Consider the following 144,179-nt stretch of genomic DNA (forward strand, 5'->3'; position numbering starts at 1 on the left):
TCAGGAGTGGAAGACTTTCACAATCTGATAAATGTCACATTTCATGAAGACATGGGCTGCAGGGACCATTTCTACAGCAGATTGCTTCTGAGGACCCACAGGCCACTCTCATGCCAAATGGTGGGGTGGCAGAGGACTAGCTAGGCAAGGTCTTAAAAGATGGCACCATGTGCCATGCAACTGGACTGGCCATATAATGACTGCAAAAATCCAAACCTCTAAAACCAAACTATGACCCCTTTATGGTTTGTCAACTTACTCCTGGAATTCCTGAGCCAGGAATTCTGGGAGTTGAAGTCCACAAATTATAAAACAGCCATCATTCCCCACTCCTCTAAAATATCTCTTTGCTACCCGCTCTTTGATCCACATTTCTGCAGCCTAGAAGCCATACTTCTAAAAAAAAGAGAAGCCCAGATGCATCAGAATCTGTATCAGCTCTGTTCAACTCCATACAGGCTCCATGCAGGCTTTCTTAGAAAATATAACTAGTTAATGGTTCCTGCCCAGTAGTGTGTGTGGAACTGTGTCCCTTGCCTGGAGATGGGGAAGGCAAAAATAATCGGATGTGGTAAAGATGATTGCTGGGCCTGGAAAAAGCCAGCATGCTTTTCGGTGCTTATCATGGCAGCCATTTTGTGCAAAAGCCATAATCACCCGATCCTGTCTTGGCAGCCATTTTATGGGACACTCCACACAGCATCTCCCCAAATTCCTCAGCAGTGCAAGTGTACAATCAACATGTACATGTACTTGTACAAATCTCTATGTGTGCTGTACATGTGAGTCAATGCATACACTTCATTCCAGATGTGCCCATGAGGGCAGTCCAATAGGCCAAGATAGACCTATCAGCAAAGCCCTGCCCCTTTTATGCATCTGGATTTTAAAAGAGGAAGAGCTTTGCATGCTCATTACAAGGGGTAGAGCTTGGGTTCCATGTAGTGATGCTATCTTGTTTATATCAAATAGATAATCAGAGTTGGAAGGTACCTTATAGGTCATCTAGTCCAACCCCCTGCCCAAGTGGGAGACCTTACACCATTTCTGACAAATGGCAATCCAATCTCTTCTTGAAAGTCTCAAGTGATGGTGCTCCCACAACGTCTGAGGGCAAGCAGTTCCATTGGTTGATTGTTCTCACTGTCAGAAAGTTTCTCCTTATTTTCAGGTTAAATCTCTCCTTGTTCAGTTTCCATCCATTATTCCTTCTGGCCTTCAGGTGCCTTGGAAAATAGCTTGACCCCCTCCTCTCTGTGACAGCCCCTCAAATATTGGAAGACTGCTATCCTTCTTCCCTTGGTCCTTCTCTTTACTAGACTTGCCAAGCCCAGTTCCTGTAACCGTTCTTCATAAGCCTTAGTCTCCAGTCCCCTAATCATCTTGGTTGCTCTTCTTTGCACTTTTTCTAAAGTCTCAACATCTTTTTTATAGTGTAGTGACCAAAACTGGATGCAGTATTCTAGGTGTGGTCTTACTAAGGCTTTATAGACTGGTATTAGTACCTCACTTGATCTCAATTGTATCCCTCTGTTAATGCAATTTAGGATTGCATTAGTTTTTTTGTCTGCAATTTCAGGATTGCATTAGTTTTTTTGGCTGCTGCTGCACTCTGCTGGCTCATATTTAGCTGGTTGTCCACTAAGACTCCAAGATCCCTCTCCCAGTTACTGCTATTGAGCCTGGTTTCACCCAGTCTATATGTGTACTTTTGGTTTTTCTTGCCTAAGTGTAGGACTTTACTTTTCTTTACATTGAATTTCATTTTGATATCAATCTCCTCTACAGATGCCTCTGTCGTTCCTCTCTGTTCAACGCTGCCTCAGGATTGCTGTGTGTCTGTGACTATGTTTGTGTATCAATCCAGCAATCATGGTTACTCTTGGACTCTCCTAACTGCAGCAAAGGTGGTTGATCTACCACAAATAACAACAGGAGGGAATATAATGTCCTTTCTCATGGGCAGGGATGGTTGGGGAATTCTGGGAATTGAAGTCCACAAGACTTAAAGCCTCCACAGTTGGCCATCCTTGCTTTATATACTTTTGGGGCACAATTATGATTTTATTTTTGGTCTCTAATTTTTTTTACTTTTTAGACAGTCAGTTGCCCAGTTTCATCAGGAGTTGGGTGGTTTATGGATTACGAATGAAGGCAAATGGTTTATGAATTATTTAAATGGTCAAATAAATGAGGAACACCCCCCGCCCCCCCCGGACATAGCAAGGAGCTTAATTCTGAATAATTCTGTCCTACATTTGGCAAAAAAATGTTAATTGAATCCGAGAGTGATCCCCATCTGGCATGCCTTGCCATAATATTTACTGCTTTTCTAGATTGGAAAAAGAAAAGCATTACTTGTGAGGGCCATGTAGAAATGCAAATTTTATGTGGATCAATATATTGACTTTGTTTTTCATCGAGATCAATTCCAGCCCCAGTTGTGGACGTAAATCGAGGACTATGTTTATGGTACATTCTCATCTCCCCAAACTGTCTTGTTTTTCAAGAGATAAGATGTTCCCACTGCATTCCAACTCTTTCAGATTATTTCAACTCCTGCAAAAATTGTAGTTCTGAATTCAAGAATCTCCCAGTTGAGTATGGATGGGGATGTTTTGACTACATTTTCTACTCACAATTGGGAGAAGACAGTCGGTAGACTGTTGTGTGACAGCAAGCCATTATGTTTTTGATGGAAGGGATAGATTCTAAAGGCATTCTAAAGACCTTTTGATCCCTCGATCCATCATGTTGGTTTAGTCTCTGAACTCAATCCCAAATCTCCCCTTCAAACCCCTTTCTTTCCATACAGAATTATGGAATAACAGAACTGGAAGCGACCTTGGTGGTCTTCTAGTCCAACCCCTTGCCCAAGCAGGAGACCCCACACCATTCGGAACAGCCTTGTTAATTTATTTTAGATTTTTGTCCATGTGTCTCAGATTTGTGGACATGTTGAATGATTCTGGGCCAGCAAGGACCTTTGCTTATTTATTTATTTTGAAAAGGCCTTTATGTCCTTTCAACTTAAACTGGCTATTTGAAGGACTGTCTTTTCCCAGTCATATCTATCGGACCCACCAGAGCAGGGAAGCAGGGTGTCCATTTCTAAGGAGGTCCATCTTGAGGGTCCAAGATGAAGGGCCTACTCCATGGTAGCTGTGTGGTTCGCCGGCAACCTGCAAAGACGGCAGCGGAATTGGACAATGGGGAAGAACAGGGCCCAGTCCAGGAACCTGGAGAGGACTCGGACAAGGGTCCTGCATCCGATGCAGAGATGGGGCCAGGAGCATCTGGGAGTGGAGTGCTGACTCTGAAGCCTCCAGAATCTGGCAGCAGCAAGGCAGAGGAACAAGGGGAGCCTGTTCCAAGTACGCGTGCACAGAGCTGCCAGAAGGCAAGAGCAGCTAAGAAAAAAAAAAGGGCGACTTGGGAGTAAGGCTAGGAGGTGATTGCCCCTCCCATAAGGTATAAAGGAAGTGCAAAGGTAGAGAAACCTTTGCAGGAAGCAAAGTTGTTCGCTCTGTTCGGATTAAACCTTGAAGTTCTGTGTGGACTTCGTACTTCAGCTGGTTTTGTACTTTAGTTGTTGGCAGCAATTCAAAGGAGAGAAAGGTGAGTGCTTATCCCGAGACTCATTACGGGCTGGGAATGAACATAATTCCCAGCATTGAAATAAAACAAGAGTTGTTTGGACTAAGTGTGTGCTTAATTACAGTCTCAGGAAGCCTTGGTCAGGACAGTGGCTCCCTCCCTGTAAAACATCATCCCTATGGAGATAAGATTGACCTCCCACTCGACTCTCTTTCCCAAGGCTTCAAGACACAGTTCAGCCAATGGGTAGCTATGGAACCCATCAAGTGTTATCAGAGTGTTGTCACCAAGGGGTTGTGGGGAGTTACTTGGATTTTGTATTATTTTACCTTTGTAAACCGCTCTGGGTCACTGAGGGCAAATTGAGTGGCCATACTCAGCAAGCATCTAGTTTTAAGCCTATTTATTTATAAAAAGTTTTTACACATGCTAAATCTCTATTACCCATTTTACACTTATTTTATACCCGTTCAGTCCTGAACGTTTGCAGGGGGACCACAACTGAGCCCAAAATTTCTGTTGCTGTGTGAGTTTTGGCCCATTTTATGACCTTTCTTGCCACAGTTGTTAAGTGAATCACACGTTGTTAAACCTAGCACCAGTAGCATGGTTATTAAATGAATCTGGCTTCTTCCAGCATTGACTATACTTGTCAGAAGGTTGCAAAAGGGGATCACATGACCCCAGGGACACTGTAACCGTCATAAATATGAACGTTATCCAAGCATCTGAATTTTGATCACATGAACATGGGGATGCTGCAATGGTTATTAAGGGTGAAAAACAGTCCTAAGTCACTTTTTTCAAGTGCCACTGTAATTATGCCAGTTTGTAGCATCCCACAATCAATTTTACAATGGCGTTACAAAAAACTGGCATTTATTTTTGGTTTTTAGCAAAATCTGCACATAGCCAACCCACTGGTTCACTTAATAACTGCCACATTCACTTAATGACTACCACAAAAAAAAGGATATAAAATCAGGTTGCTCACAAGGCTAATCCACTTTATGACAAACGACTGAAGATCTTAAAGGGCAGGCTCCATTACAGTTGTAACTTGAGGACTATTTGTAATTTCTAAGGAAAATCTATGCAGGTAGTCCTCCACTTACGACCGCAATTGAGTCCAAAATTTATGTGGCTAAGTGACAAATTTGTTAAGCGAGTTTTGTCCCCTTTTACTTAACATTTATTAAGGGAATCACTGCAGTTATTAAGTGAGTGACACGATTGTTAGGCGAATCTGGCTTCCCCATTGACTTTCCTGGTCTGAAAGCTAGAGAGGGTGATCCCATAACCCCGGGACACTGCAACCGTCATAAACATGAGTCAGTTGTCAAGCATCTGACTGTAAATCACATGGCCATGGGGATGCTGCAAAAGTCGTAAGTGTGGAAAAAAAGGGTCATAAGTCGCTTTTTTCAGTGCAGTTGTCACCTTGAATGGTCACTAAATGAGCCCTGTGTTAAGTCGAGGTCTATCTGTATAAAAGCAGCCTTGACACGAGTGTTTTCCTGTCCGTTTTTTGCACCTATCCTGGAGCTGCTGCTGCTCCCATTGCACTTCCCTCCCTCCAGCAACCCCGTGCTTTACAAATCTCGAATTCCGGGACACTCTGCAATTCAAGGCCTCCGCCAAAGATGGCTTTAATCCCGCCGCTACCGGCTTCCGTCCCTCCTTTTGCAAACGAAGACGCTGCCATTAAAATATATCAATAGGTGCCCCGTTTTATTCAATGGCCGTAGAGCGCGAGGAAAGGGAGACCCGGAGAAGGAGGGGCCTCGAGGCTCCGCCCACCACCTCTTTCCTAACGAGTGCGTGAATAGGCCCCGCCCCTCGCGCCGCCAAAGGCACCTCCTCCTCCTGATGGGACAAGATGGCGGCGCCCTTAGCAGCGGAGTTGGAGCGTCTCCTCAACCCGCTGCCCCGCGCCCAGCCTGACCCGGAGGACGACCCCGAGGAGGGTGAGGGCTCGCCTGCGAGGCCGGTGTGGAAGCCCCCGGGCTGGGTTTCGCTTCCCCGGGGGGGGGTTGGGTTGAAATGTTAGGAGGATGGTGTTTCCACGTGGCTTTCAGACGTCGCCCCTGTACACGTGTTGTGTGCGAGGAGAGCTGGGGGGCGGGGGGCGCCTGTTTCGAACTCTGCTTCACCCTATGTGCTGAAAACCCGTATGTTGGCCTTGGAAGGGGTGGGTCGGTGCCTTCCCATTTGTGGTTGAGCAAGGGATGGATAACTTGTGATGGTAAGAGGTGATGGGTACGTGTGAAAGGGAAATGTCTATGGCAGGGGTCCCCAAACTTGACAACTTTAAGACTTGTGGACTTCAACTCTCAGAATTCTCATTCTGAGACTTGCAGTCCACAAGTCTTAAAATTCCCAAGTTTAGAGACCTCTGGTCTATGGAGATTCTCAGTCATCCAGGTCGTGGTTGTCCCAAAACTGCCTTTCTTCAAGAGGCAACTGGACTTTCTTGGTTTTTAACAGATAATCAGAGTTGGAAGGGACTTTATAGGTCACCTAGTCCAACCCCCCGCCCAAGCGGGAGACCCTACACCATTTTTGACAGATGGCAGGCCAATCACTTCTTGAAAATCTCAAGTGATGGCGCTCGCACAACTTCCAAGGGCAACTTCTGTTCCATTGGTTGATTGTTCTCGCTGTCAGAAAGTTTCTCCTTATTTCCAGGTTAAATCTCTCTTGATCACTTTCCATTCATTATTCCTTGTCTGGCCTACAAGCGCTTTAGAAAATACCTTGACCCCTTCCTATCTGTGGCAGCCCCTCAAATATTGGAAGGCTGCTATCATGTCTCCCCTGGTCCTTCTCTTCACTAGACTAGCCAAGCCCAGTTCCTGCAACCGTTCGTTGTATGTTTTAGTCTCCAGTCCCCTAATCATCCTGGTTGCTCTTCTCTGTACTTTCTCTAGAGTCTCAACATCTTTTGTATAGTGTGATGACCAAAACTGGATGCCGTACTCTAGGTGTGGTCTTACTAAGGCTTTATAGAGTGGTATTAGTACTTCACTTGATCTTGATTGTATCCCTCTGTTAATTCAACTTAGAATTGCATTAGCTTTTTTGGCTGCTGCTGCATACTGCTGGCTCATATTTAGCTGGTTGTCCACTAAGACTTTGAAGATGTTTTAACTTCTCATCCAAAAAGCTTCTCCAGCTTTAACTGAATGGTGAATTCTTCCATTCCCCACCATCCAGTCAGAGCTGAAGAAGCTTCTTGGATAAGAAACGAAACGTCTTCAAAGAAAAAAAAAACCAGAAAGTCCAGTTGCCTCTTGCAAAAAAGCATCTTTGGATATGAAAGGGAAAGAATTGGGGGAAAAACATGGACTATGGCTGGAACTAGATTTCCCACACACGGCTATAGGGAAGGGGCAATTGAAGGGGCTGGGCTAGGTTTCGGGGTTATTGTCTTCTCCTTTGGGGGAAAATGTCAGAAAACACCAAGAGAAATAAAATACCCATTCCCTAGAATATTATCCCTGAGGATAATATCCATTAGTATAAGAGTAGTAAGAGTCTATGGAGATTCTCAGTCATCCTGGTCATGGTTGTCCCAAAGGTGCATTTTCAAGATGCAACTGGACTTTCTTGGGGTTTTTTTGTTTCTGTTTTAAAGATGTTTCGCTTCCAAGAAGCTTCTTCAGCTCTGACTGGATGGTGGGGAATGGAAGGATTTATATTCTTTGCAGACAGCTGGTCATTTGCATTCTTTCAGAGAGTCCTTGAGGGACTAGGAGGTTTATCTGTGTCCTCATCAGGGTCACTTGAGTAGCGTAAATGGTTCCTGTAGTCTGCATTTTTTTCTGGAAATCCGTTCATACCCCCACACCATTCAAAGGGTGTTCATCCCAAATTGTATAGCTTATTCCATTCCCCACCATCCAGTCAGAGCTGAAGAAGCTTCTTGGAGGAGAAGTGAAACATCTTAAAACAAAACAAGAAAGTCCAGTTGCCTCCTGAAAAATCACCTTTGGGACATACGACATGGATGACTGAGAATCTCCATAGACTTTTAGCTACGCTCTGCGACAGCCATGATTTCAAGTACAGGTAGTCCTCGACTTAAAACCATCCATCAAGTGAATTGCACTGAACCAAGGCACTCAAAAAAAGTGAGTTATGACCAGTTTTCACACGGCTGTTGTGGCATCCCTAAGGTCACACGATCAAAATTTGGGTGCTTGACAACTGACACGTATTAATGACAGTTGCTCTGTCCCGAGATCATATGTTACAAATGATGATCACATGTGTCATATGTAAAGCGCTATGGAGAGGTATATAAGTTGTAAGTGCTATTAAGAGCACTTAGGACCCATGGTGGCGCAGTGGTTAGAATGCAGTATTTTAAGCTGACTTCTGCTGCCTGCCTGATATTTGGCAGGTCGAATCTCACCAGGCTCAAGGTTGACTCAGCCTCTTCCATCCTTCCGAGGTGGGTAAAATGAGGAGCCAAATTGTTGGGGGCAAGAAGCTAACTCTGTAAATTGCTTAGGGCTGCAAAGCGGTATATAAGTCTTAAGTGCTATTACTATTTGTAACCTTCCCAGCCAGCTTCCAACAAGCAGAGTCAATGGGGGAAGCTGGGTTTGCTTAACAACTGTGTGATTCACTTAACAACTGTTGTGATTCACTTAATAAGATCATAAAATGGATCACAACTCACTTAACAACTGTCTTGCTTAGCAAGAAACTTGGGATTCCATTGTGATAAGTTGAGGACTACCAGTACTGCCTTTGTTAAGCAGCACAATCTCAATTTCCTTGTGAGATGAGTAGCAAACAAATTTAATAAACTTTTTTTATTTATCATAATTTTGAATGGTCACTGAATGAATGGTTGTTAAGCAAGGACTACCTGTAATTTATTTAACATACTGTACCACTGCTATCCAAACCTCTTACTAAGAATGCATCAATCAAACACAGGTAGAAAGAAATATAAACTTTATTTTATATCAAGCTCGACTTCATGAGGGTGGCCATGTAGGTTTTGGAGTAATACCATGGAATTGGCTTTGTATCATGAGAAGGTCCTGGTGTTCTCTTAGCTTGGTTGTTGGCAGACATTTTATCAGCATACTAGATAACATCAGTTTGCAAACCCCATGCCCTTCTAGCACTGATAATGTTACCTAGTTGGGTAATAAAACGTCTGCAAGAAAACAACCAAGCTCAGAGAGCACCAAGGATCCCTCACTTCAACCCTGAGCTGTAAATATTCTTTATTGTGTGAAGGTTTATTTTTCAACTTTCTACTCCAGTTTTCAGAAGGCCTTGAGTCCTTCTGATGACCTAACATCCAAATATTAACCATTTTCAACTCTTACCTTTTTTCCATGATCAGCAAGCTTGATTGGCTGCTGCCACCTGGTGTGAAATGCTGGTCTTTGGGTCGTGGGCAGATCACTCAGATTTGCAGTGTTTAATTGACGGCTGATTAGATTAAAAGGTTCATTATTTTCAATTAGCAAATTGGGCAGCTGATTATCAAAGATACCTAGATATTACAAAGATAATATGAAAAATGGCTGGGTCAGGCCTTTTATTAGAAGAGGCCTCTTCTCTCTGTTCTCATGAAGAAGAATGACTCTTCTCAAATCACGCTGGCTGGGACAAATGTATGTATTGTCCTTTTTTTAAATGGCATTTTAATCATAGGATGTTTTATGACAACTCATCTGGCATGATTGAAATTAATCAGCCGAGGCTCCCCTGTTTGAGTGAAATTCATTTGTGTCTGAACCAGTTAAGAGTCAGCAGCTCTGCCTCTCCAAAGTGGAATTCTTTCTTCAGTGGTTAAACACTATAATATTAGATTGGAAAAGTTTGTTATGACTTCCTGGGAAGCGAGGAAAAAAAAAGAATCTTATATCAGGTCCAGCAATCCAGGTCAAGGTTTTTTTACCTTGAGAGTAATTTTACAATGTTTTGATAGAGGAAGGCTTTATTGCAGTGTGATTGGTGGCAAACAAATTTAATAATTTAATACAAATAGTCCTCAACTTACAACAGTTCATTTAGTGAAAATCAGTCATATGTCACTTTCGGGGAAAAACTGTCCTTTTGTCTAGTTGTTCTGGTGTGCAGTGCTCTATAGTGTCACTTTAAGGGTAAGAGTTGAGATAGTTTATGTCCGGGATGTGAGGGGTCTGTAGATATTTTCACAGGCCTCTTTTTGACTCGTGCAGTATACAGGTCCTCAGTTGAAGGCAGGTTGGTAGTAATTGTTTTTTCTTGAGCCTAATTACTTTCTGAAGTCTGTGTCTTATTAGGTTGCAGAACCAAACCAGACAGTTATAGAGGTGCAGATGACAGACTCAATCATTCCTCTGTAGAACTGGACCAGCAGCTCCTTGGGCAGTTCGAGCTTTCTGAGTTGGCGCAGAAAGAACATTCTTCGTTGTGCTTTTTTGATGACGTTTTTTATGTCAGGTGTCCATTTTAGGTCTTGTGATATGATAGAACCTAGAAATTTGAAGTAACCAAGAAGGCTTGTGAAGCTTAGCTGAATTGATGGACCCATGGCATCCTGCTACAAGGGTCGATGAGAAAGGAGGAGATTGGATGACCTGGAACCCAAACTAATCACCACTCGGTTTTTCCTCCGTACAGCTACGGCAGCCAAAGTGATCGACAAATTTGACGAAGGCAACCTCGATGAAGACGTCCTTTCTGTTGGTCAAATACGGAAAGGAATTGCCTCTCGGCTTTTGGATGCTGATAAGCGGTACCAGGGAAAAGCCACAACCCGCAAAGCCTTAGAAGAAGAGTTGTGGGGCGCAGCTGAGCTCCCAGGTGAGTTGTTTTTTGGCTTTATTTTCTAGCCAAACTGCTTTGGTTTTGACAGCCATGGACAGGTTGCCTCTATCTTGCGAAATTATGGTACTTCGGTACTCATCATTAATTGGTTCCGGGAGGTGTGATGAGTACCATAAATTACGAGTATCAAATACATTTTTCTCAAAAGGAACAATGTTGTGTGTCACAAGGCAGCCGATACTCGCAAGTTCCAGCTTGTGCTTTGAATACCAAACAAATGATGATGAAGAGTACCAGGACAAATTTTTTGCATCAAAATGCATTGAGTACCAAATTCGATAATTTCAAAAGTACTTGATTACCAAGGTACCACTGTTTTCATACTGTCCTGGCTCGAAAAAAATCAGGAATTTGTGTTGCATAAAGTAGCATGCAAATTTTCTAAGAAAATGATCCAAGATTATTATTATTATTATTATTATTATTATTATTATTATTATTATTATTATTATTATTATTATTCCTCCTCCTCCTCCTCCTCCTCCTCTTCTTCTTCTTCTTCTGGAAAAATCAAAATAGCTAAAGCAACTTTAGCTTATTATTGCTTTTAGAAAGTTAGTTAAAATGTTTTCTTGGGTGTGCTTTTATATCCTTGCTGGTGAGGGAGAGGCACTCTGATCGATTGGTTGTAGCTGGAAATTGCTCTACAGGTAGTCCTCAATTTACAACCATATTTGAGCTCAAAATGTCTGTTATTAAGCAAGGCAATTGTTAAGTGAGTTTTGCCACACTTTATGACCCCTTTTGCCACAATTACGAAGTGAACCGTGCGGTTGTTAAGCAAATCTGGCTTCCCCCATTCACTTTGCTGTTGTCTGAGAAGGTTACAAATGGTGATCGCATGATCCCTGCGTAGGACTTTCTTATTCAGAGTGTCTTGTGCAGGAGTCACGTGATCACCAAGACTCCATTCTTATGCAGAATGTTCTATGCAAAATACTCAGAAGATTTGGGATCTGCAAATCCTAACTATATGCCATTTGCCTCCTGCTGAATTTTGATACGACATACGACAATGAGGATGCTGCAGCAATCGTGAATATGAAAAATGATCGTAAATCTTTTTTTTCAGTGGTGCTGTAACTTCAGACGGTGACTAAACAAATGATTGTAGCTCGAGGACTATCTAATTTCCCAAGCTACTTCTGAATATCTGGTTCTTCTGTATGTAAAAAATGCTTCAGCTCCTTTTTGCCTTGGCAACAGATCTTGAGTACCTCTGTCAAAGTCGTCTTTCTTACTCTACAAAGGCTGAGAGGGGAAAAAAAATTCTCCCAAATGCTATATTCCACACCCAGGAGGTGCTGCATCGTAAGTAAAGGATGGTCTCAATTCAGGGCTGAAAGAGATTTGACCTAATGGCTCGGCTCATGTTTAAAAAATTGCTTTCCTAGGTAGAATGAAGTACAGGCTATAGCAATAGGACTTAGACTTATAGGCCGCTTCACAGTGCTTTTACAGCCCTCTCTCAGTGGTTTACAGAGTCAGCCTCTTGCCCCCAACACTCTGGGTCCTCATTTTACCGACCTTGGAAGGATGGAAGAGGCTGAATCAACCTTGAGCCTGGTGAGATTTGAACTGCTTGCAATCAGCAGAAGTAGCCTGCAGTACTGCACTCTAACCACTGCGGCTCATCCTCGACTTACGACCCAATGGATCCCAAAGTTTCTGTTGCTAAGCTAGAGAGTAGTTAAGTGAGTTTTGCCCCATTTTGTAGCCTTTTCTAACACATTTGTGAGGCGAGTCAACGCAGTTACTAAATCAGTAAGACGGTTGTTAAGTGAATCTGGCTCCCCTGTTGAGTTTAACAAAAGCCCTTAGACTTATATACCGCTTTGTAGTGCTTCTGCAGCCCTCTCTAAGCAGTTTACTGAGTCAGCATATCATCCCCCAACAATCTGGCTCCTCATTTTACTGACCACGGAAGGCTGAGTCAACCTTGAGTCAGTGAGACTCTAACTGATGAAAAATTGAGCCCATGACCTTGGGACAGTGCAGCGGTCATAAATATGAATTGGTTGCCAAGCATCTGCATTTTGATCACGTGACCCTGGGGATGCTGCAAAGGTTGTAAGCGTGAAAAACAGTCAAATCACTTTTTTCAGTGCCATTGTAACTTCGAATGGTCACTAAACAAGCCCTTTGTAAGTAAATCGTGGACTACCTGTAACAAACTATTCCTACGTCAGTGGCCTGGGTACACCTGCCAGCAGCTCCTATTAAGAGGAGTTCAGTTGATCAGACTGGGAATTTTCCTCTTGAGACCTGGAGAGATGAATGCCAACGTGAGCGTATGATCGGTGGCATTGTTGGCTGGCATCTGCTGGGATGAAATTTATTCTGTCCGCTTTTGGAGATCTGCGAGTAAGATCTGCCAGATTTGGCAGCGCTTGACCTCTGGATGCTGTGTGTGGGGGTTCAGATAGGGAGCAGGAGGTGTCCCCCCATTTATATCCAGCTGGCTGGCATCTGGCATCAGTTCTTTCAGAGGTGAAGTTTGTTCCGGATTGTTATGAAAGGTGGGGCCAGGTGAAACGATCGCTCGTTGCTCTGTTGTGTTTAAAGCAAGGCAGGAAATTGTCTTAGTGGTCTTCATTACGGTTCTCTCTTTAAATATTCAGGTTTAAAACTGTGTTTACCTTCCCAGGCTCTTTAATTTGAAAAATGCCTTCACTTGCCGCACGCCTTTCCGTTGCTGCCTCATTTTATTAATGGCATGACTTTTATGATATATTTGAGTTATTCCTCCGATGTTGTAATATCTGTTGCATAACGGATGGTATGCAAACACTTTAAATAATAATAAGGATAACAGAGGCCTGTTTCTTATTGACATAAATTGACCATGTTATGATGTGAAGCAATAGCAGAGAGAATCTCTTCCCTTGGCCCGTCCTTTGATCAGTCACACCACGCCGGCAGTCTGGAATACAAATTACATAAGTTTTCTATCTTTGTCAGAGGATAGATTTATTCATGACTGGTGCCCTGCCAGACGTTTACGCGTTAAAAAATCAAAATTTAAATCGAGTCTATACAGATAGTCCTCGATTAACAACGGTTCATTTAGTGACCATTCAAAATGACAACTGCACTGTAAAAAACAACTTATGACCATTTTTTCCCCCACACTTATGACTGTTGCAGCATCCCCGTGGTCGCATGATGTACATTCGGGTGCTTGACAACTGACTCATGTTTATGACGGGTGCGGTGTCCCAGGGTTACGGGATCACCTTTTCTAGCTTTCTAACCAGGAAAGTCAACGGGGAAGCCAGGTTCACCTAACAATCACATCACTCACTTAATAACTGCAGTGATTCACTTAATAAATGTTAAGTAAAAGGGGACAAGACTCACTTAACAAATTTGTCACTTAGCCACATAAATTTTGGGCTCAATTGCGGTCATAAGTTAAGGGCTACCTGCACTGATTTTCCTTAGAAATTACAAGTAGTCCTCAAGTTACAACTTTAATGGAGCCTGCCCTTTAAGGTCTTCAGTCGTTGGTCATAAAGTGGATTAGCCTTGTGAGCAACCTGATTTTATATCCTTTTTTTGTGGTAGTCATTAAGGGAATGTGGCAGTCATTAAGTAGGCATTAAGTGGGTTGGCTATGGGCTGATTTTGCTAAAAACCAAAAATAAATGCCAGGTTTTGGTAAAGCCGTTGTAAAATTGACTGCAGGGCACTATAAACTGGCATAATGCGGGCTGGTTGACAAGTAGTGCCTGTTGAAAGTTTGGAACTGGATTGTAAGTACTCCCAGGGAGATCCACTGTAATTTGAATGGTTGCTGAGAGACCGGCCATAAGTCAAGGACTTTGTGAGCTGGTCCTTCTTTTCAGCCCAGTCCTTGGGTATTTTAATTGCCACATGGTATCCATGGACACCTTGAGGTAGTTTGGAGACTAGCAGAAGAACATAGGTGTTGAACTAAGATTGGTACATTCCTCGGCATGATGGCTCAGTGAGTAAAGACGCTGAGCTTGTCACCTGGAAAGCTGACAGCCTGGGTTCGAGACCCAAGTGCCACACGATGGGGTTGAGCTCCTGTCCTTGCTTCAGCTCCAGTTTGAAAGGATGAAAGTGGGAGTAGATAAATAGGTACCACTTTGATGGGAAAGTAACAGTGTTTTTGTCCACCTTTGGCTTTATAGCCATGCTGGCCATATGACCATCTCTGGACGACGCTGGCTCCTTTGACTAAGAAACGGAGATGAACACCGCCCCCTTTCGGTCAGACATGATTTGACAGGGGAATGGATCTCGCAGGAATTATCTTTCTCATGTACAATACCTTCTCCTACTCTCCTTATGAAGACGTGGGTAAGGGAACGTGATCACCTTGTAATGCTCACCCATTATCTCATTATTTAATGGGAAAGGCTGTCAGCTAATCAATGGGTCTGATAATCAGTTCAGCGCCGGCTGTGGATAAGTGTGAGTCTGAGATTTTAATCTGCTGGAGACTTTCCAGTGGTCCCTTTGGGTCAAAAACCCTGAGGGTGGTATACTACGTTACCTCGTAATGTGGAAAATGTAAGAAGCGATGCTTTTGGGAAGAGGTGTGGAATGTACGTATAATTTCTACAACTTTTATAGCTCAAAATTTTCGGGTGGTATTGAGTTGCAAGATTAATTAGGTCTATTGAAATTTCCATTGGTTGTTGACAGTGTAAGGGAAGAAACTCCTATAGATTTTGAGGTGGGGGTTAGGGCAATTTAAAAAGAAAGTGAGCTGTGCAGGCAAGAATTAGCTAGTAGATTTCATCTGGGGAACACCAGCTGTTGGTATCTTTAGTTGCATATGATCCTGGAGTTGTGGTGTAAAATACTTGTGTGTTCTGTGTATATACTCTTTGTATATCTGTGTATATCCTTGACTTCTGAAAAGGTGGTGGTGCTAAACCTTTTTCACCAAAAGCATATTTCCTTATAGTAGCCTTCCTGGATTCAGAAACCAGTCCCTTTTCTGCGTTTTTAATATACAGGTAGTCCTTGACTTACAACAGTACATTTAATGACCATTCAAAGTTACAACAGCACTGGAAAAAAGGGACTTAACTGTATGACTGTTTTGCACCCCAACCTCCTCACCGTCCAACTCTGCTGCCAGCTCCATCAGCCACAACACATAGCAACATAAATTTTGGGCTCAATTGTGGTCATAAGTCGAGGACTACCCGTACAAGTGTGTACTCATTTATTCACTTAACACGTCAAATGTTACAATTGGGGGGAAAAAATCCTATTGGCGTCACTAGAATCTTTATAAAATGCATCTAATCTCTTTGGAGATTAGATAATTGGGAAGCTGATTCATCCTGCATCTCATGTGTAGGTTATTGCCCCCAAAATAAACAAGAAAAGATTCTCATTTGTTACTTTCCGGCTTCTTAAAAATTATATTCTCGGTCAAAAATTACCTTGTAGGTATCTTCCACCAATCTTCACCATTGTGTTTTCTTATTGGTAGATGAAGAAACATCAGATGAAGAGACAGGTGAAGGTGATTTTGACAGTGAAACTCTGGCTGAAGATGAGAGTCCAGAAACAGAGGAGGAAGAGGAAGAGGAAGAGGAGGAGGCAGCCAGTGATGCTGAAGAAGAGACAAAGCTGTCCAACCAGCTGAAAAAAGCAGCCTTCAGTTTCCAGGCCATTGACGATTTTGAGAAGTTTGCTGAAGGGATGGATGAGCTTGGGAGCGAGGAAGAAGAAGAAGAAGAAGAACAGGAAGGAGAAGACTACGAAGGTGAAAGTGACTCACAGGAGAGGGAGGAGAAAATGGCCGATCGTGATATGGATCCAGAAGGTGGCATCCTCTTGACTCGCTCTCACGGCGAAGCAGCAAAAGAAGTGGCAAAGGGAAAAGCGGTGAAAAACCAAATAGGTGAGTAGGCGGTTCTCCTTTCTTTCTGGGTGAGGTCTTCGCGGCTTCCTGGGTTGAGAGCCAGGGGTGAGCTTAAATTTTTTTTTAGCAAAAGGTTTTCTGCCTGGTTGCTTTGTGGGCATGGCCATGGTGGGCGTGGCCTAGTCGGCTTTCTGCACCAAGGCGGGGAGGGGGTGTGTTTTGCCTTCCCCGGGCTCCAGAGGCTTTCCTTGAGCCTCCAGGAGGGTGAAAACGGCCTCCCTGGGCTCCGGAGGCTTTCCTCAAGTCTCCAGGAGGTTGAAAATGGCCTCCCCGGGCTCCGGAGGCTTTCCTCGAGCCTCCAGGAGGGTGAAAACGGCCTCCTCGGGCTCTGGAGGCTCACTGGAAACTGGAAACAGGCCCATGTCCAGCCTTCCCAAACTTCCAGGAGGCCTGTTTTTTGCCCCCCCCCCCCCCCCCGATCCTCCACATGCGCCCTGCACTTGCCTGCATCCAAAATGGGCCACGTGGGGACTCCTGGGAGAGGCGGGGTGGGGTGGGCAGCCAGGAGTGGGATTTGGGGGTTTCGAAACTGCACAGAATCTTAACTAGGGGCTCTTCCGAACCCCTGTGAAACCCCAGCAGGCATCGAGCTTCTGGCAGTTGGCCGAATCAGCCTGCAATAGCAATAGCACTTATTTACTGCTTCACAGTGCTTTCCAGTCCTCTCTAAGTTGTTTGCAGAGTCAGCCTCTTGCCCCCAACAATCTGGGTCCTCATTTTACCCACCTCAGAAGGATGGAAGGCTGAGTCGACCTTGAGCCTCGAACTGCCAAATTGCAGGCAGCAGAAGTAGCCTGCAGTACTGCATTCGAACCACTGCGCCACCATGGCTCTTGTGAATGGTCACCCTGATATGACCAGTTTTCACACTTAAAACCATCACAGCTTCCCCATTATCAAGCGATCAGAATTCGGACACTTGGCAACTGGCATGTATTTATGACGGTTGCAGTATTCCGGGGTCATGTGATCACCTTTTGCAACCCTCTGCCAAGCAAAGTCAACGGGGAAGCCAGATTTACCTAACAATTGTGTTATTAATTTATCAACTGCAGTGAGTCCCTTAACTGTGGGAAGAAAGGTTTTGGTAAAATGAGGCAAAATTCACTTAACAACCATCTCACTTTGCAAGAGGAGTTTTGGACTCAATTGCGGTCCATAAGTCAGGGACAACCAGAAGTCAAGGGTTTAAGAATTAACTTGAGCGGTCATTGCTGGGGGTGAGGTGCACAAATAATGCTGCAAGACAACTTTTTAATTTATTTATTTTTTAATTTATTTTTTACACTTCTGAACCGCCCGTCTTCCTCAAAGAGAGGCTAAAATGTGGCTGTTAAACTGTGAACAGCTGCAAGAGACAAAATTGATGTCTCTTTGAATTCAAGTCCCACTCCTGAAGATTTCATAGTCATGCCCTTTTCTTGGCAGCAATTGGCATAAGATTTTCTGACTGCCCAGTCCAGATACAGATACAGAAAATCAGAGTTGGAAGGGTCCTTATAGGTCATCTAGTCCAACCCCACCGCCCAAGCGGGAGAACCTATACAATTTCTGACAAATGTCAGTCCAGTTTCTTCTTGAAAGCCTCCAGTGATGGCAGTCCGATCTACAATTGTGGGATTTTCTGGTGGTGTCAGCTTCCAAGAAGTTTTCCTGACATCTTTTGCTGTTCGACTCTTGCTGGCTGCCATGGAAACGGAGGGGAGGGGTAATTTGGTGTTTGTTGGTGGGGGGGGAAGGTGCTGGAATGGAGGATGTGTGAACTGAAACGGATGGGACGCTTTCCTGCTTACTGTGCAATGGCATACACTTATCTTTTCTAGGCCAAGGTCAACCGTCTTGGCCTACCAGATGTGTGAGACGCCACCTGAAGACGTACATGGCATTATACACACCTCAGATTGGATGACCAGTCTGAACTCCTTGGGGAGGGAACTTGGGATAACTTTTGATGTGTAATTTCCGCTTCTATTTTCCTCAGATCCTACTTTCCTTTTGTTGCCATCCCTTCAAACCCAGTAAAAGTACTTTTCTCTCTTTTAATGGCGTCTCGGGTTTTCTTTCTTGGATTTTGAATGGAGGCGCAGCTGACATAAAGCAAGATCTCTCTCTTTTTTTTTTTTTACCAGCCCATCCAGAGATTAATCTCTGCCATGGGGGGGAGGCTGAAAAAATAATGTCTTAAGGCAGCGATCAAGAAGATCCGGTTGCTGTTGGATCTACCCCTTCACGGCTCCTTTGCAGTCAAGGGAAGCTGACCATTTGCAACCTTCCCAGCCAGATTCGCTTACCACGTGATTCACTGAATAAGTGGTTTGCTAAAACGGTGGCAAAAAAAAGGTCGTAAAACGGGGCAAAATGCATTTAACAGCTGCTTTGTTTAGCAGAAATGTTGAGCTCTGGTCGTACGTTGAGGACGACCTACAACAACGCTAGGATAGGATGAAGATTGTATTCCATTAACATTTCTGAGGAGATTTTTGTAGAAGATTTGTTTGCGGCTTGCTTTTTTTTTTTTTCCTGCCTTTTTTTTATTTTTTTTTCATTTTTATTTTACTTGCCTTCCCTTTTTGTTCTGATACGGCTTTCGTTGTTTCAACGGCCTCTCGGGAGGGAAATTCGCCTAATCGTTTTAAATACATGGGGATGGAGTGGAAGAGAAATGGAAGGGAAGCTAAGCTTTTTGTATTTTTGGCTTGGCTTGGATAAAAAGGGCTACCGCACACGGAAAGGCAGTTTCTGCTTTTCCCCTCCAAGGGATTTAGATAAGACAAGAAAGAAAAAAAAAACAACAGTTGGAAATTTTGGAATCCCCACTCTGCGAGGCATCTGCTCTGTTTAAAATTACAGCTACAACAAATGAATGATGGCTAAAATTTTGTGTTCCTCTCTCCCTCCTCTCATCCTCCCCGCTTCTTTATTTCTCCCAAAAGCCCTGTGGGATCAACTCCTGGAAAGCCGAATCAAGCTGCAGAAGGCCCTCTTAATAGCCAACCAACTTCCCCAGCCGGATACCTTCCCTGAATTCAAGAAAAAAGGAGGGCAGGAATATTCTAACGTGCTCAAGAACAGTAAGAATCTATCTGCGATTATGTGTTTTTATATCATTCATAGCAATAATCAATAATTGGTGACAGTTGTTGATAATGCATTGTGAGTTTTCTTACAGACCCGTGGGCATTTTACCAACTTAAGAGAGAAATAAGAAAAACTGGCTGCTCCATTCATCTCAGCATATTAAATCACACAAAACGAAACGCCCACTTCTAGATCTGCTTAGTCTGTACACAGGTAGTCCTTGACTTACGGTCATTCATTTAGTGACCATTTGAAATTAGAACGGCACTGGAAAAAAAAATGACTTTTGACCATTTTCCACACGCATGACCGTTGCAGCATCCTTATGCTTGGCAACTGGCGCATACTTATGACCGTTCCAGGGGTCATGTGATCACTTTTGCAACCTTCTGAACAAGCAAAGTCAATGGGAAGAGTTCTGGATTTTGCTCACGTGATCACGGGGATGTTTACAATGGTCGTAAGAGTGAAAAGCAGTCATTGTCAACTCCTAAAATATTTCTCTGGTCTTTTTAGAGTTGCCAACAGAAAGGGAGGGGGGAGCAATGCGGCAGCTTGCAAACCGAAACTGCATTCCATAATTGTTTTCAAAGATAGTAACTAGGTGACCGAAGTTTCTGCCGTGCAAAATTCTAACTGGAGAGCATGATTGATGACTCTGGGCTATGGATGGGTCCCATTGGAGAATATGAATTACGATATACTCAGGGAGTGGGTGGAAAACCAGGGTCAAGGGTGACAATGAATGATGTGCCTCAGAGTCAGCTACACCCAGGCAGTGCCGGACATTTTACCTCCCAATAAATCCTTTTTAAGTTTTGGAAGTTTGGCTCGAGACTCATGATTTAAATGGGGTAACGGCCGGAATCCTGACAGCCATAAGTCACTTTTTTCAGTGCTATTGTAAACTTCTAACAGTCACTAAATGAATGGTTGTAAGTTGAGGACTGCCCGTAACTGAAACCGCTCCTCGGTGTTTGAAAAATACCACATCAGGTGATACATTTTGTGCTGCACAGCTTGCTACTTCTTTTAAACCAAGGCTTTTTTTTTTTTTCTCATCCCTTTTTTTGGTTTAAAAGGCAAAGCCCCAGCAACAGTAAGCCTGACCTTTTAGTAAAACGTATGCTATTAACGTATTTAATGAGATGCATTACAAACGACAGCAAACGACGTGTTTCATTACTGGTCCAAAAACGGTGATATCGTTAAGACCTTTAACAGAAACAATGGTTGACATTTTGATATTTCCCATAAGCAAAACTCAGTTATGAACATGGAGTTTAATACATAAATCCCATAAAGAGCTAGAAATTCATATATAGGACTTCCAAAAAAAAAAAAGCAGTTTTGCCAGGGTGATAAAAGAAGATTCTGCACTTTAAGCATGGTTTCTGCTGATGGTATCTTCAGCTAGTAAGTGCTAAATATTTTAAAGGATTTAGAAATAAAATCTTGACTGGCTTAACCAGCTACTGATACCTGAGAAAGTTCTGCATTGCAAAGATAGATCTCCCATAACCTTCTTTTAAAGACGTTATTTGTTCTTCTAGTTAATGGTGCTCAGAACAATGTACAGTAAAAACACAAACACAAATCTGTATAAATCAAAGCAAAAGGAGCATAATAAAGCAGTCAGTTAAACGGCAGTGGCTAAAACAGTAAGTATTATAGAAAGTATAATAAAAATAAGACTAAATTTAAAATAGGTCACAGCTATGGAAATATAGGGGATTAAAAGACCTGAGAAAAATAAAAAAAGTAAAACATCATAATTTGCCTGTGATGAATTTCACAGATGCGGCCAGAGAAAAAAATAGGGAAGAGATAAGAAAAATGAAAAATAAAATAAAAGGTATGGAGGCAGGCATAATAAAGTACGCTATAAAATATCAAAGTAACAGTGATAAAAAAACCTGCCTACAGGTAGTCCTTGATTTAGGAGTGTAATAGAGCCTGACAATTACAACCATAAAATTATGGTGGGTCATAAGGCGGGTCATCATGTGACCAACCTGATTTTGCAACCTTTTTTGTGGGGTGGTTGCTAAGTGAATATTGCGGTCATTAAGCCAACACATTGGGTTTTTTTGGAAACCAGAAGGAGGTCCCAGTTTTTGGCAAAAAAACCCTTAAATGTCGGTTTTAAATGGTCACATGACCACAGGATGCTGCAGACAGCCATAAATCCAGGCCAATTGCCAACCACCCGAAAGGTCATGTGACCGGGTAGAAGGGCAGTCATTGGACCTTTGGAATGTTATAAGTGCCTTTGGGGGATGAATAGTCGTTAAGCAACTTGTTGCAATTCCAGGTCTACCTGAATTCAAATCAGTTGGAAAGTTTGAAGGAATAAGCCTTAAAATTAGAATGTTATGCAATAATTAACTGTGACAAATATTAGCAATATCAGCAACGTCTTTAAAAAATGTAACTGTCATGCCCCTGTCAGAATCTGACTCAGAAGGGGAAGTCGAATAGCTGATAGGGAGTGGGAGTGTGGCTCCATTGGCTGTGGAAGAAACTGGGGAAGGGCAAAGTCCAGCTGGGCAGGGCAGGGGAGAGATAGAGCAAGGGAGAGGGAATTCAGAGGAAGACCCAGGCCCACCCCCTCTTCATCCTAGGGCACGCAGGGAGGAACGGAGAAGGGAGCAATGTGAGTTGCATGGCTTACAGGGGAGGAAAAGGCCCTGATTCCCTTCATTAGCTGCAGCTGGGAGCACAGTGTATAAAAAGGGAAGTTGTGTGCAGCAAGCTGTTGGGAGCAAATGTGAATTTATCTTGTATTGTTGTGGCTTATCTGTGTTCTTCCCAACTGTGTGAGTTTTACTGTGTTTTCAAGTCTGAAATTCCTTCTCCTGCCCTGTCAAGCTAATTACTTCAGCTTGGTTTGTTTGGAGTTTTAGTTACAGTTTGCACGTACCTTGTTTTGGACTGAATTGTCTACAGTTAAAGGCTGTTCCTGGGAGAGTTTTTCTCCAGCCGAAGGTAACTTGGACATTGGGGGCAAAGTTGGAGATAACAAAGGGACTCCCATTGCTTATTTGACTGTGTTGCCTTTGTGCCATGCCCTGGGTCATCACAGCAACAATGTGTTCCTAATCTAGAAGAAAGTTGGGGGGAACAAATTAAAAGTTGAATATTAAAATCTAAAATTATAGAAAATAAAGAACTTTGAATGTGACACCCCCATCACATCGAATTTAAAACTATATCCAAATTGTTTTTCAAATGTAAAGTTAGTTTTGACATTGGGCTATACTCCTATAACTTATTTGTCATCTTGCAGTCAGGGTTATTTGTAAGGTCTAACGGAAGGCATAAAGCAGCAGACAGAGGCAGAGGCAGGTGATCCACGTGCACCATGTGGGACGAGGGAAAGCTAAGAGACCGTGGACCGGAGTGGCCAACCAGCAGCGGGAGACTCATCTTCCCATCGCTCAGTTGCCTGCGGCCTGCCTGGCATGTCGGGGTTGCCTGCCTTCTGCCCTGCATCTCTGCCTCTATCGGCTACCAGTGCCACCGTGCAAAGGTGAGCCTCCCATGGCCGGCCACCCACTCCCGCCCATCAACTCTCGGCTTTCCCACGGCCCACGTGGTGTGTCCAGATCTCCTCTGCGCGTCTGCCTCCGTCTGCTGTTTGGAAAGGGAATCAACTTACCTGCGCTGCACTGGCTGCGCAAACCCAGAGTGCGCCAACGAAGGGATTCGGCGGCTGCCGAATACCATCGGTCTGCATGCACTTGCTGCCTCTTGTGCGTATGCTGGGGCGGGTGCGCCTAGCTGAGCCGATCACTCTGAAATTGTGTTTCACTGAAAATAAGCCCTAGTGCTTATTTAAATATAAGACCAGGTCTTATTTTCGGAGAAACACGTCAGTGAAACCCCTTCCAAGGGATGCAGGCAGTACACGAAACCACGCCCCCTCTGGCCCACGGGAAAACCTCCATGGAACTGTCCCAGGTGCGCAAAAGGTTGGGGCCCACTGACATAAAGAATCACAGCAGCTATTTCTGTGTACAAAGCCAGTTCTATGTAGTTTGAAGGAATAGGAAGTTTAGAAATATTTAATAAGAAAATAAAAAAAAGAGAAATCTACTTTCGATTTGTTTTATCCTTTAATAAATTATTTTCCAAAATTGCTCAACTTTGGAATACGGACACCAAAAATGGGGAGGGGGGGGGGAAGGGGGAGAAATGCTTCTTAATTTCTGACATTTTTAGAAAAGGAATTGTCTCTTTTCACAGTCAATATTGGTTTTACACCAATAGTACGAATTCTCTTACTGGATTTCTCTAAATGTAATGTTTATTGTGAGTTTGCCATTTCGCCATTGGTAGCCCATAGTCGACTCAGATGTTCTATTTAAATTCTGCATCTATTTAATCATATACTGTAGTATTTTACTTCTTAACTTTTTGAACCAGACTTTAATCGCAGCATACAAATTGTCCCCGATAAATTATCTGCATTTTTCTGTGATAAATATTTCAAACTTAACAAGATCTCTTAGAATGCCACTTTGTTTTCGTAATTAATTTTGGACTGCAACTGTTGTAGATACTGAAATGTATTTAGCTCTCACTATTTTGAAGAGAGACTCTTGAAGGATTTCATCTTTTTCTGATTAATAATTTTCTTGCAACCTACATGAATTATTGTCTCTTCATGAATCAGTTTTTTAATACATTCTTCTTCAGGCAAAAAAAACCCGATATCATGATGAAAGATGATAAATATGGAACTTTTTTCTATTTATCTGTTGCTGTTGTGGCCCGTCAGCAGCCAGTGGAGCTGGCAGCAGACTTGGTCAGTGAGGAGGTTGGGGAGGAACATGGCCAGTCCTGGAGTCTGGGGAAGGCTCTGACGAGTGCTCTGCGTCGGAGGCAGAGATGGGGCCAGGGCTGTCTGACAGTTATCAGCTGCCTTTGGAGTCGGACATCAGTGAGGCAGAAGAGCAGCTGGAGCCTGTTCCCAGTGTACGCATGCACAGAGCTGCCAGATGAAGGGACAGCTAAAGAACAAGGGTTGACTCAGGAGTAAAGGCTCCGGTGGACGGTGAATGGCCCTTCCCATAGGGAATAAAAGAGGAGCGAAAGGGGAGTGGGGCTTTGCAGGAGACAATTAGTTCATTCCGGCATTCTTGCCAAGTATTGTGGCGTCTGAAAGATATCGGCCTGGCCCCACTCCAAGCCTGATAAAGGTCTGTAATTGTGAACTACCTTAAAAGACTGTTGGTCGGGGCTTTGCTGGAGAGGAATTCATTTGTAAATTAAATAAAAGGGGTTTATTGGGACTCGGCTTTGGCTTCATGCTGTTGGAGAAGCCTAGGTCAGAATAGTTGCTTTCAAATACACTGCTTGTTAAGTAATTCCTTAAACAATGGTTTTTTTTAAAAAATAAAAATAATTTTTTTTTTAATCTCATCAGAGATGTTTGTGAAAATCCTGTTAATCCCATCTATTCTCAAAGTTCAGCAACTAGTTTGGCAGAACAGTTTAAAATTCGATGCTGCTTCCAACTCTTATAGAATCTCGATTTTTAATGTCGGGTATTTTGTTAAGTCATATAAAAAGGAATGATAGTGATGCGTTGAAGAGCGGAGTTGAAACAAACGTTGTAAGCGTGTCTTAAAAGTCAGGGAGAGAAAGGCATAAATGTGGTGACCATGTTGGAAAATGGTGAGAATGGGTGTAGGATGATGTACATCATGGAAGAAATATTAAAAACGTGGATGCAATCTGCTGGTAGCGGCTCAACTGGTTTAATTAACATTATCGTTCCCCCATCCAAAGCAAAAGTTGAACGCACAGGGATTAGTTTTAAGTGTGAAACGAAAGCTTGGGTTTTAGCTCTTGACAATGGTTTTCTCTCCAACCTTATTTCAATTTCATTTCTGAAGGTTTCATTACCACACTATATAACATCATCAGTATGATTTTCTTGTCCTATTCCCCTTTAGCTTATAAATGTCTTGTGTGCCGGTGTGGTGAGTAGGTTGTGTGTTTGGTTGTTTGTTTAAGGGTGTCTGGGAGACTTTTGAGCATTATTTAGGTGGAAAGGGCGCAAGAAGGTGTAAAACGTGGAAGTGCAAAAGTGCAGGATTTACAGCAGGCAACCAAATTTTCCTCTTCAAAGGTTTATTAAGAAATGTTTAAAGGAGAGTTTATTGAACATTGTCTATTATTGTGTACTATATATATTGTGTTATTTATTGTTGTATAATGTGTATCAGCGTTTCCCAACTTCAGCAACTGTAAGACGCTTGGACTTCAACTCCCACAATGGCTGGGGAATGCTAGGAGCTGAAGTCCACACATCTTAAAAGTTGCCAAGGCTGGGAAACCGGGCTGTATATTACAGGCAGTCCTTGACTTACAACAGTTCATTTAGTGACAGATCATAATTATGACAACGCTGGGGGAAAAAAGTGACTTCTGATCATTTTTCACAGCTTACAGCTGATGCACCCTCCCCATGATCATGTGATCAAAATTCAGATGCAAGTGGTTCGTATTTATGACCGTTGCACTGTCCCGGAGTTATGTGATCCCCTTTGGTGACCTTCTGATCGGCAAAGTCAATGGGAAAACCAGATTCACTAAACAAACATGTGACTAACAAATGTGGTCATAACTTGAGGACTACCATGTTTCTCCAAAAATAAGACCCTGTCCTTTTTTTGGTGGGGGGGGGGCATCAAAAAAAGAGAGGCACCAGGTCTTATTTTCGGGGGATGTCATCCATTGATTAACCTCACTAGCGTGTGTCACCCTCAGCCTCCTTTTCGCTGTCAGAGGCCTTCAGGAGCTTCTTCTGCGGCCGGCAAGGCTTTCCTGAAGGCCTCTGCATCTGATAACAGAGCTCTGGATCGATCCGGAGCTTTATTATCAGCTACAGAGGCCTTCAGGAAAGCCTTGCCAGCCTTGACGGCTGCAGAAGAAATGGGATGGCAAGGCAGGTGTTGGGCTGTGCGAGGCCTGGCTGCAGCTGTCCAAAGGTAAGAAGTAGGGCAGCTCCCTACCCTAGCTTAATTTTTACCCATGCACCCTGGAGTGGGCAGGAGCTTAACTAGGGCTTATTTTGGGGGGTAGGGCTTATTTTGGGCACACATGTAAAAATCAAGATAGGACTTACTTTCAGGGTAGTAGTCCTCGATGTACGACCTCAAATGAGCCCAACATTTCCATAGCTAAGCAAGATCTTCCGACAAGCAAAGTCCACAGGAGACACCGGCATACTTTAACAAGGATGTCACTAACATAACAATTGCATTGTCCACTGAACAACTATGGCAAGAAATATTGTCAAGTGGGGGAAAAATTTACTTAATCACTGTCTCACTTAGCCATAAAGAGTTTGGGCTCGATTGTGGTTGTGAGTCTGTTGTTGCCATTCATGTGTGCAGCGCTGCAAGCGTGAAAGAGACCCATACCCATGGTGGAACAAGGGGCCGCCCAGAATTTTAAACCGGGGAGGTGGCCATGTGAGGGAAAACTCTTCCTCTCCTCCCCTAAACAGCCCCCCCTTTTTTTCCCCGCCTTGTTTTACGTACCCCAGCACGGCCTGGCTGTCACCGGCCCGCGGATCTCCGATTCTGGTGGATGATTTACTGCAAAATGGCTTATAAATTGAAGTAGAAAGTGTTTTGCCGACGTGGCAGCTTTCAAGCTTCGCACCCATTTGTCACCCAGCATTTCCCTTTGTGTATGGAACAGGAATTAATTAGGCTGCACTGCAGGGTAAAAAAAAAAAAAAACTTTATGGCCATAATTTATATAGGATGGCTTTGGTTGGGGTTTTTTTTTTTTTTTTGGTTTTTTTTTTAAAGAGGCAGTGTCGCTTTGTTTAGGCTTTAAACCCTTGAGAGCAGAGGGGCTGTCCACATCATACACACACACACACATACATACACACACCCCTTAAATAAAAATTCAGCCGGCAGCACTGAAGGAGGCAACGCTGGGTGGTTTCGTAAGAACAGACCGTTGTGGGTCAATCGGAAGCTAATCATTGGATTTACACATTGTACTAAGGCGATGTTGCGTTTTGTTTACCTTTGAGGTGGCCTATGTTTGCGGGCCGGTCGTTGAAACCGTGGGTCCCTTCCTTCTTCAACAGCCATGGTTAAAACAAAAACCATGGCTTGGCAGAAGACAGGAATCCCATCTGTAAGGTTGAAATGGGTTTTATGCTAAGAGGAAGGCTCAGCTGTCCCTCAGCTCTTGTGGAGGTAAGGCGTGCCGAGAGTCCTCAGGTTATAACCATCACTGGGGGTTTTTAAGAAGAGGCTAGACCAGGGGTGTCAAACTCAAAGCTGAATCCGGCCTGCGGGGTGCTTAGATAAGGCTTGGATTGGCCTGCGGTGCCACTGCCAGCGAAAAAGGAGCTCCGGGGGGGGTGGGGGGCACATGTGGTCCTACAAGCTCTGTTTTTCCTGGCCGTCACGGCCGAAAAGGGGGTGCAGGTGGCACGCGCACGGCCCTCCCCCCCCCGGGCTCTTTTTTTCGAAAACAAAACAAAAGGAGAAATGTTTCCCCCTTTTCCATTTGAGCGTGCAGGAAGGGACAGGAAAGGAGACAGGAAAAGAGGAAAGATGGGAAGAGAGCAAGGAAGGAAAAAGAAGGGAAGAGGGGAAGGAAGAAGAAAGGAGAACGAAAAGGAAAGAAGGAAGGAGATAGATTATAATGAGAGGGAGGGAGGGTCTCAGGGAAGTCCTGCCTTAGCACTTGGCCACAAGTGCCCCTGACAGGAGTCCCAGTCATGTCTACCATGGCCACGCCCACTATGGCCACGCCCTCACGAGCATGCCTCCCCCCAGGCCCTCCAAGGTCAAACAACCCTGATGTGGCCTTCAATGAAATCGAGTTGACACCCCTAGTGGAGACAGGCACTTATTGGAAATGGTATAGAATAATAGATTCTTCTGCTTGAGCCAAGGGCTGGACTAGAAGACCCCCAAGGTCTTTGCGGTGAGTCACCTTTTTTCAGTGCCGTTGTAACTTTGAATGGTCACTAAATGACCTGTTGAAAGTCGAGGACTACCTGTAATACAGGCTTTCACGTATCCTATTGCTTGACACTTAGCAATGGTTGCAGCTTCCCAGGGTCATGTGATTGACATGTGTGACTTGCCCCGCGAACTCCCAGCAAACAGTCTAAGGGGAGGGGGAAAGAAGGATTTATTTAACGACCACGTAATTCACTTAACAACTGCAGTGATTCACTTAACAAGCATGGCTAAAAACAATAGCAATAGCACTTAGACTTATATACTGCTTTACAGTAGTTGACAGTCCTCTCTAAGCGGTTTACAGAGTCAGCACATTGTGTTTTGACCTAAGCTTCCCAAGATCATGAAGCAGACTCCTCATCCTGATAAAAACCCCTTTTTATTTAGGTTAAAGGGAATTCCTCTCCAGCAAAGTCCCGGCAAACAGTCTTTCATGAAATTTCACAACCACAGACCTTTTATCAGGCTTGGAGAGTTGCCCGGCCGATATCTTCCAAACGCCACGCTGTAGCAGCAATTACTTGGCAAGAAGTCAGGAACAGGTCTTCACTCTAATGAATTGAACTGATTGTCTCCTGCAAACACCACTCCCCTTTCACTCCTCTTTATTCCCTATGGGAGGGGCCATTCCCCTGAGCTTTTACTCCCGAGTCGACCCTTCTTCCTTAACTTTTCCCTTCTCCTGGCAGCTCTGCGCATGCGCACACTGCGAATAGGCTCCAGCTATTCTTCTGCCTCACTGATCTCCAATTCAGAATGCAGCCTATAACTGTCAGACGGCCCTGGCCCCATCTCTGCCTCCCAACGCACAGCACTCATCAGAGCCTTCCCCAGACTCCAGGACTGGCCCATGTTCCTCCCCAACCTCCTCATTGTCCAAATCCGCTGCTAGCTCCACTGGCTGCTTGCGGGCCACAACACATTGCCCCCAACAATCTGGGTCCTCATTTTACCCACCTCAGAAGGATGGAAAGCTGAGTCAACCTTGAGTCTTGTGAGATTCGAACTGCCAAATTGCAGGCAGCAGGAGTAGGTTGCAGTACTGCACTCTAACCACTATCACCACAGCTCTCCGGCATAGCTCCCTTAACAACTGCCTTGCTTAGCAACCGAAATTCTGGTCCCTATTGCGGACATAAGTCAAGGCCAACCGTACCAACCTAGATCTCTTAAAGTCTCTTTTGCACCCGATCTTTTTATGCGAGTCAAAGCTAGCAATCTCAGCTTGATTTGTACATTAGAGACCCATTAATTAAACATTCCACTCCATGGAATCTTCCCTCCAGGATTCCTCTTATTCTTTTTACGTAGCAAAAGAGTACTGGAATGCACGATTCTCTGTTGGGCGTTGCTCATCAATTTTTAAAAAGAATAATCTTGTTTAATTTCCATAGGGCTATGTTGATTCTGTGTTCTTTCCCTGGCTGTGATATCCAACCGGAAATGTAACCTTGGCTTTTTTAGGAAAGAGAAAGTAGAAACACAGGTTGTATTCGGTGCGGGACGCTGATGCACAAAATTAAATCATTTTTTGTTCTTGCTTTTGGTAGAAGTGAGATTTATGAAGGGGAAGGCACGTTTCTCAACATTTTATTCTGGGTAAATGATAATTTATTGTATTGAAGTGCTGCATACAGCAAGCTTAATAATGCAAGATTTGAACCTTGATCTTAACATTAACTGCTATGCCATGCTCTTCAGGCAGCAATACAAGTAACATTGCTTGACTTGCAACCATTCGTTTAGTGACTGTTCAAAGTTATGATGGCATTCAAATAAGTAACTTACACTTAAAACCATCACAGCATCCCCATGATCAAAATTCAAGTGTTTGGCAACCAGCATCAATAAAGGAGAATATTTGTAGCTCAGGGTTAAAAGGAAGGGTCCTTGGTGCTCTCTGAACTTGGTGGTTTTCTTGCAGACGTTTCATGACCCAACTAAGTAACAACATCAGTATGAGAAGGGAGTGGGGTGTCTGGAGTGGTGGAGAAGGGGGAAGAATGTTGGATCCTTGGTGCTCTCTGAACTTGGTGGCTTTCTTGCAGACATTTCGTCATCAAACTAGTTAATTGTCAGAGGGTTTGCAGTGTGACTACAACTGTGAGAGAACCCAGGAGCAAAAACACAGTACAGAGAGGCTTTGTCTTTTAATAGCGGTTTATATACAAGACTGCTATATTACATACATATACGTGGTAGGAATATACCAGGCTAGCAATCAGTCTTCATTACTCCACACGGAGATCTACAATGGAGATAGAACACGAGGAGAGAGAGATACTCCCTCTCATGGCCTCCCTTATATAGACAACTTCTTAAAGTGGCAATAACCCTGCTGACTCATCCTCATTGCATCAGCATTTACAGCAGCCTTACAGCAGCTAGTCAGCTATTAAATCATAATTACCTGAACAGTAATATCATCAGGGACTAGAGAAGCCCTGGTGGCACAGTGGTTAGAATGCAGGATTGCAGGCTAATTCTGTCGACTGCCAGCAGTTCAATTCTGATCAGCTCAAGGTTGACTCAGCTTTCCATCCTTGATAAAACGAGGACCCAGATTTTGGGGGGCCAAAATGCTGACTCTGTAAACTGCTTAAAGCCCCACAAGCTGTATATAAATCTGCTATTGCTACTCCTAGTTTGGGTAATGAAATATCTGCAAGAGAACAACCACGCTCAAAGAGCAACCAGGATATATTTACTAGGTAGCAGCATCTGGAGTCATATTCTATTTGCGACCTTCCTGTCTGGTTTCCAACAATGCTCGACAACCACATGATTCACTTAACTGAAGTAAACAGCCATGGGCAAAAAGGCGGTAAAATTGGATGTGACTCCCTTAACAGCCACCTTGCTTAGCGACTGGAATTCTGATCTCAATCATGGTCATAAGTCAAGGACTCCCTCTAGTTCCTCTGTGTTGGCAGTGTGGTGGATCTGGGATGGAACAGGGCCGGGTGGCCAAAAAAGACTAAGAATTCCATGTAAGCTGATGAAGCGAGCGAGCGAGTGAGAGATACCCGTCAGATGCAAGATTGGCATATAACATTCAATCATGTCAGTCAATCAATCATTTTCTGTAGCCTCCCAACTTAACCAAGTGACTCCGGGAAGCTTACAATTGGAAAACAATTAATACAATTTAAAAGACATTGAAACCATAAAAACATCCACAAAATAATTAAGTATAAAGAGCAGCCCAGGTGATTAATCAAGTAATAGATCAACTTTGGTTTCCAAGTATGCAGAGGGAGAAAAAGAGAATCTATCAATAGAAAGCAGAATATAAGTTAGAACGTTCATAAGGGTCTCATGCTTGAGCATAAGGGATGGACTAGAAGACCTCCAAGATCCCTTCCAACTCTGTCACTCTGTTATTTTGTGGGTCTGTCATAAATCTGAACAGCCAAGGACTACCTGAGGTTGCATTTTCTGGTTGAGCGGGGTGTGCAGATGCAGCAATCCAGCCACAAACACACCCAACATTTTAACCTTGCATGTTATATGAACTTGAGGCCACCTTGAAGACCATCCAGAAGTTACCGCTGGCTCAATACGCAGCAGCGCAAGCAGTAATGGGCACCTCTCTTTTTATGTCTGTTTGTGACAGCTACTAGAGCTGTACGTGTTGCCAGTTAGATTTCAGGCACAATTCGAAGTGTCGATCGAAGGACCTTTATGGCCCAGGGCCTCGTTATTTGAGGGACTGTCTTGTCTGTTTCAGGGACGCGGTGGCTCAGTCGCTAAGACGCTGAGCTTGTCGATCAGAAACGTCGGTGGTTCGAATCCCTAGCGCCACGTAACGGAGTGAGCTCCCGTTACTTGTCCCAGCTTCCGCCAACCTAGCAGTTCGAAAGCATGTAAAAAAAAATGCAAGTAGAAAAATAGGGACCACTTTGGTGGGAAGGGAACAGCCTTCCGTGCGCCTTCAGTGTTTAGTCATGCCGGCCACATGACCACGGAGACGTCTTTGGACAGCGCTGGCTCTTTGGCTTTGTAATGGAGATGAGCACCGCCCCCTAGAGTCAGAAACGGCTAGCACGTATGTGTGAGGGGAACCTTTACCTTTACCTGTCTCTAATTTCCTGCTTGCCTACCACATTCAGGCACAATGGGTGTTGCTTCAGGTCCCCTCACTTAAACACCGTCCTTTTGTGAGATCAAAGAAATGTCCCTTCTCTTGTTACCCTCTTGTTACCCCCAGAAATACATACAGCACTCATTTTCCTGTGTTTCTTCAGGGCCCTTAGGACCTGCTCGTGTTTCGAGGCCTAGGGGTCAGCGTGCTTGTGGAGCCCTTATTATATTTATCGTGTTTTTATTGTTTGTATTGATGCAGTTGTTTTTAGTTTGGTCCGCCTTGTCTTATTTTATGTCTTTAAATATATGTTTTTTTAATTATGTATTTGAGTACCACACAAACTGCCCAGAGTGTTTTGGAAAAGGGGCGGTTGTAATAAATTTAAGTAATATAATAATGTCCATTTTCTAATCAAAACACGTCCCTGTTCAGTTTTAAATTAAAGCTAGCACAGTTCAGATCGTGAGGGGGGAGGGAGAATAATAGAATTACAAAGTTGGAAGGGGCCTTGGAGGTCTTCTAGTCCAACCCCCCTCCCTGCTCAAGAAGGAGACCCTGTGTTATTTCAGACAACTGGTTGTCCAATCTCTTCTTAAAAACAGTATAGGTATAGAAAGACAGTACAGGTGATTAACAACACACATGAAGACAATACAGTAGGTTATACATTTAAGTTCAAATATAAACAGTAAAATCTATTTATTTATTTTTTGGTACAACCGCACCTGACTAGGGCAGACCTTTTGAAAGTTATGGGAATTTTTGCAAAAACAGTTTTAGAAATGGTAGCAACCTTGCGTTGTGGTTTGTCCTGTGAAAGTCCTAGCTCTCTCTTTCCTTCTGCACACCACTTCCTTAGAGCTGAGTTTGTACCATTTAGATTAACATTGGAGACAATAGTATTCGGCTTGGGTCAGTCGTGCGCTGTTAATAACACCGCTTCTCTGTGTGAGTTGAGTGAAAGGGCAGATGGACCACCCCTCAGTTGGAGAAAGAAGAGTGAACGGAGATTGGGACCCTTGAGAAGAAACACCATGGAAATAGAGCATCCTTGCCGATAGAAGAGCCTATTTTGTAGCTGAGAGTTGAATTGTGGGGTTGTTTGTGCCCTCTGAGCTTGGTGGTTTTCTTGCAGACGTTTCATTCCTAACACTGATGATGTTACCTAATTCGGTAATGAAACGTCTGCAAGAAAACCACCAAGCTCAGAGAGCACAAAGGACCCTACAGAGCATTGTTTCTTTCCACCTTTTCTACACATGCAACCCTGGCATATTGTATTCAAGAGCTAGAAGAGCCTCGGTGGCACAGTGGTTAGAGTGCAGTACTGCAGGCTACTTCTGCTGACTGCCGGCTGCCTGCAGTTTGGCAGTTCAAATCTCACCAGGCTGAAGGTTGACTCAGCCTTCCATCCTTCCAAGGTTGGTAAAATGAGGGCCCAGATTGTTGGGGACAATAAGCTGACTCTGTAAACCACTTAGAGAGGACTGTAAAGCACCATAAAGCAGTATATAAGTCTAAGTGCTATTGCTAGATAGCAACCAGGTGAAGAAATTGCCAGAGATTTAGGCAAAACTCTGCCCATCACAGCAAACACCGTCTAGCTGGAAGGATCAGCGAGCTGTGTACCTGGAGAGGAGCTAAAGAGAAGGTCCCAGAGTTTATTGAAAACAATTGAGATGATGAGAAAATCTTTTATCTGTGTGCCCAGAATCCTGGAACACAGTTACCAAATCGAGGTAAGGATTTCTGGATGCAGAACAGGTCAGATATGGTGTCCCCTATACAGGTCATCCTCGACTTACGACCACAAAGGAGGCCCAAAATTTCTGTTAAGTGACACATTTGTTAAATGAGTTTTGTCCCATTTTAGGACCTTTCTTGCCTCAGTTGATAAGTGAATCACTGCAGTTGATGGGTTAGTATGTCGGTTGTTAAGTGAGTCTGGTTTTCCCATTGACTGCTTGTCAGAAGATTATAAAACGGGATCACACAGGAAGGCTTCAAAAAACCTGGAAAAATTGGGGTTCCCCATTTTTTTCCAAATGGCTTTGGGGAAAAAAAGGGGGTGTGTGTGGAAAAAAAAGCTAGTTTTTCCCTGTTTTTCCAGGCCTTCCAACGACGTAGGGACAAAGCAACGGTCATAAATATGAACCCGTTGTGCCAAGCATCCGAATTTTGATCACAGGATCATAGGGATGCTGCAAAGGTCATAGCTGAAAACGTTCATAATTCACTTTTTTCTGTGCCGTTGTAACTTTGAACGGTCAGTAAATTGAGCTGTATGCTGTAAGTTCGAGGACTGCCTGTCATGCCGGGGATTTCAAGACCCGTCTTTTTCTTTTAATCCCACCCTGTAAATGTAAACCCTGTCAATTTACAAGACCTGACAGGGCTTAATTACCAACTCTCCTTCCTCCTCTCCCCTCCTCCATTTACAGTTCCAATCTTTTTATTTTTATTTATAGCTAATCTTTGAAGGGTAGGGTTTCAATCCTTGCTCAGACTGGGAGCCCATGCGTCATGCTGCTGGGGAAACAGCTGGGAATCCTAGCTATTTAAACAATATATGAATCATTTAATCTCGTAGTGAAGGGAGCGAGGACGAGGGAGATGGCTCTTGGAGTTTTGAAATGACAGTATCAATGCAGGCCGTAGACGGACGCCCGCTGGGAATTGAAACAGCAGGGCACCTGAGGGGATTTTTGTCTTTTAATTTTGGGGAGGTGGCAGTCAGATTTCTCAATAGGACCTTGGGTTTTTTTTTAAAAAAAGCAGGGCAAAAGTTCATGTCTTCACTATTGGAAGTGTAGCTGGGTCTGTTTGAACACACACACGTACACCCCTCGATCGAGCTTTGTGAACTCCGAAGACTGGAGGAATTAAAAACTTGCATTAAGAAAACGGGAGATTAGCATCCTGCCTTATTTGGGCCTATTTGCATATATTTGCTTCTTTTTTGTTCTGGATGGAAATGGGAACCAGCCGCCTTGTACTAAAAATGCAAAAAAGCAGCTGTTTCTAGCTTGCCGAAAAAAGAGAATTATTTGTAGCTCAGGGTTGAAATGAAGGTTCGTTGGTGCTCTCTGAATTTGGCTGTTTGTCTTGCAGACATTTCATTACCTGACTAGGAAACATCATCAGTGCATCAGTGTTTCTAGAGTCCGTCTCCTTTTGTCTCATCTTCTGTCATTCTGCAGCTTTCTTCGTTCTTTGCAGGCAAAATTTCAAGCTGCTTCTTTCTTTCTTTTGTTACGTAGAATGATGTGAGGCTCAAAATTAGGTGTGATTCCATTTCTTCCCCTTACAGGTGGGCCTTGACTTACAACCATTCATTTAGTGACTGTTCAAAGTTAGAATGGCACTGAAAAAGGTGATTATGAGCATTTTTCACAGTTACGACCTTTTGCAACATTTCCCCCATGATCATGTGATCAAAATTCAGATGCTGAACAACCGGTCCATATTTACGACCGTTGCTGTTTCCTGAGATCATGTGATCACCTTTTGCGACCTTCTGAGAAAACAGCACTGAAAAAAGTGACTTAGAACCGGTCCTCACGTGTATAACCTTTGCGGCATCCCCACAATTGTGTGATCAAAATTTGGGTGCTTGGTAATTAATTAATTATTGACTGTTTCCTAGTATGATTGGATTGCTAATTGTACCCTATGACTATCATTAAGTGTTGTACCTGATGATTCTTCACTCTTGACGAATGTTGCTTTTCTTTTATGTACACTGAGAGCATTTGCACCAAGACAAATTCCTTGTCTGTCCAATCACACTTGGCCAATAAAAGAATTCTATTCTATATTCTATTCTTAACAACCAGGGCAAGAAAAGGTCATAAAATCCAGTTTGACTCACTTAACAACTGCCTTGCTTGGTAGTGGAAACTTGGAGCTGCCAGCAGTTGAACCCAATATTATATTCCTGTCTTCAAGGAGTATAAATCCTTCTATTCTTCACCATCCAGTCAGAGCTGAAGAAGCTTCTTGGGTGAGAAGCAAAACATCTTCAAAGAAAAACGAGAAAGCCCAGTTGCCTCCTGAAAAAGCACCTTTGGGACAACCGTGACCTGGATGACTGAGAATCTCCACAGACATTTATGATTTTAAATATTTATTTTGAGCCTACCTTTTATTATTTTTATAAATAAAAGTGGTGAGAATACTCAATATTCCTCCCTTTTCCTATTTTGCCCATAACAATAATGCTGTGAAATGGGTTGGGCTGAGAAAGAGTGACTGGCCCTAAGTCATCACCCAACCCTGCTTTCATGCCTAAGGCAGAACTAGAACTCGCTGTCTCCTGGTGATTGGCCCAAAGTCACCCAGCCGGCTTTCATTCCTAAGGCTGGACTAGAATCCTCCTGAATTCTAATCTGGTACTTTCACCACCAGACCAAACTGGCTTCATTACTTTGAGTTTTGTACTGTATTAAGTCTTACCCTACTCTTCTCCACTTGAAGTAATATTGTGGATCTCAATTTTAACATGAGATGGAGAAAAAGTTACTGATGTATAAATAAGGCCAGATGTGGTCTCACTATGAAATTGGTGATAAAACATTCGTATACAACATGGAGAATTAGCACATGATCACCACAGTAGAGAAATTCCTATGGTAACATTGATTACTAAGAAAAAGGGGGAAGTGGGTTTGTTTGTAGTTTATTCTAATTCTGTGACAGAACACAATGGGCAAAGAACGCTTGTAAACCTATGGTTTCATTTATTTTGCTGATTTTGTTTCAAATTTCACTGTGTCTTCCCATTTCATCCTACCAGCAAAACCAGGTTCATCATAATATAACAATAACCATACCTAAGCATAGATTTTTACAGATTAAGTATTTCCTTAATCTAGACTTTTTATCATTAATCTAGGCAATCTGTTGCAATTATGTACTTCATTTTTGTTTAACAAATGCGGTAGATGAGAGGAAAAATCCCTGAGCAAGGAGGACATACTGCCAAAAACGACAATATTTAATTCTATCCAGCCATATTGTTGAAGAGAGAAACTTCAAACTATATAAAGCATCTATCTAAAAAGAGAAAATTCTGGTCTTGCTATTGTTGAGCATGTCTGGCTCTTTGTATTTTACATTGGTGCCTGGAAATTTGAAACAGTTTTTGAAGGGGGAGGAAAAAGAGCTTTCAAAAAGTCCTTGTTTCTGTCATGGAAACCTTTACAGGTAGTCCTAGACTTACAACAGTTCATTTAGTGACCATTCAAAGTTATAACGGCATTGAAAAATGTGAGTTATGACCATTTTTCACAGGTACGACTTTGATCACACAAATGGCCAGCTGATCAAAATTCAGATGCTTGGCAACCAGTTCATATTTATAACCGTTGCTGGGTCCCATGGATGTGATCCACTTTTGCAACCTTCTGTTCTGACCCGCAAACCTGGTTCCCAGAAAGCAAACACAAGATGAAGGCAGCAGTATAATCTGTTTAAGTTTTGGCTAAGAATCCCGTTTCTTCACAGATAAAAGGCTGCTTCCAACTAATCAGCTCTGACAAAAAAGAGCCTTGCCAAGTTTTTTCAACTCTGACAAAAAACAACAGATAAGAAATAGTGTACAAGAGTCTTCAAATACCAGCTGTAATGTCCATGAGGCTGAGTTCAAAACTTCTTTGCTTTCTGCAAAGAAGGTTAATTTCACAGCTGTCTTTTATCCTCTTGAAGGAGGGGCCATTACCTTGCAGCCTTTTTCCTGAGTCGCCCGTGCTGTTGTAACTGCTCTTTCCTCCGAGCCATCCTTCGTGCAAGCGCACTTGACACAGGCCCCTCGGGAACCTCCTCATCACTGCTGCCAGCTCCCGCAATCTCTGAAGGCAGCAGTCCACTCCCCAATGGTCCTGGCCCCTCATCCGAGTCTTCGCTCTCCTCAGCTGTCTGCACCTGCTGCCGGCTAACCACAACACCTTCTTGACAAGCAAAATCAATGGGGAAGACAGATTTACTTAAGAACCAGATCACTAACTTATCAGCTGCAGTGATTCACTTAACAACTGTGGCAAGAAAGATGGTAAAATGGGGCAAAACTCCCTTAACAAATATCTCACTTAACAACAGAAATTTGCGTCCTAAGTTGAGGACTACCTGTATTTAGAAGCAGAAATATACATCTCTCGAACATCAGTGGCCTTTTCCTCCTTCCTCTCCCTGGAGTTTATCAAGAAACTTCCAAGAAAACCCAGGAATTTTCTTTTCCGTCTGCTTCCCTTGTGGTGGCCAGTACAAAGATAGAGGAAAGTACTTCGGGCTTGTTCTTGTTTTGACAAAAAGCTGAAAGGCGATGGGCCACAGGAAGGACACAAGGTGCCAAAAAGCTTTGGGAATGGCGATGTTTTAAAGCAGTGGCATAATCTTCTCAGTTGCCGAAGTTAGGGGCCTTAAAATGTTACAGCTTATTGTTATTCCGAGTTGATCATCTCTCCTTTGCTTTAATAATTTTTCCTCATGCCTGGATGGTCCGTGAGTTGCACGATAATCACTCACACAGCTTTGCAATCAATGCCCAAAGTAATAGGATTCCGCTGGCCAACGGCAATTAATAAATTTGTGTCTTTTTTAAAAAAAAAAACACTAGCAACTCGGGCCTGAAATACGACTGACTGGCTTTTGCTCATTTGCATATTTATTGCAGTGGAAAAATTCTCGCAGAATGATTGATGTGGAGCTCGCCTCTTGAATTCCAAGCAGCGCATTATTATGAAATGAAAAATGCCGGCCATACAGTTGATTAAAGTTGAAGACAGTGGAATCAGTGTTTTTTAAGATTGTGGGAGAATTAAAGGCATATTTTAATAGATGTTGACAAGAAGTGAACTAACAAAAGCAAAGCAAAGGATTTGCTTGAAAAGATTTAATCAAACGTGTTTCTTGGGGGATTAATTGTCAGGGATGACTGGGGGGGGGGAGAGAGTGTGGCGGGTAAGGCGGGGGGCTGGCGTGGGGTTTGAATGAGGAGTATTGTTCTTGGGCCAACGTACCAAGCATTGTGTTTGACCTATGTTTTAACTTGGTTCTGGAGCAGTTGGTGAAGAGAATGTCAACTCCTAAAACATTTACGTGTCCCGTAAATGCTAGACGTAGAATGTTAACTTCAAAAAAATCCTTTTTAGTTTTGGGAGTGTGACTCGGGGCTCATGATTTAATTGGAGTAACTGCTAGAATCCTGACAGAGGAAGGCTCCCTCTGAAAGAATACAACGAGTCCTCGGTTTACAACAATTCCTTTAGTGATCGTTTGAAGTTACAGCGGCACTGGAAAAAAGTGACTTATGACTGTTTTCTGCACTTAGAACCAATGGTGGTTTTCTATCGGCTTGGCCCAGTTCGGCCGAACCGATAGTAAAAAAAACAACTACTAGTTTGGCTGAACCAGTATTTCTTTTTTTCCCCCTCCTGATGATCAGCTGTTCTGATGATCAGCTGTTCCAGGATCCCCCTCGCTGTCTTACTCCTTCATCCAGGAGGCTTCCCTGAGGCCCAGGAGGCCAAAAACAGAGCATGGAAGGTGCTGCAAAAAAGGAAGAAGCCCCGCCCACCCAGTCACATGGTTACACCCACCTGGCCACGCCCACAGAACAAGTAGTAAAAATATTTGCATCCCACCCCTGCTTAGAACTGCTGCAGCCGTCACGTGATCAAAGCCCAGACGCTTGGCAACTGACTTGTCTTTAGGACAGCTGCAGTGTCCCGGGGTCACATGATCCCCTTTTGCGTCCTCCTGACAATCAGAAGCCAATGGGGAAGCCAGATTCACTTAGCGGTGAGGTTACTAACTTAACAACTGCAGTGTTTCACTTAACAGCTGTGGCGAGTAAGGTTTTAAAATGGAGGTAAAATTCACCTAGCAAATGTCTTGGTTAGAAACAGAAATTTGGGGGTCAGATGTGGTTGTAAGTGGAGGACTACTTGTGCCCTCTTTTTTTTTCCTGAATGTTCAAATCAGTTAGTATTTGGTCCCTCAGTAACATATTCCTAAGGGAAGATCTGAAAGGAGCTTTATCCACGTTTGTGATATTTCCTCAATTATAGTCCAAAAGCAAGATACTTTTTCCCTCCTGTCCAAGTACTCTAGTTAGATATGTACAGCTGATCCTTACAATTTACTAGGAGCCTGCTAGTATTTATCAGATGCATGCGCGGAGGAGATTTACAAAGGTTAAAAATACCTTCTCAGAGATACAATACATCACCCTCCATGCTGGAGTTGGACCACCATGAAATGCCCCTCCTTGTAAATACAGGTAGTTCTTGAATTACGATCACAATGGAGCCCGAAATTTCTGTTGCTACGTGAGGCAGTTGTTAAACAAATTTTGCCACGTTTTACAGCCTTTCTTGCCACAGTTGTTAAGCTAATCACTGCACTGCGGTTACACTGGAGCTTCAGGTCGCGACGGTAATCTGTTCCCAGACTCTGGTTGCGACCCAATTTGGTCGTGTTTGGAAGTACGACCAACTGCACATGTGCGCAGTCCAACAAAAATGGCGCTGAAGGGGAAATCGGCGCAGAAAGGGAATCTTTCTGCACCGATTTTGTTCGCCACCTGATTTTTGAATCATGACCCGATTCAAAAATCGAGTGGATTTTTTTTAGTCTTCACCCGATTTGGTCACGAACAGAAGCGTTCGCGACCCCAGGTTCAACTGTATTAAGTTAATGATGTGGTTGTTAAGTGAACCTGGCTTCCCCATTGCCTTTGCTTGTCGAAAGTTCACAGAAGGGGATCGCAGGACCCTAGGATACTGTGTTGGGAGAAATATCCCTCTGGTCCAGTTCCAAGCCAGGAGAAAGGCACTGGAGACAAAATGGAGGCTGGAGGCTGATGTTCCGTCTCACCTTTCTTCTTTCTCAAAAGATGCAAGAGTACAAACTCACACAAACACAGGCAGGCCGGCTGGCTCGGACTTTAATTCTTTGGAACTGATAACATCCTTGACATTCCAACACGCTCTGCCTGCCAAGTCCAAACTGATAACAAATAAAAAGCTACTTACAAGAAAATTACAAGGCAGACCACAAAAATCATTCACAAAGAAAACCTGAAGTAAGATCAAACTTTGCCCCGTACAAAGTTCCAGCCGACAACACACCCACTTTTATCCCCTGTGGGGTGTGGCTCAATGACTCAGCTCACTCTCTGACCCTCCCACGCCTCCTACGTTGCTGCTCACGTTTCTCCCTACAACGTTGCCTAGGATCAAGCCAACATTCTTCCTCTTGACTCCCTGTCAGGGGCTGCTCCGATATGCCTTCCTCCTGATTAATCTCAGGCTGTTCCTCTCGGTTGTCTGATGAAACCTGAGGCATTATCAGGGAGGAAGGCATTGCCAGAGAGGAAGGTCCTGGGGAGGAAGGCATTCCCAGTTCCTCCTCCTCATCTTCCAGGTCTTCTTCCTCTAACAGCACCGGCTTGGGAATCGGAGCCACAACAGCTGATTGGAAAGAAGGTCCATTTATTGATGAAACAAAACCACCCAGCATGTATGATTCTGGGCAGCTGACCACATGGAGTTGAGAGTGAGGGGTATTAATACCTTATCTTGGACTTGCACTTGGGCTTCCTGTTCCTGTGCAAGAGCATGTATTCTATTGGCTGTCGTAGGGACACATAGCTGGCTCTGTAGGTTGTCTGGGTTAGGGTTTGGCTGAAGTTTGGATTCTGATGCAATGTCTTTAGGAGATTCTGCTCCTAGTGGGTTAATCCTATAATGTCCTGGAGGGTCATGTCTTAATCCCATCATCCTGGAGCTGAAGGTCTTTTTATTTTGTAGATAGGATGGCCCGGTCTTTCTTAATGGGGCACAAAAAAATCTGATGGGGGCTGTCTCTTTCTGTCTCTAAGAGCATGTTTCTCCACTTCTCATTTAGGGAAATACACACTATTCTGCCCTTTTTTAATATTTCATAAAATAATTCATTCTTTGTGTGGAGGGGCTTCCCACAACTGCAACCATCATAAATATGAAGTAGTTACCAAGCATTGCGTGACCACTGGGATGCTGCAAGTATGAAAAACACACAAGTTCCTTTTTTCAGTGCCGTTGTAACTTTGAACAGTCACTAAATGAACTGCTGTAAGTTGAGGACTGCCTGTATTTCCCCCCTCAGGTTTCCCAATCAGGAAGGAACAGTATCACTGTGTTTTTACCAGAAACATTAAGGCGCACACTGAAACATCCTCCGTTCGCTTGATATTTTTTATCGTTCCCTCCCTAAAACACGAAGGCTTCTGCTCTTGTTTCAGCAGGCCGTTCCTCTGCGGCTTATTCTTAAAATAAAGGACAGGACAAGTTACTTGTTGAGCTTTCTCAACAAGGGGAAACTCCACTCCTTGGTTTGCTATGATCCAATTCTGGTATCTCCAATCGCAATAAATTGCCAATTTCCCAATATTTCACGGTGAGTGGGGTAGAATTCTGCAGAATTCCCCACTGAAGAATGTACATTTTTGAAGGCACCGTAAGAACTGTGAATTTTCATTTCATGCAAAGGGAAGCCAGGGGGTTGCTATCCGATGAATTCTTTTGTCAACCTTGATCTAACTCAGGGGTGTCCAGCCTTGAGAACTTTTTAAGACCTGTGGACTTCAACTCCCAGAATGGCTGGGGAATTCCAGGAGTTGAGGTCCACCAGTCTTAAAAGTTGCCAAGGTTGGACACCCCTGATGTACTTTTCTCCCTGCATAATTTAGCACTGTGTGGGGCACAGTTCTGCAAAGGGCTAGGGCTTCAGCAGTTGTGGGTGCTCCATCACAGGAGGCTTTCAAAAAGAGATTGGACTGAAATCGTATAGGTTCTCCTGCTCGAGCAGGGGGTTGGACTAGAAGACCTCTAAGGTCCCTTCCATCTCTATTATTTTATATTCTAGTGGAAGCTTGATTTTTACTTATCAATGACATGTTAGCTCTTGTTGGTTCTCCTCCTGCTATTTCCTCCCTTAAGCTTCTGGTTATCTTTCGTTTTTAGTTTCTTTTCTCCCCCTTAGACTTTTCAAATTTCCTTCCTTCCTTCCTTCCTTCCTTCCTTCCTTCCTTCCTTCCTTCCTTCCTTCCTTCCTTCCTTCCTTCCTTCCTTTCTTTCCAGTATTGTTAGCCGCCTTGAGATCTCACCAGTGAAAAGACTTAAGGGCTAAATGCAGTGCTCAGGGTCTTTAATAAAAGAGGCAATAGGATAAAGAAAACCTAGAAAATGCAAGTGATGAAAACCTGGGAATAAAAAGGCCCAGCAGTAAAATTAAACAGCGGGACTTGCCCTGATAGATAGAACTCATCAGACTTAGATGGGCTTTTGAAAATTGAATAAAAATGTCCTCCTGTCAACCGGCAGAGATAACAGGAATAGGGCTGGTTTGGCTGCCTTTGGCAGTCGGTGTGGCACCGAGGCTGCATTCTGAATGGATGAATCTCGGCTGCCTTCGTCCCTCTTCCATTAATTCTTCTGCTGCTTTGGGTTAGGCTTCCTCTTGACACCCACACTTATCCTTAAATAACGGTGGTGCAAGGGTTATTGTCCTATAGTGCAAGAGAAATACTTTGAAAAGGGAGGTGGAACTGCTAAGTTAAAAACCAGCTATTCTTAGTGAGCAATTCTCCCGTGAGATTAATACAGAATAGAATAACAGTTGGAAGGGGCCTTGGAGGTCTTCTACCATGTTTCCCCTGTCTTTTTTTCTTTTTGCCACCCAAAAAAGCACCAGGTCTTATTTTTTGGGGGGGGGGGGCGTGTCACCCACTGACTAACCTCACTAGCGTGTGTCACCCTTGGCCTCCTTTTCACCGGCAAGGCTTTCCTGAAGGCCTCTGCAGCCAATAACAGAGCTCTGGGTCGATCCGGAGCTTTGTTATCAGCTACAGAGGCCTTTAGGAAAACCTTGCTGGCTGAAGAAGAAATGGGCCGGCAAGGCAGGTGTCAGGGTGTGTGAGGCCTGGCTACAACTGTCCAAAACATCCTAGCTTAATTTTTACCTGTGCACTCTGGAGTGAGCAGGATCTTAATTGCACCAAGACAAATTCCTTGTGTGTCCAATCATACTTGGCCAATAAAAGAATTTTACTAGGGTTTATTTTGGGGGGTAGGGCTTATATTGGGTGCACATGGGAAAAAAACAAGCTAGGACTTACTTTCAGGGTAGGTCATGTTTTCAGGGAAACAGGGTAGTCCAGGGGTGTCAAGCTCAATTTTATTGAGGGCCACATCAGGATTGTGGTTGACCTGGGGGGGCAGGGGGGGTGAGGCTGGGGGGGGCATGGCCAACTTGATGTCACTCATATTGGGGGGGGTGCTTGTAGTGGCCCAGGCGGGGCTGGGGGAATCCATTGACTCCAGCACGCGCCCAGAGGGCGAGGTGGGGCAGCCCCTTGCCAGATCCAGGGCAGCTCCGTGGATCTGACTGCGTTCCAACCTGAATGGCCGCCTCCAAGTTGTAGTTCAGCACCCCGCTGACCTGGGCTGGGGCCGAGGTGCTAGGAGCCGGTCCTCCACTGTTTCCAGGGCAACCCCACAGGCCAGATCTAACCACTTCGCAGGCCGGGTGCAGCCCGCGGGCCTTGAGTTTGACACCTTCTGGAGGCAAGTCGTTCCACTGGTTAATTGTTCCAACTGTCAGGAAATTCCTCCTTGATTTAGTTTTCATCCGTTGCTTCTTGCCCTGCCTTCAGGGGCTTTGGAGAATAGCTTGACTCCCTCTTCTTTGGGGCAGCCCCTGAGCTATTGGAACACTGCTATCATGTCACTCCCTAGTCCTTCTAAACTAGACATACCCAATTCCAGCAACCGTTCTTTCAAAAAGAACAGTTGAAGAGCGGAAGAAGCTTCTTGGATGAGAAGCGAAAAGTCTTCAAAGAAAAACCAGAAAGTCCAATTGACTCTTGGGGGAAAAAATGACTGAGAATCTCCATAGATGCGTTTTAGCCTCCAATTCCCTTAATCATCTTTGTTGCTCATATAAATAAGGCGCCTATTTCCCCAACATCCCAGCCTGTAGGCCCATAGGCCACAATATTAGCAGGTGTAATACGGCAGCTCAGTCCCTCCCTCCTAGCCCTTTCAGAAACTGGCACCCAGAGCAGAAGTAATACATACGTTGCTGTCTCTCTGCATGTGCCCGTTGTCAGCGGCAGGGATGCCCCCTTCTCCCCTTCCCCCTTTAATACATCTCCAGTGCCTTCACCATTCAGGAATAAATATGTAATGTGCTTGATAGCCCAAAATAATTCCCCCACTTTATCTCAGCTTTGTTCCTCTGGAAAGCTTGCCTGCTATTCCTCCGGCACGGTGATATGATACCTTCTTTTGTGGCCGCCTTGTCGCTGGCTAAACCACTGTTTGGAATGAACAGGCTGCTCTTTTTGATTTGCTAAAGCTGGCAAGAAGGAGGGAGGCAGGCACAGGATAAATGGGAAGTGTGTCCTGGAGTGTTTTCTTACCGCTAATCCAGAAACGTGGCTTGTGGAAGACTTCTAGATTTAAAATATAAGCAACCAAGTCTGTTCCTTTCCCCTAATGGCAGCATGGAGGGGCCCTAATTTGGGAAATAGTATTTCTTTCCATGGAGAAGGCCATACCTTCCATTTCCAGAATCTTCTGTCAGAGCTTATGGCTCAAAGGAGTTTCTTAGGCTTTGCAAACCTTCCACTTATTCATCAAGATTGCATGTTTCTTAGATACAGAAAGTCCTTCATTGGATCTCATGTTTGTCGATTCAGTGTTTCTCACCCTTGGCAACTTGAGATGGGTGGACTTCAACTCCCAGAAGTCTCCAGCTGGCTAGAGACTTCTGGGAGTTGAAATCCAAACATCTTAAAGTTGGAAAGTTTAAGAAACCTTGTTCCAGTTTAATAGGTCTGTGGAGATTCTCAGCTATCCAGGTCATGGTTGTCCCAAAGGTGCTTTTTTCAAGAGGCAACTGGACTTGTTTTGCTTTGGAAGGTGTTTCACTTCTCATCCAAGAAGCTTCTTCAGCTCTGACTGGATGGTGGGGAACGGAAGGATTGTATATTCCTTGCAGACAGCTGATCATTTGCATTGTTTTATAGAGTCATTGAGGCCACCCGGAGGTTTATCTGTGTCCTCAGGGTCACCTGAGTGGTGCAAATGAGTATGAAGCCTTCCTGGAACTGTTGAAAGGACTGTGTTGTAAACAGGAGATAGATGATGTCCTGTCCCTCCTTCTCTGTTGAGAGAGGGCCGCTCAATTTGAACATAGGTGGCTTCTTTGACTCCTCTTTCAAACCAGCTTAATAATTTTTGTTCCAGTTTAATAGTCTGAGGCCCGAGTTCTTCCTAAGAAGTTCGGGAGCTACTTGTGATGCGGAGCTATGAGACAAGTGATCTAATTTAGTGGAAGGCAGCCTTTTGTGTTTTCTTTCCTCAGAAGATTTCCATTCTCTGTCAACTTCCTTTATGATAATTGGCCATTCCAGAATTCTTCTGAGGAAGTTGTCAGCTTGGCGAGGCAGTCCAGATAAGAACCGTGTACAGGTAGTCTAGGATGAACTACAGGTAGTCCTGACTTATGGGACAATCATGGAGCCCGGTCAGGCACAAGAAATCAGGAAACAAGGTGGTTCAAGTGACTATAGGTTACTTGCGTGCCAACATTCTCTGCAAGAATCTGAACTACTCAAATACGCTTTCAATAATATTTTACAATTATATATAAAGGAAAATTAAGTTTTGTTATCTGTTGTTAAGAGAAAGTTAAATAAATGTAGTGTTTTAAAAAGGATGTATACAAGAAGAAAAAATTATTCTATGAGGGTGACTTGGAGGGAGCATGTTAACTCCCAATAAATTCTGTTTACTTTTGGAAGTTTGGCTCGAGACTCATGATTTAATTGGGGTAACTGCCGGAATCCTGACAGGAGGTTTATCTGGATCACCTGAGTAGTGCTTCTGGATTCTGTCATCTGCAATTATTATTTTTTTTTTTGTGGAAATCCATTCCTGCTCCCACACCATTCAAAGAGTGTTCATCCCAAAGGGTGTGTCAGCTTTGGAAGCCATATTGAGTCCAGATGCTCCCACACTGCCACATTTTGAGCCTGGGAAAGTGGGAGGGGGGGAATTTACTGGAGTATATCTAGTTAGACATAATAACATTCTTTTTCTGATTCAAGGTCAGGTTGTGTTGCACATAACTGAGAGGAAATCTTAACATGGGACAGATGGTGATTGGGGCCATGTGATGTGATGATGGATGCAGGGGATAGATTTTGTAGTTTTGACTTATTATAAGGAAGCCCAGAACTTTCAGATTTGGGATTCCACAGTTGTGCGAGTTTACTATACGAAATAAAAGGAACCTTTGAGAAGATGTCTGTCTCGGAGTTATTGGCTCAAATGGAGGGTTTGCTGGAACGCTGACAGGGTGTTCATTTGGGACAGCCATGATCAGGGGTCGCCAACCTTTTGGACCCTGGGACCATCAAACTCATAATTTTAAATCCCGGGGACCAGAGAGATCTTGGAAGAATCCCCCCAAAAGTCTGCAAGAAAATTCCCCACCCTGTTTTCTTACCATCACAGAATACCATCTCCAGCTCCGTTCCCAGGGGGTTAGAAAGAGAGACTTTTGGCTTCATGCAAGGAAACCAGCAGAAGCAGCAGAAGTCTTTCTTTCTCTCCCCCAAACTCCGTCAGAAAGGAGTCTTTGTGAGACTTGTCATGCCGGCGCAGCCTCTTGGAGCAGGGTGCCTTGCAGGGTCCCAAGGCTTGCGTGCAGCCAAAAGCAGAAGAAGAAAGAAGCAGCCTAGTGGCCAGGCCAGGCGTGTGGGGCAAGTTCCCCCCACCACCCTTTCCCCCTCCCCTCACTACCTCATGTTGTTCATAATGCAAGCGATGCAAGCCTTGTGTTCCCGTGAGCCATGTGGGCGGTGCAGCATTGTGTTCCCACACAAAATTGCTTTGGGGTGTGCTTTGGGCGGGGGGTGACATTTCTCTGCGGACCACCAAAATTTTCTCGCAGGCCACCAGTGGTCCCTGGCCCACTGGTTGGCGACCCACTGACCTGGATGACTGAGAATTTTTACAGACTTTCAGGGCTAGAGAAATCTTCCTCTGGGCCACGCCCAACCTGTCAGGTTCTCAACACCCTCTTCTCCTATCAAATGTGTGGCCTTCCTTGCAGAGAGTCTTCTTAAGGCCCTTTCTCCTTTTGCCCCGCAGGTTACAAAGCGTTAAAGGCTTTGCTGAGAAGCTTGGTGGATCTTCAGGATGAGCTGTGGCACCAGAACTCGGGGACCAGACATTTGGTAGCAGGAGAAAAGAAAAAGGAGAGGTAAAAAGGGCAGCAACGGATGGGAAACGGGCATGATAAAGGCCACAAAACACCTTTCCGACATCGGGGAGGTTGGCAGGAAAAAAAAAATGAGATAGGGGTTGAGCCCAAACTTTCTGTTGCTAAGCAAGTGGGTTGTTAAGTAAACTTCACCCCATCATACCCGCTCTCTTGCCAATGTTGTTAAGTCAATGGTCGCAGCTGTTAAGTTAGTAACACGATGGTTAAGTAAATCCGGCTCCCCCATTGACGTCGGCCTGTCCAGCATCTGGTGGTGCAACCCCGAAGCTACGGGCAAGTGAAGAGATTAATAGAGTTGGAAGGGACCAATCTAGGTCATGTAGTCCAACCCCCTGCCCAAGCAGGAGACCCTACACCATTTCTGACAAATGGCAGTCCAGTCTCTTCTTGAAAGCCTCCAGTGATGAAGCTCCCACAACTTCCGAGGGCAACCTCTGTTCCGTTGGTTGATTGTTTTCCCCGTCAGAAAATTTCTCCTTTATTTCTAGGTTGAATCTCTCCTTGTTCAGTTTCCATCCATTATTCCTTGTCTGGCCTTCAGGTGCCTTGGAAAATAGCTTAACCCCCTTCCTCTCTGTGGCAGCCCCTCAAACATTGAAACATTGCCATCATGTCTCCAGAGGTGGGCATTCAGCAGGTTCTGACCAGTTCTGGAGAACCGGTCACGGAAATTTTGAGTAGTTTGGGGAACCAGCAAATACCAGCTCTGACTGGCCCCGCCCCCATCTCTTCTCTGCCTTCCGAGTCCCAGCTGATTGGCTGGGTCTCCTTTTGTTGCCCTGCACAGGAGAACGGAGCTGGAAAGCAGGTTAGTGCGGTGGGAATGGGATTTTGCAATTACCTTCCCCTGCCAAGCCCGCCAAGCCACGCCCACCAAGCCACGCCCACATAACTGGTAGTAAAAAAAAATTGAATCCCACCACTGCATCTCTCCCCTGGTCCTTCTCTTCCCTAGACTAGCCAGGCCCAGTTCCTGCAACTGTTCACCGTATGTTTTAGCCTCCAGCCCCCTAATCCTCTTGGTTGCTCTTCTCTGCCCTCTTTCTAGAGCCTCATTTAAGCTAGTTTAAGAGAAATTGAAATTTAACTTCGTGTAAGGAATTCTTGGGAGTTGAAGTCCACACATTGTAAAATTTGCCATAGTGGCCCCCACCCCGATTTAAACATAAAACCCGGTCGTAAGTGGCCATGTTGGCTGAGGCCAAAAAAGAGCCGATTCAGAAAACATCTGGCAACACCAATGTCTTGATTTGGGGGGGGGGCACTGGAAGGCCACGATGAGGCGTCTGAAATGATATCTCACTTGCCCACTTATACTTTGTGTGTGTGTTTGTGTGTGTGTGTGTGTGTGTGTGTGTGTGTGTGTGTATCCATCCCATCACCCATCCCTATGTATGTATGTATGTATCTATATATCTATCTCTGTTTTCTTAAGTTTTCGCGGGTATTTATATGTATGGTATTCAGCTTTGTTCGGGTATTTCCGCACGTCATTATAGTTGTGCTTTTAAAGTTGTAGCAACATTTCGGCAGAATCTCATCTGCCATCATCAGGCTTCTGTATTGTGTTCGTCTGAACACAATACAGACGAACGGACGAACACAATACAGAAGCCTGACGATGGCAGATGAGATTCTGCCGAAACGTTGCTACAACTTTAAAAGCACAACTATAATGATGTGGGAAAATAGCTGAACAAAGCTGAATACTATACGTACATACATACATACATACATACATACATACATACATACATTCTCCCTTTTGCATTAGGCCTAAGGCTTATCCAGGGATAAGGTTCAGAGCTGTCGAAAGACTTGTTCCCATTTCATAGGGTATTATCTGCCTGTGTGATTACATGGCTTTAACGGGGGATTAGCTATTCATAGAGGAGGGGGGAAAATGCAATCAGCGCTTGTTGACCATAAGGCTAAATGGAAATGCCATATTCAGGGGCAGTATACCATTGAAGGCCAAGATGATCTGAAGCAGCTAAGGATAAATCCGCCGCTTTGACAGAGTAACCGAGTTGGAAGGGACCTTGGAGGTCTTCTAGTCCAATCCCCTGCTCACGCAGGAAACTCTATACAGGTAGTCCTCGACTTAACAGCAATTCGTTTAGCGACTCTTAGAAGTCACAACGGCAATGAAAAAAGTGACTTATGACCGTTTTTCACACAGCATGTGACCAAAAATTCAGACACTTGGCAACTGACTTGTAGTTATGACAGTTGCAGTGTCCTGGGGTCACAAGATCCCCTTTTGTGACCTGACGAGTTATTAACTTAACTGCAGTGATTCACTTAACAACTGTGGCAAGAAATGTCATGAAATGGGGCAAAATTAACATAACTGTCTCACTTAACTTAGTGACAGAAATTTGGACGTCCGTTGTGGTCATAACTCGAGGACTACCTGTACCACTTCAGACAAATGGTTATCCAATCTCTTCTTAAAAACTTTCAGTGTTGGAGAATTCACAACTTATAAAGGCAAATTCTTCCACTGATTAATGGTTCTGTCTGTCAGGAAATTTACCCTTAGTTCTAAAGTTGCTTTTTTCCCTGATTAGTTTCCACCCGTCGCTTCTTGTCCTGCCTTCAGGTGCTTTGGGGAATAGCTTGACCCCCTCTTCTTTGTGGCAACCCTTGAGATATTGGAAGTCTGCTATCATGTCACCCCTGGTCCTTTTAAATTAGCCATGCCCAATTCCAGCAACCATTCTTTATATGAAGAATGGTTGAAGAGTTGAAGAAGCCTTTTGGATGAGAAGTGAAACGTCTTCAAAGAAAAACCAGGACGTCCAGTTGCCTCTTGAAACAAAAAAAAACAAAAACAGGTTGCTTCTCCCCTTGATTAGTTTCCATCCATTCCTTCAGTTTGACAGCCTTGCTCTTAGGTTGCCTGTTGCTAAGCGGATTTGGTGATAAAACCGTACTAAAGAAAGGAAGCGGTCAGGAGATGCTCGGAAAACTCTGTAGGCTAATTACACCGCCATCTTTATTGTCAGCGATGAAGAGATCTCAAGTGGCAGCGATGAAGCTGAGGAAGGGAAGAGGGCTGTGCGGAGGCTGCCCAAACGGAAGCTGGAGATGGAGGACTACCCCGAATTCGCATCCAAGAGGTTTGCGGAGTTTCGGGTCTACAGAAACAACACCCTACAGAAGTGGCACGACAGGACCAAACTGGCTTCTGGCAAACTGGGCAAGGCAAGTATGTCTTCTCTATAGAGGTGCTGAGGAGTCAGGCGTGGTATGAACTCACCAGCAAGAAGCCTGGTGCCTTTTGAGTTCTAGTCCCGCCTAAGGCACCAAAGCTTCCTGGGTGACTTTGGGCCAATCCAGAAGGAGACTCTTGAGTTCTGGTCCCGCCTTAGGCATGAAAGCTAGCTGGGTGACTTTGGGGTCAGTCACCAGGAGACTATATAGATATATAGATTAGATAGATAGATAGATAGATAGATAGATAGATAGATAGATAGATAGATAGATGGATGGATGGATAGGTAGGTAGGTAGGTAGATAGATAGGTAGGTAGATAGACTGTATTTATAGATATAAATATATATAGAGAGAGATTAGAGATAGATAGATAGATAGATAGATAGATAGATAGATAGATAAATAGATAGATAGATAGATGATAGATAGATAGATAATAGAGATAGATAGATAGATAGTTAGATATATAGATATATAGAGTAGATATAGATTAGATAGATTAGATAGGTAGGTAGGTAGGTAGGTAGGTAGACTGTATTTATAGATATAAATATATAGAGAGAGAGATTAGAGATAGATAGATAGATAGATAGATAGATAGATAGATAGATAGATAGATAGATAGATAGATAGATGATAGAGATAGATAGATAGTTATATATATAAATATATAGAGTAGATATAGATTAGGTAGGTAGGTAGGTAGACTGTATTTATAGATATAAATATATATATAGAGAGATTAGAGATAGATAGATAGATAGATAGATAGATAGATAGATAGATGATAGAGATAGATAGAGTTATATATAGAGATATATAGAGTAGATATAGATTAGATAGGTAGCTAGGTAGGTAGATAGATAGATTGTATTTATATATATATATATATAGAGAGAGAGAGATTAGAGATAGATAGATAGATAGATAGATAGATAGGTAGATAGATAGATAGATGATAGAGATAGATAGATAGAGTTATATATAGAGATATATAGAGTAGATATAGATTAGATAGGTAGGTAGGTAGGTAGAGATAGATTGTATTTATATATATATATATATAGAGAGAGAGATTAGAGATAGATAGATAGATAGATAGATAGATAGATAGATAGATAGATAGATGATAGATAGATAGATAGATAGATAGTATTTATATATATATATATATATATATATATATAGAGAGAGAGAGAGAGAGAGAGAGAGAGAGAGAGAGAGAGAGAGATTAGAGATAGATAGATAGATAGATGATAGATAGATAGATAGATAGATAGATAGATAGATAGATAGATAGATGATAGATAGATAGTATTTATATATATATATATATATATATATATTTGTTTTCTGAGGTTCTGGGTATTTGTATGTGGATCTTTGTTGTTGGGTTTCTCCGCGTAGATTCAGTGTCTAGGCAGCTTTGATGAAGTCTCATTCATCATCATCAGGCCTCTGTCTTTGGCTCTTTTCATCACTCTGAAAAGCAAGAGCCAAAGACAGAGGCCTGATGATGATGAATGAGACTTCATCAACGTTGCTGTCAGACACTTTGAATCTAGCAGAAACCAACAAAGATCCATATATATATATATATATATATATAAGAGAGAGAGAGAGAGAGAGAGAGAGAGAGAGAGAGAGATTAGAGATAGATGATAGATAGATAGATAGATAGATAGATAGATAGATGATAGATATGCTGATCATTGGCTGGTAAAGAAAGACAGGGTGGTGGTTAGGAAGTGGGAGAAACCACAGCGTCTTTTCTGCTCTTCCCTGACCTCGCTTGATGGTCTTCCAGGGCTTTGGCGCCTTTGAGCGATCCATCTTGACCCAAGTAGATCACATCCTGATGGACAAAGAGAGGTTACTCCGTCGGACCCAGACCAAGAGGTCAGCATACAGGGTGCTGGGAAAAACCCCTTCGGATGCTGAGGTGCTTCCAGAAACCGAACTGGACGAGACGGTAAGGAATAATGACGCAGATTGAACTAAGCAGGGGGAACACATTGGCTCTCTTAGTTGGAAGAAATTGATTTGTGGGGGGGGGGGTGGGGGGGAGCTGATCGCAACAAATTTCAGGTAGTCCTCAACTTATGACCATTCATTTAATGACTGCTTGAAGTTACGACGGTGTCCAAAAAAAAGTGACTTACAGCTGGTCCTTCAACTTATAGCCGTCATAGTTTCCCTGTGGTCATATGGCCACAGTTGAGGCACTTGGCAGCAATATTTACAATATTTGCAATGCTCCAGGTCACATGATCATTATTTGCAACCTATCCAGGGGGCTTCCGACAGGCAAAGTCAGTGGGGGGGAGCCAGATTCGTGATTCACTTAACGACCGCAATGAAAAGGGTTGCAAGATTGGGCCTGGCTCACTTAACAACTGCATCCCTTTGCAACAGTTTTGGTCCCAGTTGTGTTTGTAAGTCAAGGGCTACCTGTCGCGCACTGTTACACGACTGTGGTGGTTGTTAAATGAATCCATTTAAAGCAGTGGGCTTTTGGTGTGTGTGTGTGTGTGTGTGTGTGTGTGTGTGTGTGTGTGTTCAGGTGACTATGGGACACTGCAAGTCACCATATATGCAAGCCGGTTGCTTAGGGCTCCAAATGCAACCACACAACCACAAAATGTGTGTGCATGCGTGTGCAGTTGTCGTAACTCCAGGTCTCTTTAACTTTAAGCTAAGATAACCTAGTGTCCTTTTTTTTTTTTTTTTAACTCTGAGCACATTGGTATACATTAAATATGAACATTTGTTGCCTGCTCTCTAGAGCAAGCAAGGGTGTCAAACTTGCATCGTCACGGAAACATCACGTGACATATCGTGACCTCCCCCCCCCCAGTTGCTAAACCGGGTGTGGGCGTGTCCAGCCCGCAGGCTGCGAGTTTGACAGCCCTGCTCTAGAGACAGTATAGATCTAACCAAACACAAACAGAATACACATGTACACATGCTATATACATATATACATATATAGCTTCTCTCACTTGCTCTCCCACTCCCTCCCTCCCTGTCCCCTCCCCCTCTCTCCCTCCCTCTCTCCCCTGTCCTTCCCTCCCCGTCTCCCTCTCTCTCTTCCTCCCCCTGTTTCCCTTTGTCCCTCTCTCCCTCCCTCCGCTGTCTGTCTCCCCCTCTCTCCCCCTCCCTCTCTCCTTCACCCCTTGTCTCCCTCTCTATCTCCCTCCCACTCCCCTGTCCCTCTTCCCCTGTCCCCTCCCCTCTCTCCTTCTGCCTCCTTCACACTCTCTCTCTCACTCCCCTCTCCCTCTCTCCCTCTCTCCCTCCCACTCTCCCTTCCCTCCCTCCCTCCCCTGTCCTTCCCTCCCCTCTCTTCCTCCCACTCTCCCCTTCCTTCCCTCTCTCCCCTGTCCTTCCCTCCCTGTCTCCCTCTCTCTCTTCCTCCCCTGTCTCCCCTTCTCCCTCTCTCCACTGTCTGTCTCCCCCTCTCTCTCCCCCTCTCCCTCTTTCCCTCACCCCTCTGTCTCCCTCTCTATCTCCCTCCCACTCCCCCCTCTCCTCCTGCCTCCCTCACTCTCTCTCCCACTCCCCCTCTCCCTTCCTCCTCCCCTGTCCTTCCCTCCTCCTCCCTCCCTCCCTCCCTCCCTCTCTCTTTCTATGCGTACACACACACTAATCACTGTTCATTTTGAATACATGGCGAAAAGAGGAAACTTGAGAGTTCATAACGTTGATGCTATATGGAGCAAAACTGTGATTGAATCTAGATGTTCTTCAAATACCACGAAGCCCCCTCCCACAAGGTAACAAGGAACTTTAAATGGTCATTAAGTGATCGGTCGCTTAGTGAGGACTGCCTGTAAAGGTTAGGTGGACTCAGATGGAGCAGCGTTACCAGTTTCCTTTATGGGAAACGGCTGTTCGGTGCAGCTGGGGTGATGTGTTTGTTTGAAAAGAGCCACATCTTGTGAAATTTCCTATTTTGCATGCACAGTGGGCTTCCCTCCGCCCGCCCCCCCCCCCCACCTTTCAAATCCTGGATAACTAGAGTAATATGTCATGTTTATAAGCTATCATCTGATTTGAAAATCAAGGACTTGTTTGCTTGAGCTGTGCAAAGACTTTTGACGGATGATGGTCTTCCTGGACCTTCTCACTCCAGAAAGAATGCACATAGGAGAGGGAACAAAATAGCCCTGCCTTCGGTGTCCGTTTGAGTGTACATATATTATAGACAAATTGTGTATGTACAAAAGCTTCTCTTGGTTTTGAAGTCAAAGCATGCCCCAAGATGCTCGAAACAGCTCATTTAAAGTTCAAGGCAGTAGTCACCCTTTTGAAATGGGAGATTTCATGGTATTTCACATTCAGAATGAAGCATTTTTGCATATTCCGAAGATTTCTGGAGCAACAAATAGCAAAGCAGTGCGAGAGGGTTGTGGGGAGGTTAGCAAAAGAAGGAAGAATAGTCAGTCAAAAAGAAAGAAAGTAAGTAATTGAGCCTGTTGGCGGCTTATCTCATAAACAGCAATTCAGTCCAGGTGAAGAGAAAGCTGAGAAGAAGAAAAAGTTTAAATTATCCTAAGAGATTCTGCTTTATCTCTTAAATGGCAATTCAGCTCTGGTGGAGAGAAAGCTGGAAAGAAGCATTTCAATGTCTATTTAAGCATCCCCATCTTAATGGACTCACCAGAAAGGAAGGTGGGGAATTCCTCTTAGGCTGCCCAAAATTCTCTATTGATCCCAGAGGAGCATTGAATAAAATCTGTGTAGTTCTTGCTTAATTGTTCCTGACTTGTAGCATGGAATCTCTTGACACTTGTGGTACCTTTAAACATGAGCAAATGTATTATTGTATGCGCAAGAAGAGCTTCAGTAATAATAGATTTCTTATATTTATGGTGCCACAAGATCTTCAGTAGTATAGAAGATGGTAAGGAGGCATTCTTCAAATGTCTGAACTACACATTGCTTTACTTCTGGTTACACCTCTTGACCTGGTAGGTCAAATGGAGGAAGCTAGAATGACTGACGGCCACTACTGACTGTCAAACAAAACTTCAGATAGCAATAGCACTTAGACTTACATACTGCAATACTGCAGGCTACTCCTGCTGACTGCCAGCTGCCAGCAGTTTGGCAGTTCGAGTCTCACCAGGCTCAAGGTTGACTCAGCCTTCCGTCCTTCTGAGGTCGGTTAAAATGAGGACCCAGATTCTTGGGGGCAATAGAGGCTGACTCTGTAAAACCGCTTAGTATATAAGACAGTATATAAGTCTTATTGCTATTGCAGGCAAATTCTGACCAGCTCAAGGTTAACTCAGCTTTCCATCCTTCCAAGATCAGTCCATCCTTCCTTCAGTCCATCCTTCCAAGATCAGATTCCTGGGGGCAATAGAAGCTGACTCTGTAAAACCGCTTAGGGCTGGAAAGCGCTTTGAGGCAGTATATAAGTCTTATTGCTATTGCAGGCAAACTCTGCCAACTACCAGGAGTTCGATTCCTGACCAGCTCAAGGTTAACTCAGCCTTCCAGCCTTCCAAGATCAGTAAAATGAGGACCAGATTGTTGGGGGCAATAGGTTGACTCAGCAAACTGCTTAGAGAGGGCTGGAAACCACTGTAAAGTGGTATATAACTCTAAGTGCTATTGCAAGCAAACTCTGGCCACTACCAGGAGTTTAATTCCTGACCGGCTGAAGGTTGACTCAGCCTTCCATCCTTCCAAGGTTGGTAAAACGAGGCCCCAGGTTGCTGGAGGCCATACGCTGACTCTGTAAACCGCTCAGAGAGGGCTATAAAGCACTGTGAAGCAGTATATAAGTCTGAGTGCTATTGCTATCTACAAAAGCCACTGTGAACCTAGATCAGTAGTTCTTAAGCCGTTTCACCCAATTACCTTTTCCCACACTCAAATGCTGTCATTGTCTTCACCTCCCCAGGATCTGTTGTTTTGCACAAGTTTTGGCAGTGGCATTCTCCTTAACTCACAAACAAGCAAACGCAAATGGCTCCACTACCCTCAGGGTACGCCCGGATTACACACACACACGCATAACCCCCAGTTTAAGAACCACCGTTCTAGCTTGGAGCTGTGACAGTCCTCATGGAAGTATCTCTTCTTTCTCGCCCTTCTAGGAGACGCTTCCTCCAGCAATGTCAAATGCCCACCTCAAAGACCTGGACGAGGAGATCTTCGATGACGATGACTTTTATCACCAGGTGAGTCCCGCCTGACAAGCGCAAGTGTGTTGAAGGAAAGCCACCTGAACACGTTAAGTGTCCATTACTGGGGGATTTTTCCCCATCATCTGGCTGAAGAGTTGTGTGAAACAGAGTTTTTTACACACACACACACACACAAACACACACACACACACACACACGTAAACCTCTCAACTGATCTGATCGCTGCTGAGGCCAGCATAGCTGGGCGTGAGTAGGGAAAAATGTTCCTCTAAAATGACATTCCAATGTTCTCCTTGGATACCCGTTTCCATCCCGACACGCATGTTGATGAACTGAAAAACGTTACAGGTACTCTTCGGCGCATGACCACAATGGAGCCTGCCCATCACAAGTTGTAAGTCATGACAGTCATAAATCACTTACATGACTGACCTGATTATACGATCTTTTTGGCCACGGTCACTAAGTGAACAGTGCAGTTGTAAGGTGACCGTTGCCGTCATTAAAAGAAACCAATGGTTCACTGTGGGCTGGTTTTATAAATGCCATTTTGGGGGAGGGGGACTGTGACCATGGGGTGCTGCATGTATAGCTGAGTACAGGTAGTCTTTGACATATGATAGGTTCATTCAGTGACTGTTCAAAGTTACAACGTCACTGAAAAAACAGCTGCAGCATCCCCATAACCATATGATCAAAATTCAAACACTTGGCACCCCTATTTATGACGGTTGCAGTGGTCCCTGGGTCTGGTGATCCCCTTTTGCGACCTTCTGCCAAGCAGAGTCAACGGGGAAGCCAGCTTCACTTAACGGCCATGCTGCTAACTTGACCGCTGCGATGATTGACTTAATAACTCTGGCAAGAAAGATTGTAAAAAGGGACAAAGCTCACTTAACAAGCGTCTCACTTAGCAACATAAATTTTGGACTCGACTGTGGTCGTAAGTTGAGGACTACCTGTTGTGGTTCTCCGGCAGCAGGTACGGATAGCTGAGGTCTCGGAGAGCGAAGACTCAGATGAGGGGCCTGTGTGTGTGATGCAGGGATGGGGCCAGGACCATCAGGGAGTGGAAGGCTGCCTTCGGAGATTGTGGAGGCTGGCAGCAGTGATGAAGAGCCCACCGAGGAGCCTGTGCCCAGTGCGCTTGCGCTCAGGGCTGCTCGAAGGAAAGCGCAACTGCAGCAGCACGGGTAACTCGGGAGTAAGGCTGCAAGGTGATGGCCCCTCCCTTAAGGGATAAAAGCCAGCTGAGAAACTGGAGTTTTTTGCAGGAAGCAAGGAAGTTTTTTGCACTCAAGACTTGTGGATGTTCAGAATATCTTGGTTGGTGTTTGGAGACTCTTTGTGTTTGAAACATTTCTTGGCAACTTTATCTAGTGTTCTTGGCAGCCTTGCACAACCTTGGCAAGGCTCGTTCTTATCAGAGACAATTAGTTTGAAACAGCCTTTTAACCGGGATGGAATTAGTAAAGAATCATTAAAAGGTTTTGCTGTTACCTCCTTTTCGTGTTTGTTTCCTTGGAACAAGGTTTGGGTCAGAACACTGCCTGTCTCCGACTCGTGATCATGTGACTGCGGGTGAGGGTGGCCATCGAAACTTCAGAACTGGCTCATCAGTACCACCAGACAGATCTTTCATCTTCTGTGCTCTCGAACGGTCACTGAGTGACTGGCCATAAGTCGAGGACTATCTGTATTGTGAATAAATAGCAATAGCAACAGCATTTTAGGCTTGCATCCTGCCCCATGTTGTTTCATCATTCTCTGGGTGGTTTACAACATGAAAGCATTATTTTGCATATTGCCCCCAATAATCTGGGCCTTCCTTTTATCGACCTCTGAAGGATGGAAGGCTGAGTCAAACTTGAGACCCACCAGGATCGAACTTCAGCTGTGGGCAGAGTTAGCCTGCAATTCTGCATTCTAAAAGGCCCCTAAAGGTTCCTTTCTTCTTTTCTTTTCCTTAAAAAAAAAAAAAGTGGGGTGTATTTGAACCCATGGACAAAATGTCCATCTCTGCAGTGGAGTACAGGTAGTCCTCAGCGTATGGCCATAATTGAGCTCGAAGTCTGTGTTGCTAAGTGAAAAAATTGTTAAGTGAATTTTGTCTCATTTTACGACTTTTTTTCTGCCACATTTGTTAAGTGAATCCCTGCAGTTGTTAAATTGTTGTTGTTAGTTGCAAAGTCGTGTCCGACCCATCGCGACCCCATGGACAATGTTCCTCCAGGCCTTCTTGTCCTCTACCATCTCCCGGAGTCCATTTAAGGTCACACCTACTACTTCAGCAACTCCATCCAGCCACCTACTTCCTTCTCTGCCGTCCCCTTCTTCTTCTATTGTCCTCAATCGTTCCCAGCATTAGGCTCTTCTCCAGGGAGTCCTTCCTTCTCATGAGGTGGCCAAACTGTTTGAGTTTCTTCTTCAGGATCTGGCCTTCTAAAGAGCAGTCAGAGTTGATCTCCTCTAGGACTGACCGGTTGGATGGCCTTGCAGTCCAAGAGACTCGCCAAGGGAGTCTTCTCCAGCACCAGAGTTCAAAGGCCTCCCTTCTTTGGCGCTCAGCCTTCCGTATGGTCCAACTTTCACAGCCATACATTGCAACTGAGGAAACCAGAGCCTTGACTATACGCACTTTTGTAGGCAAGGTGATGTCTCTGCTTTTTAGTATGCTGTCTAGATTGGCCATAGCTTTCCTCCCCAGGAGCAAGCATCTTTTGATTTCTTGTCAGTAGTCCCCATCTGCGGTGATCTTGGAGCCCAGGAAAATAAAATCTGTCACTACCTCCATTTCTTCTCCATCTATTTGTCAGGAATTTGAGAGGGCCGGAATGCCACGATTGCTAAATGAGTAACACGATTCAGTGAATCTGGTTCCCCCATTGGCTTTGCTTGTCAGAAGGTCACCAAAGGTGAAAGGAGAAGGGGGCGGCCGAGAAGGAGATGGTTAGAAAATTGCATGAGAATGGGGCATGCAGTTCAGAGTAATTGTGGCTGGGTGTTGGTGAACGCTGGCATGTCACCCAAAACGCTGCGGTGTTTCCCCTTTGACAAGTGTGTCACATGTTTGCCACCGCTGCCTTAAAGGAGATTGTGTCAATCAATAAACAGACAGGCAATCGATTGCTGGGATACAGAGCCGGTAAAGTTTCACAGTGTTGGGACTTCGAATCATATTGTGCCGTCTGCAAATACTTTTCATTTGCTGTTCCATGGCTTCAGACTTGAACAGTGTCGCAGCTCTGTGATCCCTCCTCCAAGGAGCAGGGATGCCAAGGTTAATCCAAATTAAAGCTCAGAGCGGAAACAAGAACGATCTGAATCTAAACACCTTCGGTTCCCGAGAGTTGTCGCCTGCTTGCTTCGGGATTTCAGACGTAGATTTTGGGGGCCCGCAGGCCGAGAGCGTCGACTAAACAGGAGCGCTTCCAGTCTGAAATTTGGGGTGTTGGGTTTTTTTTTAAAGAGGTTTGGTGCTTGCATACTTGGTGCTCCGATGGCGTGTCTGCCCGTCTGTGTTCTGACCCAGGCTTCGTTCAAATTAAGAAAACACAAACTGTGTGTAAAAGCAAACCTATTTTAATGCGACACTTGGAGTTCTTTGCATTCCCAGACAAAACTCATTAAACACAATTGTCTGTGATAGGAGCACGCCTTTCAGGGTTGTAAAAGGCTGCCAAGAAACAGAAGTCCAATTACTGAGAAATATCAACTCACAGAAGTTCCGGCAAAGACAAACCAGAGTTCGCAGGGCTTCAAAGAGGAATAAGAGTCTAATGAACTTCTTTGCTTCCTGCAAAGAGCACATCCCCGAGGGCTGGCTTTTATCCCTTATGGGAGGGGCAATCACTTCCCAGCCTTACTCCCAAGTTACCCCTGCTGCTTCAGCTGCTCTCTCCTAGCAGCCCTGCGAACACACGCACTGGGATCAGGTTCCCCGGGGTCCTCTGCTTTACTGCTGCCAGACTCCAAAGGCTCCTGAGGTATCACCCCACTCTGACCCCACCCTGGCCCCATCTCTGCATCAGATGCAGGACCTTCATCCAAGTCCTTGCCAGACTCCCTGACTGGTTCCCTTTCGTCCTCACTGTCAGATAACCTCTGCCGTCTGCACCAGCTGCCGGCGAACCACAACGGTCTATACCTGTCAAACAGAGAAAGGAGGGAAGTCCCAGATGCCAACATCCGGCAGCTGAAGATGAAACAGGCTTGGCTTTGGGATGCCTGCTATCTCTTAAATACGGAGCTGGGGTAGCTTCCGTCATTTACCTGGATCTGGCAGCAGTTGTGACAGCTTAGCAGCCGCTCGTACATCACAGGTAGACACCTGCTCAGCAAAGAGGCAGCTGCCCTTTCGGTGCTCCCGCTTCTCTCTCCCTCCTTCTCTCTTTCTCTCTCTTTCCTTCCTCTTCCCCAGGTGGCTTCTCGGAAGAGGACAGACCCTAAAGATTGCCCCTTTGTGTTGTCTGTGTAATAGTGGTGAACGGGGACACCTCTTGACAGACAAAAGGTGCCGCGCCCATTTTTCTGACCTGGTTAAGCTTCTTCCGCTACTAAGCAGGATTTGGCAGACAGATCGGAGCTCAAATCTTAGGTATTGATAAGGAGCAAGTGGGGGAAGTGTGTTTCCTTTCCCCTCCCAATTAAACAGACTTCATGAAAGATGTTTGTTGGCTTTGGGAGGGAAGAGGGAAGGGATTGGGCCCCTAGTTTAATCCTCCCCTCACCCACCCCCCATGAATAAGTCCTAAACACATACTGGTTTGCAATTATTTTATTGATTAGATTTTAAAAGTAAGGCAGCAAACATACATAGTACTCCTCCCTCCTTCTATTTTCTCCACAACAACAACCCTCTGAGGTGGGATGGGCTGAGAGAGAGTAACTGGCCCAAAGTCACCCAGCTGACTTTCATTCATAAAGCAGAACTAGAATTCACCGTCTCCTGGTGATTGGCCCAAAGTCACCCAGCTGGACTAATCCATCAGTGGGTTAGGGTCAACTTTTTAGAGCCTTGTTTCATTTTGGGACAGAGGCAAGTTTAGTTCCTTTGTTAAGTTATATAGCTATATTGTGTTTCTTGGGGATTTGATTTACCCCTTTCTTGCTTGTTTCCCTGTAAAAAATGGAGCCCCCAATATCACATCTCTGGGTTTATAGGCTTTTATTTTATACTCAGATGCCAGAAACTTTCTTGGAGGAGAATAAGCCCATGCAAACTATTTTAGCAGTAACTGGGAGAAGGATCTTGGAGTCTTAGTGGACAAGCAATTAAATACGAGTCAGCAGTGGGGCAGCCAAAAAAGCTAATGCAATCCTAAATTGCATTAACAGAGGGATACCATCAAGATCAAGGTGTTGTAATGACGAGGCAGTCGAGGTGTTTGATCATGATCAAATGAATCATGATGATCTTTATTGGAGTCAAGTCTTGCAATTATACACATTTTTAGTAATCCTCTAACATTGGTTAACTTTGGTTTCTGCTTGACTTTCGTGAGGTACTAATACCACTCTATAAAGCCTTAGTAAGATCACACTTAGAATACTGCATCCAGTTTTGGTCACCACACTATAAAAAAAAGATGTTGAGACTCTAGAAAAGTGCAGAGAAGAGCAACCAGGATGATTAGGGGACTGGAGACTAAAACATATGATAAACGGTTACAGGAACTGGGCCTGGCTAGTCTAGTGAAGAGAAGGACCTGGGGAGACAGGATAGCAGTCTTCCAATATTTGTGGGGCTGCCACAGAGAGGAAGGGGTCAAGCTGTTTTCTAAAGCTCCTGTAGGCCAGAGAAGGAATAATGGATGGAAACTGAACAAGGAAAGATTCAACCTGGAAATAAGGAGAAACTTTCTGACAGTGAGAACAATCAACCAATGGAACAGACGTTGCCCTTGGAAGTTGTGGGAGCTTCATCACTGGAGGCTTTCAAGAAGAGACCTGTCAGACATGGTGTAGGGTCTCCAGCTTGGGAGGGGGAGGGGGGGTTAGACTAGATGACCTATAAGGTCCCTTCCAACTCTGTTAATCTGTTAATGTAAAGTTGGAGAGTTATTTTTGCTTGGTATGAGATTCTTGCAACTACAGATATTTTTTTTCTGGGCTGTAGGCCAACTTCCGGCTCGGTCGACTGGCAGAGGTGGTGGTAGGGGGTGAGGGGATTGTTTCCTGTGCATGCTGCTTTCATGAATGCAGCTTGGCTGGTGCATGTGCATGCTCACCCGTTACTTCTGCGGCCCAGTTCCGAAGAGGCTGTGGCCCAGGGCTTGGGGGCTCCTGCTGTAGATCACCCAAGGAGCAAATGGGATGGGGTTGAATCCTTATCAGATGTGTCTTCATTGAGAATGAAATTCTTCTTATTTCAGGAATAGCATTTACATAAGACTCTCATGTATGTAAATTGCAGCAGGTGGCAGTATCTAGCCAACCTCAGCTGTCCTCAAAGTTATAAGTAGGTCAAGATTAGAGAGTGCCCTCAGATAGCACTATCCCAAATCTGAATGGGGATCCAAAGTATACCCAATGGCAGATCGCTCTTGCCAGAAAACTAGGTGTGAGCCCACTAACGAAACCACAGCAGAAAATCCAACTCCAGAGAAAGGCTAAAAGTACTTTTATTGAGGTTGGCTCTAATAAGAGAATTTCTGATTCTACCAATAAAGGAGAATGTCTGGAGCTCAGTCTTGAAATGAAGGGTCCCCATTTCAATGCTGAGTTTGGAATATTTTCTTGTAGACGTTTCATTATCCAAACATCAGTGCTAGTGAGTGCTCCTTACTAGTGCTCCTCTGTGCATACTCCCTTTCTCTTAGATTTCTTATCCCACCTTTGCTATTGTTATTTCTATACACAATTTAAGATAGTGAACATGCCTAATACTTTCTCCCCCTCCTCTGATTTTCCCCACAACAATAACCCTGTGAGGTGGGCTGGGCTGAGAGAAAGTAACTAGTCCAAAGACACCCAACCAGTTTTCATGGTAATGGTGGGACTAGAACTCAGTCTCCTGGCGATGGACCCTGTCACCCTTGATTGGCCCAGAATCACCCAACTTGTTTTCATGGCTAAGGCGGGACTAGAACTCACAGTCTCCTAGTGATTGGCCCAAAGTCACCCAACCAGTTTTCATGGTAATGGTGGGACTAGAACTCAGTCTCCTGGCGATGGACCCAGAGTCACCCATGATTGGCCCAGAGTCACCCAACCTGTTTTCATGGCTAAGGCAGGACTAGAACTCAGAGTCTCCTGGTGATTGGCCCAAAGTCACCCAACCAGTTTTCATGGTAATGGTGGGACTAGAACTCAGTCTCCTGGCGATGGACCCAGAGTCACCCATGATTGGCCCAGAGTCACCCAACCTGTTTTCATGGCTAAGGCGGGACTAGAACTCACAGTCTCCTGGTGATTGGCCCAAAGTCACCCAGCCAGTTTTCCTGGTGATGGTGGGACTAGAACTCACAATCTCCTGGTGATGGGCCCAAAGTCACCCATTCAGTTTTCAGATCTACGGTGGGACTAAAACTCATGGTCTCCTTATTTCTAGCCTGGTGCCTTAACCACTAGACTAAACTGGCTTATTATACAAATGAGTCTTAGAAGTTACCAGGAGCTGAACCTGTTTCAAGAGAGAATTAATCCATGCCTTTATATTTAAAAGTAATGAAACCTGATTTGTTAACAACTTTGGAAGGTCCTTGGCTTTCATGCCCCTATGGCAGGGGTCTTCAAACTTGGCAAGTTTAAGACTTGTGGACTTCCACTCCCAGAATTCCTTCTCCAGTCATGTTAGCTCAGGAATTCTGGAGGTTGAAGTTCACAAGTCTTAAACTTTGCCAAGTTCGAAGACCCTTGCTCTATGGGCGTCTGAATTTTTGGTTGAAATTGGAACCTTTGGTCAGTGAAAGAGAGCCCATAACACTCTGAAATAGCAGTTAAGCATCTTGTATCATGAAAAAAATCCTCAACATTTTCAGTAGAGCTCAACTTGTGTCAATTTTTGTGGTCGTATCAATGTCGATTTCTGGGCAGTCTGAAGAATGTATTTATTCTGAAAATTTATATAGTCCCTTTCTCGCTTGCAACGATTCTAGGCGGCTTACAAATAATAAAAACACATTATAGAAAAATAGAAAAATAAGGAAAAAAAATTACTCACCCACCCATCCCCCTGGCAACCACATGCAATTTGTTTACTCTTGCTACTTTCTGGGCATTTTTCATGGATTTCCCAGATGAATCTTCGGTCTCAGGATCACTTTGTGGTCTCCCATTCAAGTACTAAAATGGTCCTATTTGGCTTAGCTATTTGAGCTCGGTCAAAATTGGCAAGGAACTGCCTCCTGACCATCACTGACCCAGCATATACATATCTCAAAAAACAAACAAACAATCTATGACTTGACATCATCTTTCATTCAAGGATAGAAAAACCCAGGAAGTTAAAACTGTTGATTTTTCTACAGATGTTAAAAATGATAATGGTGAATCTCCTGTCAGGGTTCCAAGTAACATACCCGTAGGAAACAAAACCCTGAGGCAAGTATATTCCTCAAAGAATAAGTTTATTGGATATGTCATATTGGCACAGGCTGGTGAAAACCGACTCCGACTATTCCCGCGGTTTTCACCGAATTAAAAGTAAACGTTTGTCACTTTCTCAAAACAGCCAGTCTGTCAACTCATAAACTATTTCTATGGTTTTTTTAGAGTTGCCAACAGAAAGGGAGGGGGGAGCAGTGCGGCAGCTTGGAAATCAAAAGTGCATTCCATAAGTAGTTTTCAAAGATAGGAACTAGGTGACTGAAGTTTCTGCCACGCAAAATTCTATCTGGAGAACATGATTGATGACTCTTGGCTATGGATTTGTCCCATTGGAGAATATGAATTACGATACACCCCGGGGGAGCGGGGGAAAACCAGGGTCAAGGGTGACAGTGAATTATGTGTCCTCACATAGTCACATGGTCCAGTCAGGATACTGTCCAGTTGCTAGGTGACTCCTTCCGAGCACCTGCAAGGATGTCCTTGGTTCTCACGAGAAAGTATTTCGTTTTGGCTACAACACCCCAACTATCTCCATGCCCCTCTCCCTAGCGCTCCTCAGTGAGGCCAGTTTCAAGGCTGACATCTTGATCTGCTTCTGCCTATCCTTTCCATAGGAACGTTTGTGTTGATCATAGCTAGCAACCGATTCCTGGCGATAACGTTGCAACAATTTTTTTTTGTGGTTTTATATTTGTTAATGGATTTGGGTTTCTCTCCAGTCCTGGCTTGCGGGCATGTGGAGAACGGATTTTAAGTCTAAAAGTGGCAAATATTCTGTACCCACGTATAAAATGTCTGATCTTGAATTTTCGAGGCGCGATGAACGAAAACGCAGCCAGCGACGGACTGACTGCCCGCCGATGTTAGTAAAAGATGGAGAGGATCTGCCCATTTCCCCCACCACCCCACCCCCTGGCTTTCTTTCCTTCTGACAAGCCGGTTTACCTTAATTAAACTGGTGAGTGATTAATACGGACAGTTGATCTCGTGGCTCTCATTAGGCGGGCGTTTAGGTTTTTCTTTGCTTTTTTCTTTTTGCAGAAATTGGCAACGCCTGCAGCCATCGCGTAGGTTAATGGCGAGGCAGGAATATTATCATCGGCGTGCATCTCCAGAATGGCTGAGTAGATGGTTAATAGCACGTTTTAAAGCTTCGTTTGGGGGGTGGTGTCTCTCTCTTAATAGTCTATGAAGAAAACGGCACCTTGTCAACTGCTTTGGGCAGTTAACAAGCAGGAACCGCGACCCATCAGCAGTGAGAGGGGATTCCCTCCCCTCGGGTTGTTGCTGAGCTGGAAATAGATGTAATCCACCTCTAATCTCCCGCAGCTGGAGAGGGGGGGGGATCATCCTCCCCGTCGTTTCTCTAAAGTTTGAGATTAAAGAAGAAACTCCACTGGCTTGTGCCATCCAACATCCTGTAGTGACCGGCTAGAGGTACTCCTCCACTTACGACCATGAAGCCTTGGTTTTGCCAAACGGGCGTGGGAAATCCAGGGTGTGAGGGAGCATATCAGGTGGCTTATTGCCTAGGTGGGTGGGTTATTGGGGTTTTTTGGAATTTTTATAATGGGTTTTAACTGTCTAGAGTCCCTGGGAGTGAGTGGGTAGCCATATAAATTTCCCAGATAGATGATTGATTGATTGATTGATTGATTGATTGATTGATACATACATACATAGGGATGGGGGATGGATGGATGGATGGATAAATAGATAAATAGATGATAGATAGATGATAGATACATACATACATAGATACATATATACATACATACATAGGGATGGGTGATGGGATGGATGGAGAGAGAGAGAGATAAATAGATGGATAGATGATAGATGGATGATAGATACATACATACATACATAGATACATACATAGGAATGGGTGATGGGATGGATGGATGGATAGATAAATAGATGGATAGATGATAGATAGATGATAGGTACATACATACATAGATACATACATAGATAGGGATGGGTGATGGGATGGATGGATGGTGGATAGATAGATAGAGAGATAAATACATAGATAAAACAGACAGAAAAATAGCAGCCATCGTAAGAAACCCCAAAGATAAAATTGACCTGGAAACCCAAGGCATATATGAAGTCCCCTGTGTATCATGCCCTGCCACATACATTGGACAGACCAATAGAAGAATAAGTACCCACCTAGATGAACACAAAAATGCAGAAAAAAAAAAACTGGAACACACTTCCTCACTAGTCCAACACATGAAAGCAACAGGTCGTAGCATTGACTTCAATGGCACCAAAACCCTAGCCACTGTAGAAAACCCCAGCCACAGAATCATCAGAGAAGCCATAGAGATTGAAAAAAGATCTGAAAGTATGAATAGAAGAGATGATTCCACCAGACTGTCAATTATTTGGAAGCCTGCACTCACAAACAAAAAACTCTCCACACCACAAGCCAGGCAAACACCTGGGCACAAACAGACTCCCCCTGATACCTCCAGCTCAAACACACCCCAACCAGGCACCCAGATGAAACCTAGCTTCCTAATAAATGATAGCCGTCCATTTACTCGGAGCCAAGCCGCACTAAAAGCCTCCAATAAAGGAATACAATGTTGCCAGCCAATCAAGACAAAAAAAGCCACAAAACAGACAGAAGATATTAGAAAGACCAATCAAGCAGAACACAGCAAACTCCAAGACCAATAAACACAGACCAAGACTCCCAAGCAACCAGGATGAAGAAAAAACCATTCTGGCACAGCAATAGGCTAGCCCCAAATTTAAAACTGAAACGGCTGTGAAAGTCTGACTCACAGACGAACACAATACAGAAGCCTGATGATGGCCAATGAGATTCTGCTGAAACGTTGCTACAACTTTAAAAGCACAACTATAATGACGTGGGAAAATATCCAAACAAAGCTGAATACCATACCATGTAAGTACCCACGAAAACTTAAGAAAACAGAGATAGATATATAGATACATACATACATACATACATATATAGATAGGGATGGGTGATGGGATGGATGGATGGTGGATAGATAGATAGATAGATAGATAGATAGATAGATAGACAGACAGACAGACAGACAGACAGACAGACAGACAGAGAGACAGCCTCCCTGCAGCCTCCTGGGAGCAAAAATGGGACACGGGTGTGCTTCCCCTCTGCACTCCCCTTGAGTTCACACATGTGCATGCCACCACCACCCCGTGCTCCCCCCTGCGCATGCGCAGGGGTCTCCCGCATGCGCCCCACACATGCGCAGCAGAGACTTGAAAGTCAGCTGGCTGGCTGGAAGCACGTGCACTGGAGCTGAGCTGGGGTGACAGCTCATGTGTCCTCAGAGAGGGCTCTGCATGCCACCTGTGGCACGCGTGCCATAGGTTTGCCATCCTGGCCCTATACCGTTTCAGATAAAGATGACTCGTGCAAGTGAGCCAAACTACCTGGTTCACAGAAAAAGTCAAAATGGTGTCCATTTTTCAGGAACCATGGGGAGAAGAAGCCAGTTGGATTTAGCAGTCGCTTTTCCCGGGCATTTTTCCTTTTTACTATTATTTATTTTTTTAATGCTGTGGGTGTGATTTCCTTATATTTGTCATCCCTAATGGGAATATGTGTGGGCCTGGCTACATTTTTTTTCCTCACTGTTTTGGCAAATAAATTTCAGTCGGAGTTGCTGAGGCCCCATGAAATATTACAGCTTCAGGAGAAGGACAGGGGATATTTGTTCTTCTTCCTGTTTTTTTTTTTTTTTTAGAAACCGTGCTAGAATGGGAAAAAAAAAAAAAGGACCAGTTCTTTCAGTAAATTAGTTTATCATTTATCCTGTATTTTGAAGCCCTTGCATGGCTCTGGAATCCATCTGGGGAGAGCTGTGGCGGGTGGGGGAAACTGGCTGGCTGGGAGGCCGTGGACCAAAAGGCAGAAAATCTAATTATATTTTTCAAAAAATGAAATGCTACAAGACTGTGTGTGTATGTGTGTGTGTCTGTGCACGTGCCTACGTGCAAGCAATCTAATTTTTTTTTCCTATGGGGTATCCTCCCCTTCCCTTCCATGCTGGTACGTTTAATGTTACTTTATTACAGATAGCCTTCGACTTATGACTGATCACTTAGTGACCATTTGACATTACAATAGACACCCCAAAAAGGGATTTACGGCCCAGTTCTGAAGTTACAACATCTCCCCTCCATGGTCATACTGAGTACAGGTTGGGCGCTTGGCAACAAGGTTGTATTTACGGCCATTTGCAGCATCCCATGGTCACATGACTGCGATTGACAATGTTTTTTCCCCTGGAAACGTGTGTTCACTTCTGGTTTCTGGGAGGGGGGGGAACACCCCATAGCAACCCATGGATTTGCTTAAGGACTTCCATTTTGTGACTGCCATATTTGCTTCAAGGGCAGAATCAGGTCCAGTCACACGATGACCTGCTTTACAACTGTCCTTATGGCCATGATGGCCAGGCTCTGTTACAGTCACAACTTGAGATTTCCTGTACTGTTATTAGTATGCCCTGTTTGGGTTCAAAAAACTTCTTTGCGACAACAAAACCTTCAGAGCTTTTAGTAAGACCGGCTTCTCCAACTTTGCAGCCTGCAGGCCAGTTAAGATTCAGACTTCAGAAGTTAGCCCTCCTTGTTAACGTTCCCTGGTTATGTTAGGATCCTCAGGTCTAGTTGCTCCTCATGTCCTGATTTTAGTTATTATTATTATTTTGCCAGCCAGTGAAAACCAACTTTTCCTCCACATTGCCATGAATTGACTAACGTATAAGCCTAAACCAGGTTTTTTTCAGATGGCAGAACTTCAAGTGGTACAAGAACTTAATGGGAGGTTCCTGAGAAATGGAGAGAGAGAGGAGGGAGGGAGGAAGAAAAGAAGGAAGGAAAGAGGGAAAGGAGAGCAGAGGAAAGGGGAGGGAAAGAAAGGAAAGCAAAGGAAAGAAAAAAGGAAGGAAGGAAGATTTAAACAGATTAAACAGATAATCAGAGTTGGAAGGGACCTTGTAGGTCATCTAGTCCAACCCCCTGCCCAAGCAGGAGACCCTACACCATTTCTGACAGACAGATGGGAATCCAGTCTCTTCTTGAAAGCCTCCAGTGATGAAGCTCCCACAACGTCCAAGGGCAACTTCTGGTCCATCGGAAGGAAGGAAAGAGGGAAAGGCATGCAGGAAGGAAGGCAGGAAGGAAGGAAAAAAGAAAAGGCAAAGAAGAGAAGGAAGGAAAAGACAACAACAAACAAATGAAAGGGAAGGAAGGAAGGAGAAACAGAAAAGGAAGGAAAGAAAAATAATGAAAGAAAAGAAAGAAAGAAAAAAACGAAAATTTCAAACTTGAAATGTATTTATTTTAAAAATTGACTGGTTTCACTGTCTAAAAAGCAATGACCAAAAGACAAGAATACATATTTTGTCAAAACAAACAAACAAATCCTCACACACATTGAAAGTATTTTTTTTGGTGGGGGGGAGAAAAAGTAGGGGGGGGGGGGAATCCCACCTTTAAAGACTAACATGTTTATTAAAAGTCTTAACAGGTCATTTTCTGCAGAAGATAAAAAAAAAAATGTCTAACAAGCTCGCTTACCCCGGCGGAAATACCTGGTGGTTACCTGTGCTCTAAAATAATGAACTAAAATGACAAAATGGTGCCCCAAAGTAGGAAGAAGTACCCTCCAAAGTATTTTTTTTTTTAAAAAAAAAAACAGGAATTCCTACTTCTTACTTTGCCGGCTGAGGAATTCTGGCAGTTGAAGTCCACAAGTCTTAAAAGTTGCCAAAGTTGGAAGACCCCCAACGTTACAGTATTGGCTGCCAACTCCACAATGCTTTTCAGCCGAGCCCCGCAGGGCTGCCGTTTACAAAGCTCAGCTGTCCTTACATCGGCTTGCTATGTTACCCATCTGTATGGGGTGGGTTTGGGCCTTGTATGTAGCTGCCAGGAGTGACTGTGATGAAGTGGAGAAGATAAACTGATAGATTGTGTGCCCAGGAAGATGTGGGAGAATCAGTCAGAGAAGCGGCATGGAGGGAGGGAGCTGGTTGGGTTTCCTGGTTTCTCTTCTTAGCCTTTTGAGAACAAAATTGTTGTCCCTTTGCACTTAAGGGCCCTGAATATAATTGCTACAGTCATAATAATTTGGCAGTAAAATAAACTGAAGAACCATCATGGGATGCTTTTAAAGCGGCTGGCTGTATTTATTTTTCTTTAAAGGGGAAGAATAAACAGAGAACTTAAGGAGGAAGGGTTTTATGGTTTTGCTTTATTAATGTATAATATTTGTTCAGCAAACATTAATTGGCAGAGATGCCAGAGCAGGGTTGTTGTTTTTTTTCAATCTTAGCAACTTTAAGATGCGTGGACTTCAAAATTCCCAGAATTTCCTAGCCAGTATGGATTCCCCAACCAGTATGGACTTCAACTTCCAGAATTCCCTAGCTAGTATGGCTAGGTAGGGAATTCTGGGAGTTGAAGTCTAATTGGTAAAGATGACAGAATAGAATTTTTTCAATCATAGCAATTTTAAGATATGTGGACTTCAATTCCCAGAATTCCCTAGCTATCTTACTGGCTAGGGAATTCTGGAAGTTGGCTGGGGAATCCAATCCAAGTTGGCTGGGAATTCTGGTAGTTGAAGTCTGTGCTGGCTGGGCACTTCATAGAGGTTGGGGGAATTCTGGGAATTGCAGTCCATGCATCTTAAAAGTTACCAAGGTTGAGAAAGACTGCCAAAATTTGAGTTACAGCTATCAGATAGCTATTTCTTCTCTCTTGGCCCATCTCATCCCATGGTACGTTTTTATTTATTTTTATTTATTTAGCCAAATTTTAAATAGGTACCCTGGGGAATGATTGATAGAGTTATCTATATAGAAGATCATAGCACAGAGGCATAGATAAAGCAACTGAGTCCTGAATGCGTAGGAAAGAGTTACCAACTTTTTTAAAAAAAATCGTTGTTTTTTTTAATTATACGATATCGGACTTTTCAGTACATTTTTCAGTACTCAAGAATGTTATGCCCATCAATGGGATAGTAAGCCTTTTACAGAAGAACGATAGTCCATGACTTATGACCATAATTGACCCTAAAATTTCTGTTGCTAAGTGAGACAGTTGTTAAGTGAGTTTTGCCCCATTTTACGACCTTTTTTGCCACAGTTGTTAAGAGAAGCACTGCGGTTGTTAAGTTAGTAAGCAGAGTTGTTAAATGAATCTGGTTTCTCCATTGACTTCGATTGCCAGAAGATTGCAAAAGGCAATCCCATCACCCTGGAACGTTGCAACCGTCTGCTAATCCCGAATTCCACCCCCCCCCCCACCCCATCCTCTTGCTCGGGATTTTAACGTGTGTGAAACTTATTTCACCCCACCAGGGCAGAGACGGATGCTTCACCCACCTTTCTCCCTGCATTTTCTGCCTGATCTTTCAAAGATCCTGAGCTGATATAGACGGGGCGGATTAAACTAATCATAAAATGATGAAGGGAATGCCGCAACGCTCATTGATTCGTCTGAAATTAACTGTAGTACAATAAGTCTTCCTAATGGCGTTCTGTGTTGCATTCCCAAGTGGATTCCGCTTTCCTCATTTTTTTTCCCTCCCTCTTTCTGTCACACCAAAAATCCCACCCACCCGCTTCCCCTTTGACGATAAAGATACTACATTCGTTCCTCAGCTTCGTTTCCAAGCTCAGTGTAGATACCCTACACTGATCAGTAGGGCCGAATGCTTCTGGAGATGACAGAATACAGAATAATAAGTGTTGGGAGGGTTGGTTGTCCAATCTCTTAAAAACGTCCAGTGCTGGAGCGTCGTCAAACTTGACAGCTTTAAGATTTATGGACTTCAACTCCCAGAATTCCTCCTCCAGTCATGTTAGCTCTGGAATTCTGGGAGTTTGAAGTCCACAAGTCTCAAAGCTGCCAAGTTTGAAGACCCTTGTTCTGGAGGCAAGTCGCTGTTCCACGGATTAATTGTTCTAGTTTTCAAGAAATTTCTCCTTAATTCCGGGTTGCTTCTCTCCTTGATTAGTTTCCATACATTTCTTCCCTTGCCTTCTGGTGCTTTGGGGAATAGGTTGAAACCACCCCACTTCTTTGTGGCAGACCATCCTTTAGGCCCTAAAGGGTTTCAAGGCTTGTCTTGGACAAACTGGGTTTGTATGGTGTCTCCACAGTATAGCTTAGTTTCTCATCTTCTATGAGTAGGAGATCCCATGTTTGTTCAATCTTGGCACAGAATGAAGAAAGAAAGCTGGTTTTTATATGTGACATACTTTTGACAGAAACTCCAGAATAAGTGTAGGATATCTCTATGACAATGGCCGAAAGCTACTGGAGATGACAGAATAACAGAGCTGGAAGGGAACTTGGAGGTCTTTTACTCCAACCCCCTACTCAAATATCTGTCCAATCTCTTCTTAAAAACCTCCAGTGTTGGGGCATTCACAACTTTTGGAGGCAAGTCATTCCATTGGTCTAACTGTCAGGAAATTTCTCCTTAGTTCTAGGTGATTTCTAGGGATTGGGGAATCCTGGCAGTTGAATTCCACAAGTCTTGACATTGCCAAGACTGGAGACCCTTGAAGACTTGTATCTTACTGAGCTATTTGCAAAATGTCTCTGCAATTAAATGGACTACTTCGTACTAGTACTAACTACTAGTTGTTATTCTTGTTGAAAGGTGCCAAATCTGCTGAGGAAATTCCGGGCTAATTTTCACAAACCCTGGCTTAGAATATAATCAAGAACAATAGATTCATAATATTCAAGTTACAGCCATAATGGAGCCTGCGCCCATCACAGTTGCAAGTCATGATCGTAAAGCAGGTCAACTCCATGACCGACTCAATTTTCTGACCTTTTTTTGTGGCAGTTGCTAAGTGAACACCGTGGTTATTAAACGAATCCCATTATTTGCTATGGTCTGGTTTATGCGTGGGGAAGGCGGTGCCGTCCGATCTTAGGAACCAGGTCATAAGTATATGACTGTCAGATTCATATCACCCCAATTTAGCTACATCAAATGGTAACAATGCAAATTTAAGAGTCAAGCAATGGACACAAGCTAGTTGTTTTTCTAAACCAAGAAGTTATAACTCAGAATAATTCTCTCTAGGAGTAGAACAGAAGGAAAAATCAGGAGAGAACAGCTGTTGGAAAGCATGGCTCCTAGCTTCAGAAGTCGTGATGCAAATCTAGGAAAGATCACCATGATTCTTTGCTTCCACCTTCGTCTTGATCTGCTCTTTCTCAATGTCATTTCCCGTTTTTCTTGCTTCTAGCTTCTCCGGGAACTTATTGAACGCAAAACCACTTCCTTGGATCCCAACGACCAAGTGGCGATGGGCAGGTAAATGCTTCAATATCATAGGCCTTGAACAAGATATAGAGGCTCTGCAACTGACAGCTCACTTTCAGACCCTTTTTTTCTAATACATTTTATTTATTTCAAAGATAAGTTGTTATAAAAAAAAAACCCTACAGAAAAAAAAATGCAAAGGTTACAAACAAGACAAATAATAATAATAATAAATGTGCACAGCATACATCAAACCAATGTTAAACATACATTGTCCACCCTAGTAGAATGTTGACCAATATGTCTCAAATAAATCTAGTAAATTCCTCACTCCACCCCCCTTTTTTGTGGAGGCTCTTGCTTTTAAAAGAGTGTGGTCTAACGGTTAAGGCACTAGGCTAGAAACCAGTAAACTGAGCTCTAGTCCCACCATAGGCATGAAAGCTAGCTGGAGGCGGCGAGTTCTAGTCCCACTTTAGGCATGAAAGCCAACTAGCTGACTTTGGGCCAATCACCAGGAGATAATGAGTTCTAGTCCCACCTTAGGCACGGAAGGTGACTGGGTGACTTTGGGTCAATCACCAGGAGACAGTGAGTTCTAGTCTCACCTTAGCCATGAAAGTCAGTTGGGTGACTTTGGGCCAGTCCCTCTCTTTCAGCCCAACTTGCCTCAAAGGATTGTTGTTGTGGGGAAAACAGAAGTAGGAAGGAACATTAGGTATGTTCCCTGCCTTGAGTTATTCACAAAAATAATAAAGGCAGGGTAAAAACAATCCTAAAATAAACAAGAATAAAACTCTCCCCCACCTCACTGAAACGTACTTTGTTCTTGGTAATTTGCTTGTCTGTATATTTTATGTTATTGCTATTTATTATACTAACTTGCCTTCGATATTAATTATGAGTCCCCGTCAGAGCCGATGTGGGAAGGAGGCAGAGATGAATGAAGAGAAGAGAAACAAATCCAGGACCAGGCAGCCTTTTTTTATAAATGGGTGGCGGCAGATGGCAGACTAGAACTCACAATGTGGAAGACAAAACTTTTCCTCTTTTGGATGCAAGTAAAAGGGTGCAGAATTCATGACGGTATTTAATTGGGGCCAAAGAAGTTTGATAGGGCTGATTCAGATCGTTGGTCATCCATAGCACAAACGATGTCAGCTCAGGGCCCTATCACTTCTAAACAGACCCTGCAGTTTATGGAGAACAAAGAATACAAGTCAAGGGTCCATCTTTCAGCTTAAGGCAGGGTGTTTATATCCTTTCAAAAAAAAAACATAGTAGGTCTACACAGATTGATTCATAAACTGGATCTATTCCTACTTAAATCAGGGAAATTGCACTTAGATTGAAAAAGACTTTATATTCAGCCGGGTATCCCGCCAACACATTGAACCTCTGAGTTGTGAGAGCCAGCAGAAGAGTTTCACATTTTGAACGTATGTATTTAATCATTTACACGCAAGGATCGGACAGTCAGTTAGAAACCACAAAAAATAAGGAAAAGATATAAATATACGTAGTCCTCGATTAACGATAGCAACCAGGACCGAAATTTCTGTTAAGTGACACGGTTGAAAGCACAGTGTTACGTTGCCTGCACAGTTTAGCAACAGCACTTCCAGTTGCGGTCCTTAAATGAATCCCAGGATGTGTTTTAAGTGCAATATCACATGATCATTGTTTGTGACCTGCGGGCTTCCCCACTGCCTCCTTGTCAAGAGCTGGCAGGGAAGTCCATGAGGCTTCCCCATGTCCATGAGGGCACTGCGACATTATGATTGTGAACTGGGCACCAAATTGCCAATTGCAATTGTGTGACCACAGGATATCTGCAACAACCAGAATTCCAAAGATTGGTCCTAAAAACCACTCGTTCATCGTTTGTAAGTTAAAATGATCCCCAAGTAAGTATTCGTTAAGCGAGGACTACCGGTATATGTCATAATCCACTTAGTTAAATGCATAATCACAAAATGTAAATTGGGAAGTAAGGATCATACTGGTTTGATGAAGTCAATACCTCCTGCATTTACACTGCAGTGAGGCAAGTGTTTTACTATATTTCTTGTGTCTTATGAGCATATCTTAAAAAGAGTTTAGTGTAAAACTTATCTGTTCCTCCTAGAAATTTCTGAAGACTAGATATTATGTAAAGTTCATGAGCATCTCTGTAAAAATTGCAATGAAAAACACAAGCACAAACAAAAAGTTATAATCTTTGCAGAATCACACGGGCGTATATGCTTAAAATGCAGTTTTACACTCTTCCAACCACAAATGAGCCCAAAATTTCCATCGCTAAGCAAAGTGAGTTGATAAGTGAGTTTTTTCCCCATTTCACCATTTTTTGTCCCAGTTGTCAAGCAAATCACTGCAGCTGTTAAGTGAATCATGTCATTAAGCAGATCTGGTTTCCCCATTCACTTCGTTGGTCAGAAGCTGGCTGGGAAGGTTACAAATCATGATCACATGATCCTGGGACATTGCAACTGTTTAAGTGCATGCCAGTTGCCAAGTGTCTGAATTTTGATCATGTGACCATGGGGATGTTACAACGGTTGTAAGTGTGAAAAGTGTGAAAAGCCACTTTTTTTCATTGCAGTTGTAACTTTGGTCACCGAATGAATGGTTGTAAATGGAAGACTACCTGTATTATGTTTGCTGACTGAGGGTAAAATGTTATGGCTGGCATAATTTTTTTTCTTAAACTAGGGCGGGTTCAAATCTCTTAGAGCAGGGGTGTCAAACTCAAGGCCCAAGGACCAGATCCAGCCCGCAGGGTGCTCAGATCTAGCCCATGGGACCGGCCTGGAAATATCAAAGGACCGGCCCATGGTACCTGTGCCGGCCAAATCTCACCCCCGTATAGCCTGTTTTCGGCCGGCAGAGGCCGCCGAAGCCAAAAATGGGCCACGGGAGGACATATGAGCCCCCTCCCCACCCCGCTTTGGCCAGCAAAGTGCTGCAGGAGGCCGTCCAGGCCGAAAACGGGGCACAGGGTGGCTTTCCCCCATTTTGGCCAGCAGGGTGCTGCAGGGGGCGTTTGTCCTGTCTCCCACTCTCCGCTCCCCCCCATCCCCCGAGCCAGCCCATGGAGGAGAACCATGAGCCTCGGTGGCGCAGTGGTTAGAGTGTAGTACTGCAGGCTACTTCTGCTGACTGCAGGTTGTCTGCGATTTGGCAGTTCAAATCTCGCCAGGCTCAAGGTTGACTTAGCCTTCCATCCTTCCAAGGTGGGTAAAATGAGGAGCCAGACACTTGGGGGCAGTAGGTGGATTTTGTAAAAACAGCTTAGACAGGGCTGAAAAGGACTGTAAAGTGGTATATAAATCTAAGCGCTAGTGCTGTTTGTGAGTATTTCTGGAGCTGAGGGACCTGCAGCTCAGTGATAAAGCAACATTTTGAACATGGTATATATAATTTGTTCAGAATAATTTGTTTTTTGGCCATCCTGCAAATCTCTCTCTCTTTTTTTTCCTTTCCTTTTTTTTTGATTCTGGTATGTCACTTTGATATTTGGGTCAAGGAGAAAAATAGGACAGATGTTTTTTAAAAGTTTCTTTTTTTACCTTCAGTTTTGTGCCAAAGAGTAAAACTGCGAAGAAAGTGGAATTGTAATTACAAACATTTTTATTTTAAGACCCCCAAATGGCACCGCTTTCATCTGATTTACTTGTTGGGGAGCCCTGGATCAGGGAGGCAAATCTCAAAATCCAATTACCGCAATCTTAATATAATCTTAATTGCTGTAATCTATTTTATTGTAAAGTCAGATAAATGTGCGGTGTAATAACTGCTTAAGTGCAGGGGGGGTGTTCTGGTCTCCGTCCCATTAAATTATAGCTACCCAAGCTATTCCAGCCAAACCACCAAATATATTTGACACCCAGCCCCCGAAGCTCAGACAATATTTTAAGAAAGAGTGAAACCATTTTGCCAGAGCACCTGGGCTTTTTCTAATGCATCCAGTAGTAGTTGTTTTTTTTCCCCAGCAGTGAGTTGCTGTTTCAGCCTTTGGTGTTTTTTTTTTTTAATTTCATTTTGGGTTTCCTTGTACACATCTATGCATTAGCCAGCGGTTAATTAAATAAGAGGTTGTTTTTTTAAAAAAAAAAGTTGCATGTATATGTGGGGTTTATTCCCCTCTTCCTCTTAGAATTGGGAATATAGAGAATTTGCCCCATAGCACTGCGTTTATTTGGGTTTTTTTTTAATTTCTAATTTTTAAAAAAACTTTAGTCCTCAACTTAACAACAGTCTGTTCAGTGACAGAAGTTACAACGGCAGTGGAAAAGAAAAGACTTATGGCCATTTTTCACACTAACAACCATTACAGTTTCCCTGTGGTCATGTGATCAAAATTCAGATACTTGCCAATATTTGTTATTTTTTAATATTTATTTTTTATGATTTTACAGGATAAAATACGAAAACAAATATAGTAGGAAAAATAGGTGAGGGAAAAGAGAAGGGAAAAGTGCAGAAAAGAAGGGAAAAAGAAAGAAAAGGAGTCGACTTCCAACTCCCTTTGGTGCAGTAAAATAAGATAGTAACATCAAATCTCAACTTTTTACTTTTACATAGTAGTATAAATCAGGGATCTCCAACCTTGGGAACTTGAAGACTTGTGAACTTCAACTCCCAGAATTTCTCTGCTTTGGCTAAGGAATTCTGGGAGTTGAAGTCCACAACTCTTCAAGTTGCCAAGGCTGGAGACCCCTGGTATAATAAACTAACTATTTCTCTATCAACAAATCTATCTAATCGGTAAAACCCAAAATCAAAGTTTCAGTTTCTTTCTTCCTCAAGCACAAAGTCCAGAAGCGGTTTCCAAGTAGAAACAAAAGTATTTATATATATTTTTCTTTTATCAAAACAGTCAACTTAGCCACTTCTGCTAACTCTACACTTTTGCAAACATTTATCCATTGTGGGACTCGAAGTGTCCTCCCATTTTTGTGCATAAACATCTATAACATTAAAGTTCCCAATTATTTTCCCCAAGTCTTTTTCCATTAAACCCAAAACTAAAGTTTCTGGTCTTAATATTCACTTTAAGACTCTTCTTTATTAGAATAATAGCTCGATATCCTGCTTCGCTATGAAACTATGTGAGCGGGCTTAGTTTTTGGGGAGGAAAATGGGTGGGTGGGGGCTACCAGCATCCATCGGTGTTCATCTGACTAGCATCCTGTCAGTGTGTGGGAGAGTTGAGGGCTGTTTGGAAACTGAAACTGTATTTGCTGTGTGAGTAAGAAGGAGACAGGAAGGAGCCTGGGCGTGGCTTAGCTCAACTGTTCTGTACTAAAGCTGTTTGCTGCTCTGAAACAGAAACTCCTCTGCTTGTGTTTTACATTTGGAACAGATTTCTTTTCAGGTGGGGAAGGGGGAGTAGAACTCCTTAGCATCAGAGCATGTTAATAATAATAATAATAATAATAATAATAATAATAATAATAATAATAATAATAATATACGAAATACTAATGCTCTGAGGATCATTTCGAAAAATCCTTTCTTTGTGAGCACTTAGAAGCCAAGAGGAACATACCTGCCTAATTTCAAGTTTGTGCGCTTTACGGTTCTAGAGATTTTGTGATGATGCGTGAGTGATATTTTATATATGTAGATGAATCCTAGTCCAATATTTCTTTGCTTTATCACATGTCCAGCCAGCTGATTCATATTTATGATGGTTCCAGTCTTCCAGGTGATGTGATCCCCTTTTTTGCAACCTTCTGACAAAGCCAGTGGGGAAGCCAGATTCATTTAACGACTGTGTTCTTATTTTAACAACCGCCGTGATTCATTTAACAACTGTGGCAAGAAAGGTTGTAAAACTCGCTTAACAATGGTCTCAACATAAGCAGCAGACAACTCGGGCTCAATTGTGGTTGTAAGTTGAGGACTATCTGGAATCGTGGGCGTAAGAGCAAGCCACCTGAGGCTGTTGCTGCTGTTGCTGAGTTCCAGCAGGCCTGATCTTAAACCCACAATGTCACAATCCCGAGAAGGGGACACAGATAGGCCTCTACTTGCGAACGTAATGGAGCCTGCCCATTAGGATCGTAAATCACGACGGTTGCAAAGCGAGTCACCCATGTATCTGACCCACTTTTACCATCTTTTTTGCAATGTGTAGAACAAATGCCACTGTCCTAAAGAGAAACCGATTGTTTGCTGTCAGCCATTTCACCGAAAACCAGAAATGAGTGGCAGTTTTTAACAAAGCCATCATAAAATATAGTCATGTGACCTTGGGCCACTGAAAATGGCCGTAAACGCAAGCCCGTTGCCGAGCAACCCACATGCAGTCACATGACCATGGGGGGGAAAGTGACTGTCAGAACTTAGGAACTGGATTGTAAGTATCCCCAAGGGAGATCCCGTCATAAGTCAAAGACTATCTGTACCATGAAGGCGTCTCAGAAGATGGAGGCAGCAGCTGATGGGTTGGTTGGTTGGTTTTTTGGATTGCAGTTGTTGATTCCATCACTTTTGAGAAGGAGATAGAACCCCTTTCTGTACTGTGCAGCCCAAATGCCACCCTATCATAGAATACTTTATTGGCCAAGTGTGATTGGACACACAAGGGATTTGTCTTGGTGTAAATACTCTCAGTATACATAAAAGAAAAGATACATTCATTAAGAATCATTCTGTTCCCATAGACAATGGTTGGCTATCCAGAAGTTGAGGAGTAAAATTCGGAAGAAAGTAGACACCAAGGCCAGTAAAGGAAGGAAAATCCGGTGAGTAGGAAGAGGCACTGCGTTTTCTGCTCTCTTAACTTCTGGGTTCTGTCATCCCCTTTTATGAAAAAGCTAAAAATAGTGATGTTACAAACAATTCCGTTTGGCTCTTTAATAATTGGTTTTCTGAGGGTATTAAAATAGATCAGGGGTCTCCAAAGTTGACAACTTTAAGACTTGTGGACTTCAGCTCCCAGAATTCTTCAGCCAGCCATGCTGACTGGGGGGTTCTGGGAGTTGCAGTCCACAAGTTGCCAAATTTGGAGAACTCTGAAATAACTGGTGAAATATTTCAAACTGCATTGTTTTTGTTGGGGTCCCTCATGCTTGCAGAAGATTAATACCAAGCTCAGGTTTTCTATAGACATTTTACCTCATATTTCAGCAAGTCGACCTCAGTACAACCATCCATATCATTCATCTTTGTGGGAGGCATCATTCCAAACCACCAATCAAATTTTTTTCCAAAAAAACTTCCAGTCCCCCACAAACAACTTCGCAGAATTCAACGGCCACAAGGCAGCCTCCGTTTCTGAACTATTGTGTGGGTGCTGATCTGAATGAGCCCAGAGAACCAGAATAATATGGACAACAAAATTTTCATCACCCAACTAGGTAGCACCACCAGTGTGAAAAGGGATTCGGCTTTGCAAATTGAAGTTGTTGTAGGTAAGTAGGTAGATGTTACCTAGTTGAGTAATGGAATGTCTGAAAGAAAACAACCAAGCTGAGAGAGTATCAAGGATCCCAGAGTCCTCCTCCTCCTCCACCTCCATCACCACCTTCTCCATCACCTCCTTTCCACAAACTTCCTCCTTCCTCCCTTTTAGACTTGATGATGTTACCTAGTTGGGTCATGAAATGTCTGCAAGAAAAACAACCAAGCTGAGAGAGGACCAAGGATCACAGAGTTGTTTTCTTCCTCCTCCTCCTCCTCCTCCTCCTCCTCCTCCTCCTCCTCCTCCTCCTCCTCCTCCTCCTCCTCCTCCTCCTCTTCTTCTTCTTCTTCTTCTTCTCCTCCTCCTCCTCCTCCTCCTCCTCCTCCTCCTCCTCCTCCTCCTCCTCCTTTCTCCTCTCTTCTTCTCTTTTTTTTCTCCTCTTTTCTGCTCTTTCTCCTCCTCCCTTTTTCTTTCTCCTTCTGTCTTCCTCCTCCTCCTCCTCCTCCTCCTCCTCCTCCTCCTCCTCCTCCTCCTCCTCCTCCTTTCCACAAACCCCACTCCCTTCTAGCCCTGATGACCAAACTAGGTCATGAAACCCCTGCAAGAAAACAGCCACGTTCAGAAAGCACCCAGGACCCCCACAGTTCAATTCAGAGCTGCGAACGCATCCTCTTCCGCCAAGCCCCTCTCTTAAAGCCCCTTTTCCCTGGGACGGGTAAAGCTTTTCTATCGGAAGCTCTTCCTTAATGCCTTCTCTTTACCTTTCCTCCCCCCCCCCCCCCCGGCCTTCCAGGTATCATGTCCACAGCAAGCTGGTGAGCTTCATGGCACCCATTGACCACTGCACAATGAATGATGATGCCAGGTTAGTAAGCAGTTAATTACGCTTCTGGAAGGGCTTTGTGACAGCTTGATATTGACCTGTTCTTCAGCCTGTCACCATCTCAGGTTCTTTTGTATCAGCCAGCCATTTGTCACAGGCCAGGCCGCCCCCTTTCTGCAGGCTGAGCCAGCTGTGAACGCTTCCCACACCTCCCTGCACCCCCCCCACCCACCCCCGCCAAATTGCACACGGCGTTTTTCCACAGTTCAGCCCAGCCTGTGCCCTTGATATTTGCCGCTTCGGTGCTTCGGGGAGAGCTGAGTTTGTGCGCTGCCTGTGTGCTTTTAATTTCCTTTTTTTTTTTTTTTTCCCCTGCAGCCGGGGGTGGGGTGGGGGTGTGTGGGGGGAGAGACAGAGAATTGCAGTGTTGCAGCGCCTTTTGTGACATCTTAAAAAGAAGAGATTTACAAGGATGTAAGCGCGGGCCCGCAAAACGCACGCGCCCCCCCCCCCCAATTGTTTCCGTTTTAAAGTTGCCACCGAATTTTTCCTTCCTTTCTTTCGCTGGAACAGATGTTACCTGTGGTGATCCCTCCGGAATTAGATTATTTGCGGGGGGGTTGTCCTTTTTTTTTTCTTTTGACAGGATATTGTTGCAAGTTCAAGATAAACATATGCGACTCTTGTGGGCTTAGTCCGTTTAATCAAAGGCATAAAATGGATTCTAGTCCGTGAAAGCTTATGGCATGGTGAATTTATTAGGTTGTAAGGTGCCATAAGACACTTTGCGAAAGATCAGACAATAATTTCTTGGCTTAAGAGTGCTCTCTCTCTCCCTCTCTCTCTTCTCTCTCTCTTTTCTCTTTTTCTCTCTCTGCCCTCTGTCTCTCTCCCTCTTCTCCCCCGCCCTCTATGTCTCTCTCTTTCTGTGTCCCTCTCCTTTCTGTCTCTCTCTTTCTCTCTCTCTTTCTCTCTGTGCCTTCTCTCTCTCTCTCCCTCTCTCCTTTCTCTCTCTCTCTTCTCTATTTTCTCTCTCTTTCTGCCCTCTGTCTCTCTCCTCTCCTCTCTCTCTTTCCCCCCTCTGCCCTCTCTCTCTCTCTTTCTCTCTCTCTCTCTCTTCTCTGTTTCCCGCCTCTATCTCTCTCCTCTCTCTCTTTCTCTCTTTAATTCTTTGGTGAAGTATCAAATAATCAAATATCATTAAGTCTTCCATTAACTACAGTTCCTTGTTTTAGCCAACCCAAGAAACTTTGTTTAATGGTGTTTGAAACAAACCACTGTTTTCAGCAACTCCTAATAATGACTCAGATGTCATTTGAATATGGCTTTTGTTTTTTCAGCAGACTAACACAGCTTCTCGCTGGGAGATTTTAAATGAAAAATAAAAATCAGCGATGCTAAATAATGCTGGTTGCTAAACATGCACTGATTTCTGCTTCATGATACAGTTGTGAGACGTATAGTCAGTGCTGTTGATGCCTACAATGTATGTGAAGACAACTGTCCAATTTAAAATTCCAGTTTATACCTTCCCATTCCCCTGTGTTTGCGTACGTGTGTGTGTGTGTGTGTGTGTTGTAATGCAAAGCTCATATATGCATGAAGGAGGGAACAGTAATAATAACAACACTGCTTTCTTTAGCGGCAGTGGAAGGTAATTTCATTGTTTGCAAGTGTGAATTACTAGATTGAAAATGCAAATACACATTTCACAGTGGTGTGATCATGCGCTCAGCCTTTTGCTCTGTTAGTTTCGAGGCTTCACCCCAAAACAAATAAAGTCTCGTGCAGTGGGGAGCGCTGCATGTTTAGATTGTGAAAAATCAGAAAAACAGGGTTGTGCTTACTGCCTATAAAATAAATTAATTGTACAGAGATAGCTGATAACACTGAATTCCAACTAAAGAAGGAAAACCAGATAATCTTCAGAGGTAGGAGCTATCCATCTGGGACCAGAGCCCTTTGTTGGAAAACAGTTACTCATGAATGGTTCTCCCTTGCCCAGATTTTAAACCAGAAATTGTCCCCAGAGAATAAAACATGGGGAAGCCAAAAAAAAAAAAAAAACCCTGTATGGGGTTAATGAACCATCTAAGCCATGATATAAATTAGACTGTTGTTTGGGGAAAGACCACAAGGCCAAACCTTTATTCGTTAAGGGCGTCTTTGAGGTAGAGAACCACAGGAATAGTAAAAAGCACTCTAGAACGCTGTTTCTCCACCCAGGCCCCTTTAAGATGGGTGCATTTCATTTCCCAGAATTCCTCAGCCATGCTGAATTCTGGGAGTTGAAGTCCATCCTTGTTAACGCATTCTGGCTGGGGTATTCCGAAAGTCCACACCACCTCTTAAAAGTTGCTCGGGTTAACAAACACTATTGAGCTATACTATACACTATATACTATACACTATAGAATCTAAGTCATTATAATTGCAGAATGGGACGCATTGGGAATTCCTTGGAGTTCCATATGGTGGCTTAAAGTGATAATTTGAAAGGGGTCCATCTTCACAAATGTCCTCACCCCCACAACACATTTTCCTGAATTAGGTTAAAGGGGTTAGCGCGTTTATAAAATCCCAAGCATGGCTAAAATTAGTTATATGCCTGCAAGGTGGATAGATTTTAGGGGCCAGTTACACTCTTCCCCCCTTCTCTCTCCCTCCCTCCCTCTTTCTCTTTCTTTCTCTCTCTCTCTCTCCTGGAGAAAAGGAAGGAAGGAAGGATATTTTACTGCTTTGAATTATTTTTAAAAATATTTAAAATTATTTTTAAAAGACAGGATACAAATAAATGGTTGCCTCTACATGAGACGGTTGGCATAAAAATCATAAATCAGTAAATAAAAAATTTAGCTTCAGCAAACTAGATTGCACCGTTAATCTCGGTGTACACAAGAACTGATTGCAAGAACTTATCAAGTCAGTAGCCCTCTTTAACGACTCAGTCCTCCAAGAAAGAGAGCTGGAGAGAAGGAGCAGCTAAAGGGGGAAAATTCCTCTGATAAAATATGTCCTGCAACACTTAATTGGTTCCAAGTGCTTCAACCCCACCCCTTCTCCTGGTGATGTAATGAAGCCTTGCCGATGTTTCCCTTGGCAGGGACTTCCGATTTTGCTGAGATTTCCTGGAAGAAATGATTAGAAACTGCATTTCCCAAAGAGTTTACAATTCCAATTTTTCCAGCAATCCTCCAACTCCGGTTACTAATAAAGGTTAATCGGAATAATGCATCATGTGGCTGCTGCCTGCCATTGGAGTTATGGTTTAAAGCAGGGGTCCCCAAACTTGGCAACTTTAAGGCTTGTGGACTTCAACTCCCAGAATTCCTCCTCCAGCCATATTAGCTCAGGAATTCTGGGAGTTGAAGTCCACAAGCCTTAAAGTTGCCAAGTTGGAAGGCCCTTGTTTTGAATCATGGCTGGGCAGAAGGCAGTTCTGGATCTAGCCTCAGATTTGCTAGGTGAGGTGCAGGAGGCTCAGATGGATGTGTCTGAATCCTCAACACTTATCCATCATGCCAACTGGAATGACTCCTCTGTGCTCCCAGTTTTGCTTTGCCATTTAAGGTTGGGATCCTGGGCGTATCCTGAAGGGCAGAGATTGAGAGGAAAGGACGCAAGGGCAGAATCCTTGGCAGGAGAGCCTGGAAGGTTTTAGCTGCACCATCCACTGAGGGGAACATGATTCTGCCAATTGAGATGACCTTGTTCTTAGAGTGGGTGATTCTCCAGTTTTCCTTTCCGGTCCTTTTACTGTACAGCCAGGGATATCCAAGCTTGACAGCTTTGAGGCTTGTGGACTTCAATTCCCAGAATTCCCCTGCTGTGAATCGAAGTCCACAAGCCTTAAACGTTGCCAAGCTTGGATAGCCCTTCTGTAAAAGTCAGGAACCTATACACCAAATCAAAGCCTTAATGCAGGAGTCTTCAGACTTGACAGCTTGAAGATTTGTGGGCTTCAACTCCCAGAATTCCTCCTCCAGGCATGTTAGCTCAGGAATTCTGGGAGTTGAAGTCCTTGCCAAGTTAGAGGACCCTTGCCCTAATGCCTCAATATATTTCCATGGCATAAAAAGAGACTGGGTCAGAGAAATCCGAACTAGACTGTGTTGTTTCTCTGTGTCATATAATATATGTGGGTATATACATAATTTTGTATTTTTTTTATTTATTTAGTTAGTTTGTCATGTTTATGTATATATTGGAGGAGGTCACCCTTTGAGAGCTATATGCAACAACATTTCATTTTAATGTATGCTGATTAGTGTACAGTCAAAGTGATAATAAAGTTGTTATTCTATTCTATCCTATCACATCCCATCCCTTTTCCTATTCCCATTCCATATATTCTGTTCAGTCCTGTCCCATTCTATTCTATTCTATTCTCATTCCATTATTCTATTCTATTCTCATTATTCTATTCTATTCTATTCTCATTCCATTATTCTATTCTCATTATTCTATTCTACTCTATTCTATTCTCATTCCATTATTCTATTCTATTCTATTCTATTCTATTCTCATTCCATTATTCTATTCTACTCATACCATTATTCTATTCTATTCGCATTCCATTATTCTATTCTCATTCCGTTATTCTATTCTATTCTATTCCATTCCATTCCATTCCATTATTCTATTCTATTCGATTCTATTCTATTCTCATTCCATTCTATTCTCATTCCATTATTCTATTCTATTCTCATTCCATTATTCTATTCTGTTCTGTTCTATTCTGTTCTCATTCCATTATTCTATTCTGTTCTCATTCCATTATTCTATTCTATTCTATTCTATTCTATTCTATTCTATTCTATTCTATTCTATTCTATTCTATTCTATTCTATTCTAATTCCATTATTTTATTCTATTCCACTCCACTCCATTCCATTCTACTTTATAGTCTTTTAACTTGCATCTTTTGGGATTCGGCGTCTGGAAACACACAATTATTGGATCTGTGGGGGAATTTGGCTTTGAAATTACAGTAATCCTCAACTGTCAAGAGTTCATTTTGTGACCGTTCAAAGTTACAACAGCACTGAAAAAAGTGACACGATCATTTTTCACACTTATGACCATTTTGCAGCATCCACGACTGTGTCATGTGATCAAAATTCATATGCTTGGCAGCAGACTCATATTTATGACGGCTGCAGTGTCCTGGGGTCACGTGATCCCCTTTTGTGACCTTCTGACAGGTAAAGTCAATGGGGAAGCCATATTCACTTCACATCTGTATTACCAGCTGAACAACTGCAGTGATTCACTTAACAACCGTGGCAAGAAAGGTCGTAAAATGGGGCAAAACTCATTTAACGAATGCTTCGGTTAGCAACAGAAATTTGGGGCTCGATTGTGGTTGTAAGTCAAGGACTACCTGTATTTTGGGCGTAGAAATTTTGCAATTCCCAAGAAAAGACCATCACTACAGAGGGTTTTTTTTTTCTGCTTTTATCTTCTGCCATCATCTTTTCCGGATGCTGAGAACAAGCTTCTTCCCCTTCCACTCCTGTTCCTGACAGAGTAAACTCACCCAGCCTAATAAAGAAGGCAGTGAATTTGCTTATTTAATTATTTGTGAAGTTGTTGGCTTCTCCCTCCCTCTCTCTCCCTCCCTCCCTCTCTTTCCTTCTCTTTTTATTACTTCTCCCTCTCCCTCTTTCTCTCTCCCACTCCCTCTTTTTCTCTTTTTATTCTTTATTTTTCTCTTTTTATTTTTTCTCTCTCCCTCTTCTATTTCTCTTTTCTCTATATATATATTTCTCTTTTCTCTCTCCCTCTATTTCTCTTTTTTCTTCTCTCCCTCTCTCCCTCCCTCTGTTTCTCTTATTCTCTTTTTCTCTTTATTTTCTCTTTCCCTCCCTCTTCTCTCTATTTCTCTTTTCTCTCTCTCATTTTCTCCCTGTCTCTCCTTCTTTCTCTCTTTCTCTTTTTATTCTCCTCTCTACCCCTCTCCCTCTTTCTCTCTTTTTCTCTTTTTATTCTCTCTCCCTCTTTCTCCTTTTCTCGCTTTCTCTTTTTATTCTTTCTCTCCCATTCTCTCTCTCTCTCTCCCCCTCCCCTTTGGTAATCCAGCCATACATGTGCCAAACCCCTTTTTCATTACTGCGATTTCTATCCTTTAAAGGCACGAAAAAATTAATAAGAATAAAATAAATAAAAAGCTAACCTGTTTTACGAACGGCCGACGTGATTTGTCATCTTTTCCCAGTGAGACAATTTGTCATCCCTTGCCTGGAATCTGTTAACAAAACAATCAAGCTGTGAAAAGGAGAATTCATCCCGGACACAGGAGATATTAAAGTACACAAAGAAGGTGCTTCTCCCCCCCCCCCAATCGCCCCCCCCTCTGCATCTCTTTAGACACGGCCATTTCTTTGCACTGATTAATCTATCCAAATTTCAGTGCAAGTGGGGGAAAGGGAAGGAGAGGGGAAGTCAGGTAGTCCTCGAGTTACCACCACAATTGAGCTCAAAATTTCTGTTGCTAAGCAAGACATCTCTGAAACAAGTTTTGCCACGCTTTGCGACCATTTTTGCCACCGTTGTTAAGCGTATCTGGCTTCACCACTGAGTTTGCTTGTCAGAAGGTCACAAAAGGGGATCGGAGGACCCCGGCACGCTCCATCCGTCATATTTGCCAAGCATCTGAATTATCCTCACCTGATCGTGGAGACCTTCGAAAAGTTGTACGTGTGAAAAACGGTCGTAAGTCATTTTCTCCACATTTTAACTTCGAACAGTCACTAAATGAACTGTTGTAAGTCGAGGACTACCTGTATTTCCCAGTCACTGTTCCTCGTTTGGTGTAGGACAAAGGCAGATTCCTGCACGCCTAGCCAGGGGTGATTGATTTCTGTATTCTATATAGATTAGCGTAGTCTAGTGGTTAAAGCACCAGATAGGCTGTCCTGCTCACACACACACATACCTTAGTGGGTTTATTAATATTCCCCCTGCAGCTCCCTTCACCAAAACCCCCAGAACTGTGCCGATTAAGTCCAGCCACAAGCAGACCAATGCTAGACCACAGAACAATGGCCAAGGAGTCTGCAAGGCACTTAAAAGTTTCCCAAACAAGATAAACCCACCAGGCAAAATTAAATCCACAATATAAGAGGGTTCGCGAGGCAAGAAAAGCCCAGACTTCACAAGGCACGAGCCGAGCCAAGGCAAGAATCACAACCATCAGAAATCACACAGCTAGGAAATGAACAGGTCGTTTCCAGCATCGCCTCCATCTGTCTCCTGTGCTAAATAGCCAGCTTCTGCTGCAGCCCCTCAAGAAGGGCGAGTCCGCCTCCTCACGAGTAACTGGGCTGACCTCCTCCGTTCCTGCCTTTTCTCTGCCCAGCATGTTCTGGGATCAGCTGCAGCAGGCAGTTCCTCTTCATCATCACTGACCGATTGCAGCTCCATACTTTTCTCCACCTGAAGCCTCTGGGCTGTCTCGCTGCAGCTGTGCTTCAGCCACATCCCTCTCAGACGGCTGCTTGAACCCATTGACTAACTCCCCTCCAGAGGGGCCTGGAACTTCATGTTCTTCTGAGTGACACCTGGGGAGATAACTGGGGGTGGGAAGCACCCCAAGGGAGTCATCACTCCAGGCTAGAAATCAGGAGACGGTGAGGTGATTCTGGACCAATCATCAGGCGACTGTGAGTTCTAACCTGCCTTAGGCATTCACGACGGCTCGGTGACTTTACAGGTGTCAAACTCCGTCATGTGACGTTTCGCGACGTTCTCCCTCCTTCGCGGAGCTGAGGTGGGCGTGGCCCGCCCGTGAGGCATCTCACCTGTGGGCTGCCAGTTTGACACCGCTGCTTTAGGCCATCCACTCTTCTCTCCGTCCATCCTACCTCACAGGATTGTCATCGTGGGGGGGGAAAATAGGAGGAAAGAGGAGTGCTTGATATGTTCACCGCCTTGAGTGTTTTTGTTTTTTAAATAATAATAATAATAATAATAATAAAGGCAAGATACAAATTAAAGAAATAAACGGCTTGCGTAGCACTCTGATTTTCAAGCCAAATCGACCAGCACGAAAGGTCATCCAGCCAAGCCGAAAGGCAGGAGATCAAAGTTAGGGGGGAAGGAAAGGCGTCTTCGCCCGTCCCCAAATTTTTCCTGGGGAATTTGCCCCTGTGGGGAAGGAGACCCCGGCCCTGGGTTCAAATTTCAGTCACATCATTTGGGCCAAAGCTGCGTAAGGGCGGTGGGGGGGTGGGGAAGGAAGAGGGCCAACAGTCCTTCGCTTCGGTTTCCCAGTTCCCCCCCCCCGCCCCAGGAGTCCCTCCCCCTCCTCAAAGCAGTGAAAGGAAGCAGACAATTCCAACAATGGCCACGTGCAAGTCTATCATTAGAGTGGGACGGTAGCTCGGGTGCCTCCTCGCAGGCCAACCGGCAAAGAGATCATAGCTCTGGGGTGGGACGAGACACGTCGGAGGGTGAAATCGCATGGAGCATGAAGGGCAGAGGGAGGGGTGGGGAGGAGCACTTGGCATGACCAACCCTCCCCCTTTGTGCAGCATCCTTGGAATATAAGGCTCCTTCCCTTCCTCATTTCTCTTTTCACGAAGTCCGTATAAATCTTACCCTTTATCCAGGCAGGAGGCCAGCCAATCGGAGGTCAGGGCTCAATTTGGGGGATCTAGCCAAGAGCAGATCTGTGTGGGGCTAGGAAGATCAAACCTTCCCTGGGGCAGCCAGAGATCCTGCAGGCCTAGGCAGGTTTGTGGATTAATTTACGGCCCGTGTTTTACCCATGTTCTTCCGTGGGTTTCTCTGTGAACGTCTACGCACAGGCTTCTTCTAACGTTGCCCCCATCGTCTTTTTTGAAAATATATGTGTATATATATTTTGCGGTTGCTGCGGCTTCACGAGGGTGAGATTGCCACCTAGTGTTCATTTTCTTTTTCTTTTCAAGCTGGGGAAGGCAGGGGAGCTGGAAGCAGGAGGAGGAAAATTCGCTTCCTCAAGTTGTTGGAGGTTTCCTTGCAGTGGGCATCGCCCCATTGGCTGGGATCCAGGGCTGCTGTTGGCTTTGGTCGTCGCATGGTTTTTCCCCAAGAGGAAGGACATTCTTCGACGTTGGGTGTCTTGTAAGCCTCTTGTAGTGAAGTGTTAATACCATTTTATAATGCCTTGGTATATAATGCCTTGGAATATTGCATCCAGTTTTGGTCACCCCAATAGAAAAAAAAGATGTTGGGATTCTAGAAAGAATGCAGAGAAGAGCGACGATGATTAGAGAGGTGTGATGACCCGAGTGGAACACAAACGTAACAAAATCCAAAATGTAAATAAATGTCCTTTAATGCCTCCAACTTGGCCCCACTGTTCAATAATTCTCAGCTGGAGATAAAACGTATTCAAAAATAGTCTTCGAAAGAAAGCAATACAGTCCGAACTTAATGAGCAGATAGAGGTGAAATAAAAAACGAAAACAAACTACAGTGAACGAATTTCCACAACGGACCAGGATAAGTAATTACCAACTTCAAGGAGATAACAAGGCACAGTCTGTTGGAAGGATGCCAACCAAGATAACTTCAGCCCAAAATAATACGCACTTTGCTTCTGGCAACACTGTGTTGTAATCATCTCTCTTATATACTATTTTCCCCAGCTGCAACCAATGAGGGGGATCATGGCCACTTCCTCTCTCGTAAGCCAAGTTGTTTCCTTCTCCGTTCTTCCCTGCATGTCCTAGGATGAAGAGGGGATGGATCTGGTTCTTCCTCTGACTGCCCAGCCAGCCTTTGCCCTTCTCCAGCCTCCTCCACAACCTCCGGAGCCATACCTCCATTCCCCATCTGCTGTTCCTCCTCTCCCTCAGTCTGACTCTAACAAGGGCATGACAGGGGACTCGAGGCTAAAGCATATGAAGAATGGTTTCAGGAACTGGGCATGTCTAATTTAATGAAAAGGACCAGGGGTGACATGATAGCGGTGTTCCAATATCTACGGGTCTGCTCCAAAGAAGAGGAAGTCAACCTATTCTCCAAAGCACCTGAGGACAGGACAAGAAGCAATGGGTGGAAACTAATCAAGGAGAGAAGAAACCTAGAACCAAGGAGGAATTTCCTGACAGTGAGAACAATTAACCAGTGGAACGGCTTGTCTCTAGAAGTTGTGGGTGCTCCAACACTGGAAGTTTGCAAGAAGAGATTGGACAACCACTTGTCTGAAATGGTATAGGGTCTCCAAATATGTTACCCTGTTAAGTCCCTCCCTGAGACCCCCTGAAAATTGTTATTGCGCTGACTTTAGGATCTTTTGAGACTTAACCAACGGGGCTTACCTGCGCATCAGTGCAGCTCTCTAGAAAATGGTCATTCTTTCTTTCTAGCTGGGGAACAACTTGGTTGTAAATAAAAGAACAATCTACAATCTCCCATTAGTTGGTCATGGATAGGTTACAGAAAAGTGAACAAGTAGCATTAGGAGAAGTGTGTATAAAAATACACCCAAGAGTACTGAACCTGTACAGTTCCCCTTGATTTGGCTACGTACCAACTAGTTGTAATCTTGAAAGAGAGACCATAAAACTCATCAGTACAGCTTGGAGAAGTCCAAGTGGGTATAAGAACCAAGCATTCCTAGGGTGTTGCCTCAGTTTTCCCCTAGTTTATTCATCTTCATATGTGTAGGATTGTAGAATAGAATAACAGAGTTGGAAGGGACCTTGGAGGTCTTCTAGTCCAACCTGCTGCCTAGGCAGGAAACCCTACACCATTTCAGATAAATGGTTGTCCAGTCTCTTGAAAACATCCAGTGTTGGAGCATTCACAACTTCTGGAGGCAAGTTGTTCCACAGATTAATTGTTCTAACTATCAGGAAATTCCTCCCTAGTTCTAGGTTGCTTCTCTCCTCAATTAGCTTCCACCCATTGCTTCTTGCTCTGCCTACAGGTGCTTTGGAGAATAGCTTGACTCCCTCTTCTTTGTGGCAACCCCTGAGATACTGGAAAGACTGCTATCATGTCTCCCCTAGTCCTTTTTTTCATTAGACTAGACATACCCAGTTCCTGCAACTGTTCTTCATATGTTTTAGCCTCTTCTACTTGTATTTGTACTCTTGTGATCATCTTGCGTAATCTCAGTCTTGTAGTTTGCATAATCTCAGTCTCCGGAACATGAAAGCTCCAGGATAATGGAGGAAGTGGGTAGATAGGGTAGACTAATAAACTTTGGAGCAGTGTGTTTCTCAACTGTGGCAGCTTTAAGAGGCGTGGAGCTTTGAAAGCATCCTGTCGTATTGCATTACTGTTTGGTTTGGGAATATTTCTGCTTCGGACAGGAAGGCAGGGCAGAGAGTGGTGAGGATGGCAGAAAAGATGATTGGCAGTTCACTTCCGTCTATCCAGGACAGGGCACATAAGCGATGCTTGAGCAGGGTCCGCAGGATTGTCAGGGATGCTACACATCCTCTCTTTGTTTCCAACATATCCGTTTTCCTTGTTTCCTTCTGGGAGGGGACTTCAGGATATCTGATGTGGAACAACTAGATTCTGTAACAACTTTGTACCATGTAGTATTAATCTTGTTAAATCTCAAGACTTTTTTTCCACCATGTATTCAAAATGGACTGCACATATATTCATGTGTATGTATGTGTGTGTAGTATATGTGTGTGTGTGTCTATACACACACACATTGTGCATGTATGGGTATGGATACACACACACACACACACACACACACACACACACACACTGTATGTACAAGAGTTAGGTGGCGCAGTGGTTAGAGTGCAGTATTGCAGGCTACTTCTGCTGACTGCCAGCTGCCTGCAATTTGGCAGTTCAAATCCCACCAGGCTCAAGTTTGACACAGCCTTCCATCCTTCCAAAGTGGGTAAAATGAGGACCCAGATTGTTGGAGGCAATAGAGGCTGACTCTGTAAACCACTTAGAGAGGGCTGTAAAAGCACTGCGTATATGTCTAAATGCTATTGCTATATATGGGTATGTATATAGTGACAATAAATCTTAGCTTAGCTTAGCTCAGCCCACCCCAACTCAACTCATCTAGTTTGTCATCTCTAGTGTAGAATTACATATTATAAAAACATTGAATCACTGTGTTAATACCACTTTATAAGGCCTTGGTAAAACTGCATCCAGTTTTGATCGCCATGATGTAAAAAAGATGTTGAGACTCTATAGAAAGAGTGCAAAGAAGAGCAACCAAAATGATTAGGGGACTGGAGGCTAAAACATATGAAGAACGGTTGCTGGAACTGGGTATGTCTAGTCTGATGAAAAGAAAGACTAGGAGTGACATGATAGCAGTGTTCCAATATCTGAGGGGCTGCCCAAGGAAGAGGGAGTCAAGCTATTCTCCAAACACAATGGGTGGAAACTAATCAAGGAGAGAAGCAGCCTAGAACTAAGGAGGAATTTCTTGACAGTTAGAACAATTAACCGGTGGAACAAATTGCCTCTAGAAATTGTGAATTCTCTCCAACACTGGAAGTTTTTAAGGAGAGATTGGATAACCATTTGTCTGAAATGCTGTAGGGTTTCCTGCCTGAGTAGGGGGCTGGACTAGAAGGCCTCCAAGGTTCCTTCCAACTCTGTTATTCTGTTCTATTCTAGAAACATTTTATTATCCATAGCACTTCCTAGTAGTTAGAGAAGACAGAGGGGATCAAGCACATGGGGCTCAAAAGAATGAGATCATGTACCAGTATTAGCAGGAAGTCATTAAAGAAACACATTAATATGTCCTGTTTATTGCATATTTCAAGTAGGGCCATGCAATGCTTTGAATTCTGTCTCCATTTAGTGTTCTGCAACAGTGTAATCCCAAGGAAAGTTTTAGGTGACGATTCTGCTGTTTTTGCAGTCCGACGTACTGAGAGCACCTTTTATAGATCAATCTGAAACACTTTTTTAAAAGGAGATTACACCTTTCGCTATTAGGTTTCGCAGTAAACCAGCAGACAAAAGTAAATGTATAATGGAAGCCTTAAAATCAGTTATAAAATGTGTGATACAGAACAGGAAAACCCAACTCAACCGCATGTCCATGGAGATTCTCAGTCATCCAGGTCATGGTTGACCCAAAGGTGCTTGTTCAAGAGACAACTGAGCTTTCTTCGTTTTTCTTTGAAGATGTTTAGCTTCTGATCCAAGAAGAAAAAGCTGAAGAAGCTTTTTGGATGAGAAGCAAAAAAGTCTTCAAAGAAAAAACAGAAAGTCCAGTTGCCTCTTGAAAACAGCACCATTGGGCCAGCTCAGCCTCATGGTTTAAGCTCTGATTGCAGTAAATTAAATTAATCAATCTATGCCACGTTGAAAAAGTTTCACAGCTATGAATATTAAAAATTCAACAGAGAACAGATAAATCCTAAACATAAAACAGAAGCAGTGATTAATGATCTAAATATAATCTAGAATGGCAAGTGAGATAAGACAGTTTCAAAAAGTTTTAATCTGTCTTCTCTAGCTTGAGCAAACAAGCTATGTTCTCTGTCTGTCTGTCCATTCTTCCATCAAATTTCTGTGCTGCCTGTCAGACTTGTGTGCATCTTGGCAGTTTGCAGATAAAATGACAAAATTATACAAAAGCCAAAGTTAAAAACGAAATTAAAACAGGATCAAAAAGAATAATTGCAAAGTTAAAAAGCAGAGGGAGTACTTTTTGCACATTTGCTTTCCAAGCATAGAAATAATTATTGTTTCTGTCCCATGTTACTTATTTCATCTTGAAACCTGGCTTCAGATTGGTGTTTAACAAACTTATCCCAAAATTAAGATACACAAACAGAGGCATTCTGCCCATGAACAAGCCAGCTTCAGTTAATCATAGTTTCCTAGTTCATTTGAAGTGGGGAAAAAGGTGTTGGAAGTTTTCAGAACAGATCAGGATTTATTAAACTACAATTGGAACTTGGCTTAATATTCTGCCTTGTTCCAAAAGCATTGGAACATAATGGCCTAAGAATCACTGTAACAAATAGACAACAGCAACAACAAAAACAAGACTCCCCTCCATTGGGATTTTAAAAATGTGTAAAAAACGTAAAAGCTCATCCTGAGTAATAATTGAAAGTTTTAATTGCCTTCTGTGGATGTGATTATCCAAAGCCTCACAAGCAGATGAAGGGAAGGCGCCTCAGCTCCGTTCTGCAAGTGGAGTTTAGTCCATTCCCAAGTCGTCACCCCTTTGTCTGAAAATGCAAAGACAAAGGAGATCAATGAACGGAGGATTTATGGGAAGGAATAGATTTAGGCCAGCGCCTGGATATAAATTCAAGAGATGGGAAGAGTGCAAGCAGAAAGGAAAACGGAAAGTAAGCAGATTGTATTCCCGAGGAACAAAAGTGTCTGCTTCGTCTGAAACGACGTTTAAAATCTGTGATAGCGCAAATCCACAAAAGCAGCAAGCTTTAGAAAATTTAGAAAACAGATGGTCCTCAAATGATGATCACAATGGAGCCCTACATTTCTGTTGCTAAACAAGAGAGTTGTGAAATGAAACTAGAGCTCACCGTCTCCTGGGGATTGGCACAAAGTTACCCTGCACGCTTTCATGGCTAAGGCAGAACTAGAACTCACCGTCTCCTGGTAATTGGCCCAAAGTTACCCTGCTGGCTTGCATAGCTAAGGCAGAACTAGAACTCACTGTCTCCTGATTTCTAGTCCAGCATCTTAACTAACTACACCAAACTGGCTTTCCTCCTCGTATCAGTTTCCTTGCAAGGCCTAAATTGCAGGAAAATTTTGCACTCATTTAGTATCTCAACATTTCTGGTCTAGAACATGGTTCTCTCTCTCTGCTGTGGGCTGTGAGGCATGTCAAAGAGTGCTTCTTCAAGGAACCTACTTTCATATGTGGTGGACCTGCCCCAAAAGCTAAGAAATATTGGTGCAAAATTAAGAATTGGCTAGAAGAAATCACAAAACAAAAAATCAAGATGAGACCTGAGATATTTTTATTGGGTATATTAAGAGATAATATTTGTAAAAAATTACAATACATAATACTTCATATAATAACTGCAGCCAGAATCACCTTTGCCCAGAACTGGAAACAAGATAACACTCCTTCTGATATAATGATTATAAAAAAGGTTTTAGAATGTGCAGAGATGGATAGGTTATCAATGGAATTAAAAGATAGAGAAGAAACGGAGTACTATGAGATTTGGAATTTATGGTACAACTGGTTGGAAGGTAGACGCAAAGCTGATAAATGAAGGGCATGTAGAAGCTATAGTAAGTTGAGATAAATACTGTTTGTAAGCATGTAAATATTCAATTTATGTTGAATGTAAAAACAAATATATAATATATAGTAGCAACCTACATAATTGATAGTATGTCAATGTGAGTGAACACCAATATTGAAACGCTGTAATGAGTGGAAATGTGATAAAAAAATAATAATAATAAATATTATTATATTATTATTAAAAAATTATTTAAAATGATAAAAATATGATTAATAAAATTTATTTTTAAAATTTAAAAAAGAGGGTGCTTCTCTCTCCTCTGCCTTTAGGAAAGTAAATAAATCAGTGTTTCTCAGCCATGGCAGTTTGAAGATGCGTGGACTTCAACTCGCCAGCAATTCTGGTTGGGGAATTCTAGGAGTTGAAGTCCCCATGTTGCTGGCTGGGGAATTCTGGGAGTCGAAGTCCCCATGTTGCTGGCTGGGGAATTCTGGGAGTCGAAGTCCCCATGTTGCTGGCTGGGGAATTCTGGGAGTTGAAGTTCCCATGTTGCTGGCTGGGGAATTCTGGGAGTTGAAGTTCCCATGTTGCTGGCTGGGGAATTCTGGGAGTTGAAGTCCACACAACTTCAAACTGCCAAGGTTGAGAAACACTGACATAAATAATTAAGCCCAGGCACTCATGGAGTTTTACAGCCAATGACTCATGATAACTTTTTCCCGCCTCTCCCCGCAACCAGGTTTTATGATAATATAGTAAAAATATTAAATTAGAAAATGCCTCACTCGGGGTGATAAAACCTTACTGTGGTGGAACTAGGTAATTATTCCCAGCTCAGCCTAAAATGACAGTTTAAAAGAAATAAAAATGTTACCGCTCATTACTTGCTTGCGCAGATTGCGATAAAGTTAAATTTTAATTCAGACAAGTCTCGCGGTTCAATCCCGGGCCTTCCACCCAGTTGAAAGCCCCAGAAATTACGAATGTTGTAAGTTACTCCTGGCCTTTGGGTGGTCTTATTACTCCTTTTTTTTTCTTCCTTCCCTCACCCCTCCTGGCTCCTGGTCTCCTGCCCCTTTGTGTCTGGACAAGACACAGAGATTGGCAAATTGATGGGGGGGGTGCACATCCACCTGCCCCCCCTCCCGAAAATAAAAACCAAGTGAACCACTGTTAGTACAGTGGAACCTCAGGTCGCGAACACTTCTGTTTGCGACCAAATCAGGTGGCAAACAGAATTTTCACAATAGTTTTGCTTCTGGTCGCAAACAGAACTTTGGGTAGTGACCAAGCAAACCTGAAAATCGCTGCGGCGATTTTCCCTGCTGCGGTGATTTCTTCTTTGGCGCCAATTTTTTGGTTTGTTTGTTTATTTGGTTTTTTGGTCTGCACATGTGCAGACGGTTGTACTTCCGGTCACAACCAAATCGGGCTGCGACTGTAGTCCTGGAAGAGATTACGGTTGCGACCTGAGGTTCCACTGTATTCTAAGCTGGATAAGGTGGAATCTTGCTAATAAATCGAAGATTCAGTCTCCGTATGGATAGTTCTCGACATATGACCGGTCACTTAGCAAACTGTTCGAAGTTACGACCAATCCAAAAATCTTGCGACCCCGATTCGAAGTTATGATGGTTGGATCCCTTTTACAGTCCCGTGACTGAATTTTGGGCACATCTCCTCCCCCAACATTCTTAATTTTAATTGTTCTATATTATCATTTTTTATCATTTTGCAAGCCACCCAAAGTTGCTGCAGCAGAGAGGGCAAACAAACAGAATTGTGCCTTTCCAGTTTCTTTTCTTTTCTTTTTTTTACAAATTTTATTGAATACATTATTTAAAAACATTGAACGTGGTGGTTTTGTTTTTGACAAATCTTTTTGTCTTACATCTTATAATATATCTTATATACGTATTATACATATTTTTAAATATTGAATCTTTGTACATTTAATTTTCTTTAATTGCATCATCCGCTATCCTCCATTTTAATTTAATCACCTTCCCAGTTTCAATTTGGAAACAGGAGTTGCCTGAAAAATAAGAACACGCACACGGAAAACAGGCTCCCCTTGTTCCTCGGCCTCGCTGCTGCCAGACTTCGGAGGCTCCGGAGGCAGCACCCCACTCCCAGATGGCCCTGGCCCCATCTCCGCGTTGGACACAGGACCCTCGTCTGAGTCCTCCCCAGACTCCCGGACTGGTCCCCGTTGTTCCCCACTTTCCGATTCCGCTGCCACATCTGCACAGGCTGCCGGCAAACCACAACAGACTTGTGGACTTCATGCTGGCTAGGGAATCCTCGGAGTTGAAGTCCACAATCCTTAAAGTCCCCAAGCTTGGATACCCCTGACCTAAATAGTATCTCCTATTGCATATTTGTATGTTTAATATCTGCATTATCTGCTCAGCTGTTGTTTTTTTTTTTTCTAAATCTGTTGTTACAGTACCTTCCTGGCGTTTGGACCTATGACCATTTTTTTTATCACATGTAACCTTTCCCCCCCAAAAAAAAAAAAACTAACCAATTTTTATTTTAATTCAGTGAACAACATTGCGCTTGTCCAAAACTGCAATCAATTTGAACATTGTTGCGGGCTTGAGTTGATTGTCTCTCCTTCAAGTATTATGTCAGTCTGGAGGAAGAAAGGAGAACATATATGAAAACGAAATTACAATCCCATACAAACCTGGCTGATTGAATCGCCCGTCCTTTCATCGCCCCAGTTCTCATGCATTCCTATTAAAATATTCAATCTTGTTCCTTCCTTGAAAAGGCTTGTGTGGAAAGGGCAAACTTTGAGGAGGAACAAAAAAAAAAAACCCTCTCATTCCCCGGAGATATAGAATCTAAGGTTCATGTTGTATTTACATATTGGGAGGCCGTGTGTATGAGGGGAGGAGGGGGAGAAGGCAGATAGAGAGAGAGAGAGAGAAGACAGAAACACAGAGAGAAAGAGGGGAGAGAGAGAAAGTTTGAGAGAGAGGAAAGAGTGAGGAGAGAAAGAAAGTGTGAGAGAGAGAAAAGAGGGGAAGTGTGAGAGAGAAATAGAGGAAAGAGTGAGAGAAGAGGAAAAAGTGTGAGAGGGGAGAGAGCAAGGAAAGTGAGAGGAGAGAGAAGTGAGAGAGAAAGGAAAGAGTGAGAGGGGAGAAAGAAAGTGTGTGAGAGGGGAGAGAGAAAGAGAGGAAAGAGTGAGGAGAGAAAGTGTGAGAGAGAGAAAAGAGGGAAAGTGTGAGAGCGAAATAGAGGAAAGAGTGAGAGAAGAGAAAAAGTGTGAGAGGGGAGAGAGCAAGGAAAGTGAGAGGAGAGAGAAAGAGAGAAGTGAGGAGAGAGAAAGGAAAGAGTGAGAGGAGAGAAAGAAAGTGTGTGAGAGGGGAGGGAGAAAGAGGGAAAGTGAGAGGAGAGAAAAACAGACGGGAGAGAGAGTTAGAGTAAGAGAGGAGAGAGAAAGAACGGAGAATGAGAGGGGAGAGAGAGAAAGGGCGGAGAGTGAGAGGGGAGAGAGGAGAGCGAGAAAAGCCAGGAGAGAGAAAGAGTGTCAGATGAGAGAGAGAGAGAGAGAGAGATGCCTTGTGCAAGGTCTCTGCAGTCCTGGTGTTTATTAATAAAGATGCGTTTTTAATTAGCGGGTGGCCTTTTTGCTTGAAGAACCATATGATGTAGGTGGCAGGTCCTGCCTTGTATAAAATTGTCCCTGAGAAGTTACTTTTCCTGCCTCCCCCACCCCCTCACACACACACATCCCTTCAGAATGCGCCTACAGCAACATGATTTCATGGGGGCTGTGGAGATGCTGTTTGTTTATTCGTGTCAGAAGCATCCCAGCTAAAATAAGGACATACCATATGACATAAAAATTTAAAATACAAGATTAAAATAGGTATAGATTAAACAGCTCTTGCCCAGAAACTAGCAAGTTAGTTATGTTCTGTCGCACTGCCATGAATTCCTCAAGTGTACACTGAGCAGGGCGCTAAGAGCAGGTACACGTATGTGTTGTTGTCTGCGTGTGTCACCACAAAGGGCAGGAGCCACCCAATAGCCCCATTTGTTCAGAGTGTCTCTGGATCTTGTAGTTCCCCAGAGTGGGGAATGATGGCCCTTTATATAACTTGTGGACTTCAACTCCCAGAATTCCCCAATTAGCCATGTTCTGAACAATGTCTCCTTTATGACCTGTGGACTTCAACTCCCAGAATTCCTGAGCCAGCCATGCTGGCTCAGGGATTCTGGGAGTTGAAGTGCACAAGTCATATAAAGGGCCATCATTCCCCACCTCTGGTCTGTCCAATTGTTTGAATAATGATATGTTAACAATGTTAGTAAGTTAATAATACGTTAATATCTGAACAGTGATAGGTTGAGATGCTAAAGATAGTGAAAGACGGTCATCTCTGGTTTATCTTCTGGAGACCAATTTGCAACTCCAGCATGGAGAAATCCGCTCTCGCATTGTACAATATCTGAAATGTTATAGTACAGGTTCTCCTGCTTGAGCAGGGGACTAGACTAGAAGACCTCCAAGGTCCCTTCCAGCTCTATTCTATTTACTAAGTTTTGTTGCTGTATCGAAAAGCTGGCTGTTTTTGTGAAGATATTTTTGACTTGGGAGTCATTGGTGGTCTCTGAGCTTGGTTATTCGCTTGTCACATCATCAGTTTGAGGGAATGTGGGGTTTCTTCTCTGTTGATATACAGTAATTTGCCCTGCCAGTTTCGGTAGAGGTGTGTCCAGTCCTGCTTATCCCAAATATAGCAGGTCAGGTGCCGAAACCTGTGGAGACCCGTCTCTCCTTCCCCGTATTTTATTGACTTCATTGTATTGCTTTTTTCTTGCTTTCACCTGGTTCTGGAATGAGCTAGGCGTATAAACTTGAATAACTTTTAATCTGCCTCCTATCTCTCCCCCTTCCAGGACAGAACTGTATCGGTCACTGTTTGGCAAGCAGACCCACCTGAAAGAAGGACACCAAACCTAGCGGTCCATAGGACACCTTGGGAGGTTCTGGAATGTGGGAGACGTTCTCATGTTTGGACAGTCCCACCACCCCGTAGGCCTCGCTAAGGGGAGCCAAGATGGCAGCCATCCATTTGATGGAGAAGAACCTTAAGGAAGCTGCCATCCAGGGTCTGTCACTGGGACACGGGACAACGTTTTTGTCCTACTCTCCCCTTCCCCCGCTCTTTTTCTTAACTTCCCTCAAGATGTCAATTCCATCAGGCTGTTTCCTGCGGGACCTTCAAGGACGCAATGAGCACGAAGTCAGCTTGGCCTTTCCTCGTCATTCTGGCAGGGCAGCACTATTGCCAAAGGTCACCACTGTCACTGCATATACCCCATTTCTCCCAAAATACAACCTACCTTGAAAGTAAGTCCTAGCTTGATTTTTACATGTGCACCCAATATAAGCCCTAACCCCCCCCAAAATAAGCCCTAATTAAGATCCTGCCCACTCCAGAGTGCACAGGTAAAAATTAAGCTAGGGTGGGGATGGGGGAGGGGTGGAGCTGCCTTACTACTTACCTTTGGAGAGTTGTAGCCAGGCCTCGCGCACCCCGACATCTGCCTTGCTGGCCCATTTCTTCTGCAGGCCGGCAAGGCTTTCCTGAAGGCCTCTGTAGCTGATGACAAGGCTCCAGATCGATTCGGGGTTCTGTTATTGGCTGCAGAGGCCTTCAGGAAAGACTTGCCGGCCTGCAGAAGAAGTTTCTGGAGGCCTCTGACAGCGAAAAGGAGGCCAGGGGCAACGCTTTCCAAGGCCATTGCAACTTCAATGGGTTGTGCAGTAAGAACTGTCTGCAATTTGCACTCCAGTTAAAAAAGCAAAAACACCCATCAATGTAAACCGTCACGTTGACTAAATCACTATTAGGATTAGTGCGTTTACAGTCAAGGGAGGTCAGTCAGTGGATGACATCCCCCGAAAATAAGACCTGGTGCCTTTTTTGGTGGCAAAAAAAATATAAGACAGGGTCTTATTTTCAAGAAAACGTGGATGGATGCCAAAGCAACTTACTTGATAAAAAATGGCCACCTTTTAAGTTTCCTGAGAAAATCTTGGTGACGTGGCATAAGTGAATGGCCCCCAAAGGTCGTGTAATAAAATTGGATTTAAACCTTTTAGAAAAACAAAGACTCTCTTTCTGTTTGTGTGTGTGTGTGTGTGTGTGTGTGTGTGTGTGTGTGTACACACGTGTTCCTTATGAAGAAAAAGCTGCCATTCTCGGTGAGTGCTCCAGGGCAACAGTTTAAGCCCTTTCGGTTTGATTCTTAAACATCCCACCTCCATTGTTCAGCTGTGCCTTTCCTGCAGTTTGAAAGTCCAAGACCTGAACTTCGGGCTGTCTCTAAGAACAGCACTGTAAGCTCTATCATCCCACCCTCCCAAAAATGTTGGGTGAAATATTTGGAAGCTAAATCAGTGTGTTCTAAGGTCAAAATCTCCCCTAACTTGAGACCATGTTTTGAATCGAAACCCACCCTTAAAAAAAAAATCTGAAATGCTTTTCACATCCATCTTTGGAACAGAGGCTGTTCGAGGGCTCGAGAAGGTAGTTCCTGCCTGTGCTTACCTGTCTAACTTGGGACTTCAACTCCCAGAATTCCATTCTGGGAGTTGGAAGCCCACAAGTCTTAAAAGTTGCCAAGGTTGGAGACCCCTGCATTCTAACTGATAAATACTTGTGAATTTTTGTACTGGTCCAGAGCTATTAATATATTTAATTATTTTTGCTGGTAGGGATTTGAAGAGGCCAAATGTCTTCTCCTCCCTTGAAAAAGTTAGGTGCAGGATAAATCTAACAGACAGAAGTCCAATTCACTTGTTTTTATTCAGAAAGATCATTGGAAATTAAACCCCCATAAAGTGGATGTATTAGCATGCTGTGATCAGTCTTCCAGTGAAGGTTATTTTGTATAAGTAACATGTGCCCATGTATGTAATAATTCAACATGCTATATTGGTTGTCTTTGAACCATCACTCACAAATGCATGCAAACACACACACAAATGTAGCTAATAAAATATATAGTCTTATATGTTCGTGTTCGTGTGGACTTAATGCCATATGTGTATATGCTTTGAATGATAAACACTTTTCTATATATTTATTGAGCTTAAAAATTAAGTATTGTTTCAGCTAATGCTTAAGAGAATCTTCCGTATTAGCTATTTAAAATAATAATTAAGAATGAGAACTGAGCACATACATTGTAAGGATTACAGAGTTGATGAAATAGTTTGTCAAGGAATATATTTTTTTTATTATATTTTTTATGAAATTTAGATACTGCCCATCTCGCTGCCTAAGCTGGGCAATTTACAAATGAAAGTGTATTCGGAGGGGAAATAACTTAATCTCGAATTAGTAAATTCAATGACAAAATATTTAAGCTAAAATTACAAATGAATTAGATAAAATTTTTATATTTCAAATTGACTCAGTATCTTAGCTTTTCCACCAGTGTATGAGTTTTCTTTTTTTTTTAAACATAAAAGATTAGCAACATTACTTGCGGCTGTTGTTTTTTATCCATAAGATTAGCATTGTTTTGGTGTTTTGATGCAAAAGATATCAATATAGCTAGTCCTCATCATATGACCATAATGGAAGCTGGCCATTATGATTGTAAGTCATGTAGAGAAAAGTAAAGTCCTACACTTAGGCAAGAAAGACCAGAAGGACACATATAGACTGGGTGAAACCAGGCTCAATAGCAGTAACTGGGAGAGGGATCTTGGAGTCTTAGTGGACAACCAACTAGATATGAGCCAGCAGTGTGCAGGAACAGACAAAAAAACTAATGCAATCCTAAATTGCATTAACAGAGGGATACAATTGAGATCAAGGGAGGTACTAATACCACTCTATAAAGCCTTAGTAACACCACACCTAGACTAAACTGCATCCAGTTTTGGTCACCACATTATAAAAAAGATGTTGAGACTTTAGAAAAAGTGCAGAGAAGAGCAACCAGGATGATTAGGGGACTGGAGGCTAAAACATACAGCGAATGGTTGCAGGAACTGGGCTTGGCTAGTCTAGTAAAGAGAAGGACCAGGGGAGACATGATAGCAGTCTTCCAATATTTGAGGGGCTGCCACAGAGAGGAGGAAGGGGTCAAGCTATTTTCTAAAGCACCTGAAGGCCAGACAAGGAATAATGGATGGAAAGTGATCAAAGAGAGATTCAACCTGGAAATAAGGAGAAATTTTCTGACAGGAAGAACAGTCAACCCATGGAACAGAAGGTGCCCTCGGAAGCTGTAGGAGCTTCATCACTGGAGGCATTCAAGAAGAGACTGGACTGCCACCTGTCAGAAATGGTGTAGGTTCTCCTGCTTGGGCAGGGGGTTGGACTAGATGACCTTCAAGGTCCCTTCCAACTCTCTTAATCTGTGAGTCAGAGTTGACTCAGTCTTCCATCCTTCCGAGGTGGGCAGAATGAGGACCCACATTATTGGGGGCAATAGGCTGACTAAACCACTTAGAAAGGGGCTGTAAAGCATTGTGAAGCGGTATATAAGTCTAACTGCTGTTGCTATTGCTAAGCAACCAGTCATAAATCAAGGACTACCTGTGTTGTCACATACCTAAGCTTTGCATCTGTGCCAGATCACACATCTGCATGTGGGCAAAGTATAATTAGTGATAGAAAGTACATGCCTGCACAAATTCCAAAGCTTCTTTTGGATAACGAAATAACAATTTGTGAATTCCCATCAACGTGTATTCTCCCAAGTTGTGGGGCATGTAAGGCCAGGTTACATCCCCCAAAACATACCAAAAAAACAACCACCATTTTCTAATTTTGCCTCCTGCTGGGGTGCAGAAAAGTGTCAAAGTGGGTATTGGATTTTGTCTTGGAAAATGTATGTTAGCATGGCTGAATAAATCTTTAGGTGCATTTGCAGCCGGGTCCTGGCTGTAGATCTTGGAGAAGTGCATCGATTTTTCATCTTATTTTCCTTTTCATCCATCTTCACATTCCTTTCTTTCCTCAGTTCAGGGTGTTTGTGTGTCTGTGTGTGTGTGTGTGTGTGTGTGTGAAAACAGTCCCAAGAGAAGCTGCTTTCAAATGTTGCCCTTCACACTGTGCCATTTCTGCTCCTGGGGTTTGACAAGAAACAGTGGATGGGAACTAACCAAGGAGAAAAGCAACCTAGAACTAAGGAGAAAATTTCTGACAGTGAGAACAATTAACCAGTGGAACAGCTTGCCACCAGAAGTTGTGGGTGCTCCAACATTGGAGGTTTTGAAGAAGAGACTCCCATCAACGTGTATTCAGCACTTCTCTGAAATGGGATAGGGTCTTCTGCTTTCACTGTGGGTTGGACTAGAAGACCTCAAAGGTCCCTTCCAACTCTGCAGTTCTGTTCAGAAAATTATTTTCAAGCGAGGAAAGTTTCACGAATGAAGGCAAATATATTTGTCCCAGGATGATTATGTGAAATCGAATTTGGGTTGGTCACTGGTCTACTGAGCTTTCGGACTCATTATGGAGCCCATCTTCAGGGAATTTCTCCACTAAAATATGTTCTTTGGGCTGTTCTGTGAAGTATGTTTATGTGGTGCTTTCCTATTGGCTGATTGGCATGTTGATTGCTAGAGATTGGCTGTTGTTGTGCTGCCAAGCCCATGGCTCCTGCACCTGATACGCTGGAGGTGAATCAGCACTCCTGTTAACTGACAAGAGGCCCGTTTCCCAGGCTTCAATTGCTTCCCTGGCTATTTTTGTCCCTGCTCGGCCAACAATCTTAGTAGCTGCAAAATTGAATGTATGCAATGAGAGGCTACCAATGCGTTTGGATCTCCTCGTCTGACCGCTCGCTTGTGTTCTTGCAATCTGATGGGTTAGCTTCCTCTCTGTTTGTCCTGCAGAGTCACGGAGGGAATCCACGCAGGGGATCCAGTAGATTACACTGAAAGTATCTCCCACCTCCAAGCGACCCACATTCGATTTTGCATGAAAGTTTCAGCCTGTTTTGTGTCTTCAGTCTAAGAATCCCCCTCCCTCTCTTTGTACAGGTATAGAGTAGCATGGTGCAGGTACTGTTCATTTAGTGGCCATTCAAAAACTGCACTTAAAAAAAGTGACTTGTGACCCTTTTTCACACTTACAACCGTTGTGCTATTTTCCACAGTCACGTGATAAAAATTCGGATGCTGGGCAACTGGCATGTATATTGGGAGTTATATTCTACAGGTGTGATGACCTGGGACAAGCCACAGAGGCAACACAGCTAGCTGATAGTTCAAAATGCCCTTTTATTGCTCCAACTTTCGCCCAAACCCTCCCACGTTTATGGCAAGTCCCAGAACAAAGCGCTCTCACACACACACATAAACAGTTGCAGGAACTGGGCTTGGCTAGTCTAGTGAAGAGAAGGACCAGGTGAGACAGGATAGCAGTCTTCCAATATTTGAGGGGCTGCCACAGGGAGGAAGGGGTCAAGCTATTTTCTAAAGCACCTGTAGGCCAGACAAGGAATAATGGATGGAAACTGAACGAGGAGAGATTCAACCTGGAAATAAGGAGAAATTTTCTGACAGTGAGAACAATCAACCAGCTTGCCCTCGGAAGTTGTGGGAGCGCCATCACTTGAGACTTTCAAGAAGAGATTGGACTGCCATTTGTCAGAAATGGTGTAGGGTCTCCTGCTTGGGCAAGGGGTTGGACTAGATGACCTACAAGGTCCCTTCCAACTCTGATTATCTGTAAACACCTCCAGCAGCCTTTGACTACGAGTAGTCCAGCAAAATGCTATTAGCACAATGGCTTCAAGGCAAGAAGTCCAACGGGTCAAGAGAACCAGTCAAGAAGTCCAACGAAGCAAAGAAACAAAGCAATGTGTCCAGGAAGGCAAAGGAAGAAGACAAGAAGTCCAGCGAATGCCAGACATCGGCAACGGCACACCAAACTCCATAAATTCAGCGTTTGTTCCTGACAAACGCTGCTCCCCACAGGGTCTCCTTAAATCTCAGTCCCCAGGTGTGCGTTGTGACGAGGGGCAGGATGCTCTCCTCCCGAGTTGTCGGGTCAGCATGCTCTGTTCCCTCCTCCTCTCCACTCTCCGTGCTCAGGGATCAGGAGGGGGCGGTCCTTGCTCATCGCCTGAGCTATGTCGCTCCTCATCTCCATCGCCTGCCCTATCTTCCCCCCTCTCTTGGTCACCCTGCCCCGTTCTTCCCTGCTGCGTCCCAGGCCCGAGGTATCAGGGGCTGCCTTGTCCTGCTCCTTCCCGTTCCTCCAAAGCCAGCGAGGCCGCCCCCTCGACCTCCATCAGCCCCAGCTCTGGCGCATTGTCCTCCATGGCATCAGACCTCAAGTTGCCAAGATTGGGCATCCCTGCTGTAAGGGTTTCAGGAATGACTGGGAAAAAAAATCTAATTAGGGCAGTGAGTGTTTCGAAACTGGAGGATTTCAAACTTTGAAACATTTCAAACTTGAATCCTTGTGCAAACTCCTGCAAAGAATATTTCTCCGCTGAAAAGCTGCCTTTTATTTGCATATGGAGAATTTGCTTTGCTTATTAAATTGTGGGTTACTTCAGACCTCCCTTAATACTTCAAAAAGATGCTTGAACTAAGATTTCGATAATATGCAAGTACTCTACAAATGTAATGATTCATTAACTCAGTTCACCGAAAGGGGCCTAATTAACTAATTGGTTTGACAGTCTTGTTTTATTATCTACTGTGTACTTTGGTGTATTTTTTAATAAATACAGTAGGTTTATTATTCTGAGCACTGCAAATTAGATTTGCAAGTTTAACCTTTCCGTGTATAAACTCAGTTATATTCCTCTGGGCTGGGGTTTTATGACATGGTCACTCATGGCTAAGTAAACTGTGGATTATTAATGGGTTTATATGGCTTACTATCTTCTGTAAACACACTTTGATTATTGAAACAAACGAGAAGATGAATATATAGGGAGGTGGAATTTAAAAACATTTATTTTGGGTTTAATGGGAAAAGCCCTGGAGAAAAAAATTCGGAACTTTGATGTTATTTATGTTGACGTCAGTAAGATTAATTTATGCACAAAAAAGGACAGTCATTTCAGTCCTTCCACAATGGAGGAATCTCTGCAAAAATGGATGGAGTTAGCAGAGATGGCTATATTGACTGTTTTGATCAAAGAAAAAAAGATATAAATACTTTTATTTCTACTTGGAAACCATTTCTGGACTTTGTGCTCAAGGTGGAAAAAAAACAAAACTTTGATTTTGGGTTTTACTGATTTGATAGATTTGTTGTTATAGAAATGGCTAGTTTAAACTAGTATGTAAAAGTAAAAAGCTGAGGTTTGATGTTAATACCTTATTATACTGCACCAAAGAGAGTTGAAAGTCAGTGTCTTTTATTTTTATTTTTTCCCTTTCCTTTCCCTCACTTTTCCCTTCCCTATTTCCCCTACTATTTACTTTTGTATTTTTTAATGCTACATTATAAACTAATAAAAACTGTTTAAAAACATGCTGACCATCTTCTCTTTCTTGGTATTCATAAAGACAGTCCTCGGGTCACAACCATTTCTTTAGCAACTGGTTGAGTTTACAACTGCACTGAAAAAAAGTGACTTATGACCGGTCCTTGCACTTATGACCATTGCAGCATCCCAGGGTCATGTGATCTTTCTCAGCTGGCTTCACCTTAAGCAAAGTCAATCTGGGAAGCCAGATTTGCTTAATGACCATGCAATTCACTTCACAACTGCAGGAATTTGCTTCTTAACAACCATGGCAAAAACAAAAGGATGTAAAATTGAATGCAGCTCACTTAACGATCATCTTCCTTATCAGTGGAAGTTCTTTGGTTGTAAGTTGAGGACTACCAGTAGATTAGAGATCGGCAGGACTAGTTCTATGCCAGTTTATTAAATTGTAGGTTACCATATACTTCCTTTCATCTATGTTGGATTTCATTATCCAGCAGTTAGCATGGCCACTGTGCCTGAAAACACTTGGAATGGTGTTTGGTAGTCCTGGAAGTGGTGCCTTCAGCCTTAAGTGATGGTTTGAGAAGTCTTTGATGGCTTTCCATGCAAGGAGTTTTGGGTGAGAAGATATAGCATGGAAAAGTTAGGTGCACATGGAGCATGGAGGCAGAAACGTATTAAGACTTTGGGCAAGTTTGTGTCCCTGTGTTGGTAGATCCTGTGCTATGGAGTAATTTGAGAAACCTCTTCTCTTCTCTTCTCTTCTCTTCTCTTCTCTTCTCTTCTCTTCTCTTCTCTTCTCTTCTCTTCTCTTCCCAATAAAGATTCTTCTCTTCTCTTCTCTTCTCTTCTCTTCCCAATATTCTTCTCTTCTCTTCTCTTCTCTTCTCTTCTCTTCTTTCTCTTCTCTTCTCTTCTCTCTCTCTCTTCTCTTCTCTTCTCTTCTCTTCTCTTCTCTTCCCAATATTCTTCTCTTCTCTTCTCTTCTCTTCTCTTCCTTCTCTTCTCTTCTCTTCTCTTCTCTTCTTCTCTCTCTCCTCTCCTCTCCCTCTCTCTCTCCTCTTCTCTTCTCTTCCCAATAAAGATTCTTCTCCTCTCCTCTCCTCTTTCCTCTTCTCTCTTCTCTCCTCTCTCCTCTCCTTTTTTCTTTCCCTTATTTTTATTCTTATTTCCTCTTCCTTTCCTCTGCTCTGCTCCCCCCCCGCACTTCGTATGTCAAGTCCAGACAATGTAAAGTGGTGAGGAAATTTGCTTATACTGGTTTCACAGGTAATCCAGGAGGGGCTCCTTCTTGCCCACTCCTGCCGTTCCCCTCAACCTTCTTCTCCACCTCCCACCTGCTCCTCCATCAGAGCTGCCTTAGTGCTCGGCAGCTAGTGACTCTCTACTCTCTGTTGTAGTCTCCTGATAAGGAGGCCGGTGCTTTCTTTTCGCCAAATAAGGTCCAGTGATCCTGAGTGAGATAGACCAACTCAAGATCTCCTTATGGGGAAGACTTCTACACAAGATCCCCTTTAAAGCATAAAATCAACCTGTTATGATTCTGAGCAACTTAGAAAGCACAATAAAAACACAAACATATCAAAAGAATCTGGATAAAACAACCCAAATACAACAATCCATTCCAGGTCCCAATTCGTGGAAGTGAGTTGGGGCCAGAAAGTCGCTTATAAATAAAGTTTCCCATCTCAGATGAATGAGGTTGAGTCTATTTTTTGTGTCTCTTCATTTTTTTCTCTTGTGTGATCTTTGTAAATTTTCCTTCGGCGGTGATTGGAGTTTGCCAGCTGAATAGACATTAAATCTCTCTCAAACACCGCTTGCTGGCCTTCCCCTCCTTTGAAATGTCAGAGAGAGAGAGAAGGTGAGTCAAGGAGAGGCCAAAACGTTGAATTTAGCACCTAAGCAAACGTTGGACGTATCTCCTTACCTAAATGATTCAACGTCATAAAAATGCAGACCTTAAAAAAAATCAGCGAAAGGGAAACCCAACCTCACATCCATTAACCTCCCACGGAAGATCCGTTTTCTTTTCCCAAAAGGAAGATGGTAAACGTCCAAAAGAAACATTTCTTTGCTTGGGTTAATTTTGGAGCTCGATCTAATCTTCACAACGTCACTGAACTGTCTAGAGAGGTTTGCTACTCCTGGAAATAACAGCTATGTTTCTGATGGCAAGTTGTAGTATCATACTAGCCAAGCTGAGTTATTTTTAGCGCCTTCAGTCTTCTAGCCTTCAATCAGAATAGAGCTGGAAGGGACCTTGGAGGTCTTCTAGTCCAGCCCCCTGCTCAAGCAGGAGACCCTATACCATTTCAGACAAGTGACTGTCTGGTCTCTTCTTGAAAGCCTCCAGGGATGAAGCACCCGCAACTTCTGGAGGCAAGTTTTTCCACTAATTAATTGTCCTCACTGTTACGAATTTTCTCCTTAATTCCATGTTGTTTCTCTCCTTGACTAGTTTCCATCCATTGTTTCTTGTCCTGCCTTCGGGTGCTTTGGAAAATAACTTGACTGTTAACTCCCTCTTCCTTGTGGCAGCCCTCAGATAACTGCTATCATGTCCCCGCCGAGTCCTTCTTTTCTCTAGACTAGCCAAACCCAAATCCTGCATTCATTCTTCATATGTTTTAGTCTCCAGGTTTGCAATTATTTTAGTTGCTCTTCTTTGCATTTTTTCCAAAGTCTCAACACCATTTTTGTAATGTGATGACCAAACTGAATGTTGTATTCTAGGTGTGACCTTACCAAGGTTTTATAAAAAGGTACTAATACATCGTATAGTTTTTATTTTATGCCTCCCTTTATACAACCGAGCACTGTATCAGCTTTTTTGGTTGCTGTTGTACTGTTGCACACTGCTGAGTCATCCTTAGATTTCGCCCCCATTTCTCTCCCTCTTCCCCCCCCGCCCGTGTGTGTGTGTGTGTGTGTGTGTGTGAGAGAGAGAGAGAGAGAGAGAGAGAGAGAGAGAGAGAGAGAGAGAAATGACTAGACATGTAACACACACGAGGTCAGAAAATGCTTCCAAGTCTAACAAGTAGCTTTTTCTATAAAATCACACGGCAAGAAAAGGGCTTTGAACCTTCCTGCTTATTTTAATGAGAATCGTGGCCCTCTTTTCCACCTAGGTGGCTCCTATAAGCAGCTTGTCATTAGTTTAAGTAGTGCAGAAGCATGGAAGTTTAAAACAGCACAAGTTAAGGCCTGAAGTAGAAACGGGTTCTTAAAATAGGGGGAGCGGAAAAGGGTCTCCATTCCATTAAGGCTGGGAACAGTAATGGCACAGGCCTTTTTTTCTCCTCGCATCCCCTTACAGGTAGTTCTCGATATACTATCACTTAACAACTGGTTAAAATTATGACAGATCCCCCAACGGCTTGGTCCTGTAGTTCCAAAAGTTTCTCCCCATGGTCACATGACTGCATTTTTGGCACTCGGCAACTGGCCTGCATTTATGGCCATTTGGAGCATCCTGAGGTAAATTGCTTATGATTTACACACACACATTTATGTTCTGTCCCACCTGTATCCACAGATGAAAACTTCGAGTTACAGAGTTCAAATACTTTACGTAAACAAAACCCAAGACAGATGATTCAATTGCTCTGTTATCACAGTTCCTTGGCAATCCTCCTAGAATCTGTCCAGCAATTCTGTATAGTTCGTAAATCACAACGCAGTAATCAGACGCAGTTCTTTCCAAGGCAAAATTCACTTTGTTTTCCAGCAAAGATTACGAAGTCATACGCTCCCTTATATCCCCTAAGAAAGGGCGTGTCAGTCTTATTAATTAATCCTTTGCTGGACGTCTCTTTTCTAATTGAGATTGACGTCTCAATCTTCTCCTAGTTCTGGCATCCATCCAGCATCCAGCAGTTTCTTCACCGCTTGAAACCTCTGACACACTTTCCTGATTAACGGTTAACACCTGAGGTGTAATTGGGGAAGTAGAGGGAGTGGACTCTGAAACCTCCAATAAATCAGGTTCATCTCTCAAATCCGACTCCTCTCCCTCTACTTGACTCCCCTCTAAGTCACTTAATAATGCAGGCTCGAATCTCAGTGCCAGATCATCTTCATCGCTCGAACCCACATCTGCTGACTGATCAGGTTCAAGTCTTGGAGTCACAACACATAGATATATTTACAAAGTTGTTCTGTGAGCCTCTGCCTGGTAGCTTTATGGTGTTGAAAATGGATGAGTGTCAGTACCCTTTGAGGTATGTCACTGTGTTTGTCCAAAACTCCGTTCTGGATTTTCCCAAGACTTTGAGCCATGCGTTGTTAAACCTCACAATCTTGGGTCACTCGTAACAAGCTAGTATTGACGAGTTTTGATTCCGGGAAGAGTATACACATGGTAAGGCTCCAACTCCAGTGTGCCTTTTTTAAGGCACCCAAGGGCTTTGGATTTATTCATTTATTTAATTTGTATCCCGCCTTTATTATCATTACAAATAACTCAAGGTGGCAATCATATCCAACACATCTTCCTCCTTTTTCCCCCCCACAACAACATCCCTGTGAGGTGGGTTGGGCTGAGAGAGAAGGACTGGTCCAAAGTCACCCAGTCAACTTTCTTGCCTAAAGTGGGACTATCACAATCTCCTGGTGATTAGCCCAAAGTCACCCAGTTGGCTTTCTTGCCTAAGGTGGAACTAGAACTCACAGTCTCCTGGTGATTGGCCCAAAATAACCCAGTTGGCTTTCATGCCTAAGATGGAACTAGAACTCACAGTCTCCTGGTGATTGGCCCAAAGTCACCCAGTTGGCTTTCATGCCTAAGATGGAACTAGAACTCACAGTCGCCTGGTGATTGGCTCAAAGTCACCCAGTCCGCTTTTGTGTCTAAGACAGGACTTGAACTCACAGTCTCCGGCTTTCTAGCCTGGTGCCTTATCCACTGCACCAAACTGGATGTTGTTGAAGTGTGTTATCCTTGGATAGGTCTGTCTGTTGGATGTGCAATCTGCTAGTATTGAACAAACCGTAGGTCCCATCTTGGTTTAAGGGGAGCTGACAGTGGAAAAGAGGGACAGCAAGGAAAACAAGAGACAACCCTCGGGTGGCCATCAGCCCAATTAAGAATGGCACGGCCTGCTTATCCTAACAGAATCCAAGATCCCTAGATTGAGGATCATGCACTTCAAAAGAAACATGGACTGGTTGATAGTCTCAAACTCTGTTCCTGAAGTTCCAAGAGCTTTGCTGACAACCACATTAGCTTCATTCCTCATTAATGGAATGTAGTGTGTGTGTGTGTGTGTGTGTGTGTTGTGTGTGTGTGTTGTGTGTGTGTGTGTGTGTAGTGTACTGCTGTGGCCAAAAAAGGAATGGCATCAAAACCATGAGAAGGGAAAATACCGTTCTATACTGCATTAATAGCAATAGCACTTAGACTTATATACAGTGTTTTCCAGCCCCCTCTAAGCGGTTTACAGAGTCAGCCTCTTGCCCCCCAACAGTCTGGGTCCTCATTTTACCCACCTCGGAAGGATGAAAGGCTGAGTCAGCCTTGAGCCTGGTGAGATTCGACCTGCCAAATTGTAAGCAGCTGGCTGCAGCAGAAGTAGCTTGCAGTACTGCACTCTAATCACTGCGCCACCAAGTCTCAATAATGAAGCCACACTTGTAATACTGCATCCAGTTCTGGTCATCACGATACAATAAAAATGCAGGTGCCCTAGAAATTGTGCAAAGAAGAGCCACAAAGATGATTAGGGGTCTGGAGGCTAAATGATATGATGAATGGCTAAAGGAACCAGGTATGTGTGGCCTGATGAAGAGAAGGATTGGGAGTGACATGACAGCCATCTTCCAATTCTTGTTACTACTACTATTATTATTATTTATAAAAAGAGCAAAAATTTTATATAATTATTTATTTGATTTATATTGCCACCTATTCACCCATATATATAAACAGTGTGTTGTCTGGGTTTAGTTATTCTGAGTAATATTCATTATCTTCATAACAATAGCATTCATGACATTAGTAGTCATCTTATAATAATAAAGATATCTCATCATAACATTGATAATAAACATGTAGTAACTTACTTATATACTTATATGTAAGTAGTAACTTACTTACCAAGAGTGCTTACTCATCCATTCAGCAAACCATTTTTGCAGTTAGTCATTTTCTTGTATTTTTTTTAAAAAAAGAATCTAACTTCTGTTTCTGCTTGATAACCATCGATAGAACGAATCCCATTTTAAGAAATATTCAGTATCTTCCCTGCCTTTACTTTTAAGTGTTAATCTATCTATTTCTGCACATCCTAGTATTCTTTTTATTACATTCTCTTCTGTAGGGATCTCTATGTTCTTCCAGTATTGTGCAAATACCATTCTAGCTGCCAACTTCCAACTCTTGAAGGGCTGCCCCAGCGATGACGGGGGCCAAAGATTCCCTCTCCAATGCCACCTGAGGGCAGGACAAGAAGCAATGGGTGGAATCTCCCCAGGAGGAGATCCAACCTAGAAATAAGGAGAAATTTCCTGACAATTGATCAATGGAACCGGTTCCCTTCTGGAGTTGAGGGTGCTCCATTATTGGACGTTTTCAAGAGAAGACAGGACAATCATTTGTCTGGGTTGGTATAAGGTCTCCCGGCTTGGGCAGGCGGGGTTGGACTAGAACAGGGGTGTCCAACCTTGGCCACTTTAAGACTTGTGGACTTCAACTCCCAGAATTCCTCAGCCAGCTGGCTGAGGAATTCTGGGAGTTGAAGTCCACAAGTCTTAAAGTGGCCAAGGTTGGACACCCCTGGACTAGAAGAAGACCTCCAAGTCCTAGGACGGCATATGGAATAAGGGAACTATCCACTTCTCCCTGGAAGAAGATAACTAACCACTTTGAGACTTGGTCCCAAAGGCATAGCAATGTTGGCCCAAAGATGGTCACAATCTCGAGAGCCCTTGTTTCTTTTCTTGGTCCTGGAGATTTGGGATGAGGTAGCTTCTCTGTGGCCGAAACCATGTCGTTTGTCATTACCTACCCTTTTGAAAGGCAAAGTCAGAAAGTTTAAACTTTTTAAAAAGAAAAAAAGGAAAGGAAAATCCAGGCATAGCTCATTACAAATGTTCCTTTTAATATCCTCGATGATCAACAGAATTTAAATGATTTTAGCAAGTTGTAAAGGTTGTTGGGGTTTGGGATGTTTTGTTTTGTTTTTAGATTTGCAACATGGGTATAAGGAGAAAAGACCCTCCCTCTCCCCGCCCCCCCCCCAAATGCAAATAAATAAATAAATAAATAAAAGCGGGGACTGAATTTCAACTTTGAGACAAACAACTTCATTTACAAGTGTGGCTCTAATTAGCTTCTGAATTAGTAAAGCGGAGTTTCCCCCCAACCGATCCGGCAAAAGCCCTCGGGGAAGCCTCGGAATAGAGAGAATCGCATTTCCAATTATTTTGTTGAATTGCTAATTTAGTTATTGTGGCTGGCATAATTGTGATGGGTATTGGGTGTGCAATTCAATTTGTTTTAAATATTTCTGGGAAGGCTGATCGGTAATAGAGCTGACCTATTTCACGGCCTAAATTGAGAGAAGGGACTCAAGCAAATGTGGGCGGGGGGGGGGGAGAGGTTTTTTTTGGGGGGGGGGAGATGGGGGGGGAAAAACGCAACTACAAAGCAGCTGTTTTTGTTTCGGCTTTTTTTTTGATCTCTCTCCTCCCTCTTTCTCTCTGCCTCTCTTAAGATCACTGAGGCAACAAAAGGCTTAAATTAAAAAGATGATCACACTTTGATCTGGTGGCATTTGAAAGCTGTCACACTTCGGGGATACCCTTCTGGGTATTTTAAGCATATGAATATTGGTTGCTAGTGAATGTCCAGGGTTCAAGAGAGGCATCCCTTTGAGTCTTCCGTTATATTCGGTTTTTTTTTTTTCTTTAAATGATCTAGGACATACCAATCAACCGGGTTTGATCTCAGTTCCATATACGATAAGTTGGGTGTCCGTGGTGCTGATTTCTAGCGGGTTTGGCGTAAAGCTACCTTTAGGCCCGTTCTTTTTCTTTTTTTAAATGAAAAATAAAAGAACCAGTTTGGGGTAAACAGGTTCATTTATGCAGCCTACCTAGTAGGGTGAAAACTGTTCCATTAGCTGTACCTGCAATTAAATTCAGTTGAGTAGCGGTGAGGGAAATGGCAGTGTGAGTTCGGGCAGCCATTTGTGAAACCGTTTTAATGCATGAAATTGTTTTGGCGACCCCCACTTTCTCTGAATGTGAAGAGGTGGGTTTTGTTAGAGCTGAAGCATCAGTGGAAAAAAAAATAAGGTAGAGATCATTCAAAAAAGAAGCCCCCTTGCATCAGGTGATATAGAGGCCATTTTCCGACGTCTGCTCTACAAACCCAAAGAGCCTGAAACTGGAATACAAAATAGAATTTTAATTTGTCCCTGCAGCCTTTGCTAAACTTAGACATACAAATTACATCACGTATGCTTTCCCTAGTGATCTTAATTTATGGAAAACTGCAAAACAAGGGGAACTGAACTGTTCTTGGGCAAATCTATTAGTTTATCTGTCCCCATGTTTTTTAACCTCAGCAACTTTAGGATGGGTGGACTTCAACTCCCAGAGTTCCCCAGTCCTCATGTTGTAAGCTAGACTTTTTCTCTTCTCTTCCTCTCTTCTCTCCTTTTTTTCTCTTCTCCCCTCCTTTTTCTTTTCTCCTCTCCTCTTCCTCTTTTCCCCTCTCCTCTCCCCTTTTCTCCTCTCTTTTCTCCTCTCCCCTCCTCTCTCTGCCCCTTCCCTCCTCTTCTTTTTCTTTTGCTTCTGTATCCTTGCCAAGAAAACTGCACAGTCTCTAAAACCAGCAAGAGCTCAACTTGATGGAGGCTTTACTTTTAGCAAGTCTGGAAGTGAAGAATAAACGAACGTCTGCTAAAGATTGCAACTCTTTTTTTCTCTCTTCCTTATGGGACTTCTCAGGACAGTTATAGCTTATCTGCTGGGGTAGACCTAAGTCAGCGACAGGCAGAGGGAAAAAAGGCAAAAGGGAAAAAGGGAAGTCTATACAAACAGGGGAGGAAGGACAGGAGAAAAGGAGAAATACAACAGAGGTGGTTGCATTGTTTTCCGATGGTGTGGGAGTCACCTTGAGAGACAGGAAGAAGGTTGACAGAAGAGAAAGCTGAATCCAAAGGAGGGACGAAGTTGGAGGAAGCATCTCAGAAGGAATCTTCCCAAATTCTCTGGAAAATAAAGAGCAAGTGGGGCAGGGGGGCGGAATGTCAGACATGCAACATTCTCAGAATGCTCTTGGTTTTAGCTTCTTCTTGGGATTATTTTGAAACCTGACCTGTGTCCTGCATGAGTCAAAAAGAGGGCTGTGAAAATATTTACAGACCCCTCACATCCTGGACATAAACTGTTTCAACTCCTTCTCTCAAAACGACGCTATAGATCATCAGAACAACAAGACACAAGGACAGTATTTTCCCCGAATGCCATCACTCTGCTAAACTAAAACAATTCCCTCAACACTGTCCAACTACAGTGTATTTATAAAGTCTGCACTACTATTACTCTTAATCTTCTCATCACTCCTTATCACCCATCCCATCCCACTTGTGACTGTAGGACTATAACTTTGTTGCTTCTATCCTTACGATTTATATGGACTGTTTCCTAGTATAATTTGATTGCTTATTGTACCCTGTGACTATCATTAAGTGTCGTACCTGCTGATTCTTGACTCTTGATTAATGTATCTTTTCCTTTATGTACACTGAGAGCATTTGCACCAAGACAAATTCCTTGTGTGTCCAACCACTCTTGGCCAATAAAGAATTCTATTCTATTCTATTAACACACTGCTCTTTTTAATGTTGGTTTGTTCATTAGGCCACTGCATTCTAGATGGAAACCACCAAGCCAAATGCAGAGTATCTTGTTTTAAAGGAGAGCCATGCAGAAACTCTACAGCTCTGGGGACCTGCAGATGTTCACTTGCTGTCTGCCCCACCCTCTTTTTCAGCGAGCTACCAGCCAGGTTGGTTCATTGCAAGACAAGTACCAATTTCCAGAATTTGCTCTCTTCCTAAGGATGCCCTTGGAGTTCCTGTAGGACTCATAAACATTCCTCAGGGAAGAGAGGAGCCCAGGTGAGTCAATGGACTCAGCTGCCCAGAAAAAGACAAGCTTGAAGTTGCCAACTGGAGTAACATGCAGCCTTTCTTTCAGATTACACAATGCAAACTGGCTAGCTCCATTTTAAAATAACCTAGACCGACTTAGCTGAGTTTGGGGAATGCACCGTGGAATCGCTAGATGCCTATGTGGTTTGTGCGAACAAACTCAACTTAGAGGGTTAAGTGGGAGTGAGGAACACTGACCAATAGAATATTGGCAGCTTGGGGTTGAAGTGAGAGGTCCTTGGTGCTCTCTGAGCTTGCTGGTTTTCTTGCAGACGTTTCATGACCCAGCTAGGTAACATCATCAGAGCACCAAGGATTCCACGCTGACCAATCCGCTTTCTGATAAAGTGGTTGCCTATATATTGTCAGAGTATATTCATGAACTGGAATAGAGCACGGTAACAAAGTCAGCCAATAGGACTGTTTGGAAACTGAAACTAGAAGTAGCCTAGGCGTGGCTCTATATTAAGCTCTGCAGCTATGCTAAGCTCTGAGTCTATTGAAAATGAGACTCCTTCTCTCCTCTGTGTGTCTTGCTTCCTTGCTGAACTAAAATGAAACTGATGTCTGTTTGTGAAGTTGAATTGCTTGTTCTGCTCTGAACTTGTAACGCCTGCTTCTGTTTGAGTTTGCTCCATGTTGGAGAAATCTACAACTGGTATTGTAAAATTTACTTCATTTGTTTATAAAGAAGTTATAAAGAAGCCTCAACCATCTTTGTTTAATTTGAATTTATGCTGCAATACTCTGTATATAAGTAGGACAGAGGAACCTATGGGACTTGGCCTACTACCTGATGACCAAATGAAACCTACATGGGGGGGTGGGGCTTTCTCAAAAAATGTTCCCTTGAAGCTGAAGAGGTGAGAAACGTCTTCAAGGAAAAACAAAGTCCAGTTGCCTGTCCATAAAAGCACCATGACCTGGATGATTGAGAATCTGCGTAGAGAATGATACTACTTGACGCTCCCTGAGTAACAACACTCATGTTTCTAAGCTAACTTCACTACGGGAAGCCTAAACATGCAACAGAGCTGAATGTCCTTAAAGTGAACATGTCGCCTGGAGCAAAAATACGTTTCAACATCACCAAAGATCCCTTTACGTCTGAAAGTCACACCAAGGAATGCAGACACAAACTGATTGTTGGTTTTATTAAAAGAGAAATGAGGTAAGTGGAACAACTTCAGACATGACAATTCTCCCAAAGCAAAACCCAATTTAATACTTCCAGCGAGAGGTTTGTCTGAATTTATTCCTGCTAAAGTCACAATGATCGCTGCATTTTTTAAGGGATTGTGCAGATTCAGGAAGCACCCAGGATGCATCTTTGCTCATTTTTCCTCCCCTCTTCAACCCTGTGTGAGGATGTGTTGATTTTTTTTTTTAAACTTTGGTGGACTAGAATTTAAGGTGTAAGATTGAAAAGGCCACCTTTTCATTGGGGTTGTTTTTGCAGCTTCTAAAAAGAAATCGGTGTGGGGTCGAAAGTAACAGCCACTTTGCAGGTTTAAGCTGAGGGTTACAAAACTGTTGGAATCAAGGACTCCTTTAAACACAACACATCAGTTTGCATGTTTTGCATGAGGGAAGGAAGGGCAAAAAATAATAATAATGCAAAGATGGATGTCAGAATCTAGACCAGAGGTGTCCAAACTTGGCAACTTTAAGACTTGTGGACTTCAACTCCCATAAGTCTGGGAGTTGAAGTCCACAAGTCTTAAAGTTGCCAAGTTTGGGGATTCCTGATCTAGACTCAGTTCTTGGCAGGATTGTAGGCTAAATGTGGTTCCCTGGCTGTTCTAGGTGTTGTGGTGGGGGGGGAAACAACTTGAATGCAATGTGCTCTCTGGAACCTAGTCCATCCTGGAGTTCAGCTGAACATCTATTTTCTTTAATGAAGAAATAATGGGGTGTTTCGAAAAAGAAAGGCACTGAACTGAGCCCAGGAGGGACGTCTGGTGGAGATTCAAGCCCACCACCACGGTCCCATAAGTAAGCCTGTTCTTTTGCAACGTTTTTTTGTTTAGTCTGATCTATGTGGATCGGCGTTATTTTTAGCCCAAAATATGTGCTTTGCGGAAGAATTTCTATCAAGGTTCCTTTCCATGTTTTAGCCTGCTGCAAGTCACTTATAGCCCCCCAGATGTCCAGATTCTGGCCAGTAACCAGGAGTGGAGCTGCTGGGGGGTTAGGAGAACCCCCAAATCCCATTCCTGGCTGACATAATTTTGGGGAAACTTTGAGGTTATCACATCTGGAAGCTGGAGAAGGCTGGGCTCTCTGAACTACAGCGAAGCTGTGTTTTATTTCACACCACTTGGCACATTCCAGGTTTAAAAAAAAGAAAGAAGAAAGAAACACACCTGGGAACCAGATTCTCAGTCTTAAAGATTTTTAGTGAAGCTTGGTTGGTTAATACTGTGCTAAGAGGATCCTCCCAACCCAGATCCCAAATTAGATTCCCCCCCCGCACTTTTTGTATTATGTTGAGCAGGATGGATTTTAGCGCTTTGCAATGTAGGAAAAAACCCAACTGCATTAATTCCAAATCACTGGGGGGTTTTTTTTAAGCAAAGAAAAAAAAACGAGGTCCTTGGTTTAGAAAGAAAATTAAAGTGTCTGGGGAGTTTTATTACTGCCCCCTCCCAACTTGCATCTAAGGCTGGCTCTGAGAGTTGGTGTGCGCGTGTGCGTTTAGACTCTCCCATCACAGCTATGGGCCCGCAGGTAAAGAGTCCCACAGGTAAGAATCAGCTATACCGCTCGAGGGCATTTAGGACAGCTTGCTGCGTGAAGCCAATTTGCCATGCCCAACTCACCGCGGGACAATTCAATGTTGAATTAATCGTTCCACTCAGTTACTTTTATTGACGGGGGCCACATTTTTTTCACTGAAATTAATGTAACTCTGGTGCTTCTGGATTGACTTAATCTTATTTTTATTGGCAACGGTTCCGTTGAAATTAATTTCATTTTTTTGTCTTGGTTGAATTGTCCGGGGAGTTGTCCCATTCCGAACTCGGGGTGGATGAGTGTGATGTCCCACAACTGTATGTTATAGGCGTGGTGTGGCTACAAGGAGAAGCGAAACGCTCTTCCTTTCTTTCTGGGACAACCGAGTTTTAAAAACGGGATCCCAAATCTTGCTGGTGGGTGAGATGCTTTTTCCACCCAGCCAGGGACATGTCCCCTAATTCCTACCAGAACCCCAGAATCGCACCTCTGCAGATTTTACAAAGTGCTGCTGGTCCTCCAGTCCTACGCATCACATACATACCTGCCCACTTAGCCACCTGGAGCCTCTTTTGCTGACCCCCAAAAAAAAAAAACACACCCCAGTTGCAGCTTTCAGCACTTCCTCTCCTGGCTGGAGGGCAGTGGACAGAGATGCTCTGATGCATCCCCAGTCGGTGTGCTGGATGCAATAGGCTAGAGAAGTGGTGGCTATCCTTTTTGGGCTCCTGCGCCGAAAACTGAGTGCTTGTGTGCCAGCACCCAGAAAGCAATTCACCCACCCAAGCCTCCTGCGCATGCGTGCACGATCCCCCCCACGCTGCCCCCTTACCTGCACTGCGCATGCATGTGCCTCCCAGCTGATGTTTGGGGCCTTTTTTGGTCTCTCAGAGGCTCGAGGGAAGCCTCTGCAGCCTTTGGAGGCCGAAAAATAGGCCCGTTTAGTCACTTTCGGTATTTCCGGAAAGACAGGAAGTGATGAAGCAGGCCTGTTTCTCCACCTGCAAAGGCTGCAGAGGTTTCCCTTGAGCATCTGGGAGGCCAAAAAAGGCCTGAAAATCAGCTGGAAGGTGTGCACATGTGCAATGAGGTAAGTTTGCCTGGGGCTCGCCCGCCCGCACAAATGGCTCTGTGTGCCACAGGTTCGCCATCACGGGGCTGGAGTTCCCCAAACTTGGCAACTTTAAGACTTGTGGACTTCAACTCCTAGGATTGTCCAGCCAGCTAGGAGTTGAAATCCACAAGTCTTGAAGTTGCCAAGTTTGGGGACCCCTGCAATAGTCTCTACTGCTTATATAAGGAAGGGATTTCTTTCATTGGCTGCCAATACCAACGTTCAGAACCAAATTAGGGCCATTTCAATGGGGCAGGTTGAAGTGAAGCTTCCTTCCTGGAGCAACAAAAACCCAAGGAGGGAATCAGCAGGCGGAGTGGGGAAGGGAAGGTGTCTGCAAGCCAAAAGATTGTTGGCTTAATCTGTGCCGTGGGACCGAGGAATGGGACAGAGAAGCATGATGCCTGCTGTAAGAGAGGCACTCCGGGCTGGGTTTGGTCCAGCCTGCCCTGGGAAAACTGAAGGGTGCTGGATAGGTCTGTTTAACGCCCAAAGAGACTGGTTGTTATGACCACAGAAAGCACTGTGCTGCCTTTTAAGCACCACCTGGCTGCTTGGCGGAGGGAGCCCAGCTCGAGGGAGAGGAAGACGCATTGCTGCCGCATAGCTTTCCAGAGAGGAAAATGGCTCCTTTCTCTACTTAATGATGGAGGGAGACGCTCTTTCCAGATGAAGGGGGATGAGTTACACCGGAGGTCTCCCAAATCTGGCAACTTTTTAAGACTTATGGACTTGGGAGTCGAGTTGAAGTCCGCAAGTCTTAAAAGTTGCCAGGTTTGGGGATCCCTGAGGTACACGAAGTCCGAGGGTCTCCCTTTAGGCACAGAAATGGTGACCCCACCACTCCCCCAGGCTGCTTCAAGAAGAGGGGGATTTTTTTCTATCACTGCCTGCCTCCTGTAGGACCAGCTGATGAACCGAAGGGCCCCAGGGAAAATGGGGAGAGGGGGAGTTGCCCCTCCTCCCGTTACCACAGCTGTTGGGAAATCTGGGGGATCTTGAGTTTGGGGAGGGGGATGTTACGTAACACATAAAGTGGCTCACAACGGACATCAACTCCTTATCTCCCCCCACCTTCCCACCCCACCCAACCACCCTTTAAACTCTGTGACCTCATGGCACGACAGTACCATTCATAATCTGGGTAAGTGCTGTACAGACAACCGTTAGTTACAATATTGGTCCAGTTTCACTTTCTTGTTAAATAAATAGGTACGATTACGTGGCGTCCATAAATTATTTTAGGCATGTGTGTGTGTGTGTGTGTGTGTGTGTGTGTGTGGGTGCGTTCCTAGAGTCTTTTGCAGCTAGAAGGACACCCTGCCGTTGTCTTCCGTCGAAGTCTGGTTTTTGTAAAAACACGAAAAATAATTGAAAAGTCACTTTCCAGCGTTTCTTGGCAGGTCCACGTTGTGCGGGGGTTGAGAGCGGCCAGCGGCCCTTTCTTGCCCGCCACTATGGAAGGCTGGGCGGGCGTCTCCTTACGTGGAGGCGGGCGAGTCCATTGTGGAGAGAATGCGCACGATCTCGGCCCGCTGGGTGGCCGATATGTGCTGCGTCATGTGGACGATGGAATCCATGGCTATCTCTGGGTTCGCCTGCACCAAGCTAGAAGAAAGAAAAAGGAGAGGTAGGGACCTCGGAAGGGGTAGACGGACACTCCGTTTGGGAGCCCAGCTCTCGGGTCAGACCACCAAGTGCAGGTAGTCCTCGACTTACGACGACAATCGGGACCAGAATTTCCATTTGCTAAGCAAGACTTAGCAAGTTCAGTGAGTCAGCCGCCCCCCGCTTTTTTTAACCCTTTTTTTGCCATGATGGTTAAGCAAATCACTGCACCGCAGAGAATCTACCCAGGGCTGGGATCCTACCGGCAGAACAACCAGTTTGGTGAGCGTGCGGTTCGTCACCTTTTTTTTTTCAGTGCCATTGTAACTTCAAACGGTCACTAAACTGTTTTAAGTTGAGGACTATTGTAGACCACTGGCATTTCAGATTTATGGAGTAGGAAGGCCCCCTGAGGGTTGCAGAGTCCTCTTACCTTCGTATCTGTTTGAGTATGTAGTCCCTGGAAATGTATTTGATGTTCTCGTCAACCACTGACCGGGCTCCTTCTTCCTCTGCCAGCTGTTTCTCCAGCCACTCCACCAGGTCCTTGTTGTTGTCCCACAAGTAGGCCTGCCAAAAAGAACAACAACATCTTGTTCTCACCCAGGCTTCCCCAAAAGCACAAAGCCGACTCCACGTCCCCATAAAACCCCTTTTATTTGGTTTACAGTGAATTCCTCTCCAGCAAAGTCCTGGCCGACAGTCTTTCAAGATATTTTGCAATTATAGGCTTGGAGAGGCTTGGAGAGTTGCCAGACCAATATCTTTCAGATGCCACACTGTGGCAGACAAAACTTGTCAAGAATGCAGGAACGGATCTTCACCCAAATGAACTAATTGTCTCCTGCCAACCTCACTCCCCTTTCACTCCTCTTTTATTCCAAATAAATAAATAAATAAGCAAACAAACAAATAAATAAATATGACTTTACTCCCAAGTCGACCCTTGTTCCTTAACTGTTCTCTTCTCCTGGCAGCTCTGTGCATGTGCACATTAGGAACAGGCTCCAGCTGTTCTTCTGCCTCACTGATGTCCGACTCCAAAGGCAGCTGATAACTGTCAAACAGCCCTTGCCCCATCTTTGCCTCCAATGTAGAGCACTCCTCAGAGCCTTGCCCAGACTCCAGAACTGGCCCATGTTCCTCCCCAACCTCCACACTGTCTGAATCTGCTGCCAGCTCCGCTGGTCGCTAGCGGGCTGCAACACAAGTAGAGTTGTTGACTAGCTTAAGGAAAGCATGACTTAGAGAATGGTCATAATTAGGGAGCAGAAAACTCAACGTCCTTACAAAGAATTCAACCTCAACTCCCAAAGAGGTCTGGATAGAGTCTGGAGAACTTGTGAGAAAAGCTGAACTTCATAAAGAGTCACCTCTTATATCTTCAACAAGACTCCGTTCCAACACTAGAAAATCTTCAGCTGAGTTTGTCAAAGCTACATTGCTCTACTAGATAACCTTCCTTGCTTGGTCCACCACTGAGGCCAGTCTTTCTCAACCTTGGCAACTTTCAGTTGTGGGGACTTCGACTCCCAGAATTCCCCAGCCGGCATGCTGGGAGTTAAAGTCCACACAACTTAAAGTTGCCAAGGCTGAGGGACAATGACTTAGGTCTTCTGATTCTCTGTTCCAGTCTAAGGGGAGGCAAACTAGCTCACGCTATTCAAACGTTGTTTGACTTGTGTGTTGAAGCTACACTGTTATTTGTACCTGCCTCTATTAAACTAGAGGTACAACAGCTTTGGAGGGTGGAAGAACAGTGAATGGAGGAGGAAGAAGAGGAAGTGATGGTGGAGGAGAAAAGTAAGGAAGAAAGAGAAAGAGGAAGAAAAGATAGAAATCCCCAATAGAAGTCTTCAATTTTGTTCATACCAATTTCTAGGAATGATTTATGCATCAACAGGAAAGCTGAACGGTAGCTGGCTTTAATCATATTGTTAAAAGCATCTAATGTTGTAGCTTCCAATTGCAGGCGTATTTATTTGTCTGATTTAGAGTCTGTCCCAATCTGTTATGATTCTGAGTGACTTAGAAAGCACAATAGAAACACAAAAAATACCAAAAGAATCTGGGTAAAAAAAAATCCACGATACAACAACAATATCCCACAAGGGATCCACCACCCATTCTAACCCAAGGCTTGTTTTAAAGGCTCCTTTAAAAGCGGGTGGGGGGGCTGACCCTGCTTTCAGCATGTGTGTTGCTAGTCCTCGTGGACAATTTGCTGTAACGGCAGCAAAAACAACCTTAGCCATTTCTGCAGAACCGAAATCTTGTGTCTTTCTTACATGTACCCAGTCCAGCACACATTACCCCCAAATCCCCATTCCTGAATGAATGAACATCAGAAGAGAAGATCAAAATGCCGCGTGCCGTGGGGGTGAAATGACTCTAGCAGTAAATTTAGAAGGAGGGAAAAAAAATATACATCCGAAGGTAGCAAGATCAAGATCATTTACTTCTCTGTATTTGCCAGGTAGTTGACTATGTAATAATTCAGGAGTGTGTTTGAACCCTAATAGCCATCTCACTGCTTCTCTTCGCCTTTCATTTTCTTTACAAATCATTTAAGAATCGTTAATGGTTTCCAGGGGAGAGTAAAAAAAACCCAAATACCACCATTAGCGCTCATTCATATTTATGTCATTTTATTTGGATAATTAAACACCAAAGCTCATCATTTAAAGGCGCACTATCCTTCTCTGTTATATTGCTAATGAAGTCCAAGTCAGAATGACAATGAATTTCCCATCATGATTTAATAGCCTCCCATGAAGGAAGAGTGCGGCTTTTCCCCAGCTGGAAACATCTGCCGGCTCTTTAAGACTGACCCTTCGGCCTGGTGATTCTGCGGCAGCCGCACACAACACAAAATCTGGCCCCGGCAAAAGCATCGGATAAGGTGGAAATAAAGTGACTTGAGCCTCAGCAGCAGCGGAGGGTCCTCTAGGAACACAGATATATTTATAAGGCCGGGATAAGTTGACTTTAGCTGGATTCCCACATTTGAATTTAGTTTTTAAAAAGAAGGCAGAATTCAACATTCACACGATAGCAATTAATTCTTATTTTGTTTGAGCCCCACAACCGGCTGCAGGTTGACTCGGCCTTCCATCCCTTCCGAGGTCGGTAAAATGAGGACCCAGATTGTTGGGGGCCGTATGCTGGCTCTGTCAAACTGCTTAGAGAGGGCTGTAAAAGAACAATGAAGTGGGAAATTCTAAAGTGCTATTGCTATTTTTTTAAAAAAAATTCATTTATTGAATTTGTTTGCTGCCAACCTCACCACGAGGTGACTCTTATGGCTTGCCTTTATTATTTTTTGCAAGCAACTCAATGCGGTGAACATACCTAATACAGGTAATCCTAAGACCAACAATCCTACGATTTTGTGCCCAGAATTCCTGTTGCCAAGTAAGACTGTTGTTAAGTGAATTTTGCCCCCATTTTACGATCTTTCTTGCCACCTTTTGTTAAGTGAATCACTGCAGGTTTGTTTTTTAATTTATAATGTGTCGAACAAAAACTGAAAACAGAAATAATATAAAAACAAAATGACAGGGACGACAGGCACGTTAGTGCTCTTATGCACAGAGCTCTTAAATATGAAGCGAGGTCCACAGAAGTCGACTTGTGACTAAAACTGTGAAAAATTGTAGCTGAGACAACTGAATCGGGTAGAGCATTCCAGACTTCGACAATTCTATTACAAAAATCATATTTTTTTACAGCCAAGTTTAGAATGGTTTACATTGAGTTTGTTGTTAATAGTTGTGGCTTAACAACTGGATGGTTGGTAAGTTATTAAAATGATTGTTAAGTGAATCTGGCTTCCTCATTGATTTTGCTGATCTGAAGGACTCAAAAGGAGGTCATGTGACACCGGTGTCAACTAAAAAAAATTCTTTGGTCTTTTTAGTGGCCAGCAGAAAGGGAGGGGGGAAAGTAGTGCATTCCTAAAATACTTCAGTTAATTGCTAGGTAGCCAAAGCTGTTGGCACGCAAGATTACTACTGGAGAGCATGATGGATGACTCTTGGCTATGGATGTGTCCCATTGGATAATATACATCCAGGGGGTCGGGGGAAGACCAGGGTCAAGGGGGAAATGAATGATGTGTCCTAGTGTTAGCTGCACCCAAATAACACCGACATGGTCACTCCTAATAAATCCATTTTTTTACTCTGAGAGATGCGGCCAGAGACTTATGATTTGAATGGAGATGGATTTGTTGGAGCCCTGACACCCGGGACACGGCAACCGTCATGAGTCGGTTGTGCCAAGGGCCTGAATTTTGATCACGTGACCATGGGGTGGCTGCAACAGTTGTAAGTGTGAAGAATGGTCCTCACCGAGTCGCTTTTTTCAGTATGGTTGTAACTTCAAACAGTCACTAAATGAACTGTTGTACTGAAGAGAAATTTCCTGACCGTTAGAACAAATAATCAGTGGAACAAGTTGTGAATGCTCCAACACTGGGAGTTTTTAAGGAGAGATTGGATAACCATTTGTCCAAATGGTATAGGGTTTCATGCCTAAGCAGCGGGTTGGACTAGAAGACCTCCAAAACCCCTTCCAACTCTATTATTCTGTTAAATATATGAAAGACAATACCAGTATAGATTATACAGTATTTTATGTTAACTATATATTTGGTTACTTAATGAGCTAATGGTTTACTGATGACCTTTACAGAAATTCTTGTACTACAAAAATGTGATAGTTTGGAGAGATTAAAATAGAAATATTTTAGTATTTTATAATACAGAATAGAATATTCTTTAACAGAATTAATAGAATATTCTATTCTAATAATATAAATAAATACGGGACAGAAATAAATATTCTAATAATATAATAGAAATAAATATGGGATAGAAATAAATATTCTCATAATATAATAGAAATAATTATGGGATAGCTGAATATTAATTGACAGGATACACCATTTCTCACAGTGTTATATTTTGGGGGAATCTACAGCATTCTTGGTCCCAAGGATACAAGCAGCGCCTTAACGCTTTTAAAAAAATAAAATGCCATCAATATGGTAAAACATAAAGTTTAAAAGGTGGTGGGACTTGGATTTTAATTTCCATCGCTTTCCAGATTCCAATATTGAGTTTCTTTCTAGAAAAGAATTAAAAGGTACCCCTAAAAGGGAAGGAATTGGTTTGAATGAACAGACACCCTTGCCCTGCCAGTTATTTTCTTATAAAATTTAGCAACGTGAAGTAATAGAGATGATGCCTTTATGAATGCACAGCAGTCAAAGCTAATGATATATATATATATATATATATATACACTTATATAAAAAAATCTGCCAAACGGTCCACAAGTTTTTTTAACGTTTCGATGACTGTCTATTGGGGCACAGCAGGAACATCTTCCTTCCACGTAAATCGAGGTGTTTTATAAAAGTTCAATGAAGCAGCTGGCTATCCTATCTCCCAGCCAGAGCTGTAAATGTCGGCCACTTTGTAGGCCTGTGCAAAGCAAGGATTTGCCCAAGATTCCCAAAGCTTTAGTTTAGACGAATATTTAATACCCTTATTAATCATTTTTAATCCGTTTGCCTTTAATTAAGAAACAGCATGATGCTTCCCTATCAACATATGCCAGGGAGCAGATTAATTGTGGCTTAAGATAACTTTCCTTGATTGGTGTAATGTATTAGCTAACTAGATGCCTGGCTTAAAATATATATATATATATATATATAAATAAAGCTGCTAAGGCTTTACCTTCCAAAGCTCTGAACTCTCCAGAATACAAGTTTTACACACACACACACACACACACACACACACATCAACACATTCCCTTTGCAGCATTTCTAGTTCAATTGAATCTCCATTTTTTTTCTTCCTACTTAAAAAAAACCTGAAGGCCAGCTACCAGTTTGGGAGAGTACCGGTTGCTAACTGCAAGCATATTGAAAACAGGGGTGCGGGAAATGGTGCTGATATTTAAAAACAGGACAGAGAAGACACTAAGTGAGTTTTAATTCCAACAGGAGAGCATTCCAAAGGAAGAGAATTCTCACTGAAGCTTTCGTTCTCACCTCATTTCCTGCGAGCATAGTTAAAACTGCCTATTGATTTTTCTCCAAAACCTGGAAGGCTGGGAGCTGTAAATAGGCAACAGCCACAAGGGGAAATGATAGAATATTGTTTGTTGATCAAATTTATTTATTTTACTTTATCAGACTTAGGCATCTCAGTGCAACTGGGTACAGTTAAAAGCATAAAAACCTATTCAATACAATGCAGGTGGTCCTCAACTTATGATCACGATCAAATTCCTGCTGCTAAGCAAGACGGTTGTTGTACCCCATTTTATGACCTTTCTGCCATGGTTGTTAAGAGAATCAGTGACGTTAAGTGAATCATGCAGTCATTAAAAGAAACTGGCTTTCCCCATTGACTTTGCAAACGCCCAGATGCTCCTTATGAAATTTGCAAATCACAGTCCCAGGACCTCAGGATGCTGCAACCCTTGTAAATGTGTGCCGGTTGCACACAAATTTTAATCATTTGATTCTGCAACAGTCGTAAGAGTAAAACCTGGTCATAGGTCACTTTTTTCAGTGCCGTTGTAACTGAATTGACATTATATACATGGTTGTAAGTCAGGGACTACCTGTAGATCGATAAAAGGAGCCAGCTAAAACTGAGCTATAACTTCATTTAAGATTTGAGGGTCCTATCCAAGTTTTAGAAGAGACCCGAACCTGATCATTGATCCTGCTTTTCCACTGAATGGATGGTACCCAGTATCTTTCTTCTCAACATTTTGGTGGGGAGGGAATCTTGTCTGCAGGACCAGCCTATTATGGGAACGATCACTTAGGATCAAAAGTGTCAAGGTACTGAGATTTAATAGCTCACCAGCTGTTGTAAGGCTGATGCAATGAGGATGAATCAGCATGGTTATTGCCGCTTAAGACTGAGGATGTAAGTACCTCTTTTCTCTCCATGTGTTCTGTCTCCATTGTGGTTCTTCGTGCAAAGTAAAGAAGATTGATTGATTGCCAGGTATTTGCCTACCACGTATATGTATGTATATAATAGCCTCTGTTAAAAGACAAAGCCTCTGTTTGTGCTGTTTTTTTGCTCCTGGGTTGTCTCACAATAGCAGCCACACTGCACACGCTCTGACAAAAAGGGTGTTATCCCCGGTGCTTGATCAATGGACTGAACTCACGAGTCTGTCGAAAAATTTCTGCGCTGCCAAACCACCGTGTCCATTTCCATAATAGTGTCCCTCCTTTAGAATAGGCGTTTCCAATTTTGGCAACTTTAAGACCTGTGGACTTTTAACTCCCAGAATTCTAGGGAATTCTGGAAGTTGAAGTCCATAGGTCTTAAAGTTGTCAAGGCTGGCCACCCCTCCTTTAGAAGATTTTAGGACATGATTCAACCTGTTGTTACGGATAAGTAACAATATACTCCACACGATACTGGGGTAATAAAAAGGTAGTTGTTGCACCACCTAGCTTACCTTTGACAACTTCATTGTCAAAATTCTAAACAAAACGGGAGCCAGATGTCCATACATGACTTCCGTTTTCAAGAAATGTTGAAATGTTTAATGCTGTAAGCCGTCCAGAGTTACCTTGTGGTAGGATGGATGGCCAATAAATTTGAGAGATGATAGATAGATGAATAGTTGGATAGATAGACAGACAGATACAAACAGACAGACAGACCTAGATATAGATAAATGTATAAGTAAATATCTGTTGTATTTTTAGTTTTAAGTAGACCTTTACAAACCTGGAGGTGAAAATAAAAATGCTGTGTTTTGAAACTATCTATAAAGTATAGTCTGTCTGTGATTGCACTAAAACTAGGGGTTTTTGGCATAGGATATGGAAATAACTGGATTCGTCTATATAAAGGACCGAAACCAAATCAAACGGTCTCCCTCACTAAGTACATGAATATCTTTCTATGGAGGCTTACTACCTGCCTTCTCTAGACAGCTCAGGATATATTGCAGTAAGCTTAATTATTTTCCCCTGTAAATTTCTCTTCCAAAGCCACTGCCACATAAGGCCTGATTATAATTATGCAGTTTTTTTTCCTAGCAACCTCTAACACGCAAAATCTATTTGGTGTTAAAACCAAACTGTACTTCCATCTACATGGAAGAGAATATATTCAACCATCCCACTGTTCTAAAATTACACACAAGAACAGCCCAAATTCCAGAACTTGAATAAATTAGCTGCATCATGACTGCTGAAATAAATCACACCACGTTTCTCTATTTTTTAAAATCTTTTTTTTTTTTAAATCTTGTAGGTCAATCATATCTCCAAACAAAAATTCCACGTATTTTTCTAGATCCCATGTTAATCGAAGATTTCAGCAGGTTTTTCCCTTTGATTTTATAGCTAGGAGGGTGACGTCAAACAAACAAACCCAAGACAGAGATAGATAGATAGATAGATAGATAGATAGATAGATAGATAGATAGATAGATAGATAGATAGATATAAATACATAAATAAATAGATCATAAAGAGATATAAATAAATAGATATAGATAGATGGATAGATGAATGATAGATAATAGATATAGATGAATGATATAGATAATAGGTAGATAGAGGAATGATAGATAAATAGATATAGACACTAGATATAGATAGATAGATAGATGAATGATCGATACATATATATATAGACATAGATATGGATTGATAGATAAATGATAGATAGATAGATAGATAGATAGATAGATAGATAGATAGACAGACAGAGAGATAGATAGGTATTGGGCTGTACCTTAACTGTGCCTTCGACTTCCACAAACCAGCGTCTCAGCATTGCCTGAATCTGGCCATCGGTGAGTTCAGGATTTGCCGTGTGGATCTTTTTCTTGACCAAGTCCTCTAGAAGAAGACGCCGTATTCTCCAGTAGAAGAATGAACGGGAGGTTCTCCATTCTAGCACATCCTGGGTGCAAACAAGGACGGGAAGAAGAGCGCAGAGAAAGGAGTTCACAATGATAGCAGAGAACCAAGGCCACAAGTCCCATCTGACCCACAGGAGAGCCAGAAAAAAACATTTTGCAGTTGACGATAAAGGTGCGACTTTCTTAACTAAAACAAAGGAACCAAGATCGGAGGATGTTTTATAGCATGAAGAGCTGTGTGTGTGTGTGTGTGTGTGTGTGTGTATGTGTGTGTGAAGCCCCCATTCGTTGCATCGTTATCTCTCCAACATGACTAGAGATTTACTCTTAATCTACATTATGGATGCTCCTTTTTCAAGACACAGCTAATCTCCCGTCAAAACAATGGGATGTTTATCATGTATTCATTTTCACTTATCGCCAAGCCACCTTGGAGGCCCGAGAGGCCAAATGTAAATATTTGAGATCGATAAATAAATCTGGGCACACACAGGCCAAATTGCTTTTCCTTCTTCTTCTCCTGAGTGAAAATTACTACATGGTGTGTTTTTCTGACAAGAACTCTTGAGTTTCTCAGGCAATCATGTATGTATGATGAGGGACTGTCTCCTCCTCCTCCTCTTTCCATAAAATGGTTTGATGGGGAAAGAGCCGAAAGGAGAGCAATTAACACCCTTGTAAGCATGTTTGTGAGCCCTGTTTGGGCCATGAGCAATTTTATCTCAAGTTGACGTGGAAACACAGTGTGACCGTGCCTTGTGTGGACTTTTTTTTTGGCTTCTTAACATACACTCTCTAGGACAGGGGTGTGTAACTATGGCAACTTTACAACTTGTAGACTTCAATTCCCAGAATTCCCAAGTCAGCCATGTTGGCTCAGGAATTCTGGGAATTTAAGTCCACAGGTCATAAAGTTGTCCATGCCTGCTCTAGAAGAACAGAAGCATGGGATTGGAAGGGACCTTTGAGGTCCTCTAGTCTTACCCCCAACTTAGCACAGGAGTTTTCAGATCATTCCAGAAAAGTGGATGTCCAATTTTCTCACAGAAACCTTGACTGATTGGAGCCTTTAGGAGCTCTTTTGAATAAATCCAGTTTTATAGGGAGAGCCTGTTTGGCCTAGTGGTAAAGGCACCAGACTAAAAACCAGGACGCTGTGAGTTCTAGTTCTGCCATCTTGAAAGCCGACTGGGTGATTTTGGATCAATCACTCTCTCTCTCTCTCTCTCTCAGCCTAGCTAGCCTCACAGGGTTGTTGTTGTGGGGGAAATCGGAGGAAGAAGTTGTATCGAATATTTTTCCCACCTTGAATTGTTTATTAAAAATAAAGGCGGGACATTTTTATTGTTTTTAGAAATGATTAATTTGTACCGTTGTATTGCTTTTTAATGTTGTAAGCAGCCCAGAGACAGCATACTAAAAAGCAGAGACATCACCCTGCCAACAAAAGTGCGTATAGTCAAGGCTCTGGTTTTCCCAGTTGCAATGTATGGCTGTGAAAGTTGGACCCTAAGGAAGGCTGAGTGCCAAAGAATTGAGGCCTTTGAACTCTGGTGCTGGAGGAGACTCCTGCGAGTCCCTTGGACCACAAGGCCATCCAACCGGTCAGTCCAAGAGGAGATCAACCCTGGCTGCTCTTTAGAAGGCCAGATCCTGAAGAGGAAACTCAAAGACTCTGGCCACCTCATGAGAAGGAAGGACTCCCTGGAGAAGAGCCTAATGCTGCGAACGACTGAGGGCAAAAGAAGAAAAAGGGGATGGCAGAGAATGAGGTGACTTGCATGGAGTCACTGAAGCAGTCGGTGTAAACTTAAATGGACTCCGGGAGATGGTAGAGGACAGGAAGGCCTGGAGGAACGTTGTCCATGGGGTCGCAATGGGTTGGACACGACTTTGCAACTAACAACAAACAACAAAGCTGCCCAGGCTAGCTTTGAAGCGAGAGGGTTGGCAAACAAATGCAATGAATGAATGAATGAATGAATGAATGAATGAATGAGTGTGTGAATGAATGAATGAATGAATGAATCCATCCATCCATCCATACCTCTCTACCAGTGGTGGGATTCAATTTTTTTTACTACTGGTTCTGTGGCCGTGGCTTTGTGGACATGGTGTGGCTTTACGGGCGTGGCAGGGGAAGGATATTGTAAAATCTCCATTCCCTCCCCACTCCTGCGGGAAGGTTATTGCAAAATCCCCACTCCCTCCCCACCTCACTAACCTGCTTTCCAGCTCCTTTGTCCTGTGCAGGGCAACCAAAGAAGACCCAGCCAATCAGCTGGGACTCAATGGGAGGCAGAGAAGAGATGGGGGCGGGGCCAATCAGAGGCGGGATTTACCGATTCTCTGAACTACTCAAAATTTCCGCAACCGGCTCTCCAGGACTGGTCAGAACCTGCTGAATACCCACCTCTGCTCTCTACCCAAGGGGCTTTGCACTCCTTCTAAACATGGCCATCTTTGTTTTCTGTTTTTGGACCCCGCCCCTCATTCTTAATTGCAGAAAAACTCATCATGAAACCAAACTTGAAAATGGCCCATGAGAAAGATCAAACCTTTGGAATTACCAATTAATTAGTAACAGAAGGCAAGAATCGAAGAAAATGCCACTTAGTAAAAGAATTTGAGAGACCACACAGGCAGTAACGACCATAAGAAAGCCTGCTTATTACGGCTAAAAGCTGTGTCTGTCGTAAAACGAGTCACCTTGCTGAACGACCTGATTTTACAAACCCTTTTTTTTGGTCGTGGTCCTTAGGTGAATCCAGCCAGCCATTAAGGGAAACTCATTGTTCACCATGGAAGTAAAAGCCGGGTTTGGAGCAAAGATGTCGTAAATCACAGTCATGTGACCTCAGGACACTGCAAATGGCCATGTTGCTGAGTGGCCAAAATGTGGTCACATGATTAGCGCGGGGGGGGGCAGTTGTCAGAATTTTGGAACCAAGTCGTAAATACATTCTGAGGAGGTCTATTGTAACTTTGAATGGTCACTAAGCTACTAGTTGTAGGCTGAGGACTAATAAAGGAGACTATTTGTAGCTCAGGGTTTAAATGAGGGGTCCTCGCTCTGAGCTTGCTTGTTTTCTTGTGGACGTTTCATAACCAGACTAGGTAGCATCATCAGTGCTAGTGACTAGTTAGGGTAATGAAACGTCTGCAAGGAAACAAGCAAGCTCAGAGAGCACCAAGGACCCTTCAGATGGAGGACTATTTGTATATGTTTATTGCTGACAGGAAAGTCCTCAAGGACTTTTTGAGTGAAACAGAAAAAAAAAAGGAATGTACAATTTTGACGATTAGACAGAATAGATAATAGAAGAAAGCTATGTTGTAACCACAGAGTAAGAAGTAAATTTACAATGGTAATTATAAGATCTCTAAAATTGGAAGTTACTTTTTTTTCTCTTTTTTTCCTTTCTTGAAATTTTAAACTTTCTCTTTCTTCTTTTCTTTTCTTTTTTTCTTATTTTATATTCGTTCAAATTTCCTTTCTTAAAAAAGATATTTAGTTAAATATCTGGGCATGCTTTTTCCTTCGCTGAAGAGCCCCAACCCAAAACCAACTGAGGGGTTTTTAAAAAGTTATTTTAGAAAAGTCACAGTCTCCCCGCTCCAATTTTCCTACACGTGATGGGAAAAGATGGAGCAGAGAGTTTTTTTTAAAAAAAAAGTCAAAATCAGACCCTGTCAAGAGCCAGGTTTCTATTTTTAGAGGACTTCTGCTTAACAAACGATGAGGAAGTCAGAGCTACGTTTTCTTGCAAGTAAAACCATTTTGCTCAGCAGCATTTGCGTCCCTGTACGTAGCCACAAGCAACACACCATTCCCAGTTCAATTAGATGTGTCAGAATGAGGCTGCTGTTGCCCAGATGGTGGCTTGATAGTCCAACTGTTTAAGGTGAGCACGCCCAAGCTGGCTTAGTGCAAAAGAACCAGCCAGGAAAAGAGGCTGTATAGGCCACAGACTCTGTAGGCCAAAATGCTGGCTTACAAGTTGATTTGTCAAACGATTAAAAAGAATATTTTAAAAATAAGAACAAAAACATTTCATTACACTGAGAGGGGGAAAACATGATTTGCATGAAACTTAGCAGACTTACAATTCATAGCAGCAGGGCTCACCTTGCACATAGTGTAACAAAAACATGGCAACATATAAGAACCCAGAATCCATCCTTCCTTCCTTCCTTCCTTCCTTCCTTCCTTCCTTCCTCCTCACTCCTTCCCTTATTAGTTCATTCTTTCTTTCTTCCTTTCCTGTCCTCTTCTTCCTTCTTTTTTCTTTCTTTCTTTCCTCCCTTCTTCCTCCCTCCATCCCTCCCTTATTAGTTCATTCTTTCTTTCTTCCTTTCCTTTCCTCCCCTCCTTTTCCTTCCTTCCTTCCTTCCTTCTTCCCTTCCTTCCTTCCTTTCCTTCCCTTCCCTTCCCTTCTTCCTCTTCCTCCATTAGTCCATTCTTCTTCCTTTCCTCCCCTCCCTCCCTTCCTCTTTCTTTCTTTCTTTCTTTCTTTCTTTCTTTCTTTCTTTCTTTCTTTCTTTCTTTCTTTCTTTCTTTCTTTCTTTCTCCTTCCTCCCACTTTCTTTGTTTGTTCATTCTTCCCCTTCCTTTTCTCCTCTCCTCCCTCCCCTCTCCTCTCCCTTTCCTCCCTCCCTCCCTTCTTTCCATCCCTCCCTCTCCTCATCTCCCTCTCCTTCCTACCAACAAGCAGAATGGGACAATTGTTTACTCCACATGGAGGACGCAGGGACTTCACCAAATTCCTCCTTTCGGTGCTGCCCTGCTCTGCCTTCGCACCAAGAGCAGCGGGGATCCTTCAAGAGCTATTAAGGGCCTTCCCTCTAGCCTTTACAAACTTTTAATATTCACCCCCACGCTGTCGGCATCATCCAGGCTGGAAGAGGCCTCCCCCCCACCCCACCTTCAAAACGCTGGGTTTGGGAAGACCTTCTCAGCAGCAGCTCCGCCAGCCCTGCTGGGCGAAAGCTCCTTTTTGACAGCATTGATCAGAAAAAGATTCCCGACACTTACGGTAATGACACCCTTCTCCTGCATCCGGCCGGGTGTGTCGTGCAAGTCAGCAAACTGCACCGCTACCTGATGGTAAATGGGAATTAGGAATTCTTCCCGCTCCTTCAGCTTGGCCTCCAGATCCTTCCGCTCAGCTGGGTTTAACTCCGGGGTGCCTGAAATCAAAAGTAAAGATGCTTGTCAGGGGCTGGCAGAGAGGCAGGGAAGAGCCATGGAGACGGGAGGGGAAGAGCCCCACTCAGCAGCTTATCTACGGTTCAGACAAGCATTATTTATCTGGGACACTGCAGGTACGTGTGAACAATTTCACCCGACATAAATGTGCCACTCTGTTTCCCAACATAGACGCCTCAAGAGAGCATGAGGGGAGAAGGAATAGAATAGAATAGAATAGAATAAGGAAAGAAAATAACAGAACAGAACAGAACAGAACAGAACAGAATAGAATAGGGAAAGAATACAATGGGATGGGATGGCATAGAACAGAAATAGAATAGAGATAGAATAGAATAGAATAGAATAGAATAGAATAGAATAGAATAGAATAGAATAGAATAGAATAGAATAGAATGGGATGGGATGGGATGGGATGGCATAGGGAAAGAATACAATGGGATGGGATGGCATAGAATAGAAATAGAATAGAGTTAAAATAGAATAGAATAAAGTTAGAATAGAATAGAATAGAAATAGAATAGAGTGAATAGAATAGAAATAGAATAAAATAGAATCAGGGGTGGGATTCTACCAATTCGGACCAGTTCTATCGAACCGGTTGTTACGATTCTGCACGGTTCGGAGAACCAGCAAATTGCGCCACTGGCCTGAGAGCAGAGCTGAACCTTCCTTAGGACTGAAACTTCTATTTTTCAGTGCAGACTCAGGCAGCAGATTGCAAAAAGGTAGATCTGCGAGTGACTCTGTGATTCTGCAAGCAACTCAATCTGCCTGCCTGCTTTGCCTCATTTTGGGTAAAAGCTGCTCTTTTTTTAAATAAAAAATTCAACATTTACATAAACATTTACAACGCCCAGTCAGTCACATGACCAAGCCACACCCCGTCAGCAAGCCACGACCACCAAACCACGCCCAGTCAGCAAGCCATGCCCACAGTCACATGACCACCAAGCCACACCCACAAATTAGGGCACGTCCACAGAACCGGTTGTTAAGAAATTTGAATCCCACCCCTGAATAGAATGGAATGGGATGGGATCAAAGGAAATTTTTGTGACAAAGAAAGGGAACCCTGTATCCATTGAAACAGGAAAAACCAAATTTATGTGGGCATACATACACATAGTCACAAATAAAAATTTGTCAAAGGAATCACCCTCTTTGCAAAAACACAATTTTTGAGTTTTTTCTTCCATTCACACCATGGCACAGCCAGGGGAAAGAATCAAAAGCACAGCCTGGAAAAACTATTTACCGTTAAGTCCTCAACTTATGACGGATTGCTTAACGATCGTTCTATGTTACAATGGACCCCAAAAGGAAGATATCTATAGCTTAGATTAGAAGTTCTGACTGTTCCCCGCAATCACCTGATCACATTTCAGGAGCTCGGCAACTGGATCGCATTTACGACCCAAAAAAAGGTTGTAAAACCGGATCCAGTCGTGTGGTGATCCACTTTATGTCTGTAAAGTGAGCCACCACGTGACTTATGATTGCCAGGCTCAATATGTTGTAAGTCAAGGACTGCCTATTTCCAAAACTTGCTACGGTGCTGTTTAGAAACAAGAAATGAAGAGAAAATTCTCTCTCTCTTTTTTTTGGCAAGACAGTAGACGTGGTTCAGGAAACGACCATTCCTGCATTGAAGGCTGCCTGTTACCTCCAGACCCCCAGTAATGATCCAGGTGAGATTAACAAGTGTGTCAATGTCCATTTTCTGCTTAATTTAAAAGTGGTGTCTCACAAAGATTTTCCGGCCTTTGAATCTTATCCTCCCCAAGAAAAAGGGGGAAAAGTAACAATGGGGAAGGGAGGAGGAAGGGAGAGAGGAATAAGGAGTGATTATTCTTTCATTGATTGATTGTCAGAAATGTTTTGTATTCACTGGGCATTGTAAAAAGCTAAGCTCTCAAATCAATTTCATAAGCTCCGCGTACAATTAAAGACCGGGGAAAAGGGGTTTTTCTTTTGCAGCCTGATGTTCAGCCGAGCGCTTTAGAATAGCCAGAATGCAGAAGGCCTGTATTTGTCAGGGGACAGACGCGTTGGGGGGGGCGCGGGGGGGCAGGGGAAGGGGGAGAGAAAAACCCTTTTAAATATCGCACAGAAATTCAATTTTCTGAAATATTAAAGCACAGGTAAATATTTGTAGCTTCTGTAGATGGTAGGAAAACGCCCGTTGCCCGCTTCTATCTGGGAGTCTCGGCGGTGTGCATGTCGTTGCTTAGCAAAATTAGGTTGTAAGTTTGGCAGGATCAGGCCAAGGAAAAGAAAAGATGTTGGGGAAAGTTATTCTTCTTTTCTCTCTGTCTCTGTCTCTCTCTCTCTCTCTGTGTCTCTCCCTCTCCCTCCCTCCCTCCCCCCTCTCTCTACATGTGTGTGTGTGTGTGTTTGTTCTCTTTCTCTCTCTGCCTCTCTCT

General features: G+C 43.5%; 2 protein-coding genes across 8 annotated transcripts in view; one reads left to right on the top strand and one right to left on the bottom strand.

The window, feature by feature from the left end:
* The first annotated feature begins 5,422 nt into the window (after positions 1-5,422).
* On the top strand, positions 5,423-105,684 carry AATF (apoptosis antagonizing transcription factor). 2 transcript variants are annotated; one of them, XM_026710243.2, is made up of 12 exons: positions 5,423-5,564; positions 10,234-10,416; positions 15,920-16,333; positions 19,288-19,425; positions 48,736-48,847; positions 51,880-52,078; positions 53,898-54,062; positions 58,201-58,284; positions 76,104-76,171; positions 82,795-82,875; positions 84,328-84,399; positions 104,466-105,684. In XM_026710243.2, the coding sequence occupies exons 1-12, from the start codon at positions 5,477-5,479 to the stop codon at positions 104,527-104,529; spliced, it is 1,668 nt and encodes a 555-aa protein (XP_026566028.1). In that variant the 5' UTR covers positions 5,423-5,476; the 3' UTR covers positions 104,530-105,684. The 2 variants fall into 2 exon arrangements, with proteins under 2 accessions (XP_026566028.1, XP_087781464.1); XM_087925338.1 differs by lacking the exon at positions 84,328-84,399 and having other exon boundaries at positions 5,439-5,564.
* Positions 105,685-123,293: 17,609 nt separating this feature from the next.
* Positions 123,294-144,179, bottom strand: part of ACACA (acetyl-CoA carboxylase alpha) — a 270,148-nt gene continuing 249,262 nt past the window's right edge. For all 6 annotated transcript variants that reach the window (XM_026710272.2, XM_026710270.2, XM_026710271.2 and 3 more), the window contains 4 exons: positions 141,580-141,734; positions 136,415-136,585; positions 128,050-128,186; positions 123,294-127,616 (listed from right to left, as the gene is read on the bottom strand). In XM_026710272.2, coding sequence (XP_026566057.1) covers positions 127,490-127,616; positions 128,050-128,186; positions 136,415-136,585; positions 141,580-141,734 — 590 coding nt within the window. In that variant the 3' untranslated portion in view covers positions 123,294-127,489. The remainder of the gene's footprint in view (positions 127,617-128,049; positions 128,187-136,414; positions 136,586-141,579; positions 141,735-144,179) is intronic.

This window comes from Pseudonaja textilis, chromosome 1 (genome assembly GCF_049901715.1).
Source record: "Pseudonaja textilis isolate UNSWEBS1 chromosome 1, rPseTex1.2, whole genome shotgun sequence".
NCBI lineage: Eukaryota > Metazoa > Chordata > Lepidosauria > Squamata > Elapidae > Pseudonaja > Pseudonaja textilis.

Excerpts from the sequence above, each read along its gene's own strand:
- AATF (XM_026710243.2), top strand. The coding sequence starts at position 5,477 with ATGGCGGCGCCCTTAGCAGCGGAGTTGGAGCGTCTCCTCAACCCGCTG. Across the intron at positions 10,417-15,919 it reads GGGCGCAGCTGAGCTCCCAG|ATGAAGAAACATCAGATGAA; the intron begins GTGAGTTGTTTT and ends TCTTATTGGTAG. Across the intron at positions 48,848-51,879 it reads GGAGAAAAGAAAAAGGAGAG|CGATGAAGAGATCTCAAGTG; the intron begins GTAAAAAGGGCA and ends CTTTATTGTCAG.